Raw genomic sequence first — 122542 nt, forward strand, 5'->3', positions numbered from 1 at the left:
AAACACTCTAAAGGAGTTCAAGCTAAGCCAGGAAGTAACTTTCACCGCTTTAGTGGTGGCTAAGTGTCGGAGGATTTCATCCAAGAGCCAATCCCCAGAGGCAATAAGGGTTACACGCCGAGAGCTTTGTACACTCTCTATGTGGTTCAGAGCCTCGTCCTTGGTTCTGGGTCCCACTCTAGGTCCGTGCTATCGTCGCAAGTTGCTAACAACAGATGGTTTTCCTTTACGGGCCGCAGCGCGGCCTTGATGGCCGTCCAGCCCAAGGGATCTGGAGAGGTCATCTTCTCGTGTGGCATATCCACCGACTCGAATTGATGACTTTATTTCTGGCCCTGAAATACTCCCTCCAGCAATCAGGAGGCTAGCACGTCCTAGCACAAATGGACAACATTACAGAGTCTTGTAAATATCTCCCAGGCAGACTAGATTTGCGCCGTTAAGGAAACTAGCGCACTAGGTTTTGCTTTAAGGACAGGACAATTCTGTCCCTCAGAATCATTTACATTTCAGGACATAAAACATGTAGACCCAGTCCACTGTCAAACTGTTTCAGTGCTGGAAGTTTCTGCAGAAAAAACTAACCTCGGGTTTGTGCCCTAGTACACTCGGAACGTATGCAGCCGCTATTTCGGCCTAGGTCCTGTCTGATGGGGTTTGTGGAAAGCACCCCTTAGTTGCTGGCTTATTCGCAGGCCTCATCAGCTTTTCTTTGGTGCTTAGGCTGTGCCAATTGGCTAGCTAGAGCTATTCTGCATCCTCACCCAACTATCTCCCGCAGTTGTTCTCGAAGCCTCTGTCCTCCGCCGTTATAGCTCCGGAGCAGTAAGACTTCATTTACTGTGTCTAGTCCATGCTCTTCAAAATTTACAGCACACCACCGCACTAACCAGTGGCGTAAATCAGAGCAGGTTTCATATGTCACTTCGCCTCTAATGTTTAGGGCCCATTCGACCAGGAAGCTTGCCTCATTAATTGCTCTGGCAAGAGGGGTTTCCAAGTATGTCTAAGATTACTTGGGGGGACTGTGCACACACTACACAATCCTGGGGGTCCAGACACTTGCAGTGCGGCAGAATGGGTATTCTCGTTCCCATAGTGTTTTCGTGCAGCATCGAGTGTAGCTTTTGAAAGGGAACGTCTTGGGTTACTTTGCTGTAACCCTGTTCCCTGAAAAAGCAGGAACGAGATGACCTGGGGATGTTACCGGTTCATGCCTATTTATAACCTCCAGGTGCACCTAATCGAATGAGGTCACCTGACCGAGGTTATATGCCAAGCTGTGTATTACAATCCCTACACATTAATTTTGGTGTACCTTAACCCAAAAATGCAAGAATGCAAAAAAAAGAAAGATCTTTTTTTTTTCTTCTTCTTCTTCTTACTCATGAACAGCCAGTTAGATAATATTTTAACCAATATTATGAGAAATTTCACTATAGTATATGTACTTTATTTTGCTTCAATATCTTGCAAAGGCTTTCAACTACTTAATATTTCAATGCATACAGGCTTGTCTGCTCATTTTTCCTCATTCCATTTCCATTGCAGTGATGCAGATGAATCAACAGTAGGACAATCTGAAAGTGGAAATTAAAGACTTTATGACTACCATTTATTACCTAAATTTGTTCTAAAAGAGGACTACCTAGAAATCAAGAAGCTCAACCCTCTTTATGGTACAACTGTATATATCCAGTGTAATCATTGTGGATAGCAACTGCTTGTCATGTACTGTAGATGAATATATTCAATATCTGCTTCATATGTCTCATTCAGCTGCTTGGTAAGCACAAAGAATATACATTGCCAATGAATTCTCCGTTGTAAAATGCAAGCTGCAGAGGAGAACTACAGTAGTAATTATACAGGTTAAGACAACCTCAAGTCAAACAACTTTAGTTGTAGCATTACATCAGCAAGCTTGGGTGGATGGACAGCTTTTCCAGGATAGAGCTAAGTTAAAGTTATGTGAAATTCCATCTAAACAAACAAGGACCACTATCCTGGAGCCCTACTTCTCTAACTTACTGGGTAAAGCTTTACTTTGAAGGCTTTGAGCGTTTGCTTATCCACACAATCATACTATCACTGTGAATGCTGCTCATCTTAGCAACAATGTAAGCAAACCAACAACATGTAAAGCATTATACTCTAAGATTATTAATATTGAGGTTTAATCGTTTGTCAGGACTGTGATGTATAGCATACAGGTTTAAGATCAACAGTCTTTCATGAAGGGGTTTTCTTTCTTTCTTTCACATTTTTTTGGTAAGGGTTCATGATTTCACCAGCTGGTGGAAGGCTGTCCAGCCACACAAGGATACTCAGGGGAGCTAGAGCCATGGTTTTCCAGTGAGGAATTTGGAAGGCATTATCGAACAATCTGTAGATGGACACACTGCACAATTAATTTCCAAATATTTTTTATTTCAGTCTTTTTTTCACTTTCATTGGTATCTAGCTTTCTGTCCATACTATCTAAGCAACTGTTCTCATTGGCCTTATTTTGTCTAATTTACAGCAAACGTTTAAAGTAAAACTTTACAATACAATATTTTATAATTGTATGTTTTTTCATAATTTAATCATTTTTTATTTATTATTATTATTATTATTATTATTAATAATTTATTTATTTATAATTATGATTTATTTTGTTTTTTTTTTATTTTGTATTTTTTTTTTATTGCCACTTTATTGTCATTTTTAGTGCTGTGAAGCACTTTGGTTCAACTTAGGTTGCTGTAAAGTGCTAAATAAATAAATGTTGATTGATTGATTGATAATTAAATTCCATTACGGGAAAAAAAAAACTATTGCCAGTTACCCTGCCACTTTAGAATTATGCTTTCCACATGCATGCTCTTCTTGTAAAGAACTCATGAACACAATGTTGGTTATAAGCAACAGAATTTTTTTTTAATTGTCTCAACCAAATATTGTCTTGAAACATTCATATAAACTGCAGTATTTTAAATTTTAAACAGTAAAACGGATCTTATTTACTTATCATATCATGTGTCTCTAAGGTTGTGCTTTCTGATATGACAGAAATGACTTCACATGATAGAGGAAATCATTGGACTGTTTATGATCTGAGGCATTTTACTAGCTTAAAAGTATTAAAGAATAAACCCGGGAAAAAATATTCATAGGATTTAAAATAGCTTTATATTTATCAAAAGTGTTAAGGGTTAAAACAGAGTTTAACTGAAATTTCAAGACAATGGAACAAGCTTTGAACAAGTTTCAACAAACGATGAAATAAGGGATGTATTGTGATAGAGAGAGAGAGTGAGAGAATTGTGAACGAGAAAAAAAAAAGCTGACAGTGTTAATATGGAACCAAAAAACGTGGAGCGCAACCTGGCATTCACTCAAACTCTGCACCTGCACCTTAACAAATGGAGCTCTCCTGTGTGCCTCTCTGGCTTTCTCTGACTCCCACTCTCATTTCTATTCAGCAGAATCTCTCTCTCCTGCCCCACGTCCACACTCCGGGCGACGCTTTTCTGGGCGTTTATTTATTTTTCCCCCTTTTTCTAGCATAGGATGCTGGATGTGCATTAATTTGTGCCCACCCCTAGGGAAGTGGAACAATGAAGTGGACCCGTTCCGTAGTGCGACGCCAAGATTTGGGGATGACAGTATGCTGCTGAAGACACCTGGTCCACCTGAAGGGGATGTGAAAGACTACTTTCCCCTCCTCATTCTGTCCCCCTTGCTGTGTAGAGAAAACATCTGCTCATCAGCAAGTCACAGCCTTCTTAATGTACAGAGCCAACCTAATAGTTAGCTTAAAACAAACATTACAGAGTCAGCTTCATTATGAGTTATTAAGCACGGTTAAATGCTACAGGCTGAATTCGGCAAACTATGGTATTTTAGGGGACCACATATTATAGAAGTCTATCTCTATGCATTCAGTAAGTACCTCAGCTCCCTTACTCCAGATGGGGTGATTCAACAAGGTTTCACTTAAAAAAATCATACACCCATTCACTGGCACAAACCAAGTGAACTGGTCCCACTTTCATCATAGATTGGAAAACAATGTACAGTATCTGTTCCTATTGGCCAAAAATAATTCTAATATGCTAGAATATTAAATGCTTCACATGAAGCCACCTTATACTTTATGTGTATACCTGTGGCTACACAGTGGGATAGTGGTTAGCATTGTGGCCTTGTACCTCCATGGTCAAGAGTTTAAGTATTACTGTTGGATCTGTGCGCTTGGAATTTTCATGTTCTACTTGTTGGGTTTCCTTGAAGTATTCAAGTTTTCCTCCCACAGTCACGAGACTGTGTGTTCAAAGACATGCAAATTAGATTTACTGGCATTTCCAAATTGTAAGCATGTGCATGCTTGTGCCCTCCGATGGACTGGCACTGTGTCCAAAGTGTACCCTGCCTAGTGCCCATAGTTAGTCTCTAGACCTTTGATTACCCTGTATAGGATATGCAAAATAAATGAATGAACATGAGTGTTTAATAGATTTTTTTTCATGCTTTATTTGTCTTCATTCACATAGCACATTTTAAGTACAGTACACGGTATGTATGAAAAAGTCCATATAAATATTGCAAATGTGATTCTTATTCTTACTAAGCATGGTATACACAATAAAGCAATATAGAACATACAACCCAGCAAAGGAGAGCAGCAGAGAACTACATGCAGTTTGTGATGCGTTCTGGCAGTAATGACTCATTTCACCTATGTGGTACAAACACCTGGAGCAAACCGAGTCACCTCACATAACAACCCTCTCACCCCTGCTAGAACTATAAAGAAGGGACCCTCTGCAAGTTGAATCTTCCATCACATCTGACATATTGAAATATGGAAAGTTGCTGGTGTAGTGCTCGCGGGCAAAGCCAGTGACATACGGACGCAGGCATGAACACACACAGACACACACACACAACTTGGTCAGCACAGATGAGTTGTGGGAAAACAAGCAGCTGCAGGAGGAAGAATGGGCCATAAGGCCCGACCGCTTGCCAAATTTCATCATCTATTATGGATCGCCTGAGAAGCTCGCTCCACTGCAAGCGGGGCTGTGCTTCTGAAACGCATGCAACTGCAAATCAATGCTCAACAGCAAGAAGCTGGCATCTGATATTTAGCGTGAGTAGGTTTATGTAGGATTAAACAGAAATAAGAGTGGTTCAGTCTTTTTTAGTCAAACTGCCATATGGTTTCAGATACACAATAACATACAGTAAATTAGGCATTTTATATTACAGCTCTTCATTTTGGCACTGTGAAGCACAATGATTCAGAATCAGAATCTACTGGACCTATTACTGTGCTGTAGTCAGTAGTTGTAGTTGCTGTAGTTTTCTTAACAATCTTCACATATTTTGCTTTCTAACATATAGTATTGTGCAAATGTCTTAAGGCACCCCTCATTTCTTCATATTTTGCTCCCTAAAATTCAGACTTTCTTGTATTATCCTCTTATTTTCAGTCCAGTCCCTGGATCTGACCTGTTTCAGAGAAATGTTTTTTGTTTGTATAACCAAACAGTGACATATGCATCACTGAAGCCTAAAAAACATCTAACGTAAGGCATGAACCAGTTTGAAACAGATGATGACAGATGATGCTGAATGCTGAGTGGTTGGAACAGAAGAGAGCTGAAATGTTGTTGAGGTTGTTACAAAAAACAAGCATTTTTAAAAATGGTATCTTTACCACTTTACTGTCACAATAAAACATTATTTTTCCATTTTTTTTTTTTTAAATTAAACTGACATAATTTAACTACAGTTAATTTGTTGTTGGTCTTTCAGCTGCTCCCGGCAAGGGGTCGTCACAGCGGACCATCCACTCTTGGCACAGGTTTTACGCCGGATGCACTTTCTGACACAGCCCTCCCATTTTATCCGGGCTTGAGACCGGCACTGCATCCAGTGGCTGAGGTTTGGGCATTGGCTGGGAACCGAACTTGGGCCTTCCGCATGGCCCTACCACTAAACCACCAATGCCCCTAATTTAACTATATTTAATTTAAAATGAAGAAATGTGGGGTAAACATTTTTCACTAGACATTGATAAGAACACTTTCTCCCTCAATCATCGCTCACTCGACTCTTTATCCTGTATTCAGGGTTGCGGGGGGCCTGGAGCCTATCCCAGGAGACTTAGGGCATGGTGCCGGGGACACCCTGGACAGGGTGCCAATCCATCGTAGGGCACACACAAATACCCACTACAGGCAATTTCAAAACACTAATTAGCCTAGTGTACAGGTCTTGGGAGGAAACTGGAGTACCCGGAGGAAACCTACCAAGCACAGGGAGTACATGCAAACTCCATGCACACACAGGAATTGAACCCAGACCCTGGAGGTGCAAGATGACAGTGCTAACCACTACACCACCGTGCCATGATTGATGAGAACACTACTTATTTAATAGTTCTGCTATGCTGAACAGCTCACTGGATTTAAACACTGTAAAAACAGCATATTGGCAGGTAAAGTATCTTAAATTAAGTCAAATTTGTCTAATATTCCTACTGTAGTAGTTAGCTGATATTCTAAAGCGGAATGAGTGTAAATATAAAGAAAAACTTACAAGGTTTACAGGACTGTCCACCACCTCCATGTTTTATTTTGATCTGAATTTTGTGCTAAATATCAGCATACTAATAGCACTTCCTCTTGTGATATTGTTTAATCATCAGACTACAATAAACTGTAAATTGTCAGGGCTGTCCGTTATCACTCACAATTAAACTAATACAAATGATATATCATCCATAATAGTGTGGATAGTAAACTGTCTTTGTATATCCTTCTTTCACTACTTGAAAAAATTTAAATGAAAATTTCAATAATTAAAAATGCTTGACCTTTTCAAATCAGTTCCATTTTTTCTACCTAAATATATAACCTAAATCTTATCTAAATAACCAAAATTTTGTTTTTTTAGACAAGATAAGCTGGTATAACATAATCTGTAGCCTCTGGTTCGGTTGCATAATAATTCCCACATTTTTAGATGAAGCATCAAAGGCAATAAATATTTTTAGAATTTGTATGTGTTTAAACATTTTGCTAGTCTGTCCTTTGTGTATGAGCTTCCTATAGCTCTTTTTTTCTGTAGCTACAAGTTCATAATTATGAAACTAAGTGTTTTTCAGATTTCCTGTCTACCTCTCCCAAGCAGCTTTGGCAAAGCCTGATCCCATTCCCTTCACAACAGCAAGGTGTGACTTCAGAGGTGCATTATTTTATCCTCTTACTAGGTTATCATAAAATCAGGAATGCCAGGAATGCCAGGGAAAATGAATTGGCAGTGCAACTGGGTTAGTTAAGTTCAATTCAGTACTTCTTGCACCTGTCTTACTTAATCACTTACTCATCATCTATACCACTTTATCTTGTGTACAGGGTCAGGTGGAGGGAGTGTTCCCAGGTGACTTATGGCACAAGGCAGGGTACACCCTGGACGGGGTGCCAATCCATCGCAGGGTCATCCACTCTGCACACAAGCTTGGCACAGGTTTTACGCCGGATGCCATTCCTGACACAACCCTCTCATTTTATCCGGGCTTGAGACTGGCACTGCATCCAGTGGCTGAGGTTTGGGCATTGGCTGGAAATCGAACTTGGGCCTTCCACATTGCAAGCAAGAAACCCACCACTAAACCACCAATGCCCCTAATTTAACTACATTTAATTAAAAATGAAGAAATGTGGGGTAAACATTTTTCACACGCTCATTTACACATTACAGGCGATTTGGGAACGCCAATTAGCCTAATCTCCATGTCTTTGGACTGTGGGAGAAAACCAGAAAACCCGGAGGCAACCCATGCACACAGACCCCGAGGTGGAAATTAAACCTGGACCCTGGAAAGCAGTGCTAACTACTTAGTTCTCTGAAGACTTGACTTGGCTGCATTTGCTTGGTAGTTCAGGACTGGAATTTCCTACAAGTCTACCTGAGCCTCCAATAACTTCCTGTTTCTTCCTATTGCCATCTCAGGGAGTTTTTCCTTGCCACTGTCGCCATCGGCTAGCTCATCAGGGACTATCTGACCATTCATACACATTCGCATTCCATACAAACTTAGATATTCCTTTTGAGTGTGTAAAGCTGCTTGCCACAATGACAATTGTTAAGGGCGCTATACAGTACAAATAAGATTGTATTGAATTAACTACTAAGCCACAGTGCTATCTTACCTACACTACTAGTCAAAATTTTGAAGACACCTCCTAATTATATTTTCTTTTTTAATTTTCTTCGAACAAAAAAAAACAATGCTAAAGGCATGCAATAATTTCCTTTAAAAAGTTGATATTGAGATGTGTCTGTTACATATAAAAGCCTTTAGAACGGCTCTAATCTGCAGTCATGTTAATTGATGATTTTTGAGGCTAGGAACTCTAAATGAACTTCTCTGATGCAGAGGAGTTTTGTTCTTGCTTTCCTGGGAAGGTCTTCATGAGAGCCAGTTTCATCATGGTACTTGATGAGTTTTGCAAATGCATTTGACAATACCGATCTTGCAACAACTTTTGAACAACAACTACCCTTCATGCCATAAGATGACTGATGTTGTTGTTGTTGATACTTTATTACCTAATTCTATATGTGCTATTCCATAGTTTCAGTTTCATAAAATCCAGTATTGTTCTAGAATGTAGAAAATAAATCCAAACTTGTGTTCAAACTTTTGACTGGTCCTGACATTGAGGATAAATGTGACAGGTATCAAGCCTCCCCCTGTCATAAGTCTTGTGTTTTTTTGGTTTTTGTATCATGTTGAAGATACATGATATACGATTGCAGCCATGTTGATTAATTGTTACTTCTTGAGAAAATAAAATATACTCCAAGACTTTCTAATGAGAAGTTCTTTTTACAAATGCCAACCAGTCATAGCATGTTTTACCAATGTGTGGGTGTTGGCTGATTGAACATGTGTAAATCTGTACACTCCAGAATGCATTACGTCTTGTTTGATATATGTGGATCCATTTATGCTGTGTGTGTGTGTGTGTGTGTGTGTGTGTGTGCTTGCACATGTGTGTGTACTCTTAAAGACAAGGTGCTTAAAAAAAGTCTAAACATGTTGTCTTGACATCCATAAGCTAAATCATTTAGCCTGTGTAGGAACTTATGGATTGTGTCCTAACCCATTGTGGGGTGCACACGCACACACACACAAACACACACACACACACAGCCACTACAGGCAATTTGGAAATGCCAGGCAACCTAGACTGAATGTCTTTGCACTGTAGGAGGAGTACCCCAAGTAAACTCACCAAGCAGAGAGAGAGAGAGAGAGAAAGAGAGTATGCAAACTCCATGCACACAGACCAGAGGCAAGCATCAAACCACCAATCTTGGAGGTACAAGATGGCACTGCTAAGCCCTTAGCCACAGTGCTTTACTTGGCTTGACTAATATTGGATTGTGAACAAAAAAAAAAAGGAAAATAAATAGCATTGAAAAGCAAATATATGATTAGTAAACATACACTCAACAAAAATATAAACGCAACACCTTTGTTTCTGCTCCGATTTTTCATGAGATGGACTTAAAGATGTAAAATTCATTCCAGATACACAATATTACCATTTCTCTCAAACATTGTTCACAAATCAGTCTAAATGTGTGATAGTGAGCACTTCTGCTTTGCTGAGATAATCCATCCCACCTCACAGGTGTGCCACATCAAGATGCTGATCTGACATCATGAGTAGTGCACAGGTGTACCTCATCCTGCCCACAATAAAAGGCCACCCTGGAATGTGCAGTTTTTTGCTTTATTGGGGGTCTGGGGACTCAGAACCGGTCAGTATCTGGTGTGACCACCATTTGCCTCATGCAGTGCATCACATCTTCTTCGCATAGAGTTTATCAGATTGTCAATTGTGGCCTGTGGAATGTTGGTCCACTCCTCTTCAATGGCTGTGCGAAGTTGTTGGACATTAGAGGGAACTGGTACACGCTGTCGTATACGCCGGTCAAGCACATCCCAAACATGCTCAACGGGTGACATGTCCGGTAAGTATGCTGGCCATTCAAGAACTGGGACATTTTCAACTTCCAAGAACTGTGTACAGATCCTTGCAACATGGGGCCGTGCATTATCTTGCTGAAACATGAGGTGATGTTCATGGATGTATGGCACAACAATGGGCCTCAGGATCTCATCACGGTATCTCTGTGTATTCAAAATGCCATCAATAAAATGTACCTGTGTTCTTCGTCCATAACAGATGTCTGCCCATACCATAACCCCACCACCACCATGGGCCACTCGATCCACAACATTGACATCAGCAAAGTGCTCACCCACACAACGCCACACACGCTGCCATCTGCTCTGAACAATGTAAACCGAGATTCCTCCGTGAAGAGAACACCTCTCCAACGTGCCAGACGCCATCGAATGTGAGCATTTGCCCACTCAAGTCTGTTACGGCGGCGAGCTGGAGTCAGGTTAAGACCTCGATGAAGACGACGAGCATGCAGTTGAGCTTCCCTGAGACGGTTTCTGACAGTTTGTGCAGAAATTGTTTGGTTATGCAAACCAATTGTTTCAGCAGCTGTCTGAGTGGCTGGTCTCAGACAATTTTGGAAGTGAACCTGCTGGATGTGGAGGTCCTGGGCTGGTGTGGTTACACGTGGTCTGCGGTTGTGCGGCCGGTTGGATGTACTGCCATATTCTCTGAAACGCCTTTGGAGACGGCTTATGGTGGAGAAATGAACATTCAATGCAGGAGCAACAGATCTGGTTGACATTCCTGCTGTCAGCATGCCAATTGCACGCTCCCTCAATGCTTGTGACATCTGTGGCATTTTGCTGTGAGACAAAACTGCACATTCCAGGGTGGCCTTTTATTGTGGGCAGTATAAGGTACACCTGTGCACTACTCATGATGTCAGATCAGCATCTTGATGTGGCACACCTGTGAGGTGGGATGGATTATCTCAGCAAAGCAGAAGTGCTCACTATCACACATTTAGACTGATTTGTGAACAATGTTTGAGAGAAATGGTAATATTGTGTATCTGAAATGAATTTTAGATCTTTAAGTCCATCTCATGAAAAATCGGAGCAGAAACAAAGGTGTTGCGTTTATATTTTTGTTGAGTGTAGTTCTAGATACATTTAATTACAAATTTTATGATATAATCATCTTAAAATAGTCACGAGACAGCGCAGAGGCTAGAACGGCCACACACTACAGGGAATTTGGACACACCACTTAGCTGTTGCTGGTTCCAAAAAACACATCTTAACTGCTGGAGTCAGATATCGTATACAGTACCACTGAGATAAGAAATGTAAATGTTATAGTGATGCTGTCTATCTCACATACTTTATGCCATCCACTCCATTTAACTACTGGAACCTAATGACAGTGTTCCCTATGAATCACCAGTGCAGCTCTGGCCCCTTGGGGCATGACTCCACAAGACCTCTGGGCTTGTGCTTTAGTGTCTGGCACGAGCACATTGGCAGAAGACCCTTTGGGTGCTGTGGTATGTGGGGTAGACCCTCCATGGATTGAGATCTGGGGAGTTTGGAGGCTGGAGTTGGCAGCCTGGGGCTCTACTGGTTGTACTGGGTGTCGTGGTGCCCTTCTACCATGGCCAGTATTAAATTTTATTCATTTATTTATTTGTTTGTTTGTTTGCTTGCTTGTTTGTTTGTTTTGCTGCATTGGGCTTTACAGGTTTATAAGTGATCATAAATGTTCATGCACTAATGATATGTGATATATATATATATATATACTGTGTATATAATAGTCTTATAATGGTGGTATGATAGCTTAGTTGTTAGAATTGTTGCCTCCAGGGTCCAGAATGTACCCCGCCTCGTGCCCGGGATAGGCTCCACCCCCCGACTCTGTATACAGGATTAAGTGGTATAGACGATGAGTGATGAGTAGTCTTATAATAAACATTTGTGACATTATTTGCAATATTATTTTCAGCGATATCGCATCTAAAACATAGCCTTATCAGCGCAAAATCACTATGAAAAAAATTTTATGTTTATTTCCCAGAGGATCATCCTCACATTATCTGACATGGAGAGTGTTATTGCACGGTGCTCTAAAATTTGGCCAAGATTTTTATTGGAAACATTTTGCACTGTGTAACAAGTAATAAAACTCTTCAAAAGTCTTTAAAGCAAAGCTTTGTTTCAGCCTGCCTTCAAGAAAATAGCATGTTGTTGTGGGTTTGTACATCTTTTTTTTTCCGGCTGGACAACTCTGGCATGTGCCACCTCCACGCAGCAGTCAATTGCCTTGTAAATCACAGGACCTGGGTAATAAAAACTGATTTGTATATCACCAGGAGTAGAGAGTGTGTCTGTCTTGTAAATTTAATTAAACAGCAGGTGCAAAATCAGGTCATATGGCTTTGATGTGCCCCATGTGAGAATGACAACCAGACAAAGATTTTAATATGGGAAGTATTAACATATTTTTGCATGGAGGCTTATATGCAGCAGGGGTTATCACCTGGAAGAGTATAAAACACCCCCCTCCCCAAGCCAAAGGGAAAAAAAAATCAAACATGATTCAAATGAGCTGTCACCTTCAATTTTAATAGATCAGCAACAGAATAAACGTTTAAGCTCTTCAGAACAGCCTCTGCTTGCCTAATGTTGCATAAATGTGCCTATTAGAGGCGTCTGTCCCATACTGAGACACTTTGGCTAATTACAGCCTCGCTATGAGGTGAATCACAAGCTCATCAAAGATGGCTAATTCGTAAAACATATACACTGAATAAAAACAGATTGCAAAAAGCAACAAGAGGATGCTCTCCGAACGAGACTTAACATGAGTGTGATCTCTATTTACACAGCAACTCCTCAGAGACATCAAAATCACTGGAGCTAAAAATCACCCTCTTATTGGGCGATGCGACCTGTATCATCAGTCCCGTCTCTGAACCCTGTTGATTTGATTTTTTTATTTGCGAGACACATCAGACGCTGACCTAGTGGCAACACTCGTTTTGTGTTTTTACCTTCACTTTTTCCCTCTCTCATTTTTTTCCTTTTCCATGGTGGTGCTGGATAATTACCACCTAGGATGTTGCCATCTGTGCCGCCCTTCCACGGTCTGTTAACTTGCCTCTCAAAAAGTTTTCCAGTGACAGGGGCCACGCATGTAAGAAGGTGCACATTCAAGCATCATTAAATTCAGCACTAAGGAGAATAGACTTACTTATGACTCAAAGCAGCTAGGAGAAGTGTGCCAAGCCCTGCCAAAAATAGACTAATGCAAGAAAAATGAAGCCTGCAAAAATATTACGAATTCTATGCCAACATGCGTGAAAAGTGGTTTTGAATGTTGATTCTGGGGTCATGTTGGCTGTTTCTGGGCCAAATAACACAACTTGCCTTTGGCATACTGTCATTCCAAAGTCAGCCTGACATTTTCCTCCTTATGTCCAACACATATTTGCCTTCGCTGAAGTTTCATTTTCATGCCTGCACGTAATAAAAATAGCTCTGCTCATTATAACTCATAGACCCGACTTTACCGACAATATGGTATACAAGCAATTTTTTTAAGATGAGATGGTCTCTACAAGCTTAAACAATTGGGTTGACGCATACTTTGTTAAATCCTTAATTTAAAAAATGTCGCTGTCAAGTTGTATGGGTGTTTAACGAGAAATGCCAAACAACATGCCGACAGCGTTGGAGTGGTTGAGAAAGGAGGGGTACAGGTGCATGGCTGGAAGCAGTGGCTTGCTGAACAGCCAAGTGAGAACTTATCAATGCTCCCCTAATTATTGCCACATACCTTCAGATAAATTAAGCAACAGCAACCCAGGTGTTGGGTGGAAAAAGGAATTATGGAGTTATAGTAAACTGACTGACTTTTCTAGTTAGACCTTATATCAGCTGCAGCTCATGGCCATAGACTTTGGACAGCATAAATAGTGACATAGCTCCAAACTTACAGTGATTGAGTCAAAGGGCAATCACAGTGAATTTTTAGAGCAACCTTGCTATTATGTAGTTGAGAGACTATTCAGCATACAGAGCAGAGGTGTACCTTTTAAATATACTCATTTATTGTCACAGGTCTCGGCTAATTTTCTGTCAAACTACATCTCAAAAACAACAGAGACCTGCAACTGGCCCTAAAAATTTGAAAATGTTTAGATGTTTTTCTTCTTTCTTCAGCATGGTGCATGGATTTGTTTCTGTATGATTATTATCCACTCCATAATCCTCAGTTACATCACTTGATCTTTGCAATTTATCTTAAAGTAGAAATGGTTCTGTATATTAAACACATTATCCACACAATGTACATTGACACAATATCCACCAAATTCACAGATTTAACTTCAAAATTTTGTTATTAAACAGTAATAAGAGTGTTGCAAGAGTCCAAGCATCCTCCAGCGGGCATCTACTAGCCTTTGTTGCAGTTCTTATTTTAGATCATCAGGAGCAATAATAACTTTATGGAGTTTAATTGGGCAGTGAGCAGATTGCCCCAAGATGAATATCTGAAAGAAAAATTGTTAATACCTCAAGAGTCAGGACTAGATGAATAGGTTATTTCTCTTGTCTGGTTTGGAACTGCCTGAAGGAGGTGGCAAGCGAGAGAGGTCTAGACATCTCTGGTCAGGCTGCTGTCCCCTCAACCTGGCCCTGGCTAAACAGTAAAAAAAATAATAAAAAGAAATGGATTAATGAATAGTTCTTACCTCAAAATAGGTCATTAATATTTAATTTAATACAAAGAATATGTTAACTAGGATTTTAAGAAGCTCGATTTGTTGAATTGGTGATATACTGTATATAAGGTGTTCTCTGCCCAACCTGCACCTATGGAAGAATCATCATGGTCAACTACAGTACAGTATTACAACTACCATATTTTTAAATGTTTTTTTCTCCACAGTAGAAACGCCCTAAAGTCAAAGCCAAACAGCTGACACCTGCATAGCTTCATTCCCAGCCCATAATCCTCCTAATCTAGGAATCCAGGACTGTAACGTCCCTACTCTCTGTTAATTGGCACACGTGTGCATTTATTATGTATAGTTTTGGTCAACAAAAAGCCTCACTGATCACATTCTTTTAAATAACATTTTTAACTTTATTTTTTAATATAATTACATATTTTATCTGTTTACTTTTGTAAAATTAGGCATGTAATAAATAATGTGTAATTTACATTGGAAGAAAAAAATACCTATTATATTATTTTCACATTTTTTTCAACACTGGCAGTATTTCTGTAATCCTCTGCATTGCATATCTTTACTGTTTTGTACTTTTATTCTATTATATTAATGGAATATTGTTTATTGAATGCTACATTTTGTTATGTTATATTGTTATATTATATGTTAAAGGTTGGATGAAACTTTATAAGGTGAGCTCAGTCCCATTTATCAGCTCCGACAAGTTACTATATGGGTCCTGATTACCAACAAATGTCTGAGCTGCATTCCAATCCCTGGGTGTTCCCAAAATTCCCATCAGCCACTTTTAATATCTTCTCCCCTGAAGGCTAAGGCAAACTTTCCAAAATCTAACAAGTCCAACAGCTGTGTGAAGGGCAATGCTGAGTAAGCTCAGGTGCAACACTTCAGGCAGCAGCAGGTTTCAGTCTCGAAGGTGCTGGGACCTCATCCCAAACCTGCACCACCGCACATATCCCCTGGGCTTGAACTCAGTCATATGCATACCTCATGAGTAAAACTCTCGTGCTTAATTCGAGTGATATGTGCAATGAATTTAAAAATAATGGTTACAGTCCATGTAATCATGTTCTAAACCTAGATTTTAACTTTAATACATAGAATTTTGCTCTGTATAGAGTAAATATCCTTGCATGATCTTTAATACATTATTTAACCCATAGTTTTCCTCAAAGTTTGTAGTAAGGACTTCCTACAGTAACTTCATAGCTGTTGTTATTTGAGGCTCTTTCTTAGGGAACCCTCTCTTCGGGTACTTTGCTGTACACAGTGTTATACATAGAAACCTTAAGGGTTAATGAAAATTCGCCTGAAACAAACTGCTATCTCTAAATAAAAATTAGGTGTAAAATTAAATGCATGCATCAAACTTATATGTAAATCAAATTAATAAATAAATCACCTATTTCAAATTCATTACCTATTAAAATATTGTGTTATGGATGTGGAGCTGAACAAATGGTTGTTTACCTGAAATGCAGTGGTTGGTTTTAAATGAGCAGCATTTGAACACCTTACTTTTTATTCCACCTTGTTAGAATGAAAGACATGAGCATTTTACTTTAATAATATAAAAAAATAAAATAAAAATCATTGTGGCGGATCTAAAGTCACTAGTGAGCCGAGGATGTTTTATATGGTCCTTGAGCTCCCTCAACTGGCCTATTTACGGAAATTAGCCAGTAATTTATAACATTTTATTGCATTTCTGTTTCAAAATTAAGAAATACCTATTCCATTTATTACCAGATATGTTCTTGGTGTACAATAGATCCACCCTGAACATTAAAGTGTTTTCTTAGCCCTAAAATCTGTTTTTGTTTAGTACAACTTATGTTATGTTCAATAGAATTTTATAGCTATGAGGTACAATAATTATTTAGATGATCCTGCAAAGTAAAATAATGATCAAAGGTTAAATTAAATAGTTGTGATCTGATTAAATTGGGATCATCTTGCTTGCATGTTTGCAATGATTTATTATGGCTGCTCATCTACAAAGAATGAACAACTACAAACAGATGACAGATTGGAGGGGGAAATGGTGGTTTCGAAATGCTTTAGGGGACATGATTTGCATCCACTTTAAAGATGACTTTAAAAAAATACAAAGTTATTCTGACTTAATTTTTTTTATTAAACATTTTAATCAAAATGGTTGTGGTTATTTTGGTCATTTTTTTCTAAAGTAAATATTAATTTCACTGATGGGCAACACCAGCAAACCAGCTTTATGCAAATAGTTTATGTATACAGTATATATATATATATATGACTAAAATAATAATAAGTTAAATATAAGGGAAAATAACTAAACAATAAGAAAGTAAGGCTAGCTTCATATCTATAGGCTTTGAAACAGTTTTAATTTCCTTATAACCTGCATGATCATGAAAGTTGCATAGTAGTTATATAGTTATATATTATACGTTTATTTCTTTACAGACATTTAATTTGTAACATTTAACTTTGAAAATGAATGTTTAAACATGTAAAATTTGCTCATTTATGAGAGTTAAATAAAACATTTAAGATGACATCTTTTAGGGTCAAACTTTGTGAAACACTATATTATTAGTTTTTTTCCATGAACTTTCTTTATTTGTATTAATTCACTCTCTCTTCTTGTGTTGCTGAGAAATAAAAAGAAAAACAGATGCAAAACTCATCTTAGATTGTACCTGTGAGCCATGTATCTGAGATTGTTTAAAGTGCTGTTTGGTAGCTTCCACTGTAGGTCTCTAGCACCATCTGTTGGTTTTGTGAAAGTTTCATGGGTGCACTTACTGTATTTTGAACAATATATATTATTTACAAACTTATTAATTTTGCACTATTTAAACAAAAAATGATAATTTTCACATCATATACAGACCTTCATGAGAAAGAAAAAGCTCAGTTTAAAGAAAGAAGCACATTTATGGCTAATTTAAACTTGCGTATTAACATCAATCAGTTTTACATAAGATTTACATAAGAATCGTTATCATTTCAAAACTAATAATGAGAACATTCAGATTTTAGGTATTTACTTGTGAATTATGTGAATTTTTATCTAAAAACTATATAAATGTTCTTTCCTAGTGCTTGCAGGGTTTAACAGTTCCGTTTGGAATGCATTCTGTCTATAAGTAATTGCATTTGTTATACTGTAAGTGATTAATTAATAAGTAAATGTAGAAATGTCAGTATTTAATTGTCAGTAAATGTCACTATTGTATTCATGTTTGTTAATGCAAAAATATTGAGGCCTGGATGGAAAGCATACAACAATCACATTTATGTAAAAGTATTATCTCAATGTATCCAAACAAAAATAAAAGTGAAAAGCAAATATTTTAATGTTGAATGTCTTTATGTAAAAATGAACATTTATCACTTTTATCTAAACCTCTAAATAGGTGTTTTATTGACTAATTCTGTCTGAAAAAACAATCACCCTTAACTAGCATAAGCAAAGACTACAGTAACTTAAATAAGTACACTAACTTAATTATACTGTATAATCAGCATGTGTAAGCTAATTAGCTCAACATACCTCAAAACACTTTTTTAAACTAAATAAGCTTCTTTGTAGCAAATTAGACACCTTAAATGATATAAACCTCACTCAAACATTTTGAAACATTGTACTAAGGTAGGACCAGGGGTGCTCATTCTTACTTTCAACACTGCGGGCCTGTGACTAATATTCAGTTGCACATGGACACTTATTAAATTGTATGGCATTGGAAGGTCACTGCATACTGACATGAGAAAAATCCTTTTTTACACTGACGCACGTAATTTAATGCTAAACTGAAATAACTATGCAAACTGAAATATGAAATATTTATTATAGCTCTATCTAAACTATTATAGACTAACTAGAGTTTCCACTAACTTACGCCACTGTACATCGGCATCTTAATGAGTCTTTGTTAAATTATTTTCAAGATCGCACTCACAGATGCAGCCATCTTAAACGACCGGCTGGTCTGTGACTGGACGCAGGCCAATGCGTGATAAAAGCAGAAGATAAACATGGAGTATAAACTACTGGGAGTCCTAAGACACTCTTACAAACAACAAACTAAAGAAGAATCTGTGTCATTCTCTGCAATCTGTCCTATTGCTTAAATTTATTGTTTATTGTAAGGAACATTTACCATTTCAATCCATTGTTGATCTATTTTGATGATGTATCCAATGTTACATACAAGATACACTACCGCTCTAAAGTTTGGGATAATTTCCAAATTTCTTTGTTTTTGTTTGGTGATTTATTTTCTACATTTTACAACAATATTTGTAGAATGGATTGCAAAACTGAAAATGAAATAACACATATGGAATTAGGTAATTATGTAGCAACAACAACAACAACAACAGTCAGTTATTTTAAAAAACAATTGAAAGAAGGAGGTCAGCTTTTCTAGAATAATTATCGCAAGAACAGTATGTCAAGTGCATTTGCAAAACCTATCAAGCATCATAATAAAACTTGCTCTCATGACGACTATCCCAAGAAATCAAGACCAAAATTTACCTTTCCCGCAGATTAAAAGGTCATTTAGAGTTATTAGCCACAAAAATCACCAGTTAACAGCACTTCGGCACTATGAAGGCTTTACAGATCATAAGTAGCAGATACATCACAACATTTACTGTTCAAAGGAGATTATTGCATATTTAAGATGCCTTCAGCATTGCTTTACAGTGTAGAAAGAAATAAAAATAAGTAATAAACATGGAGTTTAGAAAGTGATCCCAAACTTTTGAGCAGTAGAATACCACCAAACGGCTACAAACTGAGGGTCTTGCTGAAAAGAGTGTATGAATACAAAAAGTAAAAATGTGCATTACATAAACACAATATATTTTTTAAGTTCTCTAGCAAAATACAATTCATAGTTTATTTTCTTTGTGAAATTCATTACATAAAAGTATTCTTTCTGTACCTGTAAACTATTTTTTAATATAAAACACCAGAACCCACTTTCATCGACTCAGTTTTACGCAAATATACAGAAGTTAGTGCCAAGATTCAAAAGTAAAATTGACAAAAGTCCATGTCTACTTTTCCAGAGTCTAGATATACTAAGAATTTACTAATACTGAACTTAGACCACTTCAAGTACAGTATAGGTTCTTACTTAGCCTAAAACCCAATAATGCTGAATATACCATTAGAGTATGTTTTTAACACATGCATCAGAAGCCAAAGCACAAATGTTTAATAAATTAAACCACGTTTAACACATTATACATATATTTGTTTAAATGATTTAGCCTGATAAACCCACATTTTAGTTAATATGCACAAGCCTTATTTTTATATCTTAAATTATAAGTAAATAAATATGCGATTTGAGCATTAGAATATGATAATCATGTGCAAAAAATACCATTCAATTTAAAGTCAAGGCTACAAACAGACTAAATCTTCCTAGGTCAAGTAATAATTTATTATAAGCTTACAACATTGCTATTTGTTAATGTTTCTTCCCCAGACACCAAGAATGTGTATACATATATCCAAGCCATATACTTTATTATTATTATTATTTATTTATTTTATTCATTGTTATTATTATTATATATATTTTTGAAATATGTCCCGAAAAATATGTCCCATCATTTTAATGATGACATACGGTCCCTGACCACTTTATTAGGTCCACATAGTAGTATTTGGACGTCCTTTTGTCTTTAGAACTGCCTTAAATCCTTATGGCATAGATGCAACAAGGTCGTGGAAAAATTGCTCATTGCTTAGAGATTTTTGTCGATCTTAACATGATAGCATCACCGTTTTTTCACAGCAGCTTTGTTGGCTGCACCTCCATGTTTCCAATGTTTCATTCCACCACATCCCAAAGGTGCTCTTTTGGATTGAGATTTGGTGACTGTTAAGGCCATTTGAGTACAGTGAACTCATTGTCATGTAAAAAAATAAATAAATAAAAAACACAGTTTAAGATGATTTTAGCTTTAAGACGTGGCTCAAAGTCCTATGGGATAGACATAGTCGGCAACAGTACTCAGGTATGTTGTGGCATTTAACAACGCTAACCAAGGGTTAACAAGGCTTAATCTGTACTCCAGGCCCAAAGTATGCCAAGAAAATATCCTTTACATCATTACACCAGCAGCAGCAGCCTGACCCCTTGATACAAACCACAATGGATCCAGGCTTTCCAGTTGCTTATGCCAAATCACCGTTCTTCCCCATTCAGATCCTCGGTTTGAACTTAGGCAGCTCGTATTGACCTTGTCTGCATGCCTAAATTGACATGGTCACTGAGCTGCTGCTATGTGATTGGCTGATCAGATATTTTTGCTGATGAGCAGTTGAACAGGTGAAAAAAATTAAGTGGCCAGTGAGTGTATTTGAAAGCAATTTCTGCAATTGTTATAAAATTATATGACAAGGTCTTATGTAAACTTGTAAAAAAGTGCAGTCTTAATAGGGTAAAATTAGAAATTTTAGATTACTTGTAACATTATTTAATTATTGTGGCATTATATAAAATAGGCTGTGGTAATCATAAAAAATGTTTTCTTATATAGGGCCCAAGAACTATAGGGTGCGCAGGACCCTCTTGTTTTCCTATGGATTTTTCACTCTTTTGGACTTTTTGAGAGTCTTAACATGCTTAAAAACTCATGAAAATTGGCAGACAGGTTGGAATCTGGTGCCATTAGGATGCCTGAGAGTCACGTGGCCCAGGCCCCCACATGAGATTTTGATGGATAGCTTATACACACTTTGGATTTTTGCACCCGATGGATTTTTATGTATTCTCCTAGGGAATTTATATGATCGTCACCAACCCGAGCCGATGTGATCTAAAGACATTGAGGACGCAAAATTCCGGAGGGATTTTTGATAACTCAAACGGCTCAGCTGTGATAATGTCTTAAACGTACACAGAAAAATTATTCATAACTTTCTGTGCGGCATTATATTCAGTGACATTATATTCAGTGACAACACGTTCAGTGACATCACATTCAGTGACATTACATTAAATGACATCATAGTGTGAGGCTTTTCTTCCAGCATCTGTGGCCTATTGTACTCACATACACATCACAAATGTTAACACTCACACACACAAACACCTTACACACACGCACAAACACACACATGCATGCACATGCACACAAACACACTCATGCATCACATTATATAATCTTTGTGATGTGTGCAAGTTGTGTGGTGCAGCCGGGTGGCGATAGCTTTTTCGAGGTCTTAACACACCCAAACGGCAGACAGGTTGTGCGGTGCCCCTGGGGTGGCGATAACACAGGGTGCTTAATTATTGTGGCATTATATAAAAGGCTATGGTAAGCATCAAAAATGCACTAAAAGGTTTTATAGGGTTATAAAATTGTCATGCCTAAAAGAACTATGTTGTAAATATTTCTTATGAAAAATAATTCTGAATATAAAAATTATAACAAAAGTTTAAACTATGTCTTTATGTATATAATTAAATCAAGCTGTTCTAAATGATCATGTCTTTAAAAAAAATTGCAGTCAGTTTTGACAAAGTGTAAGGTATGCTTCTTTAGAAAAGAGTATGAACATTTTTTGCAATAATTTATTTTTTTAATGACAAAAAAGCTCAGACATTCTGGAAATGTAAAACCTCCCCATATGTCCCATTAGATTCGAATTGACCCCACCATGTGAGCGCTTTCAAATGGTTCCGCCGGGAGGAATCAAGGAGTCGGGATTCCTAGGGGCACTTTCAGGGGTTTACCTACAGTAGAAGGTAACGTAGTTGAAAGATAGCACTCCTAAATGATCTTAGGAAGCATTTTGTTTATAGAATGTGGATTTATTTACAAACATAGCTCTGATTCACAAACTCTTGACTTTATCTTGAATTGTTGTTTGTTACTTTTCTGTCTAGTGTGAAAAGTCAGACGGCGGTTCAACTGAGCTCCAGATCCACTGAGTCTGGAGCTCCATGTCGGCTTTTACTTGTGGATCGTTCAAGCTGATTTAGGAACGAGTTGCACTCCAAACTCTCCACAGAATGGGGAACTCTCATCCTATGAATAACGTGGCGGGACCTCACTGTGTACTCCACGCACCTTTCAACAGTATATCTACGGAATCTTAGGGAACTCATTTTGGTTGTTTTTTCCCCCCTTCACTATAGACATGCCTTTCCATAAACGCACAATAGACCCTGAGAACTTATGTCGGGTAAAGCCGGGACCTCTCGAACCTGGGGCAACACAGTCTCACATCGAGCTAGGCTCACAGTTATGGACATCCCTGGATGATGTGAGCTGTAGAAGTCTGAGGAACATCCTGCAGCAGCTCTCTGATCTCTCCCGCCATGCGTGCAGCATCTTCCTGGAGATCCAGAGCGAAGCGGCTGCAGTCATCCAGAGGAGCGCAGCGCTGCAGAGGAGACTGGAGGCTCTACAGCACACAGCGCGAGGACTCGACCACAGGAGGATACGAATCCGTAAGTCGTCTCGTTTAGTTATGGTTCACACTCAATTTGGGGTCCATTCTGCAGGATTTGGATTGTATTGTACGGTATAAGCTGGAATGGAACAGCAAGTGAAATAACAATGTATTGAAATGACCCTAGATAAATAATCGGCTAAAAAAAGTGTCTCACTGAGGTAAAAAGTGAATTTAATATTTATATATGTTGTAGGATCATGTAACACTTTAAACCGATTAAGATTTCCCATGAAAAGACATATACCAGAAAACGTGTATTATTCGAAAGTGCAAAACTGTTAAGATATTTGTGACCTGAATTTGACATGGTTACGGACACTACAGACTTTTTGCCTTTTAAGATTTTACCAAAAAACAAAAATCTTCGATTTAAGCAACAACTTTTTTACAGGTCATATAGTATGCTTATAGAAGTTTACACCAACTAATGTAATAGTACACATTTGCATTTTAAAATGATGATTGTTTGAAGCGAGACAGTATAACGCTGAAAATTTTTCATTTTTGTAGGCACGCATACAGTTAAATCATCTTGCCAAAACAGCCGAAGTTAGCAACTTACAATTTTTAGGAAAGCACGATTGGTCACTTCAACTGTATGTTGCTTTAACTTCAGGAATAGCTTCTTTGGCCTGCACATTTTTTTGTATTACATGTACTATATAACATAAAAATTCAAAATCAAAAGCAGCACCAATACTGCATTTTGGCCAAATGCATGTAAAACAATTGATGGATGGAGGATGGATCTAAACTACTTTATATTACATTAGAAAAACAAAATGTTCACTTGTTGCCTAATATACCCACCCACTTCCAGGAGCCATTGACATGAAGTATTGTAACTGTAGCTACTGTAACAAGGGCCAAATTGTGATGGGTAGAGGACAGGGTCACAGCAACTCCAAAACTGCAGGTATTGTGGGATGTTCCTGATCTGCAGTGGTCAGGACATAACAAAAGTGGTCCAAGGAAGGAAAACTGTACGAGTGTAAAACCTGAACGAGTGACAGGATCATGGGTGGCCAAGGTTCACTGATGCACATGGGGAATAAAGCTTAACCCGTCTAGTCTGAACCAATATAAGAGCAGCTGTAGCTACAATTGCTGAAAAGGTTAATGTCAGTTTCCTTAGAGAGGTGTCAGAACACATTGGCCATTACTATTATGTGTGGTTTTATGGATTTGGAGGACCTACTTAATATTAAGCAGGTGGCCATAGTGTTATGGCTGATATGATAAATGAACGACAAATATTAAAACATAGCTATGGAGGTAAATTTTGATTCACCAGCCCTGGATGGCTATAAATGATGATTGGATGAGTGGATGAACAGATAAATAAGTGCTTAGGTTCATTAACAGCCAGAGAATTAACAAATGTAAATCAAGTTTGTTTTTTTTCATGCAGTATGTCAGACATAATACATTAAAATATAAAAATGAAATGCAAAATATACAACCACCTTCCAATCAAACATAGAACAATCTTAAATAAATGTTACTGTACCTATACAAAGTTCAGTTACAATAAATGATGAATTTACTGGAATTTCAATGAACATATAAAGTAAAGTCTACTTTACTCCATTGAGCTACTGTGCTACTGCATTTTGAAGCAACATTGAATATCACGCAATGTCTTTTATCCATTTGACTAAATTAAGTGAGCATTCATTTTTTAAGTTTTATACTAATTAAAATAGACATTTTGCAGTATTTTCTTTTCAGATTAGTTTATAAAGGTTGGTTTTAATATAGATTTTAAAAAATGGCTGTGCTATATTACTATATATAAATGGCATAATAAAAAATAAGCCGTCATGATGTTATTTTTAATTACTTACTTACTTACTTACTTAATTATTTAATTTGTTAGTTTGTTTATTTGCTTGTTTTTGAAAGAGGATGGAAAATAATTTCCTTATATTTTTGTATTTTTGTGCTTAACTTTGCTTATCTGTGAAGTCTTTTTCTACTATAATGAGAACAAAAGATTGAATCAGGATGGAGGCTATTGGATCAGGTCACTGGGACGATGATGGCAATTATACATTTGTGTGTTGCACTTTCATAATCTCTCTTAATTAATTTAATACAGTTTGATGCAGTATTGTGTCTTACTGATATACCGTGTGGCTAGAGATGCAACAAAATGTACGAGAGAGAGCACTTTCCTTTTGGGAGATTCGAGCTCCAGATCTGCTTTGAATTAATGACTAGAAGGGTTGGATGGTGTTAAAGGGCATGACTACTGCTTTTTTAGGTTATGTTTAATATTAAACAGGTACCCTGACTATTTAAAAATGAAATAACAGTATACAGTAGCATCACCATATTGATTTCTGATGTCCAATTCCCCTTTCCTTTAGTAATATTATACCTTTTATCACTCATTTTTGCAAAGCATTGCAGTTTGAGCTTGGTTTGTTCCTCAGCCCATGCTGTATTTGCGTTGCTTTTAAAGAAAACAATGGGTGTTTTCACTGCTCTTGCCTGCGGTGCTTAGTCCAGAGTAAGGTGAGCACAGGGCAGAAAACAGATGATAAGTGAACCCACGTGCAGTCCTGCGCCTTATAAAACCAGACCCAAGGAAAGAGAGCACCTCTGTTCTTTTCATAGGATAGGATGGAATTAACTACATATATTGTATAATTAAGGGCTGTTTAGTCAAGTCCTGGAATAGATTTGCTCTTTTGTTTTGCTATAACACATTTGAATAAACTGGGATTATTATCTACAGTAAGAAGGTTGAGTTTATTGTTTTAGAAAACTTTGGTGTTTTGATTTAAACAACAAATTGGAGAGGTAGCATTCCTGTTGTGTTGGAATACTACATAAGATCTAAGTAGATTTTTTAAACATTTTCACAAGGCTCATTTATAGAAGGATAAAGTTCAACATCACTAAAAGTACATCATGTCAAGATTTTGCAGCACTGGCTTTAATGGTTCTAATTTTTTTATGTTTGTATTCCTATATCTTTTTTTTTTTCAAATTAATGAACACGAAAAGAATGTGTATAATAAAGGCATTTAACGTATGTAGCAATTAAATTATATGGTAATCTCATTGTTTATTAGAATAAACAAACCATGTTGCTACAGTAAAAGTTGCACAATGTGACTTTTTTCTGCAGTAATTGTAATCATATGATACACACAAACACACTCCATGAACTAGTGTTTTTGTTTTTTTTTCTTTTCCACTCCTGCCTCTTCTCTGCAGTGTGCTGTTTCTAGTTCATTCCATAGTGATCTTCTGCTGGGGGAGAACGCGTCAAAACCAGATGTGCCTCCAGCCCTACTGAAGGCTTTCCCTGACACTACTTTTATTATTGTTACACACACACCCACACCCATCCACCCACACACGCACACACACACGCACACACACACACACACCTGACCTCTTGCTTTTGCAACTCCACTCCTTTTACAGATTGAATGCTTTTTAATAATCTCATCACTCCCTATGCATCTTCTCTTACTTATTGTTTTCTCACATCTTCTCTTCAGCTCCATGTGTAATAAATTGGCTCTAAGCACACTCACCCTGTGGAATATGGTTGGAATGTTTCGAAACCTTTGCTGCATAAATCCAAATCCTAGATATTACCTGTTTAGAGTTCCTCCGAGGTTCACTGTGAGGAGAACTTCAACACACACACACACTTGCATGCTTGCAGTCTGGCCTCCTGATGGTGAAAGTTGGTATGAAGTCAACATTGCCTGTCAAACATTCTGCATTCCTGCAGAGAAACAATGGACCACGAGAAACAGGCCATTAGGTTTGCATGCGTCCACGTTCTACATTAGACACTGTCTGTTGCTTCATCCACAAACACAAGTTTATTTTTCAAATTTGTTACATAATAATCATTTTGACAGGATTATGCAGTTATAGTATCTCTGTCGACTAAACTTTCATGCCAAGACAAGCATGTTTGTTTCATAGCTCAGAGAGGCTCTTTGAGTGCAAATCACATTGTCCTCGACACGTATTTATGGCCAACCCACTTTTTTTTTTTTTTAAGATGCAGTACTGCAATAAAAGTCTTGAGCCACCCTGTATTGTTCCATAGCAAAATAAATGTAATAAGATTAAAATAAGGAAATATGAATAAGTGTTTTACTGTAACGGGCTGCAAAGTGCCTAAAGGTACAACTTAAAAATGGGTTGTTCATGAAACAACCTTAGCAGCAACCTCATTTCCCATCACCAGTATACTAATCACCAGCCTGATCATCCGTCATTATCTGCACCTGTGTCTCACTGGTTCCTGCCTTAAGCTAGATAGTTTTTACAGTATGCTTTAATGATCCAAAGGTCACTATGTGACTTACCAAACAAAAACATTCCTCTGAAACTGGTCAGGTACAGGGACTGGACTGAAATTGAATGACAAAAACTTACCGAAAATAAGAGCCAAATAAATCCTTCAGGGAAATAATATAAAAGGAAAGTCTGTCTCTTTGGAAGCAAATTATAAAGAAATGATGGGTTTCTCAAGATTTGTGCACTGGGCTTGAGCTCAATTGTGCTTTCATAGTTGTCATAGTTTTAGGATCAAATATTTGTTAAAAAAATCTAAATTTGTTACGTTACATTTTTGAGCAAGTAAGGTTTAGCTATTAATGTATTTTTAATTCTTGAATAGTTTAATTTCCTTTAGCTGGTTTATGAGCAACAACTCACCAAGGCATAGAGTGAGAGGCTTGCCATCAACAGATCTTTGACCAGCACTGAGACATATTTCAGAAGGCCCAGCTTGACCAGGTCATGACTTTGTTAAAGTTTTACCCTCTTGCTTTAATTGATCTATACGAGTATAATGGTAAGGAAACAGAAAGTGTAATGTCAAGATTCCTTTTTTGTCTTTTTGTCTCTAAAACTGTCTACGTTCAGACTGATCAAGCCAGTCCAGCCTCTTTGAAACTCAGGAATTTATTCAACATGTTCACTGCTTAGGACTGCTTAAAGATAAAATGTACATGTGGTCGAGAATGACAGATGCTTCTCTGTGAGTTCATTATTTTTTCCCCACCCTTTTCTGAGAAAATTTCTTTACTTTTAGTCCTGCCCAGATGCACGTCTGTGACTGTTGGGAAACAAGATGTTTTGCTGATGCGATTTGCCATATTTATTTTTGTAGTGTGTAAATTAATGACATCCACCAGATATTAAACACTTATTAAGTAATTAAAACAAAAAATGCATGATTCTTGTATACTTTGTGTCATAGACGGATGTTTTATGTATACTGTGTGTATTATGGAGGTATTGGACTATGGTTTGGAAGGTCCCAGCTTTAAATCTCATAACTACCAAGTAGTCCCTGTTGGGTCTTTGAGCAAGGCCCTTATCCCCTAACTGCTCACATGTATAATGCATTACAAATGTAAGTCAATTTGGATAAGGGCGTCTGCCAAATGTATTGTTTCATCGTATTTTCAAATTGGTTGCTTAGATTTCAGTTTTTCCCAATGTGAGAAAAAAGTGAGAATCTCTTTTCTACTCCAGAGCCTCAATGACGGCTTTAGTGCCATGATCTGATGGAGTGTCATCATAGGTCAGTGTATCCCAAACTAATCAGCTAGACCCTTGCTGCTTTTCTAGTAATTTTATTGCAGTCTGAATGCAAGATTTTTATCACTTGTAAACAGACATGTAAAGACTTTATTTCTAAAGTGCCCATACTGACCCCAATTAACTTTTAAAAGCATCTGCAGAGACTGTGTGATGCTCTGGGGAACGTTAAGTCCTGGCACGTGTGTATATTACGTGTAGAGGTGCCACCTACTAATATATTGCTGCAGACCAAGTACACGCCTTCATGCAACTGTGGTTGCCTACTGCATGTATGTATGTATGTATACACAGACAAAAAATTTTCTAACACTAGTTTCAGTTCTCCAATATATGAAATGTATCGATATCATTAAATGAGCGTCTGTCGATTTACAGACAAAACCTCTCTTTTATTCATACAGTTAATATAATGTACGTTATTGATTTGTTTAATTGTTTATTTATTATGGCTGTCAGCATTAATACTGTATGTTAATATTTGCATTTAATTAAAAATCTCTAACCCATTAAAATGACTATAAAGAAAAAAGAACAGGAAGAAAAAACTGTTGTACTAAGGGAAAAAGAAAGTAATATAAAATATAAAATATAAAAATAGAAAATATATTTTATGGAAAATGACTGGTGAACACATGCCCGCACAAAGTCAGTTACCCATCTGGGAAAGATTTCCATTCTGGGAGTTTTTTTTCTACGGTGACATCATGTTTAGACAGATGCAGCCTCACACTATCCCTATAAGTACAGAGGATGTCTAATTTGTAGAAATTATTGTGTTGATTGAGGTGGACGGTTTGTGTGTGTTTTATTTTCACAGACCTGATTCTCTAAGCATTTATTGCTTGTGGGAGAGACTTTCTGCCCAACTTTGAATATGATTAAATTGGTACAAAAACAATATATTTATGGCTTTTGTAAGATTGTGCATGTGTTTGTTGAGCTGTTTTTTTGTAAATGTATGACAGTTGTCTTGTGGTTGGTGTGACCCTACACTGAATATTACAAGCATTTTGCCTTGCTTTACTAGTTCAGTCTGACATTATTCCAGTCAGATTTGCAGCTAGACCAGATAGTACATTCTGATGACCTGCAGACACAGTTCAGTTTATGTTGTGTGCAAATACAATATGTGGAAATTAGGAATAGTCAAGAAAGTGTATTGGGTGTCCACCTACGCCCATAAACATAAATGAATTGTGATTAAGGAATGCTAAACTGAATCCAAGAAATGCTTTATTGTGAAAGCCTAAAAGCTCAATAATAAAGCATGACACAAGCAGTTAACCAGTGATACTCAAAGCCAGGCCAGTTTGGCCAGTGAAATTAGTTTGACCCCAAATCACCACCAACAGAAAAAAAAAAAAACCCACACTATTTGAGACATCACAATAATAATAATTCTTGTATCGCCACACTGACTCTAAAATAAAATAAAATAAAAAAAAACTTTTTTTTTACATTTATGGTGAACTGGTCGAGTGGTTGGCCAGTAACCAGAATGGTTTGGTTTCTGCTTGATTGGCCATGACCAGTGATCTGCCGATCAGCCTCAGATATATTCTTTACATTTACATTTTAATGTTGGTATATTATCAAAAATTCTGTTAAAAGCCTCCGATCTGCCTTTTTTTCAAACTGTGAGCGAATTATCCTAAAATTATTGTCTAAAATCCACTCATTACATGCGCTTACACCAGTCCTTGGTGTAGCCTTGGGGGCAAATAAGTCGAAAATCTTGTCAATCCACGCGCTCACTGTCAAGGTGCTTTAAACTATTCCCATACTGGCATCCCGTGTGGTAGGAATGAATTATTTGCTAAGTTTATTTAAAAAATAATAAAAATGGCGGCTGACAGAAATATGTGCTATTCAGTAACAATATAGCTGTTTGTTTAATTAAATTTGAAGTTAAATTTTAAACTCCTTGTATTTAAAGTTAGTTTGTATTGTTTAAATGCTGTGCTTGGTTTTTAGGTGAGAAAACTAATATTATAGTTGAAAAGGACTACATTTAATTACTCATTGAAGCTTTTTAATGGTTTAAAATTGTAACAAAATTGGAGGAAAAATGTAATATCTGTTACATAGTGCGGTATGAAGAGCCGCACCACAAGATGTTATATAATGTTTATAAGAGCCCTAAAACAGGGCTTCAGAGGGGGTCAACGAAACAGGAGGATGAGAGTGTGCTTATGATACATGTAATGATCTACATGATACATGATGATGTACTAACGGAAAGACCTTCTCTATCAATGAATTAATAAACTCAAAAGGAAACAAAAGAAAATTAATAACACAAAATGATCAGAGCTCGGCCGTCTACACGAGACCTGACGGGGCTCTGAAAACTAAAAATAAAACTTATATCCTCTCGGGTCCATTATGCCCTTATCGAGGATTTATACTTCTATACTATCTTTCTTGCGCCCGTCTCTTAGGGAGACAGAGGCTGGGTCTTTGCCAATGTCTGATGACTCGCTTTGTCTTCTCTTTTCTTTGTTTTTCTTGGCCCTGATACCTTACCAGTGCTACCTAATGATCACACGAAGTACGGAGGTATCAGGACCCTTAAATAGACACGCCGCCAGGTGTAGTGTGGCCAGGCTGATTGCTTTGCGGCGGTGTTGCCTGGCAACCCATGTGTAAAAATGGCCGCGCCTCTGCCTGTTCAAAACTCTGCGGGGTAGCAGCTTGCGGATCTGTCCGTTCTAAACCGTGCACGGCTCTGCTCCTCGTGAGACCCGAGTTGTTACAATATTAAATTAGGATATTTATAAAATCATGGTACTTATAGAATCACTGTTTTGATAAAATCAGCATCTAGGTATCATTATATTATCGTATCAGAAGGTGATTGGAGATTCCCATCCTTAATGTTAAATAAAAAATGTATTGATTTATTTATCATTGTTTTTTTTTTTTAATCCATTGTTGCTCGGCATATTTGGACTCTAAAGCATCTTGTTTAAAATCAGAGTACTAGACATGTGACTCTACTTTTTATTACTGATATCTTTATTTTAGTTTTTTTACTGTTTTTGTGCTATAGTGACAACATTTCTGGTTGTTCTAAGATCCTATTTGGTGTTGCAATATCTTAACAATTTTGCATTTTAGAATAATACACATTTTTAAGTTTATGTCTTTTCATGTGAAATCTAAATTGGCAAAATTTTATTTGAATAAGTTAGTAAATGAATAAAAAAGAAGTAATGGACATGACACCTGGGTGAGACACTTTTTAGCCCTAATACTATGTTTTGTCTGAGTATTCTATTCTAGCTGGTTGAAATTGATGTGATGTGTGGTGTAGGACTAAAGGTTTATTTCTTTTGTATAAATGTCTCCTCCAAGCCCTTTTAATGGAACTCTAGTGTAACTGTGCACATTTTCGTGCTAAGAAGGAATCGGTTTAGCTGTGAATCAAGTGTCCACAGAGGCCAGGCCAATATATGTTTTCATTGGGGTTTGTACTCTTCAGCTCTGTCAACATTGTGAGATGATTTGCAGTAAGACTTTTTCTAACCCAATACTATATGATGGGACCTGTTGTGTTTGGCCCTGGTCCAACTAACTGTGGAATAATGTTCTGGTTGTAGTCTTCTATCAACACTAACTGTTCATCCAAGAAAGTTAATTCATGTCAAGACCTTTTAAAAGTATTCCTAGGATGAAGTTTCTGTCTGGTGCAGTGATTAGTAGACTGTTGTTATTTCGTTCTGGGATACTGTCTTTTTCAGTTTTTTTCCATGTTTGTTTTTTTCCACATAATTAATGAATAAAACGTTACACTGCTAAGTCTGTATAATGGACTTATAGGGATTATTCGTTGTTCTTTCTCTAGTTCATCAAAGCAATCTACTGTACAGTGTAAATCTGTTTTGAGACATCATTATTTATCCAAAAAAACATTTCATTAACAGTATAATTATTTCATAAAATATAATCATTTTATGTTGTTGTCACAGTATTATATCATATCCCTCACCCCCAGTATATACATATTACAACTAAACCTGCACTTAAGCAATTAAACATTCATGCAGTTCTGTTTTATCTTACTGCCTTTTGTTCTTTTTTTTTTTTTTTTAAGTGGATGTTTCTTGGAAATGCCTTTTTAAGAGCATTACTTAACTAAATTTTTCTAGGCAAGTTTATCAGTGATCATCTTCTTTGTCTTAGCATTATAAACCCTTTGTCTAGATTCCCCTTTAGCTTGCCCTTCACTGCACGCTAATTAAAAGATCTCAGGGGACATAGATGAAAGAAGTGGGTCAGTATGGAATAGATTTTTGGGTTGAGACTAAAATATGGTTTCGGGGAGCTGGAAAAAGCTAAATACATTCCAGACTCTGGGTGCGCGCCAGCACATTTGCACCTGGAGCCCTGGAATGCCGTAAGCAGCCCAGTTCTTCTGTACAGTCTGGTCTTCCTTGAGTTATTGTTTTAAGTTGACACATTCATCTACTCAGACATGCAAATGTGCATAGACACATATATTACAGTTTTTGTTTTGCAGCAAATGGTTTACCACCCACTAAAACTGAAATATATTAATGTATATTTAATATGAAGAAACTGTTGTAATATTGTATTAACAGTATGTCCAGTTAACTTATTATGTTTTTGTTTAGTGAAACAAAAAGCACACAAAGTGTCTAAGAACTAGGAAAAAGATGTTTCTGGGATTTTTTGGACTATCCAATCTACAGTATTAAAAGAAACAAATGCATAAACTGTTCTTTGTCATGAGAAGAATTGTCCAGGTGACAATCATTGAAACCCTCCACAAGGAAAATAAAACACAGAAGTTTATCAGGGCTGACTGTTCACAGAGTGATATACTGTATCAAACATATTCATAGGAAGTATTGTAGGAAAAGGAGCACAAGTAACACGAATGACCACAGCATTAAGATGATTGTCAAGGAGAACTGATTCAAGATGTTGGGAGAGCTTCACAAGGAATGAAGTGAGGCTGGAGTCAGTGCATCAAGAACCACCAGACAAAGATGTCTTTTCAGAAAATAGGCTACCACATTGTGTCTCTTTCCTGGCCTCAGGAAAATGCTATGATCTACCAGGAGATTTTAAAGCTTTCTTATGCCCCTGCCTGCTGACAAGCTTTATGGAGATGTTGATTTTCTTTTCCAGGGGGACTACAGTAAGCACCTGCCCACAGTGCCAAAACTATCATTAATTGGTTTGATGTAGTAATTTGTGCAAAAGGAGCTCTGACAAAGTATTGAGTCCATATATAAATATACATTTCAGAAGCTGGACATTTATGCATGTTTACTGTAGTTTATCTTAGCAAATAAATTAAGATACAGATTTTTATTTTATGTGCTGTAAGTCATAATCCTTAAGATGAAAATAAAAAAGGCTCGAAATGTTAAGTTTTTACATATATAAGTTTTACCTTTAAATGAAGTTACAAAAAATAAATAATAATATATACCTTTTCTATGATGATAATTTTTTTTTAGATACACTCTATACATAAACAGGTATGGTAAATTTATTCAAGGCCTGAAGAATTTCAATGCACATAAAAATGTATTAAAAATAGTTGCATCATCAAATTAATTTAGCCATATAGTATATGCAAAACCTGTATTATCAAATTTCTTTAAAGAAATGTGGTAATAATTTAAAACTTGCTCGATATTGCTATATATTTTTAGGGGTTTCTGATGGTATCTAAAGTTTTTTCATGATCCTTTAGAACAGTATTTTATTTATTGGTCAATAAAACAGTATTTATTGTCAATAAATACTGACAATCAGATTTTAAGCATATTGTGTGGTTTAATTAATATGATGCTCTAAAGTAAATGTTTCCAAACATGTTTTATCTCCTAGTTTGAACTAGTTTACAAGTCAGTTATGAATATAATAGTGTCTGGATATGTTTCCTGTTTAAGTTAGCCCTCTAGAAGGCACACTGGAGAAATACTGTGGGAATATTACTTCTGTTAATAGTCACGGTAGAAATATAGGGCGAGGCTGATGATGAAAATTGAAATGAAGTCATGCAAAAATGATCTGCTATTAGTGGACTGTCCTTTGATCAGCATTGGTTTATTATGGTTATTGATGTTAATAATTGCATTAAACACCTTTAAAATGGCTGCTATGACGACAGAATTTGTAGCCTAACAACATTATACCAAAAGCTAAAATCACACTAAAGGCCTGAAACTTTGGTCGGACCAAAATTTTGGTCATTGAAAAAACGAATCCTTTTTTCTTTTGCTCAGCTCCTGCTTGAAAAACAGGATAAGTGTGTTATGCATGCAAATTTGATGTATGGACATTATCCACTCCATAATTACTCTTTCTCTCTGCACTTGCACTTTATTAACATTTACATTATTATTTGCTATAGAGCAGTTCTTGGTGGTTGTAGAGTTTTTTAAACTAGCCCACATTGGCTATTTTGTTATTAACAGTCCACTGTTGACCCCCAAAGTATTCTTTCCATAAAATTTCACTGGTAGTACTTTTTGCAGTTCTCATTTTGTTCAGTATTACATCTATAGAGCTAAATAGGGCAGTGAGCATGCTGCCCTACAATTTTGTAACATCTAGAAAAGCACCAAGTAAATGGTACATTGGCTTAGGTCTGTCAAGTAGCATTCCCCTATCCCATTCATTGTCAATACCAATTATCCTGCTTAGGGTAACAGGGGATCTGGAGCCTATCACTTAGTGGGTGGGACACAAGGCGGAGTACACACTGGATGGGTTGCCAGCCCATTGCAGAGCGAGCCCATCGCAGGCTGGCGCACACACACACACACACACACGATCATACACTGCAGGCAATTTGGATACACCAATCAACCCACAATGCGGGTTTTGGCCTTAGAAAGAAACCCACTGCATGCAAACTCCATATTCATACTCATACCAGTGGCAAGATCTGAACCCCTAGCCTTTGAGGTGCAAGGCAGCAGTGCTAACCACTAATCCACCAACCCAACCTGTCAAGTAGCGTCTTAAATCTAAGATGTATGGATTTATGAATTAGGATATTACAAAGAATTGTTAAACAGCTGATATATGGCCTGTATAATTGAACTAACACTGTCATTCATATCTGTCAGATTTGTTTATCTTAGGGGAAAATCTTTAACTTTTATTCATTACTTGTCCCCAGGTTAAAATTAATAATTGTGTTTTATGGTAGTCCATGTACCAAAGCAGATGTTAAAGTCACGACTCACGGTTAGGTCAGCAGCAGTACTTCCTTTAAGACCTGTTTTTTGTAAGCCTTATTACAAGTTGGGTAAAAAGAGAAAAGAGCCACTTAGGGCCATGAGATTTATATTAAGTTCACCACTAGTGCATAGATTGTTGGTTAGGGCCTGGTACATGGCACAGCATTAGGAAAGCTAAATTTATACAAGCTGAAACAAGACATTGTTATTTAAGTCCAGTTTTAGGTTTCTCCTCGCTAAAGCAAAAGCACTAAATGGCAGTCTGATGACAACATGATTAAAGCCCTCGTAATAGAAATGTGTGGAGTTGACAGCACAGGTGAAGAGGGCAGAGTGGAGGTGAAAGGTCAACTGCAGTCAGTGTTCATGCTTCAGTAGCTTCAGAACTCAGATTTCCATTCTTATTAGCATGTTAAGGCCACATGACCAGAGCACATGGGGAAGAAAAGGGCCTCTTAATTGTTTTCCTGTTTAATGTTAATAATAATAATAATAATAAGAAGAAGAACTATAAATCTGAAAGCAGAGTGATCTGGGAGCGTTTGTGATGGTAAATGTGTGTTTTAAAAGACGAGATACAGAAGCGCCCACATTAATTGTTTGGAATGTGCGTTAATAAGAGTAAATAATCATTTTTGTCTCGTTAATTGGGAGGGTCTGATTAAGCACATAACGAACATTTTTTTCTGAATATTGTTAAAAAGTGCTGTGCATGAAATTTCCTAAAGAAGAAACAACTGCAAAATTGTCCAACAGAATAACCAGCATGCTACTGTATGACATTTTGAGATCATAATAGGGTCAGATATTTATATACATTTGAAAATCCAAAAATTAAAATGTATTAGGGATTACTGTATGGTGGTTTCCCTTGGCGGTTTATCTTTATCATGGTTAAAAGCAAGTTAGAAATTGTAATTATTTGGAACAGATGATTTCTCCTTTGAGATTCCTGTGAGAGACATAAAAACCCAAACATGTCATCTAAAATCATTGCTGCTTAATTTCCTCTAAGGCAGGAGCTTCACTGCAGGAAGTTCAGGGGTTTTCCCATTTTATGCATAAAAAAATGCAAGCTGTGCAAAACAGAGAAAATAATTCACTAGTGCATAAATAATGACAGTGCATCTGCTATTATTTATTAATTATTGATTTATTGATTGATTTAGATTAATAAATTAATTAATTTAAAGGGAAAAAAGAGTTTTCATAAAATTGTATTTGTTTTAATGTTTAGAAGAATTACTAAAAATCTTTTAACCAAATGGATGTTTGGTTTTGCACTGCCATCTTGTGGATAAAATTGTAACTCCTATTCGTTAGCTCACTCTGAAATGCTTAGCACAATTACTTTAAATTACTTAATCACAAACCTGTGCTAACATGCATTTAAGAAATTTCAAATGTACAGTATAAATGTTGTACTTAAAATATAGCCAAGCTGTCAAAAAAATTTCTTTTTATAGCACGCACATGAAAAAGTGTGATTATTAACGTGTGAGAAAAAGTTATTTGTCCACAGAACCCTTATAACAAGACAAAAACATATTTCCACAAATCCACAAATAACATATTTATCAGTAGTGGGAATTAGCATAATAATTTATTCACATACCAACTTTTTAGCCTCTTTTTTTGTAACTTAGCTATTCACATTAAATAGATTATATGCTATTATATCAAATACGCTACAATGCAGTTAGTATAACAAGTTCAATAATGTAGAAAAACTAAACTTTCAGTGAATACAGTAGTAAGCAAACTGACTATAAAGTCAGGACCACTCATAGTGAAAATGGGGATGATTTGACAGTGCTGTAACCTCTTACACTAAGTAACATGATATGACCATGATCATAGATAAAAAGACCAAACTGTCAGTCCTATACTCTCTGTTCTGTGTCGAATAGTCTAAAATAATATTGTGGCGTAGGCGGGGTTTTGGCTGGCGACCATCATGCCTTGCGGGAGGGGTTGCTGTGTGTTCACCCTGTTGGGGAAGGGTGTTTGGGTTAGTAACTTCGCCCATGTTGTGTGTGTCCTAAGTGTGTGTGACCTGTTGAATGTGCTCCGGTTTATGCTAAGGCTGAATTGGATGTAGGTTCTAGGGTGAAGGTGCTATACTTGCTATATGCGGTATTGTGCTTGTGACATAAAGTACTCCCAGCGATTTGCATTGGGCAGCAAGCAAACTCACTCGTCTCTCCAAGTCTCGTCGGGCGGTAAATGCTACAATATGAACCTTTTTAACTAGTCATTCAAGTGCACTTTTATTATAATTATCAAAAATGTTTAATACTGGAGTCTCTTTATTTTAACTCCATAGACCTCATAATGTAAATTGAATAAAATGTACAGCTAGATCACAGAGATCGCTTAAAGCTAAATATTTGAACTTGTTACATTACTACTGTGTTTATTTACATTTACAACTGCAACATGCAAAAAGAATTTTGTGTTTTTTTTGCCTATAATATTTAATTACTGGGAAATTTAAAACTGTTTACTGACCAAGTTGCTGAGTGCAAAAGAACATAAATTTGACTGGCTAAAAATGTGAGAGAAAGAATTTGTGACTAGGTCACATGACACAGCTGGAAACCTGATCCCAGATCAAAAGTCTGATCCAACCTGCTCTCGAGCAGCTGTGAATTATATGTGAATTGGTTTTACTCTACCATGGAGATGGTTCTGGAGGACTTGAGTTGGACTGCAGTCGCTCGATAGTTCATGACTGGAATTTCCTACGAGTCTACCTGAGCCTCCAATAACTACCTGGACTCCATATTAACATCAATTAACATCAACTGTTACACTGAACTGCCTCCCACCTAACACACTGTATAAATGCAGATCAATTCCTGCTTTTACCCAAATGAGGATGGGTTCTCTGATGATTCTGGTTCCTCTCAAGGTTTCTTCCTATTACCATCTCAGGGAGTTTTTCCTTGCCACTGTCGCCCTCGGCTTGCTCACCAGGGACTATCTGACCATTTTGATTCATTCACATTCCAAACAAACTTAAATAATTCTTTCGATTGTTTAAAGCTGCTTTGCGACAATAACAATTGTTAAAAGCACTATACAAATAAAATTGAATTGAATTGAATTATATACTTGTCTGACGTTCTAACTGCATAGATGGCTCCTTGAACAAAGTTAAACTTTTTGAATTACTCCTAATTGACTAAAAGCCTCAATGAGCAGTATTAAACAACTGCCTGGCCAAAAAACTTGTCATTTCAAGAATCATATTATTGGGCTTTATTAAACAAAGAACACTTGAATTGGGAACTATTAAGTGCATTATTAAACCATAAATTTTAAGTAAAAATCACTATGTTTAATAGTACAAGTCAAAAAAAATTCCACAAGCCTAATGCAATGAGGAAGCACAGGATTGGGAACAAACAGCTGGAATAAGAAGACTACTTGTTATGGCGATTGAACAGAAAAAGGCTTTAATTTGGTACAGTAGGGTGCATAAATCTTAGACTTTGGAGCAATGAAATAAAGTCATGTGGTCTGATGGGTACAGACTGACTCTATTCCAGAGTGATGGGCGTGTCAGGGTAATTAAGCGATGCACTTACAGTATCGTGAATAAATGAATGAAGTCAGCTGATGACCTGAGTTAAGTGAGCAGGTTATTAAAAAAATTGCACAGGCAGGTTCCAGGACTGAAATTGTGAAATAGTTTTTTGGGAGCATGAGGAATCATTTTAAATTCAAATATCAAATTCAAATTTTATTTGTCATATACACAGTCATACAAAGTACGATATGCAGTGAAATGCTTAGACAACTGCTCGTGACCTAAGAATAAAAGAATATGAATAGGAATAGGAAATAAATATGAACATTAAAATAAAGGGTAAGAATAATTAGGAAAGAATAAAATAAAAATATACAAATAAAAGTAAAAAAAAAATAACTGTACACAAAAATACACAATATAGAAAATATATGGAGAATATATAAAAAAAATGTAAAACAATAAGAGCAGCCGAATAAATGGTAATAAAAGAATAGTTATGTCCATGGTTGTGCAATCCACATATTAAAAGTGACTTATGCAGTGCAAATATGCTTACAGTGATTTGTGCTGGAGTGATTTGATGTGATTTGATTTGATGACCACGAAGTGTAGTTGTGCAGTGGTCAATAGTGTAAACAAATGTCCATGATCAACGCATGATCAACGCATGATCAACGCCAAAGCCTGAATTATGGGCGACTTATTTTGCATTCTACTACTTTAAACCCATTACTATATATGACTGGATGTTATAATGAGCTAGTGCGGCTAAGCCCCGCTATCTTTCAATGATAAAACGAAAAAATCAGCAGTCACACCAGATTATTTGCTGCTAGCGCACGCCTTAAAGTGGATTATGCAGGACGTCTGTGGATGCAATCACAACAGCAACCACAATGATGGGAAGAAAAATGCACCAAATGGAGAAGCACAGGTAAACACTTTTTAACCCAGGCTGTATCCCCCCTAAGTCTTACATCTTATCTGTGACTGTCATGTCAGTTATTTTAACTGATTGAAACAACTTCTAGATTTGATATTAACTTTAATATCTTCTATTAGCTAATAGTTTCCAGTTCACTGACACATGTGTAACCCACTGACTGAGAAGGCATATAGTAAATACAGTACAATGCTTATGAAAGTGCATTTTTTTATAACCCCCCCCCCCCCCCCCCCCCCAAAAAAAAATAAATAAATAAAAATAAAAATAAAATAAAATAAATAAAATTCGTAAGATAAAAACTTTTTTTAGGTAGGGCAAGGGTACATAGTCAAAGTACACTATCAAAGTTCATGTCCCACAAAATGATAGTCCACAGAACACAATGTTTAGCATTTTTTTGGTTAAAACAAATGAATTGCAACTTTCCTGTTTACTGTGTCTGGCATTCAGAGCAAACACAGCATTAACCCAGTGGGGCATGACAGACTTGAGGCACTTAAGAAAAATTCTAAATCATGAATGCAGCTGTATATCTTCCCTTAGATGTGTATAATAGTTTTCCTCACTCATATACGAATATAATTTATTCTTCAATACTGCCAATTTTATTTTAGAGCTTTTTTAAAAACAAATATTACAGTATATTTTAGATCTACTAGCCAACTATTACTGTTACTCATAAATCTTATGAGCTACATTTTTGTGGTCATTTAGACCATCTGTTGTTTTTAATATATCAAATAATAATAACCATATAATAAATATAATCAAATATGAACAATTAATAATAAGCATAATAACAATGATAACATCAAAAAAAAGTGTACTGTCGTCTGGAAAAAGCTACACAATAGGTGGAATAACCATGTGTGTCTTTGTCCCAGTCATCTTTAATTCACTTTAAAGCAATTCATCTATTTATAGCGTGTACTGGGGCTGTAGTGAAGTATAACCTTTTGAAGATTAGAGAGAAAGCGAGAGAGAGAGAGACTAAGGTAGACACAGTTTTTTTTTTTTTTTAGTTTTGTTGCACGCTGTGCTGCCTTTTACTTTTTTGACTATGTGCTTCCTGTTTAGATGAAGTTCTATACACTGATTGGCTCATGCATGTGTGTAAGGAAGGGCATAGGCTTTCAAAGTTTCTTTGGCTCTATTGTCGTATCAACACCTGTTGGAAGCGAGAGGACATGAAGCAATTGTTGGCGTCAGGAAAACCACACACACATACACACACACACACATACACTATTGTCTTTAAGTGAGACTGAGGAACATGACAAGGTCTGTCTGCCACTCTGCTTTTCTACTCTATTTTAATCTCTAGTGATTTCAGCAAAAGTGCTCTACCACATTGGATTTGCTACAATGCATATGGATTTTGCATGCATTTGGCATCCTTATGTAAACGTTACAGAGTCTTTGTACATTTGACAGACTGAAGTTTGAGCTCTTCGAAGAAATGTTAAAGGGAAAGAGAAGTGTTTGGACAACAAGAAAAAAATCAAGTTCACTGAATTTCTGCAGGGCTGATGCGAAGCCTCCTTCCATCGCCCAAATCCCTGATTTTCGTGACATGTCCTCACTGTCCCAATGCTCTGGACAATTTTTCTTGGTTACCAGTGACCAGCTTGGACCTCAAGAGGATGATGATGTGCGGGCATACACTTTGCTGCATGACAGAGGTAGGACAGAAATCTCCATAAAGATGTTTATAATGCCTGACAGAGTCATGGTATAGAATTATTATTATTATTATTATTTGTATTTTTATTACAATGTAAGAAAATACTTAACCATCAGTCTCATACAGTAAATGTCAGATATATTGTAGCACATAAGGTGATGCATTATGGACAGCACTATTCATTTGCATAGCAGGCACAAACAGAGAAACAGGAACATATGTGAAACTTAAAAAAGGAGTATATTTAATGGGCAGGAAATAATACAAGGTACATATTGTACATTGTTCAACATGCATTTGTATAATGTCAATTCTGTGTATACTGTACTAGCAATGTTCATTTATATCTTGATCGTCTGGTGTGATGGGGTTCATAGATGTTGACAACTTGCAAAATGTTCATCAAGTGGGTTAATACACTGTCTGGTCAAAAAGTCACCATTCGGATTTAAACAAGCAAATACTTAAGTGCCTTTGTTTAGATAAATACTGCAGTGTTCACCATGTTTCAGCTGGCCACAGTTCTTTTAACTTTAACTGATGCAATGAGTCGCTTTTTATATTTTAAACAGCCATGTCGGAAAACATATCCTGTGGTGATGGAAAAGATATTACTGTGTTCCAGAAGGGTCAGATCACTGGCTTGAATCAGGCTTCAATTGTCCAGGTCTAGACTCTGTAACATTATGTGGCATTAAAAAGAGGTCGGCTGACTACCTGAACTTTCTGAATGACCAGGTTATCTCATCAACGATTTTCTTTCCTGATGGCATGGATATATTTTATGAGGACAATGCCAAGGTTCATTGGGTCCAAATTGTGGAAGAGTCCTGACCCTTTCCAAATTGAAAGTCTTTAGGGATGTGCTGGATAAGACTTTTGAACTTTTTTATTCACTTTCTGATTTATTTCCCCCAATAAATTTTACCCAATGTTTGTCTTTACAGCTGTCTCTAAACTGCTTCATAACATCTCAAAAGCTTTCAGATCCTCTCTGTTAAAATATTCACCACCCCCATAAGCATGCCTGCCAACACATTTTTCATGACACATCTGTTACAACTTATTATAACTGCTGTAACAGATGTCATACACTGTCTTCCTCAAATCAGGTCTGGAGGCTAAAATGATCATAGCAAAATACACCCAAAGTGCATTTAATGTTTAAGTGCATTGAACAAAATACATAAATGAGGATAAAATATCAGTATAGTTTTTCTTTATTGCAAAAGCAATGGGATACAAAGGCTTTATACTTAATTTTATAAGTATAAGTATAACTTTATACTTTAATTTTATTCTGGTTTCCTCGCACAGTCCAAAGACCTGCAGATTAAGGTAACTGGTGTTCCCAAAATTCCCATAATGTGCAATTGCAAGTGAGTGTGTGCGTGTGCATATACTGTATGAAGTGTGTGCTCCGCGATGTATTGGCACCCCATTCAGGGTGTACCCCACCTCATGCCCTAACTCTCCTGGTATAGGCTCCAGGCCCCCTCCGACCCTGTATACAGGATAAAGCTGTAAAGATGATGAGTTAGTGTGAGTGAGTAAGCTAGGGGTCATGAAATTTAGAGCCCAAGCGTTATCAGCATGATGACATCATAGCTATTATGTCATCATCACTGCTATGATAGTGCAAAGTGCTAAAGAGGGATTTTTGATACATTAAAAGGATCAGGCGTGTGGATGCCTTAATATTATGCCGAAAGGTGGTTAATTACTTTCTGTGTGACATTATATTAAGTGACATCACATTGAGTGACATCATAGTGTGATCCTTTTTTTTTAGCATCTGGGGCCTTTTGGACGTCTAAACATAAACCAGAAATAATGTTATTGGTACGTCCTCTTTAAATGCATGTACCCAGTGTGCCAATTGTCTCACTTGTGCCCGGGAGGTGATGGCGCAGGGTGTTTGGGTCCGCTCATCGTTGCTCGCAACTACTGTATGTTAAAGGATTGCTGTTAAATGGCACACTGTTACACACAGTTTGTTATCAGGTATTTATACTGAAAATCACGTGAACCGGGTGTTTGCAGGGTTTTCACCACGGTGAAATCATTAATAGAATAAAGCTATGAGACTTAAGTACTTCGCTGCAAGTGAAAATCCTTATTTGAGGTCAAGCATTATCTGAATTGGCAGCAATACAATATCACCCTCCGCAGAATGCATTTCCTTCTATTTGTAGGTTTATTTTTATGGCGAGTGGTGACAGGCTGGGCTAGTTCTCTTCGGGTCAGCTTTTTTGACAACAATTGACTGGAGCAGATTTGTCTATTTTCGGCAGATGACTTCTCACTGCCAAGCAGACAACAATCAGGCGAGCTGCAGCTGGAGATGAAGTCAGGCAAAAGTCAACTCTGACCACATTTCTGTAGGACTCGCTCTCTCTTTCTTTCTTTCTTTCTCCACCTTCATCTTTCAGAGTCAGTGCTGTGCAAGTACCATAGTACTGTATGCATGACAAGCTTGAATAACACTACCTCGGCGGAGTTGGCCGACTGCCACAGGAGTGAGCAGCAGCGTGTGTTTGCGAAAGAAGACCAGGGAGGGGGTTAAAGCCTGTATCTGTTAACTTGTGCGAGTTTGCGCTTTGACGAGAGAGGGAGTTACTTCAACTTGGACACAGGGCTGTATGAGGGCAGCACTCTCAGAAAAACTCTGACACACTGTTAAAACACTCATACGCCCACACTGAGCTGAAAAGAAGACCATGTTCTGTCTGAGAGGTAAGACCTCATTTTTTTAAGAAGTAAGAAAGAAAGAGAGAGAGAGAGAGAGAGAGAGCGCGAGCCGGAGATGGACTGCTGAACTTGCAGTAGAAAGCTGAAAGAGGAGGACAAAAGAGAGCAGCACTCAGCTGTAGTTCAACTGCAGTGTTTGGTTTCAAAGTGCTCCCTGCTTTGTTGTCATCTGCTCCCTTTGTTTTTTCTCGGAAGGAAAAACCAAGTTAACAGGCTACTAAGGAGGACATAGGGGAATAAATGACAGGAGTTTAGGGAAAGGTTTGCCAGGACATAAAGAGTCTCCAGCTGTTTCAAGCGGAACGAGATGGTTGTCCTTTGTGTGAGCGTTTCCAGGAGTTGAACACAACTTCAATCACAGTGCATGTTGCTTTTTTTTCCTTGCAACAAAGCAAAAGAATGGCAAAGTTTGTTTTTATTGATTTATGGCATGTGATTTTGCAGTGGATATTTCGTTCTGTTCGTCTTTTGATGAAATTGATGAGTATGTGTGGGTGGTGGTGGCTCAGTTCGATTCTCTTTAGTCTTACGTGATAAGCTTCAGCTCAGGTGGCATTTTGACTTCGGTCTGTATTCTCTCTCTCTCTCTCTTTTTTGTGTGACATTTTCACCGTGCATGCTGTAGTCCTTCACAATGTCAGGTAGCAGCAATCTGCCCATCTCCATGACCTGGATTCCATTAGCTCAGTCACCTCCCTCACTGACTAGTGCGACATTTTCAAGCACTGCCTTTTAACCATAGTATTAAATTCTGTAGATTTGTTCAGTACACATTTATTTATTTATTTATTTTATCACCCTTATTAAAATGTGTAGAGTAATATTTTACCATTTAATAAAACTATAAGGCCTTCTATTCCTGAACTTTCCCCCAGCAAATGAAATTAGGTCCAAGTTCCCTTCTTTTTTTTTTTTTTTTTAACTTAGGTTTGGATCGTTCCAGGACTGGTAAAATAAGTTAATGACTATAAGTAGCCAATAATAAACTTAATCATTTTGATAATGGTGGGTTGTGATTTCCACTGCTGGAACTATTTAAAAAAAAAATAGGGCTCTGGCAGTGTTTCACAGACCCCCGTCCCCCCAGTTTGAGAACCTCTAAACTGAATGTGTATGAATGGATGCTTGTGCTGGTGTCAGCTCATGTGTTAACCACATGTTTATGTTATATATGAAATGTAATATCAGCATAGCATTTGGCCTACTTTACTCTTTTAAACCCCTAAAAGTGAATACCCTGCATTGTATAAGAAGACTGTAAGAATATCATATAAAAAAATAAATGCAAGTATGCTAATGCCAGTAATTTTACCTAAACCGTAACCCTTATGGGCATAACTGTAAATATGTACAGAATTTAAAAAACATACACAACTACAGTACATGGCTGCAGCTGGAGATTCTTCTGTCATACAGCTTTTCAATCCCAGTATTCAATGAAATCTGCATTATCTGTGCCTAATGCTTATAGTATATTGGTATTTTTAGTACAAATCAGCTACAGGTTTTTGTGTAATGCACAGATAGAACAATTTGTATATTACTGTAAGTGTCTGCTGTTTTTTGTTGCTAAAATCATTACATAACAAATATTACTTTTTAAATAAAAGGTATGAAAGGAAGCTATACACGTTAGAACAGGTTTCAAAGAGTCGCTTTAAAACAAGCCAATCATAAGATCCCTCCCTCCCAACCATCACCATCACACCTTTACTTAAAACAGTGTGGTTTCCTCAGATGCTCATAAAGTATCAACCTACCTATACACAGACAAGCCAAGGGGGAAAAACACAACCACAATGAAAGCTTCAGTGCAGATGGCTATTTACATAAAGTTTCTTTTGCTTCGTTGTCAGCCGGGCAGTCAGGTGGTGCAAATGTGTGCAAGGGTCCCCTGGCAAGGGTCCCCTGGCATGAGTTGCACCTTTATAAGCTGTTGCATGATAAGTGGGGGAAAGTCAAGGTCAAATGCATTCTTAATGAGCAGAAAAGTACATCTTAAAGCAGATAGAAGCACTGGTGTGGCTTTAGCCTGGGGATGTTAGTGGAGATGGTTCACGTGGGAGGCAAAAGATAAAATGTGTTTAAAGATTTCTTATTAAATAAAGTTGGAAAGACCTAGTAAAGCAAACACACACAAAGTTGACAATCAGTTATGATTTTTTCCTGTACCTATTTCTTGATCATCTAGGTTTGCTTTTTTTCTTTCCAATTTGACGAATTTCGGTTTTCTTGGGTGTGAAGCTGGAACCAACACTTAAACAGTTTAACACTTAACTTAAAGAGATAGTTGTATATTGAGGTGTATATCAGATCACTATAATGGATCTGTACAAGATGTATGTACACCAACCATGAAATTTGTATGTACCATGAATATGAATACAATGTAATTAATTAGAGCCAAATTCCTTAACCCTCATTGAGTGCAAAGATGCATTACAGTTGGTATCAGTAGTACAACAGTACTACTAACAGTTTATTTAGTACAAGTTAATAAAAATAAAACTCTAGTAAAACTCTTTTCTTTTCCTATGTCAAGTAGTTCTGGTTAGTCATATGAGACTCAGCTAAACTTTGTAATACATTTTTGCAAGTAATGAGGGCTACATACTGTACCAATTTTTTTGACCAGTTTAGGATGTTAACGTTGCTTAAAAGGTCCATCTATCAGTACAACTGCTGGCCGGAATTCTAGGTTAAAACACAATAAATTAGTAATTTTTGTGGACTGAGGAAGGTGTGCTCATATATCCAGATTTTTCTTCTTTTGTATTTTATATGCACATATGTAACTTATTAAAGTAACATCCAACTCATATGTGTTGAAAGATATTTTATTTCAAAATGGGAATGACATGATTTATACATCACAAGCTCAGATTGATACCACAGGGAAACGGAGCTTGCTCATAGCCAACAATGGTTGCTAGAGATCTTTTTTCAAGAATAGGGGAAAATCAATTTTAAAATATTATTTTAGAATCTTCATAATATTTTTCAGGACAAAAATAATGTTATTTTATACCTTATCCACCCATTGACCCATCTGTTTTGTAAGATAAGAGTAGATTAAAGATTTTCTTTTATTATTTTCCAAATGCTCAAGTCAAACATTTCAAGTATGTGGGTGAAATATGGATCAATACATTTAACATTTATGGAATCAAAGGTCATTTGAAATGTGTAACATGTCAACAGATATGGTTTAGAATTAGATTCTCATGAACATGTAACCATACACACATACACACAGACGCACCCTTCACAGCTGCCTGGTGTGTGCAGACCTTCCCTAGCATTAATGGAATTTTGTGTGTGACCCCAGTTGTAATACTGAGGTTGAGACTTAAGATTGACTTTCCTACATTCCCAGCGATTAGATGGGAAACAAAGAAAGTTCATTTATCTTTAGGAAAAAAATCTTAAGAAAAAAAAGTATTAAGTGGTCCAAGAGAAAAAACGTAATGGGAGCGATTCAACCTGTTTGGAATGTGTGCAGTTTATTGACTAATTCACAAATGGGATTAGCTAGCTAGAGCTTGATTGCACTTAATGATTATGCGATTTTTGTTTTCAATTTAGTTTTTTTTTTCGAGAATGATAAGAATTTTACATCTCACTCTTAGTAAGGATTCTAGTAGAATACATAAAAAAAAAAAAAAAAAATTACCCTTTAAGGCGCATCCAAGGCTGCCACCGACATTTGGGTCAGGACAGCTATTTCTATACTAACCCAAAGATTTCTTAAGTATACCACAGCTAGTGCTTAAATGCTACCGTTGCTTTACTGAAAAGTTCACAAGCCTCCCCTTTGGCGTAGCACAGATATACATTAGTGTCTGCTGACACACATGATTTTTTTTTTCTCGCCCACTCTAATAAATATCCAATAAAGCTACTGCAGATAAAGGAGGATGTGTACGGGGGATTGAGAGACAGCATTGGAATCAAAAGAATGCAACTTTTGACTTTAAGTGTAAGTTCCATTGCTGTAATAAGATTATTTTAGAACGACACCAACAGTAGCTTGAGTGGCTATATATAAACAAATACATTGGCATGTTAAATATGTGCATGCATTAGTTTTGTCAACATACATTGACTGTATGTAGACATACTAGCCTGTGGTTTGGTGTGGCGTGTATGATGATGATCCAAATTTGGGGAAAATGTATAACTTTTTTTTATTATTTACTTGTCTACCAGTTGTGATTTTGCTTTTATTGATGCCCAGTTGCAGTTTCTATATCCACTAGAGGGCTTTCATTGCATTATTTGGCACCATTTCACAATCTTTATTGGGAAAGCATATAAAGGTTTATGCACTCAGACAGGCTAGCACTGTACAGCGTATTGGGAAAGAACGTCTTTGTCATTGAAACATTGATTCTGAATGCTGAGTGTTCCAGAAGAAATGACAACATATTTCTTTTGGGAAATAAACAAGAAACCCATTTCATTTCCTCCCAGGAAGTGGTTTCGCTCAAAGAATTCAATATTTTAAGGCATTATTAAACCAATTATGGTAAAAAGTACAGTCAGTATACTGGGTTCCTACAGACAAACACGGTTTTCAGTCATAGTTGTTAATGCTGCTGTGAAAACTGACAAAATGAAGAAAGAGTAATAGTCATTTATTTGAATGCTGTGCATTATTACAAAGCTACAGCACAAGTACAGTAATTATTAATAACTAGTTTATTACAAGTCTATTCAGTCTTATGAATTAGGTGGTGCTGACATACATTGCACATAATTAATGATTAGTGATTGGATGTATTGGTGCATCTCTTTTATAGTGAGATTTTACTCAATGTGTGCCCATCACCAAATTAACTTAATAATATGAATGAGTGGAAACAGTAACGAACCCCACAGGCACCATAACCCAGCTGACTATAGTTTGCTCCTCCAGGTGGTTGTGTTAGAATAAAGTCTCTATGGTAGCCATTGTTGCTCACTCCCAGTCCTTCCATCCTTATGATATGGTTGACCCACTAAAGCCCACTGAGTCTGACTAGCATGGCCTCTGGAGGCATTGTGCTCCTCGTGCACCTTTTGGGAGAGTCTAAGGTCTATGCAGAGTCACTGGGTTGTGTTACTTAATGGGCTGTTTTGGTTGGTTTGTTTTCTACAGCTGACCAAAAACCATCAACACCCTAGAAACTTAAAGTGCTCAGAGAGGGAGGGTTTACTTTCCACAGTGTAGGCTTGGTTTTAGTATCACCTTCTTTTAAGAGATTTTACGGCGAGTGTATCTAACCTGTTGAATGACTTGTGCATTTATTTACTGTCATGGCATTAAATCAAAAGAGTTGGCGTTAAAATTAATATGATATAAAACTTTTGTTTAATGTAACACTACTGTATCCACAGTCAAGTGCGGTGCGCTAATATCGCTGAGACAGTCAGGTCTTTAAAGGCCGAAACTGTCATTCGGATAAATGGCTTCAAGATGAAGTAGGCACAACAATTGCTTTCTTGGACTTTTTTTTTTCTTCGACTATAAAATGCCAGGTGGTGTTGGAGGTTCAGTGCTTGGAACAGAGCTGTTTGATGCCTTTTCCCGATGAAGAGATGGAATTGGGTTGGTGTAAGGAGGAAAGATGGAGTCTGGAACAAGCTTTATTCTTTTGAACAAAACAAATCATTTTTAAATGAAACATGTAATATTACATTACAGACATAACCGCAATCACATTACATTGTAGCTACAAACTGTATTTGGACCAGTTTAGGGTAGTGGTGTCACTTTGTGTAAGCAGTTGGTTTAACTATATTTTCCAGTTATCTTCAAGAACATGTAACCTTCTCAACTGGTTCCATTTCAAGCAGTTTATCTCTTGCAGTTTCTAATAGTGTCATAAATGGAAGTTTTTATAAAACTGCAATAGGCAACAATAGTGGTGTGAAAGTTTGGGTTTTAAAGGTTGCCTTAAGAGAATCTAACAATATATTAATTGTGTTTTCTGCAATACAATTGCATTATTTGTCTGGTTTTAATTTAGTTACACTATTTGAAAAGTATCCATGTAGCCACATATTAAAATAATAGCTCTAGTGTATCCTTTTGACATTACACTATAACTATGCTCCAGATAATACTTAGTAGCTGCTTGATGCTTCTCAAAATAAAAACATTAAAGAAACAAGCACATCGCCAAAGCCAAATTGTATTATTATTATTACTAAACATGCTCAGATTTGTTAGTGTTTAGCAATATTGAGTTTATTCGCTGTATGGGGTTGAGAGGACATATGTGGTTTGAAGTTTGGCATGAGGGATGAAATTAGGACTTCTCTCCCCATGTTTATGCTGTGTTAGTGCTAGGTGGAGCACTGCAGTTTTAACATGGCAGAAATCCATGGAGCTGAACTTGGGGCTTGATCCAGACACTAGATGGACTGTAATCAGAGCTGAGTGTGATGAAATGGCTGATTGCAATATTTCTGGCCAAGCTGTGCAAATAAAGTGATGTAATAGGCATGTTATAAGTTTGTTCATATTGTTCTGTTGTATGAGTGGTCATTCTTTGGACCACAGCTCACAGTCAGCAATTCTCAAACCATCATTGATCTTGTGTTTAGTTTTTGAATCTCACCACAACCATTATTATTATTATTATTATTTATTTATTTATGTGTGTGTGTGTGTGTGTGTGTGTGTGTGTGTGAATATTCTCATGCTGTTGATCCAAGATCCTTGAGGTTGCCTGACATGCAGTTTTAGCCAGAATGTGAGGTTGTCCATTTTTAACCAGAATTTGTTAATAAATAAATAAATAAATAAATAAGGACTGTTCAATCATTTAGCAAAAGTTGTGTTTTCAGATTATCAGAATAACACTTTAGGAATAAGCAAAAAGAAAGAATATATACCCCTAATATACTGTAGATATACATACAGTATATTCAAGGGGTGTTCAAGTCAACCTGGGACTTGTGATGAGCGTGCATGAAATGCGTGCATGAAATGCGTGCATGAAGGCGTAAAAAACGATTGACATTTACAAAAGCTTATAAGCTCAGAACAGTGATAAGACTCTTAGCTGCAGTAAAACATTTGAATGCTGCAAACATTTTAAATAAGCCCAAATTCATTAAATCCCAGCTGAGGTGGCTCGGCCCCACTGTAGTCGTTCCCATGAACAATCAGTGAGTGGAACGTGTCAAATTGGCAGGGGTAGCTCAGTGGTTAAGACATTGGACTACGGTTCGGAAGGTCCCAGGTTCAAACCCCACAACCACCAAGTTGCCACTGTTGGGCCCTTGAGCAAGGCCCTTAACCCTCAATTGCTCAGATGTATAATGAGATAAAAATGTAAGTCGCTCTGGATAAGAGCGTCTGCCAAATGCCCAAATGTAAATGTAAATGTAAATGTAAATTGAGCAAGAGAGCATCTGTCTGTAGGAACTGTACACACTGTCATTCATAAACATAACTTGCACAATACAGGAGCTCATCCGGGAGTTATTGCCACATCCCTGTACAGTCCTGACTATGCTCCAAGCCATTTCCAAATGTTTGGGACATCCAAGCACTAGTGAAACAGTGGGATGAGTGTATTAGTGTAGCAGGGGATTATACTGTATAGAAAAATAAAGGTAGTTTTTACCCTCTTAACTGTGTTCTGTTATTCTACACAATCAAAAGTTACGGTTTGATATGTGTGTTCGTAATTTATTTATGAAGAAATTAAATGTATGTTTTTTTTTTTTTTTAAGTTTTAGTTTTGGCATACTCTTACAGAACCCTACTTAGTTATGACCAGTAGGTGGAGCACATGTTCATATTCCTTTCTTTTTTTTTTTATCCTAGCAGGGGCCCTTCAGTTCTTGTGACCAACAGATCTTTCTCTTGCAATAAAATCATGAGAAAAAAAAAGGTTTAAGTTTCAAGCCCTGTCTTACATATATATGTTCCATGATGTGCTTCTGTGTAACAAGGTCACATAAGGTTTTTCTCATGGAGGCCTAACATTGATAGTGCAGGTAAACAACTGACTAACATGTACAGTAAGCCTTTTAGTCAGAACAGGAGGAGTTCAGGTTGCCCATCTGCAGTGCGGAGGCCTCTCATTAGTACGTAGCAGTTGGATGGAGACGGATAATCCAGTTTTACAGATTAGCTGAACAAAGTAGGCAAGCTGAGTAATGCATCTTTTCAACCTACACTCTCTGGGAGCTGAGCAATATTGCTGATCTTATTTGGATTTTACTTCCTCCTTTTCATTATGTTCTCTTTTTAAGCAAACCTCTTATTTTACTTTAAAAACATTCGTTTTCTTGTGAAGATCTGTGATTTTGAGGTCTTCTCAGGTTAAGGCTGAATTCTGTAAAGGAAATCACATCGTCCAAATGGTGCATGTTACTATAATGTAAGACTGAATTTAAAGAACTGATGTAAGGCAGAAGATGATTGGATACATAGACTGCATCTCACCTCAACCAGCGGGGAAATGCTTTAACAGGACTTACTATGAAGATGAGGATGAGCTCCTTCCTTTATACATCCACAATCCAAACAACTTTCGGTCCAAAAATGGAGGCAGCCTCCGTCGCAGGCTCCTCACCTCTAAGATGCACCAGCAGCAAGAAAGACTTTTTTATGCCAGAGACTGGGATGGACCTCGAGCACTTAAAAGCATTCAACCACTTCAGAAGCAGCACAACAGCACTTTCAAGCCCATGCAGGAGGACTTAACAGGTAGAGCTTCCAGACACTGCGTCAGCTACAGTAGAGCTTATTCACTTCAAGACCATTTATTTGTCATGAATAATTTTTATATAATTAATTTCTGGCTCTTAATCATAAATTGAGGCTAAGAGAATATTTAATTTATTTTTTCTTTCAGGCTGCAATTTCTGTTATAGGTGAAACAAGCAGGTGTTGAGACAATATGAGCAGGCTCTGGGCTGTGAATGTATTTACAATTTTTTCGAAATAAGTACACTGTATAAAGGTGGTGCTCAAACCCGTGTATAAATTGTTGCCTAAGCTGGTTATTAGAATTTAAAATCTGCACAGTCTTAGGCAGGCCAAGACAAGCAATCTCCCGAGGCAGTCACTGACAGGTGCTGTTAAAATAAAACACCAAAGTGAGTGTAATTAGATGAAGCTTAGGTGAGCATTCTTCCCTATCGTACGTTTTCATAGCTTGCTTGCATATCTTTCGGTAATCTCTTGCATGTGGATTCACCAACTATTCACTGTTCAGTGCTTCTCAATAAATTACAGTATTTTTTTAATAATTTGTTTTAAATAGTGAAACTCGTATTCTAGATTCAAGACATGTAAGGTAAAATATATCACTCCTGTTTCATTTCGATAAGTATGGCTTAAGATTTTTCTTGTTGCGTAGTTGTTGGTAGGTTTCCTATGGAAAATCAGTTTTTTCCCCCATAGTCTAAAGACATGCAAATTAGGCTAATTGGCATTTCCAAATTGCCAGGAATGTGTGTGTGTGTGTGTGTGTGTGCATGCTTGTGATGCATGTGATGGATTGGTACCCTGTCCTGGATTCAATTCAATTCAATTTTGTTTGTATAGCGCTTTTAACAATTGTCATTGTCGCAAAGCAGCTTGGATGTACCTGCCTAGTGTCTCGAGACCCCTGAGATTTTCTCCAGGCCTCCCATGACTCTGTACAGGATAAGTGACTAGTAGTTAGCTGGATAATACTAGTTAGCTGGATAATCAATCACAATAATATTATAGTCAGCAAACCAGGTAGTCTTGGCACTTTGGGCAGGTGCTAAGTCCTGCTATGAAGCTTGTCAGCAGACAGAAGTAGGATATGCTCTCACAGCTCCTGGTAGATGGCTGTGTTGACTTTGGGTTCCAGTCTTCCTTCAGACTCTAGGGCCTTGATTTCCAAATGAATTTCAATTCTGTTTTTAAGCTAAAAAGAGGAATTTGGACCACTTAGCAAAGGTCAATGTCTTTTTCTCAGTCTGGTCAGGTAAGACATTTCTGACATTGATCTTGCTTCAGGAGTGGCTTGGAATGCAACAGTTGTAGCCCATTTCCTGAAGGCATCTGTGCGTGGTGGCTCTTGATGCACTGACTCTGCCTTTGTGATGCTCTCCCAAGTTCTTGGATCAGCTTTGCTTGACAATCATCCTAAGGCTGCTTTCATCCCTGTTGATTGTGTGCATTTTCCTTCCACACTTTTCATTTTCAGTCATCTTCTATTTAATCTAGAAATATGCTTCACTACAGCACTCTACAAATAGCCAGCCCCTTTACGGATGGCCTTGTGTGACTAACTCCCCTTCGTCTGGACAACTTGTCAAGGCAGCAGTCAGCATATTTTGTGATACTGGATTTTTGATTAACATGAGTTGTAAATTATAATCATCAACATTATAAAAAAAAATTATGGAAAAAATTATATATTTAAAGTGATATTCTAACTTACTGAGATGCAATGTACCGTATTTCATTCCATATCTTTGTACATTTTATATGGATGCTTGGCAAAAAAAGAGCTCTGAAATAAAAAAAAAAAAGGAACATATTGTAGGCTGCTCTGTGATGGTTTCAGAATTAATATTAATGCCTTGACTTTAATGAGTCAATGAATAATTAAATTAAAATATGCATCATACTGCAAGTGCAACATGGAGCCTATGCTTCTGTGACAGATTTTCATAAAATTCCTGTCAGCAAAACCAGATGCTAATTTTTTAAGATCCTTGATGCAGGTGGGCCTTTTAAATATAATTAGAGCAGGTGTTACTTGGACAACACACTATCGTAAAAATGTTGAATTTTGGAATATTACTGTCATTTAACATTGTTGGGACTGTAGTAATTATCATGAATCAGGCATGTTGAAATCAGTGCACCTTTTAATAATTTGGACTGACTGATCGAGCTTTAAGACACAGATGAAGCACCGGGTTCATAGTGAGTATCAGTGACGATCACTTCGAGTTAAAGGCTCATCCCACCTGACAACATGGAGACAAAGGTACTGAACAGAGCCCTAATACACAGAAAAGACACAGAAACACACAGAGGTCATTCAGCACATTTTTGTGTGTGTGTGTGTGTGTGTGTGTGTGTGTCTTGTAGGGTTTATAAACTAAACATCTGTTCTCCAGAGAAAATACTCTTAGAAACAGCCAGCAGTTACAGTAACTTTCCATTCAGCCCTGCTGGTTTGTGGTATGTCTTCATGTACAAGATGCTTATGTTAAATAAAAAATAATAGTAATAACCATTGAATAATGGTGATTAAAAAAATTCTTTGCATTTCATTTGCAAGATTTTCATCTCTTGTTTATTTATTTTTTTTATTTCTCCACCAGATGGCACTAGTTCTGTTCAAAAACACCAGTATAATAAAAAATCTTTTTAAATGCACAGCGGAGATGAGGTCGTGGACGTCTGTACATGGGTGGCATGTTTTAGAGGAAGATTGACAATTTTTGAAAAGTAAAATAGCAGATAATACACAGAAAGCAGGATATTACATTAAATTTAATATCAATTAGATTTTAGTTTTTATGTGTTTTCATAGAAAAAGAGCAGATCTTGTGGTGGTTGAATAAGTCGTTTAGCAAAGAGTTTTCAAAGGGTTCTAAACAGAATAGAATGCCTACACTCAATAAAAAAGGAAATAATAATAATAATAATAATTATTATTATTATTATAAAATTAATGAAAAAAATAAAATAAATAAAATAAGTTAAAAAGTGCTACAGTGACCATCTTAATTTGAGTTTAATCTTACTGAAATTGTGCAGACTGGTTTAAAACCATTACTGCACTGGAAAAGAAGCTATTTCTCAGCCTATTAGTCCGGGTTTTGAGACACCTGTATCGTCTCCCTGAGGGCATAAGTTTAAAGTGTGAATGCCCAGGGTCCATTCAGTGGAGAGTTTAATGGCTCTAGAAAGAAGCCCATCTCTTTCAGATGACTTTTTTTGCTGTGTTTATCACTCCTTGAAATGCATTTTCGTCTGCTGTAAAGGATCCAGCATACCACACACATACCCACAATACACAAAGATGCTCTCAGTAGTGGAGTGGTAAAAGGTGGCCAGCGGCGTCTTACTCAGACCACTCTTTTTCAACAACCTCAGAAAGTGCAATTGCTGCTGGTCCTTCTATTGCTGCAGCTGTGGTTTGGGCCAGCCAGGTGAGATTGTCAGATATAAGACCCTAGGAATTTAAAACAGTGAACTCTTTTCACACAGTCTATATTGATGTACTGTATAGGGGTGAGTGCTCTGCTTTGCCCTTCTGGAAGTCCATAATGAGTTCTTTAGTCTCTTTGATGTTCAGAGTGAGATTAAATAAAGCATGCTGACACATACAGTAAGCTGGTATTAAAGCATGCAAACAGATGCTGGTACTAATACCTATAAAGCAAGCAAGCGTGACATGGCATCTTGTCATATAACAGCTGGCCTTTTATTACATTATGTTTCATCTTTTTATTTTTAAATAGATGAAACATAATGGGTGAAAGTCTGTATTTTTACACACAACGAGTATTTGTTATGCACTCTAAAATGCTCAATTAAGCCTCCAGCATCAGAGTAAAAAGCAGTCGTGAGGCTTAGCAATTGGTGATTAATTACGGTGATTCAGAGCTACTAATGGTGAAAATGCAGCAATGAACAATGACTGGGAAGTTCTGGGGAATAAGAACCCAGTGTGATTGGCTGTTTTTTTTTCTTCCCCTGTTGTCATGTTCGGCTTAAGCCAATGAGCAGTTTTCTTAAAACATGGGGCTGTCTGAATCAGAAATGGCTCACACATCGGATGTTAAATGTTATGTTAAACCTACAGTACAGTATCTGCTTGCTATTAGTTTACACTTTCATTTGTTTTTAAGTCTTGAATATTGCATGTCATAACATGACTTACTAAATGTCATTTCACCTAAAAGCGTGGTTTATTTCACAAAGGGAATAACGAAACACTGGGAAATTATAATCATGCCATTACGCATAGACTCAGCCAGTGTCACTTTTATGCTGTTCTTCGTACAATTATTACTATTTGCACCGTTGTCATTTTGTCATAAATACAATTGCACAGCTCTCACATTACCCTATGTCTTCTGGCTATATGCTGTACAAAATATATTCTTTGCAATCGCATCTGCAAACCTGTCTTTGTGTTACTTTCTCTATTGCTGCTGGATATCTGGAATTTCTTTTTAAATCAATCACACTATTTATCAGTCTGTCTATCCATCCAGAATTTTTTTCATCTGGCTTTTCTCCAAGTATTCTACAGTGTATACCACCTAAAATAATATGCTTTAAAATGAGTAAAGCTACAAAATAAAATTATCCTGCGCCCCTTAACTAGCTTGCTAGTGTAATTCTGCTGTTTACATTAAATACTGTTTGGTTTAAATGCTCACTCATCTTCTATACCGCTTTATCCTGTATTCAGGGTCGCGGGGACCTGGAGCCTATCCCAGGAGACTTGGGGCACAAGGCAGGGTACACCCTGGACAGGGTGCCAATCCATTAAAGGGCACACACACACACATACACACTAATTCACACACTACGGTCAATTTGGGAACGCCAAGTAGCCTAACCTGCATGTCTTTGGATTGTGGGAGAAAACCGGAGTACCCGGAGGAAACCCACCAAGCACGAGGAGAACATGCAAACTCCATGCACACAGAGACAAGAGGTTTAAATGCTGTGAAGTAAATAAACTGCATCTAAACCTTTATGGAGCTCAAGGCACAAATTATTTGTGGCAGTAAAAAAGGCTAATCTATTATACTGTTGCAATCAATAAACTGTTAAATGGCTATTAGCGGTTGTTAATAACAGTTGTTAGCAAGGGGAATAAGTGTTATTCTAAATTTCTCATGAATGAAGGAGTAAAGATGATTGACATTTACAGAAGACTTCAAGGACAGAACTGTGATGAGATTCTTAGTTGCCATAAAACATTTGAATAGTGCACTCAACCACTTTGCAAGTAGATGGATGAAAATAAGCCACATGCCCACAAATGATGATCCCAACCCCAACCGAGTTGGCTCAAAGCACTGATGGATATATATACAGTATATGTATATAAAACCACTCAAGGTTCACTACACTCCAGGCCTGTTTTATCCATGGTTCTCACAGAACCCCACCCTTGCTCATATAATATCATGTAGACATGTAACCGTAATCCCTAAAAGGCTCTGGTATTCTCAGCTGATTTACTGTAGGAGGTCAGATTTCCCATTTAGCTGGAGCCGGCCCAGATTTCTGACACAGATATTGGCACACTTTTTCAATCTCCTGGCAGGGCAGACATTTTACAGATCAATAAGCCACATATGCCCAGACAGAGTAAAGGCTGCTTTCTCTATTATTAATGTGGTCTGTCTCTGGATTTATCTATTGTGGTGTGTCAATACTACACCCTAATATACAGTATGTGGAAAACCTGTGGAAGGCATGTGTAATATGTGTTCTGTTAAAGTTTTATTTACTGTGGGCTCTTATATCATTTTAAATAGTTTTATTTGGTTTTATTTTAGGTAGGGAAAATGAAATTACAACATAACGTGCTTTTGGCGAATAAAAAAAGATCAGCTTACACTATAAAATATTCTTTTGTTAGATTTTGTGGACATGATGTTTTAAATTTAACAGATCTCTTATATCTAACCGAAATATTAAATTTTTTTTTTTTATGTTAAAAATCTTTAAATGTTAGGGATTATTTTTAGAATACTTATTTGCATATTTCAGCCTTGTGTGGGATCAGTTGGCAAATACCTGTATTAGACTTATGTAAACTCTCAGAAGACTGGGCTACATAGTGTCTGTAATAAAAAAATATATATAACTGTAGATATGTAAACCTGGACATCCTTTGCATGCAAATACCAGTGCGTCTTACTTTGCATTGGTCTTATTGATGTTGCATTGGAGATTTGATGGCTAAGCATCAGTCTGTGTGATGGCCAGCTTTGCAGTGTGCTCTGTCCCCTGCCACTCCTGTTTTGTCTGTATTGAGTTAGTAAAGGTCTGTATTGGCTAGGGGTATCTGGAGAGGTTGTGGCCTTGCATTGGTTAAGGTGATTTTCTACAAAAAAAAAAAAAAACATTTGGCCAAATGGGCAATTTAGTTCAATGCTTCTGTCAATGTTATTATAATCACTGTACTAATACTAACTAGGTCCCTCTTTTGCTCTTCGAATACCATTTGTGGGATGAATTCTTTCTTTGTTTATTTGATTACATCACATACTTGCTTCATATTTATTAGCTGCACATTCATGCTGTAAATCTTCTATTTTACCTCATACCGAAGATGCTCTACTTTCTACTGTACATAATCAACAACAACACAAAAATGGCCTTTGGCATTCAAGTTATTCTTGACTGGAATTAAGAGGCAGAACATGCATCATAAAAATTTCCATACCATTATACAACCACCACCACCGCCAGCCTTAACCATGGACACAAATCAGGTTGGGGTCATGGATGTGCAGTTAAAAAGAAAAAGGAATACAGGTATATACCATTCTTTTATTCTGTGCATTTAAGTATTAGGACCTAAAGAACAACTGTGTGATCATAATTAATTTTATTTTAATAACAATAACAAGACGACTAATTGATTCCAATAAATAGTAATTTTAACAAACACATGTAGAGAACATGTAAAACCATAATTAGAAACATAAAGCATAGGTTTTCTGTAATCATTTTCTCACATGTGTTTTTTTTTTTTTTTTTTTAATTTTGGAAATGTTTTCCTCACTCTTTAATTGCTCCAGTTCATTGAGGTTTAAGGGCATTCTTAGTCCTGGGCCCATAAAAACTAAGCATCTCAGAATCACTTATAGGAATGGGGTTTAAAGGTACTATAATTTAAAACTAAAAAAATATTCCTCAGAGTAGGATGTAAAAGTTGTAGCTTTCTACTCTTTTTTTTGTGAGGAGTAGGACTGCAAAAAGGAAAGTGTGTGATGTCACTTTTTACGAAATTGACAAAATAGTTTTAAACAATGGAAAAGCATTCTGTATGGTCAAATTATAAATGCATGACTTGACTGCATGACGTTATCCTAATCAGACTGCTTTAATTACAACTGTTTAAAGCCCCTATAATAGAGCTGTGTATGGCTGTCATAATGCCACAATGTCAATGTAGGACTGTCAAATTGTGCTTGTGGAGGAGGTAATAAAATTATGATATCCAAAAACTCTATGAATGCAGCTTGTTTTTTTTGATGATTTCATGCTGTGTGGTGGAAAATGTATGAATCTGTGCATGTGGTGCTGTTAGAGCAGGGTGTGATTTATTATTTTTTAGTTGTCACTGTTATTAAAACTGTACAGTATCAGTCACCTGTGGAGGCAGCATACAACATGTTCATTAATAGACCAGTTACATACTGCATGTGATTAAATAATAATTTACTCCATTTTCTTGCAACTCCTACCCAGTTAGGACACTTCTGGAGCTCTCCTGCATTTTGATTGAGATAGGAGTAATTTCCTATTTCAAGAATGTTTACTGTATTAATTGTTCTTACTTCCACTCCTAAAAGTAGGACCAAAATGGCATCACTCTGAGAATTTTAGGCCACTTAGGATCGATTTCCTACTTTAAGACGCTTGGTCAATACAGGCCCTGGACTTTCACTTGGTTAATTTCTTATGCTTGTAGATCCTGAACGGCATTGAAACTACCAATGAAATTTGGTATGGTTGAATAAGTCTGAAATGTGACTTGTTTATGTACACCTTTATTATGTATAGTGAAAAGGACTGAATGCACAGTGGAAATTGTTTTGTTAATTTAGGCTCAAGATTTGCAGGCTTTCACTAGTCACAGTGTGGGTATTCCTACTTAAAACATAGATACTATAGAAATGATGTCTGCACAGATCATTTAGAGTCTTTTACAGTTGTCTTTTGTAACTTGTAATAGCCATAAAGGGGGATAAAACTTTTAAGTGGGTTGTCTTGGAGTCTTTTGTTCCGCTGCTGTCTGTTTTATCATATGACCTTTAAAATAATTGCCATATGCTTTATTTGTCAGGAATTAGCTTGGATTATTGCCGTTTATGCGCAGTCATAAATAATAGGCATCTGCAACGGCATAAACATTGTATAATTGTTAATCCAATCATAATGCATTTCCTGTGCAGTAGCTGATGGAAGGCTGCTACTGTACACCAATATTTTATGTGGAATGGACGGCTGCTAACTGGCAATATTTGATGTAGAAAATCTGTTTCTCTCAGAACATGCACGTTTATGGCTACAGTATGTGCATTTGTTCCCATTTTTGTTCAAACACAAACCCACAATCTCTAATGCACATGCGTCTTTTACGATTTAACAGAAATAGTGGCTTCTTTAAGTGGCTGTCCTTGCTAGTGTCCCTGCAGTCAGATTGATGAGAGCTTGTTGACCTGCAGGTGACTAATGACATTGGACCTGAATGGCTCCATTGTGCAGAGCTACAGATTGAAGGACAAATGATAAGAGCTTGTTATGATGATATTGTTAAGCCATGCCTGTATGTCGTCATCACTAGGAGTACCAGTTTTCTTGTTAAAGGAAAGTCACACTGTATTTGAACCCTTGCATCCAATCAGTTATATGATTTCTTCTGCATAAAAAGCAGCCGTTTTAAAATTTTATTAAAGAGGACAATGATTTTCCTTCATGTGGCATTGTAATTGTGAATATATGAATATAAAAGATGCTTTTGAAAATATTCATTTTCATTAGTTAGAGTCATGATTAGGAGAGCGCAAACATGTTTTTTTTTGTTTTTTTTCTTTTAGCACTGAACAAGGCGTTGATTATATTATACAGATCTTTTGCATAACCACAAAACAGACTTTTTTTTTTTTTAACAGAATTTTAGGGCAGCACAGTTGCACAGCCTTCTGCCTTTTCACAGGGCCCCAGTATAATCCGGAGCTCGGGTTACTGTCTGTGTGGAATTTCTCCCCAGGTCCACTAGGATTTCCATTAGGTTCTCCAGTTTCCTCCCACCTCCCAATAACATGCCAGTTTGGCTGAGATATATTGCCCTTTGGGATGAATGGGTGTGTCTATGTTGCCTGGTGATAAACTGGTGCCCAATCTGGGGTGTATTCCCAGACCAGTACAAGGTCGTTACAAGTTAAAGTGAGTGACTGATTACTGTAAAATTGTGTAAAAATTATTGCTTACATTCCATGTTTAATAGAACAGTCACTGAAATTTTTCTTACTAAAAGAAGTCCTACTACTCTATGTACTGATTACTTAGTCCTTTACTTTATTTCATTGATTAAAAACTTATAGCTTATATGGTAGTTTATTCGACCAACTGAACGGTACATTGTGCTGTTTTTCTGTCTTTGTCACCCATCAGTATAATTTCTTCATACAGACAGAAGACAACTAAAAGCCCTAACTTACCCAGAGGCTTTTTGAACTAAGATTGAAAGATTAAAAGGTCATTAAGCAGCAATTTATGCTTAACCTAGTGCAGCTATAAATTCCCAACATGCATGCAGTGCCATGTCTTTTGGCATGGGAATGTTTTTTAGAAAATCTTCCATTCAATTAGGTCAGGCAAGTGGATTTCTTTACATTACTTAGCAAAATTGATCAAGCAAATCATCGTTAGAGAAACATTTTGAAACAGACAAGAAGAACATACTAAAATAGTGATGAAAAATTTCCAGTGATGAAAAATACCCACTGAGTTAATTCGTGAAGACATCCAACACCCTACTGTTTTTTCACACTCTAGTTGTCATGGAGAGGTGGTAGCATGGATATTAAAGACTTGGTCGTATGCCCCCAGCTGCTTATGTACCACTTTATTGAATGTGTTGTCTGAGCAGGAGAGGAGCCTCCACAAACTTATCTGCTTTTCCAGATCAATCTAAACGGTACAATAGGATCAGCAAGGCAGAGACACAGACCATAGTGTGAGTCAAGGATACTTGTAAGGAATTTACTCCCAACTGTGAATGAACTATGGAACTAACTGCGAATGTTAATGGCTATTAGGAAGTTTGACCATCTTTTTTTTCTTGTTTGAAATTGTTTCTTTTATTTATTTATTTTTATTAAATTTACTTTAAATACTTAGAAATAGTAAAAGTAATAACTATAATCGGACTTCTGCATAGCTGGCATGTACTGTACTTTGTCATCGATCTATAAATCAGTATGTTTTTTTTTTAAATCATGTAAGCTATTTCTTCATGTATAGGGAGAATAAGATGGTCTTGGAGGAAAGATAAAATATTTAGTCAAATGACCAGACAAAACATATTAAGTCAAATGAACTCCTATTTCCAGACCTCAGAATTTATTAGAAATATATACTGTATATTAAAAATAAATCAATAAATAATAATAATAATAATAATAATAATAATAATAAAGCATATTGCGGTCTATAGAAAAATCCATAAATGGTATAAAGTCCTGGAGCAAGTTCATTAACAGCTGGGTTAAAAAATAATTAGCATTAAATTACCATTAAATCCACATGGAATTAGGTGGTTGCTTATGTAATTAAGATATTTTTGTTTCTTTGTTTATTTTTTACAAGCTACATTTTCTTTGTTCACCCAAACATTCAGCAAATTTTGTGCAGTTCAGTGACCAAATCGAATGATGATACAAATTTGATTCAAATCCAAGATACGAATACGAATATATGCATTTATATCTGTTTTTTTAAAAAAAACATCAGATCTAGAGACCTTTATCTATGACTGTTAAAAAAAAGACCAGATGTCTTATTCAGACTCTGCAATATGTAAAAGAAAAAAACCCAGTCTGCAGTTTAATTTGGTTATCATGCAGGATCTTGTGTGCAGAATATAAATGATGTGTGAACTACTGCACTCAGTACCGGCCCCACGTGAAAACGCTGAGTGCTCCATTCATGCTTCAAATGAGAGAAAAGTAGAGAGATACTGTAGAAGGAGAGTGAACGAGAAAGAGGTGGATATTGCTATTGCTTCAGTGATGAGCCACTGCAGTGGTTACATGTTAAACAAGAATAGCAATTGAGCCCTAAAATTAACCCTCATCATACGGAATGCTTTCCCAATGACATGTCCTTTCACCTGCGTTTACTCTGTAAATGAAATGCAATGGTTGGGACGAACTAACAAGAACTCGTGTCAGATAAAGAAACAGGAGTCGATTGTAGGTGATGAATGGCGCACTGGCACAGTTGCCACTGCAGGACACCTGCACAGCTTTCGAGTGAAGACAAGGTGAGAGAGGATGTGGGCTCTATACACCAAAGCAGAAGGACAAGCCTGAGAACCGCTTTGCGGCAAGACACAAGGAAACGAAACACAATGCATGGGCGAAGGAAGGGTGGGAAAGGGGGCAGAACTCTGAGAGGAGAGAGAAAGAGAGAGAGAGAAATAAAGTGGGGAGGGGGAGGTTGAACGCTGCTTTTCCAGTCAGCATAAAATGTGTAGTCGATGTGTATAAAGTGGGCAGTACCACTGTGATGCTTTCCCTGCCTGCACTCAATTTTGCCTCTTTTCCCATATACACACGCTCACACACACGCTCACACACACACACACACTCCCACTGCCGCTAATGCTAGACTACCACACGCGTTTCTCAGGAGAAGCCTTATTGCCAGCTTTGAGATTTCACAATGGTGTTCATTGGAATAACTCTCAAATCCGTCATTAAGTACTTCAGGAAGAAGGGTAAGCTTCTCTTGCCTGTCACTTTCTGCAGCTAGGTTTATATCAACGGAGCACTGGTTCAAGGTCAGCTATACTTTGTGTGTTTTAGGGTGTGGGATGTTTCATCCTAATGCTGCTACACTGGATTAGATGCATGTGACTGTAAGAATGAATGTACATCTGCCTGACCTTGCTTGTGAAGACCAGTGAAAGGGTGACAGGTGTGGTTTTGTAGGCGAGCTAATGCTTCATTATGTCTTGTCGTATAGTTTCGCATGTTAAATGACTCTGAGGGATTGCGGGACATTCTAACTGGGAGCAGTGCATTTTTATCTGTGTTGCTCAGTAACCAGCATAGACAACAATTTCCTTTGGCTAGTCCGTTTTTACCGCAAGCTTGGCTAATTACGTTTTCTTTCTAGTTTAATCACCTGATTTTTAATTTAATAGTTTTTTTTGTGAGAAAGGATAGATGAAGGAAAATTAATGAGTTAATCACTGGTTAGGGATTTGCTGCAGCTGGTTAATTTTGATGAAGCAATAAGCTCTTTAATCCGATCTTGTATCACCTTGGAACAGCTTTTAGGGGAGATTTTAAGAGTTTAAAAAACTACATTAATAGGTTTCTAAATGGGGAACTAGAAGGAAAAAGAAAAAAAACATTTGCAATGGCTGAGGAAGGATTTGCACATTTATCAAAATATAAAAAATCTGACAACTTATGCCTCTATATGTCTTGACCACACTACATTTTCCTTAAAATGTTACAAATCAAAATGGATTTTGTTATGATTATATGTCATAAATTTGTCACAACCTAGCACATCAAATCCAAGTGTGGTTGTGTCTGTATGTTTGCTTGCTGTGTGGGTTAGGGGTTGCAGTAGTGTGTAACCCCAAAATAACTTCTGGTGCAAACTGCTAATATCAGAAATTCAATTATTTGTGAGTGCATACAATGTGGCTGCTTGGTGGTGCAATGGTTAACATTGTGGGCTCGCACCTCCAGGCTCGAGGGTTACAGTCTCATTTTGGGTTTATGTGCATGGAGTTTTCATGTTTCAGCTGTGCTTAGAGCGTTTTCTCCAGTTGCTCCAGTGAGTGTGTGTGTGCTTGTGCCCTGCAATGGACTGGCACCCTGGACAGGCTCCAGGCCTCCCGTGACTCCATACATAATAAGCGGTGTAGTGTTTGAGTGTATACAATTTTACAGAGCTTTTAACATATTAGGCAGTTCTTTAGGGCCTCCCCTGTGGAGTTGTATTTATATTGAAATCATACAACACATTAATATACTAATACTATAATCCCATTTCACCCATATCAGTTCCATTTTTTTTATACTACAGAGTTTAAGGAGATAAGGTTTGGGGAGGGTGAATACTTATGCAATGCTCTGTTAAAAAAAAAAACACTTTCTACTATTATAATTAATCTTTTGTTGATTAAACATAGTATACCTCTAGTAGATATTGGTGGCAGAAAGTGTAAAGAGATATTAAGACAACATATTTCATGTATTTTAGCTATCCCTATTCACAAAACAGGTAATGTCACTAAATAGTTTCAATCTATCTGGCTGAAGAGTTGTACTAATTAGAGCAATCAAGCAGACATGGACTGAACAAGTTGCACAAGAGTACCGCAGACGTTTTTTTTTTTTTTTTTTTTCAGTCTATGCCCTGCAGGATCCCAAAGGGTTTTAAATAAAATACTTCATACTAAATACTGATCATTAAATAACTGCACAAAATAACAAATGATTCTTATTGTTATTATAATTTATTTTTTATATTTTAAAATTTTCATTAAAATGTTGAATTTCGATATGCCTCAATACTGTTTGTTGGCCACCATGTAGATTGTGACAGAATATAATAATTATTTATAATTATTAATTATTAAAGCTTTCTATAGTCATACAGAACCTGACCTGATTAAAAGAGAATGGATCAATAAACACCAACATGCCCTTATGTGTCTAATCATGGAGTCTGAATTAGTGTTTCTCACCCGGAGGCTTATGGAATAATTAATAGTGTAATTTGGGTTTGCCTGGACCACACAGGCATGCAGAGCCACTGTGTTCAGATACATTGGTGCAGAAATGGTTTATCTGACTGGTGGTGCATGCCATGCTTTGGTCATTACACAAGATGATGTTTCCAAACCAACCTCATGTTTCTGTCTCTGCACTTAACACTATATCTGGATGAAAATAAATAAATGAATGTCAAGGCCAGTTTATTTGCAGTAGATTTAGCTTTGAGATTTGGAGATTTGATTTAAAACAAAGTTAGATGAAATGATCTTCTTGTTCCATATCTTTATGTTTTCTCCAGCAAATCATGACCAACTTGAAATGCTTCTTATAAATAGAAAATCTATTAAACAACCTCTTTACACTGACCTTTAACTTTTACTCTCCATTCAGTGACCTGTATGAATTATCTTCTCCTTTTGCCCTCTAGCTGTGTCCAGTTTAGATGAGGAAAGCAAGTGGTCAGTGCATTACACAGCACCCTGGCATCAGCAGGAGAATGTATTCCTGCCAGGGAGCAGACCACCATGTGTGGAGGACCTGCACTGCCAGGCCAAGGTCAACCTGAGGACTGTTCTCAGAGGTGAGACAAACACTTAAAGAATTACACTGATGCAATAAAGGAGACCGGTGTTGTACTGAGTGTGAGAGGCGAGTGTTAGGCAGCCAAATGCATGAGGTCCTAAGTTCTAAGTAAAGAGTCATGAACAGTATATAGGTGGCACGGTGGTGTGGTGGTAAGCACTGTCATCCTGCACCTCCAGGGTCTGGGGTCACTTCCCACCTTGGGGTCTGTGTGCATGAAATTTGCATGTTTTCCTCGGGCTTGATGGGTTTCCACCGCGTACTCCAGTTTCCTTTCACAAGTCCGAAGTTATGGCGATAAGGCCAATAGGCATTTCCAATTGAGGGATCCAAATGAATCTGTGTGTGAATGTTATCTGGGGGTTGTGAAAATGGGAATAAATACAACCCAAATGAAAATAATGGGAATAAATACAAATACAAAGTCCAATTACAATGTCACCATTGGCCTCCATGGTTGCTCGTTGGACTACAAAAATTCCCAGATGCATGGACAAACAGTATATAAGCGCTAGGATAAGAAACACACCTTCGTGTAGTGAGGTGGATTTTCAAAGGCAACGATAAATGTCTTCAAGAAAAAATTTGCTGAATGAACAGTAAGTTCATGTTTCATGGCTAGAGCAGAAGATATATATATATATATATATATATATATATATATATATATATATATATATCCTCTCTTGCTGTAAATTTTCTTATACGTTTTTATATCATATGCTTATATGAATTTGCAACCGTGGTTGGCCATTTGCAGGGTCAGTTAAACAGCCTCTTTCTGTAACAGTGAGTAATTCTTGACCTCGTTTAGTGACAGCATCAGCCTCTTTAGAGAAAGATAGAGACCTAGTCTATCGCTTTGACTGTGTCTATTTATGGGTATTTCTTTCTCCAATAATTATTGGTAGCCGTAGGAAACATGGTGACTTAGGTGTAAGTTGCAGGCGAAAATTTATATCTAGATTTCATGTGTGTTTGTGTATATGTACAGTACTGTATGTGCCTTCTGTATCTTGGCAGGAGGCACAAAGAGCAGGTGGCCACCTGAGCACGTTTCTGTCCCATTTTTGTGAGCACTGGCATACTTCTTGTAGACTAGTTAACGCTTATTACTATGAAAAAAGGAATTATGGAGTGTGGATGATTGTATGAAAGCGCTATTCAAACATGAGTCACAAATCTGCATTGGCCAGGATGAGTTGGAGCATGTGTCTTATGCCATTCTAATGAAATATATTAGGATGACTTTATAAAGAAAGCAATCAGGGGAGATGGCAATCTTTACCTTTATAGTCAGTGCACATGGGTACATTGTAATTATGGACACTTTTCTCATCCCGTGGATAGAAAATAGGCTTGGTCAATATAACATAATTTTTAGCTCTTATTCAGGTTAAGAAAGTCAGTTCAATGACCTCGCCAACAAATACTCTGGATCTCAATCTGACAGAAAATGTATGGTGGATATGTACAGTAAAAAAAAAAAAAAAAGGAGAAAAAAGGAATAAATCTGTCCTTGACAAGGCTTTACAGTATCTTGCAAAGCTGATATGTTGATTGATAATAGTAGAAGTGGAACGTAAGTTGTTAGAGTATATTGTTTTTTATAGAGTCCACACCTCAATTAATTCACGTCATCATAAAAGCCAGATAAAGAGTGATGAAGTAAAAAATTTTTTTGATAATCCTATAATTTTTCCCCCTCTATTTGATCTAAAAAAAAAAACGTTGAAAGTATTAAACCAAAGCTGTTTTGATTCATGTCTCTGAATTGTTTATTTGCCAGAAATTGTAAAAAAAAAGAGTGGTGTCCTCAAAGTGTGGTCATTTCATAATATTTGGCAAAGAATGTAAATCATATTTATTCATGGATTTGAAAATCTTTAATAAATTAACCACAATCTACAATTAAAACTGTTATCGATATTATAAATGATGCATGAAATCAGGTTTATTTATACATATTAGTAAGAATATTAGGCCACACTGAACTCACAGATAAAAAGGTAAGATACAGTAAAAGTGTTTGTCTTTGTCTTTTATATGCAGGCAGATTTGCACACACACACACACACACAGACACACACCTACTGTACTTACACATTTGTTTAAACAGGATTTTGTGGACTTGTTTTAAAAATGTTATTAAATTGCTGTTAATTAAGATTTACAGTAGATATAATGTATATTTTATTTTAAAAATATGCAGTTCGTATAAAATTTACTGTTTCTATTCTCAGCAAAGACAGGTCTGTGTGTTTGTATCTTGCGTTGGGGCCAACAAAGTCCCGAATAAGGATGGTAAAATCTGACAATTTACAGTATATTTGGCAGGTCTCTATAAGAAAAATTATAAACATAATTTCTCAAAGATGTAAATATGTCTGTGGAAAGTCCTGACAAGTGTATTTAGTTGATCATGTGTCTGAGTAACTTCACATGTGTGTTAGCAGAGTTACCAGGTTATAATAAGAACAGTGTTTAATCCCCTTCTGCTGTGGAATTAAAAGGATGACATGTGTTCTCTCTCTCCCTCTCTTTCTCTCTCTCTCTCTCTCTCTCTCGTCCCTTCTCCCTCCTGTGTTATTCACTGACCACTGAACACATTCGGCTACTACTACAGACACCACCAACAGAAGTGTTACACAGCCTGCAGCGCTGTTCTTTTCTTAAATTAAACCATGTTTGCAGATAATTCTTGATAATGTGGTGCTAAAGTATTTGCTTATTTTTATGTCAAATGTTCTTGCATATTATTTTAGAAATATGGTATACCTATTATAGTACTATTAGACAGCTTTAGGTGTTCTGGGTGTACATGGTCATCCTACAGTATGTGATATTGACCTTGTTACAGCAACAAAAGAATTATCTAGATGTAGCTGGGCCGAGCTCATCAATGCTGGCACAGCACACACTTACTGAGATCACTATATATTGATGATATTGATGATGGGTGCTTGCCATGACCTAGAGAATAGCTGAGGGAAGCAGATTTTGGGACTAATATATAAATCCTTTTTAAAGCATTTGCTTGTCTCTACTTTGTAATAACTTATTTCTTGACATATTTAAGAATTTGCTGTGTTCCCACAGGGTCTGTGTATAAAATACAAAGTTCCAGTGTTCCGAAAGTAGGCCATGTGGCTCACACTTGGGTTATGTTCAGGCTTGCTAAAGTAGTTATTTTTTGTTGTACCACACTAGTGGATCTACAGAAATGCTGCTAAAAGTAATTTACATGTCTTGCCTAGTTATCACGTCAAAAAGTGAATAGCCCAAACTATAAATAGCCCATGCTTTCCGACAGTATATTGTTTTTCACAAGGCATGGCCAGAGATTGTTTTTCATAATCTTTATGAAGAATCTTTGTGCATTGTCCTAGATAACAAATATTATGATGTATAAAAGAAGATCTTTGAGCAGACTTTAATGAAAAGTCATAAGCTGAAAGTGTTGCGACATATGGTCCAAAATGCTTCTAATGTACATTCTGTTTTAATTTAATTAAACAGCCTTGAATACAAGTTATATTATTGATGACAGCTTTAAAAAAAAACAATCTTTGTAATGGTTACAAAATGGTTACATGGTGTCTCCTTTTCGCTTTAAGTACAGTTTAGATTCAAGTTTGTGCAAAATCGTATAATTTATTTTAGATTAAAAAAATTTTTTATATAAAATCTAATAATAGAAGAGGTAAAGCATGAGGAATATCTGATTTTTCGTACAAAGCAGTTTATGGTCAGTATCACATATTTGCTTACATTTTAACAGAGGGCTAGAAATCATGTACAGTATAGCTTTTAATATTAAATATTCACGCTATTACATATTAACTCACTTTTTGTTTTAAATATTTCAAAATTTCTAAACTTTTTTTATTACTTTATAAATAATTTTTTTTTAAATCCCAGACTTGTAATGTCCTCTCAGACTTTTAGACGCCACTGTATCTAAGAAGTTTGTGTTTTCCTTTAGTAGGGTTTTATTATACAAGCAGGCAATGAAAATCATCATTTAAAGCAAATCAGTGTGCCAAAGGCAGTGGTTCGAGGTGCATGTGTACACATCAATCTGCAGATTCATAACCCCAAGTTCATATCTCACATTTATAAACTAAACCTCAAACCAAAAATGGTGATTATACCTTTATCATAATGTTCTGTTTTTGGTAGGTCCTGACCACTGTAGACTGGGAACATCCTACCAGGGCTGCAGTTTCGGTTCCGGAACCGTCGCCTAGCCAACACAATCTGACCCTTCCCACAGCTCCAGTCACGATATCTTGTTACAATGGCACCTGGAAGTGGGTGGGATATACTGTGTTAGGCATTAAGTTAATATTTTGTCCCTGAAGTTGATGTCATAGAAGCAGAAAAAATGGGCAAGCATAAGGAATTGAGTGACTTTGACAAGGGCCAAATTGTAATGACTAGACAGCTGGATCTAAGCAACTCCAAAACTACAGCTCTAGTGAGAACGTTCCAAGACTGCAGTGGTCAGGACATACCAAAAGTGGTCAAAGGAAGGAAAACTGGTGAACTGGTAACAAGGTCATGGGTGGCCAAGGCACAATGATGCACGTGGGGAGCAAAGGCTGACTCATGTACTCCAAATCTGATATACAGTAAGAGCTACTGGAGCTGAATTTTAGAAAGGGTAAATGCTAGTTTCTCCATGAAAGGAGACAGAACCCAAAGTGCATCACTGTAATGGTCACAAAGAGGGGACCTACTCAATATTAGTCAGGTGGTCATAATGTTATAGCTGATCTGTGTATGTTCCCCCAAAGATCTCTGTGGTAAAAGGCTTTCACACATACAGTACTGTACAACCTTTCTTTCTGTATCTGACGGCAAAACTGATCATCCACATCACAAAATACATTTTTAACAGATTTTATTAACAGTGACACAAACTACATTTGCCATCTTAGCAATAATACTTACAGTATATTGTATTAACTGTATCAAGGGGACAAGCAACATTGTTGTTAATTACATTTATTAATTTCAGCATAAAAGACTATAGGGTAAACTTGGTATCCATCATGAATCTTACAAAATGAAATATTTTTGCCAACAATCTGGAAATGTTTGATATGGTTGTGAATTTACACTTATTGGACACTTTTATTTGTGATCCGAACACGGCATAATGTGCTACTTTCCCACCAGAATGTGATAAGCTGAGGAAAGATGGCTTACGTAGTTCTCAGTACTACTCTCAAAGCCCAACATTTACCTCACCTCTCCTATCTGATGGTGGTGGGCAACTGGACCAAGATGAGATGCGGAAGAAAAAAAAGGTAAACTTTAAGTATTTATAGCCACTTGGCATTTTAAATATAGCACATACTTAAATATGAGGAATATCTTTTGTTTTGAACACATGGATAATGAATTAATCTCAATTTTTGTAGGGGCCAACACACCCTAACCTTTTAAACACTGACTTTAAAACATTTAATTAAATACAATTTTTTTTTTTTTTTTCATAAATAAGTATCATCGTGTAGTTGTCTACAAATAATTCACTCCCTCCATTGTATTTGACAGGCCAATAATCCAATATAGTTTTTATTGCATTTAGATGCAGTATAAAGCTGGTATTTCTGGCTTAAATGTGTTAAATTAGACATTTGTAACTGCATGGATTTTTTTTTATTTTGGGCGGGATTGGGGGCAAATCCTTCTGATGTTACAGCAGAGTCAATAAACAATTGTTGTTGGTAGCTTGCCAAGGGGCAGCATGGTGGCTTAGTGGTTAGCACTGTGTCGCCTTGCACCTCCCAGTCTGGGTTTGATTCCCGTCTAGGTCCAATTCCTGCCTCTGTATGCATAGACATTGCATGTTTTCTCTGTGCTAGCTGGGTTTCTCCCAAAGTCCAAATATGCAGATTAGGCTAATTGGCGTTCCCAAATTGCCTGTAGTGTGTGAATGAGGATGTGTATGTGCCTGTGCCCTGCAATTGATTGGCACCCCATCCTGGGTGTACTCCGCCTCGTGCCATAAGTCTCGATGGATAGGCTAAGGCCGCAGACGACCCTGTATACAGGGTAAAGCTATAGACGATTATTAAATGAGCGAGTGATGTTGCCTAGGGACTCACTTGCTTTCATATTTTTGCAGGTGATATTCTCTTTTTTAGTTTTAATCTTTTCAGGCTGTATTAAACATAGCTGGCAACCAATCTGCTTATATTGCATGTACATGAATTTCAGTCCTATAAACCATTAAACATAGTTTTGTACTGCCCTCTAGTGAAACTTTACTATTGATCATCATATTACAGTTATATTAGTGATTGCAAACTTCGCTTAAATACATTTAAGCTATAAAGTCTATTTCATATTTAAGATTGTAATCCATATTTACATTTTAGTAATATATTATTTTTGTTACTTTTTGTCAAATTTGCTTTCCTCTTATCAAGAAGTCTAGAATACTAGACTGTTTGCCAGAGTCTTGCCTCTCTTTCTGCTGTCACTTGAAACCTGGCAGAAAAAAGGTACAGTTGTTGTTGTCACTAGAATCTGGTAGTACTGTGTTTTTCTCATGCCTAAGAAGGGGCACAGTAGACCCTGTTCCTTAAAAATCCTTCATAGTTCTTCTTGTTGCTTCACGCCCTAGTCTTGGATTCAGTACTTGTGTAGAAATTACGCAGGTACTCGAAATGAAAGCTAAACACTATCATTCAATAGTGTTTAACTTTTGTTTTTGAAAAAGATAGTTTTTTACATTATTAATGCTATCTTGTGTGTTATGTCTATATTCTCTGAATAACCTGCACATCAGAGTGTGAGTATACACTAATATCAAAGACTTCCGTTCACTGTTTACAGTCACCTCATGTACAACTGACACCCTGGATAAAAATGTGAAAAATGTTTATAAAAACTGTGTCTGTGAGGGTATCTAAAATATTGAATAATTACAACATTTAATTGAATTACAGTACATTTAATCAAAGAAACTAAAATACCCATATCAGTATGGCATAGCTACTGTATACTTGAAAATGTCCCAAATTTTATTAGGGCAGTAATTACCAATTAAAATATAAAACAAGTCTGTTTTGCCTCCATGCACTGTGAGCAAGATGCTTAGAAACTAAAAATAATTTTCAGATTTGTAGAAATAGTAGCATTTTTGGGTAACCGAAGTTACAGTTAGACACCACCTTAATTCCAACAGAATAATAATAGTAATTTGCAAAATGTGCCAAAAGATTATTAAAATTTACTGTATCTAAACACAAATGTAAGCACTTGCATTTATTCAGATTCTCCTGGAACTGTTAATTCGATCTGACAGAAATAAATAAATAAGGCTCTGGGTTGTTGATTTTTGGATCTGAGGATCTGGGTTCAAATCCCACCGTCGGTGAGTTGCCACATCCCATACTACCCAGCCACTGGATCCCTTGCTGATCCCATACAAGACTATCAATTGTTAACGTTTAAGATACTGTAAAACTGCATAACCTGTTACTGTATCTCTAAACAGTTTATACCAGTAAATCTGAGGATTTTAAAATTACAATTAATCAGAGACTATAACTGATTAATCCACAACTTCTAGCACAGAAAATGTGGAGAGATTGTTTGTTTATTGAGGAGTGTCTCAGACTCTTAACAGGACAAGACTCAGTGCAGTTGTTTTAGCAAAGGAAGGTTGCGAAAGGATTTTAATGTAGGGGAGCGGATAATTTGTACTTATGGTTTTGTTACAAAAAATGCACTTTTTTAATATAGTTAGGATTTCTTATATTTTTGTGTAAAATATTATTGGATTTAACTAAAAATATAATCAGTTTGGAGGAATATGTGAACTCTAAAAACATACAAAACTGATGGCATTATATTAATATAAGGTTATATTTTCATTGGTTCATTTTGTTTCCCTTACAACCAGTGTGTAGCAACCATCGAAACCCTGAGATCAAATTAACATAAATAATTTAAAGCCCTATGCCAGAGCTTTCTGGACTGAGAAGTATATCATTCACAATTTGGTCTCCCACACAAACAGAGTTTAGGATTATTTTCTTTGTTTAGCCTTTTGATTGGGCAAAAATAGAAAATGGCCAAATATAATTCAGTTTCCTTTTCTGGAATCAGACTTGGTCAGCAGACACCGAGTTATACGAACCTCAAGTACGAGTGTATGTGTTGTGTTCAGTCATCAGAAACATCAGCTGAAGAAGAGAAGCTAGTATGCTCCTTCCAGCCACAGACCCCTTTGCTGGATAACATCGGTGATATAACCCAGCCTAACAGCTGGAGTAAATGTCTCCCCTTACCAACACCAGAAGAAAAGATGAGGCAGCAAGCAGAGTCTGTGAGCACTGACATCGTCCCCATCAACATCACAGGTACAGTATTTAAATGCAGTTCTTATACATTTTTCCAAGCCTTTAATCATCATGTTTTCTGTTAGCCTTTTTTAAACTTGGAATATTTGCCATACCTCTGGGTGCAGTAACTATGAAAGGGAATTGCCAGGTATAACTTACTTTACCCTGACCACTTTTGCCACTGTGGAACAGGGGAAAACTTTGACCGGCAAGCAAGTTTTCGCCGTACCATAATTAACACTGACACTATAATACGGAGGTCAAAAAGGGTGAAACGAAGAAAGACAATAACAGGAGTTCCAGACAGCATCAAAAGAGAATTGGGTATGAGAATTTCATAAATCCTTGTGATGTATTTTTTTTGGTTAAAATCCATGCTGTAAGCACTGTAAGTTTCCTTTCCTGAGATTAATAAGCAATGAACAGCTAGATGTACTGTACTGTAGACTAAAAAAGCATTAACATCTACAGTGGAACCTCGGTTCATGAATGTAATGCATTCCTAAATTCTGTTCGTAACCTGATTTGGTCGCCATTAATTTTTTTCATAGAAATACATGTAAATAGAATTAATTCATTCCCCATTGCTATGAACAATATTTAACTTTTGATTTATTTTGTTTATATCACAAAATATAAAACAAAATATTATAAGCCTTATTTATACACAAATAATTTAGCACTAAATATAAAAAACCTGTAGATGAGATCACACACTTCATTTTTATATGTACATGTACTGTTAATGCACCTTTCTTAGAGAGATATGCTAATAAGAAGGAATGGAGGAGAGGAAGATGTTTGGGGAGAAGGTTAGTGTTTGAAAGGAGTCCCCTTCCATAATACTACTGGGTTCTCCTTCAAAGGTTTTCTCTCTTTTTATTTCTTGGCCTCTGGTTTGTACTTGGCAGCCGTTTTTACTAAAAATATATCTAGAGAAATTTTGTTTTTATTTCCTGCTCTGCGTACACCTGTTATTGTTCATAAGGTGTAGCACCATAAGGCGTTTGGCAGTTTAGTTTGGATGATACTTTTGGGGAAAGGCTTGGACTTCACTTCACTTTGCAAAAAATTATTTTATCATGTGCGCGATCTGCGACTGCAGGCTGAGCTAAATGTATGCTGCACGATGCACTCATGCCTTCGGTCAGCTGATAGCAGCAGCTTAGGATGGCGGTTTCTGGGTCATGGTTTCTGGGTTCTGACAAGGAGTTTGTGAACAGGGACAAATTTCAGGTGCATTATTATATTTTTTATATTTTATCATAAATCGATTTGTTCTATAGGGCATTTGTGAACTCTGTAGGAAGGTTCCGCTGTAATCGTTAATGTTCTTGACATTATTTTAATCTGGTACGTTTAAATCTAACCATAAAAACTGGTATGTTTGAATCTAACCATCTAACCAAAAATCTGTAACCAAAAAAACTGTACTTTAAATGTAAAGAAACTATTCATAATTTCTAATCTTTTTTGCTTTTTTAATCAGGCAGTATACTTGGATAAAACATCTGCCATATACACAGAAACAGATATCTTAAACTTTATGTTTAACCTAGCTTAGTTTTTTTTTACTGTAGACAGTAAAGATTTTGCATGACAATAATTTGACATGTCTTTTCTACTCTTCTTACAGCAAGCAATGAACAAACTGCCATCAGTTCTCAGTCCATGTACATAACAGGTCAATACTCCACCCTTGGCCATGTAGGGAGCATGAACTCATCTCTCAAGCATTTAGTCACCCGTGACTCTGGATGCCAAACAGATGATGTAAAGTTTGTACCTCCCTCGATGCGAAGAATCCGTTCACAGCGAAGCCATGGCCTTGCTACTCAAATGGCAAACTTGTCTCTCTCATCTTCTGGTAGCATCTCCACCATGAGTGATGGCAGTGGTGCTATTTGTCCTGGTCAACTCAATGCAAGTGACCAAAGTTTTCACAGTCTGCCTCGTCAGGGTGCTCGAATTTGTCTTCAAAATCTTGAGGCCAATTGCAACAGTTCAACATACTTGACCATCACTGGCTCCACAATTTCCTTACCCTACCAGGTTACCACGCAGCATTCCAGCCCAGACTCTCAACACATGCCTGATTTAAGAAAAAACACATCAGTTTGTGCCATGTTTGATACATTTTATGATATTCAGAATAAATGTCAGAATGCAATTTCAGGCTGCATGGTTTCAAGTCACAATAGTAGCACATACTCCTTGAATGCTGGCGTTGTTTTGCAGAATACCAGAAACCTTAGTTCTGTCCACTCATCACAAAGCTTTGACTCAGATGAAACCCCAGTACATCCTATGCCATCCTGCCCCTCAGAACATCCTTTTAGCAGTAGTGGTACCTCTTGTTCTGCTAATTCCTCCTCCTGCCATTCCCCAGCCTCCCTCCGCGTAGCTACAGAGACCGAGTCACAATGTAGTACACTTAATGGAAGGGACTACAGTCCCACTGATGTCTATGAAGACTCTGATATGTCGGAGAGTAGCATTCATAGCTGCAGCACACTAACCACTGACCACTGGATGTATAAATCTGTTCCCCTTGACCAATGTACCTCAAGCTGTTCTTCCCCCATTGGTAATGTTTGTCTTGACCATTCAGCCAAAATGACAGACTCCATCTCATTGGTTTCTATTGATACTAAGGGATGCTATAACTCTATGAATTTGGCACCAAATTGTAAATCATACAGTCATAGTTGCATCAACATAGCAAGTAATGCAAGGCACAATTTTTATGAATGCAAAGAGCACCACAGTCATGATGACCGTGCAAGCCTGCACAGTAATCAATCTCTAACCCGCAGCATTTCTCTGCGGAAAGCCAAAAAGCCCCCACTCCCTCCCAAAAGGACTGACTCATTGCATTGCAAACCACAGCGAAAACCACACCACAACGTGAAGCTCCTTAATGATCACCTGATCTCTTGTCTCCATGAACCACAGAAAAGCCATAGTGTTTCATACTCTAGCCAGATCCCCTTTAGTGGATTAGAAGACCCTTGGGTACTGGGTCCCAGAAGCCAGAGCTCAGTTAGTGTAGCAAGCAGTGGAATGTCAGCACCAGCTGCCATGTGTCCAACCACACCCATACACAGTGACAGCAGCAGTCAGCACTCAGAATACACTGAGTCATGGGACTTTCAAATGGATTTTCCCCAATCTTGCTCAGAACATGAGGCATCCCCTCAAATTATGAGGCCTGTGCTTACCAGCGAGGATTCAAAAGGCTCGGACAGTTATGGAATTCAATTAACTGCCTGCATCGCAACTGGCATAAATACCAATATGCCTGCATCGCCAGACAAAGTTCAACTTATGACTTCACCATCTAGTGGTTATTCAAGTCAGTCCATTACTCCTACTGCAGGAACCCCAGTAATATCACTTCTGAGAGCCAAAACACCATCAGGAAGGCCCAAACCAAAGGTCCCAGAGAGAAAGTCCTCACTGCGATCCTCGGTTTCCTCATATTCTACACTCAGGTCCTCAAACACATCAGACTCTGTCAAAAGCCTTCCAACACCCCCACCTCTGCCTAAGACATTGCCTGGCTTCGTCAGGCTTCAGTCTAGTTCAACTAGCCCTATTCCCAGTCATGTCTCTCCAATCACACCAGTACAATCTCCACTGGCTACAACCCCTTATTCTGAGGAAAGGCAAAGTTCTACCCCAGTGACATCCATAAAAACACAAGAATGTAAGACAGCCATAAGCATTTCTCCTGGTTCTCCATCACAAATATCAGAAGTCTCATCTTCTCTGGTGTTGATTGAAAATAAAATGAGTCCCCTATCACTCCCACCACCTCTTCTACTTCAGCTTTCATCAAGTGTTCACACTGAATCTCTTACCTCACCTTTACTTGGGACAGGTTTACAACCAGCACCAATTTTAAAAGCAACAAATTCTTTCTCATCATTGAATACAATGGAAAATGGAAAAGAACTAAACTTTAAGCAAACAGACAAACCTGCAATACATGAGAGGCCAGTAATCACTGCCCAGGCTCTTCAGAGGGTACAACTTCGTCCAATAAAGCTTATGAATTTGGAAAACATTTTCACAGATATCATTACAACAGTGTGTGGCCCAGAGAACCAAGAGCATAACAAGGAGCCAGGAACTAGTGCAGACAAACCTGTACAAAAAGAGCTTGTCAAAAATGTTATTACAGTTGACTCTGTACGGTCACTTCAGAATGGTATGCATACATCAGATTTTCCTTCGAAGGAGTCCGCACATACCATTTTGGTCTCTAATCCAGCCCTTGTTTCTCATGAACTAGCCAGAAATACCCACTCTAATGAGAACATTCTAGATCTTTCACCTGACACTGGACCTCCAAACAAAACTTCTGCCGATGGTTTACAGTCCACAGTTACTCCATGTACACCTAAGGGTACACAGCCAGAACAGAGATCTCCAATATCACCTAAAAAGTCCAATTACACTCTGGTTTTGCCACACATCTTGCACCAATCTGCTTTGAATGGTCTTGAGGATCTTGAAGTTACTGACAGAGCAATGTCTTTAGAGCCAGAGACCCTAAAAAGTACATCTCTGACTGATGCTGTTAATCAGCATGAGATTTCACTACAACTAGAGTTTGAAGTTGAAAGTGATTCTCAAAATTCTACTCCTGTAAGTCCAAGAAGACACTCGCTCAGCAGTGATGTCTCTTCAGACAGTCTGACTGATACTAACCTCACTGGTCTGACTCTAAGTGACCAAGACTTTGGATTGTGTGATACAGATCTTGGATTGTCTGATAAAGATCTCATGCTAAGCGATGATAAGGGCATTACAGACGATAGTTTAAGTAGCAGCTCAGGATCGGTCATCTTCAAGGAGGAAGAAAATTATGAAAATGGTAAGATTCTTGAATGGGTTTATGTAAACTTCTATTGTGCTTTAGTAATTGGTCATAACTAACCACAAAGGTTAGGTTGAGGGTTAGGGTAAGGAGCTCTTTATAATGGCATAACGTAGAATTTACCCGTTACCCCAAATCAACTGTCTGTCTATATTTATTTACCAAAGCATGCTAATCAATCTATCTTCTCCACCATTTCTTAATTCTTTTTATGTGCTACCCTAGTGAAAAAAAATATATTTAAACCCCTTAAAAATGTTATTCAAACCAAATACAAAAGTTTAACATAACATGTAACCACTGTAAGGCCCAAAGTCAAGATACTATGAAGCAGCAACAGTGTCTGGAAAATGTAAATAGGTATAGAAGCTACAGTACATAAAAATGTTTACAGTAATGCAGTCTTGCATTTGACTATTCTGCATTTTACTCAGACTTAGCCTCAGCTTTGGTGTTGCCATGTTGCTTTTATTTCACTGTAAAAAGGCAACCAGAATCCATATGTTTTTATGATGTATATTCTAGATGCTGTGTTTGACTCTGGAACCGATAGCTCCTCTCCAACATTTAGCAGTACTGGAGAAGATATTGAGGAAATGATGACGCCTACACGTTCACGCACTACTGATGACCTATTTGCAGCCATCCACAGGTATCGCAGTTCTTACAATGTGTAAAAAAATAAAATGAAAAAAAAACTGCGTTAGGTTATGCATTTAATAGGCTTTAAATTTAAGAAGACTGGCAAATAACTGTTACTGACTGGAGGTTTCCCTGTGCTGTCTGGTTTTGGCTATAGATTATAACCAAAAAATGCTCACTGCAGAACCAAACGTCCTGGCTCCAACCTTTGGACTTTTGTTTCTTAAGCTTTGGTTTCTGGGAGATGTCCATGTTAAAAAAGCGTGGTATATAAATTTTTTTTAAAATGGGAACCTCATGGGCTCTTTAGGTAGTTAAGTGCTGTCGGTTTTTATTAAGGAAGACCTTTATAACCTGTAAAGTTGCAATTTTTTTGCATCATACCACAGGTCAAAGAGGAAGGTTCTGGGTCGTTGCGAGTCTGAGGAAGAACACTCTCGTGCTTCCATTTCCTCCCTGCCCATCACGCCCACAAGTTCCAGCCCGAGCATTTCTTGGATGCACCGTCAGAGCAGCTCCATCCAGCGTAGGCTTCGCCGTTCCACCACCAGCAATGACAGCTTCAAAGCCCTGCTCCTGAAGAAAGGCAGCCGTTCAGAGCCTGGCTTCCGAATGTCTGCTATGGAGATGTTAAAATCCACTGACCCTCGGCTACAGAGACCCAACACAGAGGCCTCTTCTCCCTTTTTAGTTCAGTGCACCTCCCCAGGAAGAAGCAGGAGAGCATCTGAGGAGTGGGCACGTACAGAGGGTGCTTTACCTCGTCTTTCACCCTCGCTAACACACTCCAAATACGGGCGCTCCAGTACTCCACCTTGTGCTGCTAGCAGCCGGTATAACTCCCGCAGTCGCATCCCTAGTGGGCCCATGACTGTGATATGTGAGCGGGAAGGGGAGCAGACAGAGTCAGTAGACTGCTACAACATTCCTTTCCCTGTGTCACTGTCCTCCAGTGGAACAGTGTGCGCTCAGGGCAGCACTTAGACCAAAACACTTTTAACCATCTTGGAGATCCTTTTCAACAACTAACAACCAAAGAAAAAATGGTTGTACATCCATGACTAGAGAGCACTAATTTCTTGCTTGCTGCACACGCTTGTACCGGCCTGCTTTAGCCAAAGAGAGAGAGAGATGGGAAAGTGGAGGGGATTCTACCACTATAGTTTCAATTTTTTTTTTATAAAATGCCTTTTGATTTTTCACATGAAAATTTCATTGGTTCACTGAATCTTACCTGAGAATTACTCATATTTCCATGCCTTCTGTTTCTGCAGGTTAGGAAAAGCAGGACAAATGAATGTTTAATTTTTAAATCATCTGAGGGAGGGATTTAGCGGAAAGGAGAGAGGTTTCGGTAATGGCTTGTTATTGGCAAGTGGATATATCTAAACAGCACATCCTACCAACACATCATCGTGGTTTCAAGCTAAAGAATGTTGGGTCTAAAGGGAAGTATGTTTAAGAGGGCTTAAGTTGACATGAGAGCACAAATAATTGTTGAAGCAAAGTTGTTGAAGAATGTATATGGAGATGTGTAACCATGATCAGATTAAATAAGATGTTTTGGATGTATTTAGAATGAGTGAATTCAGCAATGTAGATTTGCACTACATTTCAAATGCTAATTTCTATTTTGTCCAACAATTTTTAGTTTATAAAGAATGCTTTTGAATGGGCACATGTTCAACACATGCTTTAGAATCTTTTTTTCTTAAACAAAAAAAGAAAGGTATAATCTAAACAAGTACTCTTAATCTTCTGTACTTTACTAGTAAGAAAATAATACAGGTGCTACAAGCTCAATATCATAAATGGTGCATACTCAGACTGCTTAGGTTAAAACAAATATATTGCTCTTACTGGCCCTTAGTGGAAAATTTTTACATTTGTATTAATGTTACTTTGGCGGTACTGTGTAGTACGGAAACTTTGAAGTGCAAAACAAATGAACAAAAAATGCAACAGGATCAAAAGTAAAGTAATGGTTAAGGGAAAAAAATACAATTCATTAAACAGTATGCAAAACAGTATGGAATGCAAAACCCAACAAATTTAAAGAGCAAATCAAAGAACATTAATAAAATAATGATAATAAAAAAAATCATATAGCAAATATAAAACCCATATTCAAAACCACTAAAACAAATCTATAGACACAATAATAAATCAGCAAACGGTGGCAGTAATTTGCATTATTCTAATTGATCAAATATAATTGCAGATTATTTGGGTACCTGCTGATGATACACTTACTGGTGACAACAGATCTTAATACACTGCCTGGCCACAAAAAAAAAAAAAAAAAAAAAAGGTAACCACCTGAATTTAACTGGGCAAATAGTTAAGAGCCTTTCTTTGGATAATTACTGCAGCGATTAATATGTTTCAGTTGGCAACAGTTTATGGAACCGTAGCTGATGCAGTGAGAATCTTATCATTTCTTAAACAACCATTTCAGAATGTCACAATGCGAAGAGAATTTAAGGGATTGGTACAGTACTAAAAAGCTGTACAGCCTTAAGAAATCCACTTATCTGTGAGACTTGCAGTATTTACCCTGTTCCACAATGATGGGTGCATTGGGGTAAGAATGAGGCGAATCAAGCGATGAAGCCATCTGTACAAGCTTGTGGGGCAGTGTTATGATCTGGGGTTGCTTCAGTTGGTCTGGAACTAAACGTTCGGCAACGTTATGTGCCCAAAAAATGCTGTCCCCAAAATTAGATAACTACATGAATATACTAAATGACCAGATTTGTTCATCAATTAATTTTTTTCTTCCCTGATGGCCTGGGCATATTCCAAGATAACGATGTCAGGAATTATCAAATTGTGAAAAAGCAGTTCATGGAGCATAAAACATAATTTTCACACATGGATTGGCCACCACAGAGTCCAGACCTTAATCCCAAAGAATCTTTGAAATGTGCTGGAGAAACCCTTACACAGCAGTTTGACTCTTCCATTAATACAAGATCTTGGAAAGAAATTTATGCAAGAAATTTATGCAACTCTGGACTGAAATAAATGTTGCATAAGATTACCGAAACGATTACATGGCTGTCATAAAGGCAAAAGGCATCCAAAAAAAGTTTGAGTGTGAGACTCTTTTTTTTGGCCGGGAAATGCATTAGATCATATGGCTGTATTCATCCTAAATACCTTCTTCATTATGGGCACATACAGTACATACCTACAGTAAGTTGAAGAAGAAAAAAACTGAAACTCCTGGAGGAAACATGTCACTGCAGGAGTGCCGGCAGCCAAAATCCTGCACGCACTGTGTAAACATTTTAAAGTACATTCAAATGATCTGACCAATAAATATTTTCACATTATTTCAAGATATTTTTTATGGTATAACATAAAAATATATTTTCTTGAAATACCATAAAATAATCATTTTATGTTATAATTAATAAAAAAAAATTTTTTAATGTAAAAAACACCTTGTTTTACCGAACATTTTACATTATTATTACACAGCAATTTAACTCTATTCCATTCTTTCTTGCTAAATGTATAAATAGCCATATTGTATGTGCATGCACTGCACCTAGACATTAAAAGGTAGCATACAAACGGGTGGGTGGTTTTGGTGCGTACTATAATATATAATTCTGCTGGCACCCCTGAGGCACTGTGGGAACATGTGACACTCAACACAGACAGTAACCCACTGTAGCACTTTGCCACCCTCGTATGAAAGCTTTAAAAATAAATGGGTACAGTATAGTATAGTAGGTGCACTTACTGAAATACCCAAATATCTTATTTATCTACTGTATGGGTAATTTCCTATTTGAGAATTGACTTGATTTTTTTCCTCAAGATTTTTTACTTTTTGTTTTTTTTCCAATCTGATGCTGTGGTACTAAAATTGTTCATTTATTTTGCACTTCAGGGCTTTTACCTTAAAGCCTTGTATATTCTATTCGTTCTAGCTCAAGGACAGTTTACCATAGGTGCAGTAGTCTGAGAATATAAAATTACAGTTGTTGGGGTGAAATCTATGACCAAGTCTTTTCACTGCAATAAAGAATGTTGAGCAATGAATGAACTGTGTTGTTTTACTTGTATGGCAGTAGCATTAAATTTCATATGAAACTAAGACATCCAGATGTTTAAAATACTGTATAAAATAAAATCATAATGCATTTTATTGTTATATACAAGTTCTGTATTATAGATATGATTAATAACCAACCAATTAGATGTAGACAAAGAAACGTGAATGCATATATCCCCTTAATTTCATTACAGAATAAACCAATTAACAAGGTATGTTTAGAAATATTAGAAATATCAGTCACTGGCATCACACTATTTTAAAAATCTGATTGTTAAACATTGTCCAAAAACTTTAAAACCCAAAAACAATACTTCTGCAGTTTGTCAAAACAGGAAACAAGTAAAATCAATTATAAATTATGTCTTTCAAATTTTTTATTTTCAATTATGAATTATTCCCAATTATGACATCTGAAATATGTCATTATAAGCATACAGTATGGTATATGCTTGTTGAATATCCTATTCTTTTTGGTAGGAAGACACACACTTGGGTAGGATGCTTAAGTGTCCACATACCTTTGGCTAACAATATATGTCAGGACACTTTCAAGATAGCATGTCAGATTTGGAAAAGCAAGTCCAAAAAAAAAGTTCTGAAAGACTCATGCAATCACAGATAAGCAGGTTTGCATTTTGGGATTTACACCATGTTAGATGTTGGTTAATGAGAAAAGGATTTAATTACTGCAATTCGATGGAACTGCACATCTGCATGTTGTCCCTAAATCGGCAATGCCATATTGCATCGAAGGGTCTAACAAGTCATATAATGCCCAATACTTCATGTTAAAAAGTATTATTTACTAGTATAGTACTACTACTACTAATTTAGATTTTTTTCAGTGCTGTTATTTCTCATTAATTGCTCACAGATGATATTGACAGTAGCTCAGTGGGGCAGGCATGTTTCATCCAGAGTGGATTTTATGCTTTGCTATAACCTCTGCCCTCCACCAGATGTCGCTGTTTATTGATTCACTCGGCACACCGACACTTTAAGACTGATTTAAGTTTTTAAATCAGGTCTACACCCTACTTTTTACTCTACATATATATTTAACTATACATCGCGGTGATGCAGACTAAACTAGCACTAACTGTGATCGATCCACCTGGTAGCATCACCTTTCCAGCTTCTTCTCCACTGACTTTTTATTATTATTATTATTATTATTGAGTTGAAACTTGTACTGACCATATCCTATGACGTCTTCTCTTGTTTCATAGTTGCAGTATTTTTCATTAAAACTATTGTTCAATATCCATTAGCTCCAACTTCAAGTTTCATTCGCTAATGTTTGTAGTCCACAAAAAACAACAACTCACCAGAGAGGGATGAGGAGACTTAGCACAGTGGCATAGAAACCCCCTGCCATCTAGTGGTTTGGTGGTGTAATTGCAGAGTGACACAGAACAGTATACAGTAAATGTACATTTCTGGTATGTAAAGAAACATCAGCCAAACACAAGGAGCTCAGGGAACCTGGATTGGAAAATGGACACAGCCTCGCTTCCCAAGGATTTTTTTTTTGTCCATGTGGGCCAAAACTGCAATTCAGAATCGGTCCAGTCAGACACCACCTATATACAATACAGTGCATCGCAAAAAAATTGAATACCATAAAAATTAAAAGAGGTAGCTTTCCAGAATATTCAAATTCATCAAGAGGCATTATAATTATATGTATAATAATGTATTTAATGTTTTCAATCTAAATAGTTAAATAGTTAATAGTTTAAAATACTGTAGTTAGTGTTATTTTAAAAATTTAAAAATGTGTACCAAAAAAAAGAAAATATCAGTAAATGGTAAACTTTGTTATAATACCACTAAGTTGTAGGCCATGTAAAATCACAAAACAGGGTCAATGATGCTGAGACACATAGTGCCCAGAGGCAAAGCTTCAGACTTTCAGGCCTTCAGTACAGTGATGATTTCCATGGCCAAGCAGCTGCATCCAAGACTTACATCACCAAGTGCAATGCAAAGCATCTGATGCATGGGGAGAACATGCAAACTCCATGCACACAGAGCTGAACCCGGACCTTGAAGGTGCAAGGTGACAGTGCTAACCACTACACCACCGTGTTGGCTCGACAAACAAGGTCCATAAAGACATGAGCGAGTTTGGTGTGAAAAAAACTTGACTGGCCTGCAGAGAGTCTTCACCTCAACCCAATAGAACACCTTTGGGATAAATTATAGCGGAGACTGCAAGCCAGGCCTTCTCGTACAACATCAGTGTCTGACCTCAATGTCTGATGCGCTTCTGGAAGAATGGTCAAAAATTTCCATTAACACACTCCTAAACCTTGTGGAAAGATTTCCCAGAAGAGTTGAAACTGTTAAAGCCGCAAAATGTGGGCCAACATCATACTGGACCTTATTGATTAAGAATGGGATGTTACTCAAGTTCATATGCATGTGAAGGCAGGCAAGCAAATACTTTTGTCAATATAGTGTACATTATACATGCAACACATAAATTTGAAATAGTAGACTTATTATAATGGTAGTATTTACTGTAAAGTATAACAGTAGTGTGTGTGTGTGTGTGTGTGTGTGTGTGTGTGTGTGTGTGTGTGTGTGTGTGTGTGAGTGAGAGAGAGAGAGAGAGAAAGACACTGTACTTGTTTTATCAGATATTGGATAACTTTATTATTATAGCAGACATAAAATGTCTGTAAATAACTTCTCAGCCATTTTAAAAGGCAAAGCTATTTTAAACAATGCTATAAGACATAGTGAAAGGAGGAACACAAGTCATGATATACAGTCATTATCAAATAATCACAAACATCTTTTATTTGAACCACCCTTATAAAAATCTCAGTAACATGAGTAGTAAAATCAGTAGATCACATTACATTTAAATTAGTTATGCAGTAACTCCCATCCTTTGTGCCAATTTAATTTGATCTACTATTTATTTTCAAAAGCACTTGTGGCAAATAAAAATTATCATTCAAATTATTTATATATTTTTCAAGTACATCCTGAAAATATAATAAAACATTTTTGACATTTTGCATGCTGTTCAAGTCCACCAGTAGCTGATGGGAGAAGAAATACTTCCTTCATGTTAACAACATACTTCTAAAAACATCAGCAGCTAGCATCACAACAGATCACTTCATTCATTTTTATTAACTTCATAATAGTTGTGTATATTTTGTAAATAAAAGTTAGTAAGCTCATTTAAACGAATCCTGTAATTCAATTTAAAACACCTGAATACCCTAATTATGAACAGAATAACAACCAACCGCAAAATAAGACCTGTCAAATTTTGTACAGTAAACAAAAAATTAAGATATGAACCTCAAACATAAAAATCATTTTGTAATGCCGGAAAAAAAAAAAAAAACTTTCATTTTGGACTGATCTTTGGGGAAAAGGATCACTCATGTCCATGCTCAGTTAAGAGAGACAAAGTTGGCAGGAAAAATGCCGACCTTTCCCCTCAGCTCTCCCTCCCACCAGTCGTACTGAGAGTCCGTCTTTGTGATGACACTGATGCGATCACCTACAGCAAAACTCAAATCACCGGGCTGCTGCCCACTGAACTCATGCATGGCCGTTACTATAAGCATGCAACCGTCTTTATCTGTGGAGAGAGAGAGAGAAAGAGAGAGAGATCAATATGCATGAACCTGTACTACATTCTATACTGTGAATATCACTCCAGTTCAGTTTTATTTGCAAATCACTTTAAGAAAAAGATGCAGATTTGTGGAAATCTGGATTCAGATCTTTAGTGAGAAAGTAAAACCCATTTAACTATAGAATTGTTTGTTTGTCCAATATAAGAAAGGCTTTTAGCACAAAATTAATCATCACATTAATTGTCTGAAAATTATAAGGAATTTCTATTTTAAAATAGCAACACAATAAAATAATCAGGGCATTAGTGGCTCAGTGGTGGGTGTTTCGCCAGGGGTTCAATTCCCAGCCAGTGCCCAAACCCCAAAAACCATTGGATGCAATGCTGGTCCCAAGCCCAGATAAACACACATAGTAGACTGTACATTTCTATTTAAATGTAAAGTTTTTTCTGGGCTTTAAAAAAATTTTTTTTTTTAGATTAATAGTACATCATGTTCAAAAGGATGTCTGGATCCCAAGTTCTCACACAAACAAAGCCAGCTCGAATGCATACATATTCAGGTAAATATTCAAGTAAATATTTAAGAAATTCTTCTTTTTACTCAAATTTCTGTTAGTAATATAAATTTTAATAAAATCTGCATTAAACAATAAAAAAAGAATGCAAAATAAATGCATTTTTACCAGTATTCTAAAGCTTTTTAACTCCACTGTAGATAAATGCACCCTTTTTGAACCCACACATTTCAAGTGAAAATGTCACCCATGCATACTCTGTTAGATTATTTATTTAGATAATTAGCAGTTCTGAATAATAAATATCTCTAAGAACTACTTGCTTTCTCCCTGGTTTAGCCTGTAAAGACTAAAAGGCTACGATGAATAAAGAAAAATTAAGACAAGGACGCTGTCTATGAAAAAAAACAAGCCACTTTTCAAGCCAAGAAAAAATCAACCATGTTAAGTCTTCCGTTCCCAAACAGGTCATCAAAAGAAACTCTTGCATGAGGCCACACCCAAAGGAGAGCCGGGAGGGACCGGTTGGCCAAGTCAGCTGGAAAAGTTGCAGGCAGGAACAGCAATATTTCCGTTCCATCAGGAAAAAAGATAGAAACTCCTAAGACGTGATAACCTGGTTATTCAGTACATTCAGGTTTACAGCTGACTTCATGTTATTGCCACAATGTTGCTAAGTGTAGACCTGACCAACTGAAGCGATCCCAGATCATAGTGCATCCAGAGGCTTTTACAATGGGCACTATGACGCATAGCTTCATGCACCCATCGCTCCGGAATAGGGTCAATCCGGACTAATCAGACACTTTCCTGACCTTTTTCCATTCCGATTCTCCAACTTTATTATCCCTAGCAAACTTAAGTGCTTTTTCCAGATTGGTCTGACTAACAAGTGTTTTGTTTTGTTTTTTGACTACATACTGTAGCTGTTTAATCCCAATAATGTGAGTTCTTGTCACATTGTGCATGTGGAAATGCACTACTTTCACTAATAAACATAACTGTGATTTCTACTGCCAGTTTTTTACCTACCATCTTTACTAAATGTTTAATTCAATTCAATTCAATTCAATTTTATTTGTATAGCGCTTTTAGCAATTTTCATTGCCGCAAAGCAGCTTTACATAGTCAAAAGAATTATTTAAGTTTGTATGAAATGTGAATTTGTATGAATCAAAATTGACCATACTGCTGTAATTTCAAATCTCCTTAATTGTTTTCGGTGCTTGATGCCGGCCAATAATTTGCCCCTTCTGTAGTGACAACCTTTTTGTTTGAGGGAAGGGCATTGTGTTACTATACAGGTCCTTCTCAAAAAATTAGCATCTTGTGATAAAGTTCATTATTTTCTGTAATGTACTGATAAACATTAGACTTTCATATATTTTAGATTCATTACACACAACTGAAGTAGTTCAAGCCTTTTAATTATTTTAATATCGATGATTTTGGCATACAGCTCATGAAAACCCCAAATTCCTATCTCAAAAAATTAGCATATCATGAAAAGGTTCTCTAAACGAGCTATTAACCCAATCATCTGAATCAACTAATTAACTCTAAACACCTGCAAAAGATTCCTGAGGCTTTTAAAAACTCCCAGCCTGGTTCATTATTTAAAACCGCAATCATGGGTAAGACTGCCGACCTGACTGCTGTCCAGAAGGCCATCATTGACACCCTCAAGCAAGAGGGTAAGACACAGAAAGAAATTTCTGAACGAATAGGCTGTTCCCAGAGTGCTGTATCAAGGCACCTCAGTGGGAAGTCTGTGGGAAGGAAAAAGTGTGGCAGAAAACGCTGCACAACGAGAAGAGGTGACCGGACCCTGAGGAAGATTGTGGAGAAGGACAGATTCCAGACCTTGGGGGACCTGCGGAAGCAGTGGACTGAGTCTGGAGTAGAAACATCCAGAGCCACCGTGTACAGGCGTGTGCAGGAAATGGGCTACAGGTGCCGCATTCCCCAGGTCAAGCCACTTTTGAACCAGAAACAGCGGCAGAAGCGCCTGACCTGGGCTACAGAGAAGCAGCACTGGACTGTTGTTCAGTGGTCCAAAGTACTTTTTTCGGATGAAAGCAAATTTTGCATGTCATTCGGAAATTAAGGTGCCAGAGTCTGGAGGAAGACTGGGGAGAGGGAAATGCCAAAATTCCTGAAGTCCAGTGTCAAGGAGGCAATCAGCCTGTGGCACTGCTGAGGTGTTATGAAGGCATGCCACGCCGCATTGAAGCAGTCATTTCTGCAAAAGGATTCCCGACCAAGTATTGAGTGCATAACTAAACATAATTGTGTTTTGTATTAAAAACACTTTTATTGGTCGGATAAAATATGTTAATTTTTTGAGATAGGAATTTTGGGTTTTCATGAGCTGTATGCCAAAATCATCAATATTAAAACAATTAAAAGGCTTGAACTACTTCAGTTGTGTGTAATGAATCTGAAATGTATGAAAGTCTAATGTTTATCAGTACATTACAGAAAATAATTAACTTTATCACAATATGCAAATTTTTTTAGAAGGACCTGTATAATAAATGTTATACATTTTGTTGAGCTGTTTTTTTTTTTTTTACTTTCCATTTAAAATTTTGTGCACTTTTGAACACTATATGTTTTTTTAATTTACTATATGTTATTTTATTTAGTGTTTTATTATAAATCATGCATAGTTTTTTAGGATGCACTTACTAAAGTAGGTCCAATCACTACATCCATTAGCTGCATAAAAAGACAGTCATAGCTGACCACTTTTTGAATTAAAATTATCAAAAAACATCATGACAAACAGATCACCTAATTCCAAACATTAATGTGTTTTCATACTCAAGTCCTTGGTCATTCCCACCAGGCCTGAGTCATAATCCAGAAGTCATCAGCTGCTTTACGTAAAACATATTGGGTCATTACAGTTTTGTGGCATGCTCTTCTCAATGAGCCTAATGTGTCTGAACTAATGTGTCTGAATCAGAGATAAAAAATAAACAAAATTAACTACAATGAAATCAAAAGCAATTAAGAAAGTAAAAACAGGGAAATGAGTGAGACCAGGTAATAATTGTTCTAATAATAATAATAAAGGATCAGGACTCACATTAGAACAAGAGCTTGCCGAAGTGTACATAATTAATTTAACTGCATAGCCCAAAGAAGATGAATGACGGACGAGGAGACGTCTATCCATTCTATGACTAACCCTAACAACTTACTCACTAAACTTATAACGTCACAGCCCTCCATTTTGTCATTTCTTTACTGTAGGTACATGAGCACTTCTAAAAATAATCAGAGTTCAGTCCAAAATTGTTGTTGGTTTGAGTGAGTTAATTCAGTTTTACTCAGGAAGACTATCTGCTAAATTCATCTGTTGCAAGATGATATAAGAAAAAAGCTAAAAATTATAGTAATTATTGCATAAATGTATGTGTAAACAAAACAGTTATCTCTAGCTCACTTTAAAGAGTGTTCCACTTTATGGAACCCCATTTTCAGCAAGAGCCCAAACCACTCTTATTGTAGATATACATGGGAGGATGGTAATTTCCTTTAATCTCAGAAAAACCTTAAAAATATATGTGGCAGGACTTTTACTTTCTGAAGCTTTACTTCCAAAAAGCAGCACATGGCCTGACCAAGAATAACCTTTAAAAACAACTTAAAAAAAAAAGAAATATGTCACAATAATTGATTCAGGGTCTACATTAAGAGGCGAATCCTATACCAATTAATAGCACCATCAAGTGCTGTTTACTGACAGAATGCAAGCTCCCTGGCGCAGGTGCAACAGTGAAATCGGTGTGATTATAGATTCCAGCCTTTCATTTAAAGCACATGTAGATAATATCACCAGGATAGCATTCTTTCACTTCAGCATTATTGCCAAGATAAGAAATATATTTTGTCACTAAATGATGCAGAAAAACTAGTTCATGCTTTTATCACATCTAGGTTGGCAAATAGGCAAACTTTAGTTAGTCCAGAATGCAACAGCGAGAGTCCTTACTAGAACCAGAAGATATGAGCACATCACACCTATTTTATCCATGCTACATTCCCTCCCTGTGAAATTTCGCATTGATTTTAAATACTACTATTGACGTATAAAGCATTAAATAGGGAACTGCTTATAACTTATGATCCGCCACGCCTACTTCGATCAAAGGATGCAGGCTGCTTGTTAGTACCACGTGTTATGAAAATTCCAGCAGGGGGCAGAGATTTTTCTTACAAAGCCCCAAAGTTATGGAATAGTCTTCCAAATAGTGTTCGGCTAAAAAAGTCTAGGCTAAAAACCTATTTATTTAGCCATTTTTGTAAATATATTTGCCTTAGGTAAAAGGGCAGATCTAGGGGACTCATGGACGTAGAGGATTATGGTGAACTGGTATGTTTAGATGCTGTCTTTCCCACTCTCATTAATCACTCAGGTTTGTTGACGGTGAAGTGCTTGGTCGCTTTAAATCTCAGGGAGCCCTCATGTCTGTGTTTACTTCTGGATCTCCCTTTTAGGTACTGTATGATGTCATAGTTAGTCCTGCTGGAGTTCCTGCTTGCACTCTGCACTAAATATTCATTAACATTATACATTGTTTGACTGTGACCATACCTAACTGCCATCTCTCCTTCTCTTCTGCTCTCTCCTTTTCGATCTCTCTCCTCTTCTCTCTCTCTTTTTCCCTCTACCTGTCTCTCTGTCGACAGCTGTTCTCTGCGGACTTGTGAATTCAGTCGCTTGATTGTACAGTATACCCGAGCCTCGAACTGGACTCCATTTTAACTTTATCACATCTCCTGTTTTACTCACACAGTATGATGCAGATCAATCCCTGCTATCCGTTTCCATACAAATATGGATGGGTTTCCTGATGGTTTCCTTACAGTACCATCTCAGGAAAATTTTTCCTTACCACTGTCGCTGTTGTCCTCAGCTTGCTCATCAGGGACAATCTTATCACATTTCATACAAACTTAAATACTTATTTTGCCTAAATGCTTTTTTGCATCAAATTAAAAAGGTCCATTGTGATAATGAAAAAAAAATCTTGTTTACTTGGTTAAAGTTCTAATACAATATAAGAACAACCCCATGCTTATGTTAGAACAGAACATGTTTTTCATGTTACATTTTTTGCATATACCAGACACTAAACAAATTCAAAATGACAATTAAAACATTAGGATGTACACTGTGCTTTTATTTCTTTTTAGATTGCCCTAGTTTTTCATACAGTAGTTCTTTTCAGAAAAAAAAAACGGTCTCACAGAGGTTGTCACAAGAGTTGAGGTACTTTACATCATTCATTGTGAAGCACATCCTGCCCCTGTGTAAGCACTCTGGCATCTGTAATATAGCTGGGAGTGGGAGTACTGTACATGTGGGGTTGTACTGGTACTAATGGGACTTAAATAGTTAATTTCATGAAGTAGTTTATCCTTTTGTTTACTGCTTAAACACAGCAACACACTTCTGTTAATTAATTCCATAAAAATTCTTTTCTGTAACCTTGTTTTTAATTGAACCTTAAAAAGTTTAAAAGGAAACTAAAAGCCTACATAGAAGGAAAACATGCTGCCTAAATAGTTGCAGTCCCATTAAGATAATGGATGCAGGAGTATACACTGAAAACCCTAATAAGTTAATTGGACTAATTTGATTGAGTAAACTCGTTGCCTCAATTTAATTGAGTAATGGAATCTTCCAAAACTTGCATATTTAAGTTTATTTAACTTGGCGGTTTTGTAGACTGTACTTAAATCATTTAGTTCAACAAACTTAGCACTTATTTAATGTACTTAAAAAATTGCGTTCACTTGGTATAATAATTTTTTAAGTGTACTTATATATTTAAGTTAACTCAACATGAAAATGTAACTTAAACCTGTTAAACAATGTTCTTATATTTGACTGCAAGCTTTGTGCACACCAAACTGAAATAAAAAAAAAAAAACAGCATTTTTAAGCTTAGATTTTTTTTATTGACAAAGTGCCACAATTTTCCACCGGAAAGAATGTTGGAGAGTACTTTATTAGGCACACAGCATGTACGGCATGAGCAGCACATTCACACAGGGACCACCATCCAATTCAGCCTCAGCATGAACCGGCGCACATTTCCCACGTCACACACCCACACACACAAACAGGGCCGAAGCCACTAACCCAAACACCTTTCCCCAACATGGTGAACACACCGACATCCCCGCAAAGCATGCTGGTCGTCAGCCGCCGCCCCGCCCATGCCACATTCACATTTGTGAAAATTGAACTTTTGAAAATGCTTTTTCCCCCAAAGGATTAATCATGATTTTGAGTTCACAACACTTGAAATCTTAAGTTTATGCATTTTGATGGTAAATAAGTTAAATGAACTTATATTTTTAAGTGATGGGTCTAAAATGCAAAATTTTAAGTAATGTTTAGTCAACATTACTTGATTGTATAAGTAAAGACAACATTAGGGTTTACAGTGTACAGTACTCCATAAAGTATAGCTCGTTTTTCCAGGACGTGTCAGCAGTTAAATGTTGTGCCATTGGTGTTAATGTGGGAGCACACTGTCCCAGCCCTTTACTCAGAGACCTCCACCAGCTATTGGCCAGCAGTCTCTGTAATTTTTCCCTGTACTAATGATACTGTCATCCCTCTGTGGGAAAAAATGCAGACAACTACTGACATGACAAACAGAGAGGAGAAGAGATGGGAAAGCAGCCAGGGCCCCGCTCATCCCCTCTGCTTTAAAGATTATTTAGCAAAGGCTAAAAATGTGAAAAGCTTTTTCACATAGCGAAAACAAATGGATCTTTATCACACAAATCATTCACTCTGCTATGATAGGAATGCTTGGAGTCATGAAACTTTTAAATGATTAAAAATGACTACATTTCAGTAAAATTTATATTACTTGTAATCACTAGCAACTGTTTTTTTTTGCTTTCTTAAACATTATTTTTGTGGCATTCTTCTTATCAATAGTAAGAATTTTCTCATGGGTAATTAAACAAAAATTTATGGTAAATTAAACCATCAAGCTACACAGCAAACAGTGTACTGTATATGATCATGCAAGTGCTTATGGGGAATAAGAGGTTGAGGACTGTGATTCCTGCAAATGCAATTATAGATAAATCTGCATCAATTACATAGCAGTTTAGACCATTCCAAACTACCCTGTTATTTACAATATAAACAAATGTACATCATTGTTTCCCAATGAGGAATTATGGAAGTCTATATCTTAACAAATAATTCCAAATTTCAAAATGTATATGAGGCATCCAATAGTAGGTTTTGAGCCTCTGTAATTCTAAAAGACTACAATCTTTTGAAAATCTCCAGTTTTTATTTACCAACACCAGTTAGAGCCTCCAGTGCATGAAGGCAAAGAACAATAGAGTCTGAGTGCAGATACAGTATGTTGATGAATGCTACATTTATCTCTCAATGAAACAGTCAAATGTGATAGTTGTTTAAGAATTAAACACTTGGATGGGTTAAACCTAAAATACATATTTTTATTTGCTTAGAATAAAACGTACATTAATCAACTGTTTGGGTAATCAACCAAAATTTAAAACCCATCCTTACCTAGGGTGCCATTAGTTCTGGATCTATGTGGGGTAATTTTCCTGGACTTTAACAGTTATTTTCTTAATAGGTAAAACATCCTCATTTTTTATGTTCTCTGGTAATGATTAAACAAGTTTGGATTTCACCCACCTTGAAGACTGGGATAGAGAGGTGGCCTTGCTTCTGCAAAAGAAGCTGTGGATGAAGATTTAATGAATGAAGCTGTACAAAAAATAGTAAAAAAAAAAAAATATATAAAAAAAAAAATAATATATATATATATATATATATATATATATATATATATATATATATATATATACACCAAAATATTGCTTGCTACATCATGATTTCATCAAAAATTTAAAAGCTTTTTTTAGAAAGCTTTTCAAAATGTTAGGATGACAGTGCCAAAAGAAGGAACAGAAGTTTGTTCCTACTGTACATTAAGGCCCTTACCTTGAGCCCTTGGAGTGTAGGAAGATAATGATCTCTGGCTTGGGGGAGCTGGCCTAGCTGGGACTATACTCTGGAAGAATGAAAAGAGTTTGTATGTCACATGTTCTATAGAATCTACACACCAAAAAACATTTCTATACAAACTAATTTTACAATCAGACACCACAATTACACATGCTAATTTGGAATTATCTGAAAAGGCAGGTGTTTGAAACAAATTTGCCAACCTTCTTGTGTTAAATTTCTCAGCTATTTTCAATTTGAGTCTTAGTCTTAGTCCCGGGATAAATTTCCATGTTAGTTTTTATCATATTTAGTTTGGTCAAGTTTTATTCGACTAAAAGTCTAGTCATTTTAGTCTAGTTTTAGTCAGAGGAACCTGTACATTTTCACAATAAGATTATTATTATTAAATAGTTTTTAAAGGTTTTTTACAAAATAATTATCTTAACATTTTAAAATGTATGTTTTTATCTGATGTTTTCAGCTAATTGTATTTATGGCATGTCCACATTTTTTTAAACTACAAAACAATAGGAGCAGTATGGGCAGTGTCTTAAGACATATATATATGCACACACATGGACTGTTCTAGGGATAGTTCCTATGGGTCACAATCAATTGCTAACCTAATGTGTTTGGCAATGGTTTAACTATAAAATAGAATACATCACAACATAATCGTATTATCATGTGGTAACTTTTTTGTGGTAACACTTTCATGTGGTGCCGTATACAGCTTAAATCAAACTTCACTCATGCACACACATATATATAAATCTGCTCAAACAACTACATATAAAATGTAGTGATGGAAAGTTTGAATAATTTTAGTGACTTGGTTCTTTAAATTTTGTTCATAAACAGAATGAGCAGCTCACCTCTCATATTTTCTGGTCTGAATCGTTCATTCTTTTGTCACGTGACCCCTATAGACGCTATGCAGTGCATTACACAGGAAACAGAATGGAACGGTTCTTCTCATGAGTCTTCTAGACCGAGTCGTTCATTCTTTTAAATCTTTTGCATTGCAAAGCGTCTGTGGGATTCATACTGGAAGACTCATGGGGAGAACTGACTCTATGGGACTCACGTGACAAAAAGAACGATTCGGGCTAGGATACAGTGCATGCGCACTGAGCTTCTTTCCCCAAGAAAGAGGGAGAGGAGGAAAACCACAAACACATCCATATACTTATTTATGATGGAGTAAAGATAGTTAGAGTAACATTTCTAAAAATTAAAACTAGTGTTTTTATTTTCCTGCCTGCTTTGGGTCCCCAGTGGGCGGGCCAGACACAATCCGGTGCTGGGTGGTTCACTTGTGAGAGGGTGTTGTGTGGGCTCAGGTGCTCATGCCTTACTGCCATCTCTCTGTGCCCCATCACTGGTTCTACATTGCACGCCTTGCTTTTTTCATGCAGCACACACAGTTTTAGACACATATATCAGTTAAGAGGCCAATAAACAAAAAAAGGAAAAATTTAAAAAGTGGGCGTCTATATGGTGGCCTGGGGTGAAGGGCATCCTGAGTGGTCGGGGGATGTTTTTCGAAGCTTTGTGTCCTGTGGCATCTCTTTCTGGTGTCCCATTTGTAGCACATCAAGGCTGGAGGCCGATTCACGTCATGGCCAAGGGGGTATCCAGGGCAGCTTTATTTAATAACAACAAATTATTATTATTATAATTATTATTATTTGCTCTCTTCCGTCTAACTCCCCTATTATTCTTGATGTTTTTCCCTCTCCTTAACCCCTCCAATTTCTACTGTTGAGTTTTAATCATGATTCTTCTTCTTCTTCTTCTTATTATTATTATTATTATTATCATTATTACTACTTTGTCACTTCATTCTCTCACTTCTATTATACTTGATAATAGTAATAGTAACATATGTCATGTGAATAATAATTACATTTCCAATAACAATAATAAATTATTATTATTATCATTACAAGACCATCATCATCATGTTACACATTTAAAATATTTCATTCACCTACATACACTACTTTCACCCCTACAGTCAGATGCACACAGACACGCACACACACACACGCATGCACACACGCACACACACGCACGCACAGGAATTATATTTAAAAAAAAAAGAAAAGAAAGAAACTAAAAGTCTAAATAGTTGCTTTGTTTATTTCTCATAGGGTTCATGTATAGGGTACTGTAAGTAGCCTACACCCCAATTTGGGAAATAATTTTAGCAATAATTTGGGAAAATAGAAATCTGTCTCTTTAAGCACAACTTAAACAGCACTGACATTGTGTGTGACGCAGCATTGCTACCAGTCTTGGTTTTACCAGTATTTATTCCAGAAAATTATTTATTTTTAAAGGGATGTATATTGTTTGGTTTGTCATATGGCTGATTTTACATAGTTATATTTTATACATCTACTGTATTTTTACATACTGTAGCAAGCCTTACAGAACTGGTTGTGATGAGAAAAAAAAAGAAAACTATAGCTTCTCTAAAAAGTTGCTTGCTATGGGACAGTCAGTCTTTTTGTCTGTCGATTGGTTCTGTTAGATTATTTGCAGGTAAAAAGTATCAACACTAATGTGACGTGATGGAAAAATGTTTTCAAGTGTGTCAAGTAAGTTAAATAAGAGAAGTAGCAAAGGAGAGACAGTTTTTAAAGAGATTAAACATGAAGTAATTTACATTTAGGCATTTGGCAGACACTCTTACCCAGAGCGACTAACATTTTTATTTCATTACACATCTGAGCAGTTGAGGGTTAAGGGCCTTGCTCAAGGGCCCAACAGTGGCAACAGTGGCAACCTAGTGGTTGTGGGGTTTGAACCTGGGATCTTCCAAACCCTAGTCCAATCCCTTAACCACTGAGCTACCCCTGGAGTAACAAGTGATATACAGAGATGTAAAGTCCAATTGGGCCCATCTTTTTAAAGTATGTGCAAAGGTTGCCAAACATCTGTTGGACTAAAGAATGATAATCTAAAATAATGTGAATAGTTTAGTTAAAGTCAGTAAAGCGTCTCAGAGTAGGACTTCACTCCTAAAAATGATGCCATTTTGGTCCCACTTTTACGAGTAGAAGTTGAGAGCAATTTATCAAGATTCTTAAAGTAGGAAAATCACTTCCATCTCCACTTAAATGCACCAAATAAAACAGATGTCTGACAAGGAACACTGACCTTCTTATTAGGATTCATGTACTTGTTCTGCCAATCAGTGGTGTACTTTTCAGTGTAATCCTCCAAAATAGCATACAGGTCATAGGCTTCTGGAGGTGGTTCCACATCTCCATTGAGAATAGCAGATGCACGAATTTCTTGACCATAGAACCTTCCAGAAAACAAATGAAAAACATTCAGCAAAAAAAAAAAAAAACAGTGTACAAAACATTGTAAAATAATGAATTACCCAAATTATAGTAAAAGCTTAACATCATGTACTTTCTGTTAGTGTCTTTACGTTCCATCAGGTAGGAGCCAATGAGAGAAACTCCGACATAGAGGCCACGTGACTTGCAATAGGAGTAGACAGCCGCCGTGCTTTTGAATGCCACATCCGCCTCCAAATTTCTGTTAAAAACATTTAGACGGGTTTGTCTACGTACCTGCACTGCATGAAACCTATTCACAAACAATAACCTGGCAATCATAGGCAATTCTCCCAAAATGATTAGCTGTGAGCACTCAAACTCGTTTATAGATTTTTTACATTAATAAATATTTAGATTCACATGGCAACACCATAAACCTAGAAAGTAATATAAATACAGAGAGCACTGTTTTAATTAGGTTAATTATTTAACTATTTAAACAAATTACCATGCACACACACACAAAAAAATTAAAGTATTTAAATCAAACTACCTTTTTTTAATTTGGTAAAGTGCTACAATACCTGTCATTATATATAATTCTTACCAAAAAGAAAAAAAAATGCTTCCTGTGCTTGCTTATGCTGGTCTCATAGGCGCCAAAATAAAAATTAACACAATGTAACAGACAGCTGTATTTATCTCCTTTACAGAGGGAATAAGAGCTCATAAATATATATTAATAAACATATATTTATGAGCTCTCAAATGTATGATTAATAAAATGCTTTAATGTGATAGGGAACATAAAGATTGGACTTTGGACGAATGGAAAAAAATCATGTTGAATAATGAGTCCAGATTGACCCTATTTCAGAATGATGGTTGGGTCACAGGGTAAGATGGGAAGTGCATGATGTGATGCAACCATCATGCATAGTGTCTACTGTACAAGCCTCTGAAGCAGTGTTATTTTATAGTGTTGCTTCAGTTGGTTCAGCAACATTATGTGGTTATAAAATAAATTCAGCTGATGACCTGCATGTACTATGAACAGATTATAGCATCAATGGATTTTTTCTTCCCTGATGGCAGTTATATTCCAGGACTCAAATTGTGAAAGAGTGGTACCAGGAGTGCAAGTTATAATTTACACACACAGGTTGGCCACCACATTGTGTGCGGTAATGAAAGCTAAATAAAGTAGAATTAAATCTTTAAGTGTGTAATTTGTTTATTTATTTGTTGGCCAGGCTGTGAAGAATTCAGACAAAAAATATGGCCAAAAATAACTGTGAAATGGCTGCGTCAACATCTCTAGTAGTGCAAATAATAATCTACTGTAAATGAGCCATCCAGAACATCAAGACATTTGCATGCTTAGCACAAGTCCAAGTGTACTCAAGTTCATAAAGCACTGCTAAAGACTTAATTACAAACGCGGGCAAAGTGCTACAAATGTTAAACATGACAGGTAAAGGATTGTCTCCTACTGTACTGTACCTGCCAAGAGGGCCAACAGCCACAGTTAAATTCCCTCCAAATGTAAGGTTTTCACCTTTGCTAAAAGCTTCCACAGCTCGCCGCTGATTCAAGATTATGACAACGTCAGATGCCTAAAGATGAAAAACAGTTGTAAGCACCACTATATATAAATATAAACCACTACGATCCTAATGTCAAAAACTCCTATCAAAACATAAACAGGACCAGACAAATTGCGGGTCAAAGAACAGGATTAACATGCCCATGGATTAGGTTTATGATTCCATATCTACAACCTTTACTGCAGAGCCTGCAAACAGTCATCATTAAATATGATACGTTTTTCATTCCCCATATTAATAAAAGGTCATTTCAGATTTGAAATAGAGAAAGTACATGCCTGTGAATAGTGAGATAAATCAGATTTAGGCAAAAAACATACCTCCAACCCAAACTGAAAGCCTCCACCGAGACCAGCGATACCAATGGCTGTGGGAGCTGACCATCCTACGTAAATTACACAACAAAAACAAAAAATGTCATGTTCACTGAGTTGCCTTTACATTTTATAGATACAGTATATTCATATAAAAAATATTCACAAACTCTGGAACATGATGTTTAAATAGAATATGCACTGCCTATCTAAAAAAATTATTAAAAATAACAGATGCTGTGTTAGTTACTGTATACACTTAAATTTTGTTCAACTGCCATTAGTACTGATTACGCCCCACAATGTAGTGGCCAAGTCATTTGTAAAAATAAATCTGCATGCAACTAGTACCACTCCTTTACCATTTTTCTGCATTGATGGGATAACCTGATCATTCAGTACATTCAGGTAGTCAGATGACCAACTTATTGCCACATAATGACGCTGAGCCTAGAACTGACCAACTGAAGCAATCTTAGATCACACCACTGCCTCCAGTGGATTGTACAGTGGGCACTATGCACGATGGGTGCGCACTGACTCATGTGCTTCATTGTCACTGCAATCATTTTAATGTTTTCTTTGCCTGTTAACAAGCCAATAAATTGACCCTTCTAAAATTTTGATGATTTTTTTATGTGGCCAGGCAGTGTATGATCATACATGGTCACATGCGGATGTTTGATTGAATATTGTGCATAAATTCATTAAAGAACAGTTAGAACACAACACATCCAAGACCAATGATTATCATAAGATAAGAAAAAATGTTAAATGGTCAGGCTATAAATAAATTTAACATTTGCATACATGCAATGCTTTAGTATGAGTCAACTATAAACTAAATGATACTATAAATGTACTATTAGTAAATATCAGCAATTACACAAGTAGCATTTGATTCTATCATGGCAATAAAAACAAAGTGGTTTGGCTTCATTTAACAGTCAACCATTCTTATAATTTGGGAGTATAATATTTATCATGCAATAGATGTGATCAATGGATTTCAGAAACCCTTGCTCATTTCTGTTGCTAATGCTCCCACCCTTTCAAAAAAGGCATACTATCTTTACAAATAAACTGAGAACTCATAAAACAGCTCAGAAATTATTGTTCTTGCATGCATTTTAACAGTTTAAATTGGATTTCCTTTGCAATATTTATAGAGACACAATTTTATTGGCTTGCTTTAGCTTTATTAGTATAATTTCCATTGGTGCAAAAAAAAAAAGGCTTTATTAATAAGGTGTTTAAAAATAAAGTCAACTTACTTCCATCAGGAAGACGAGCAATCACTATCCCACTACCCCCTCGAGCAGTGATCAAGAATCCTGCTTTGACGATAGATAAGATTGCCAGTCCTTTGGCTTTGGCGATCACATGGGCTTAATTGGACAGAAAGAAAAAGGACAGCAAGGTCTATCAATAAACAACTGAAGCTCCTTAGAGTTATCTCAAAATATGACAAAGGTCTGTCATTTTTAGAACATGGTTAACAAGAGAGAAGCAAAAAAGCCTGAAATATTTTTTTTAAATATGGTTATTTAGTGCATCATACTATAAAAGCTTGAAAGCCATAAAGTTATTATTTGGAATGAGAATTAATTAAATGTATTTAATTTAAAAGCACATACTGAATCTTGAGCTGTACATTACTAGTTATATAAAGGAAATGTACATTGCTTTATATTATATAGTGAATATACAATAGCAAGATAGTAACTCTGGCACATTCACACATGAATTAAATTAAAATCAAAATCTTTGACAAAAATACCTTGACTGCAAATACATACACAGGAATTTCATTCCTCAAATCTTTAAGTCAGGATTTAGACCTGATCACAGTTCGGATTAAAGTGGTAAATGACCTACTAGTGGTCCAATCCAATCAGTTGTGTCATCTTGCTTGCGTTTCAAGAATTTGTAGAATAACTTATCAAAAATTTGTTGGGCTTAAGGGAACTAGCTCAGGCTTTATTTCATTAATTATTAAGTTTGTAGATGTAAATGTTTTTTTTTTTCAGGAAAAAAAAAATTAAAACCTAATTTAACTTTTTAAAAGACTGTGAAGATGATGGTGATTTTATTAACACATGATTAAACGCAGTAGTTTCTAAAAGCTGCATCAAGTTGGGAGAATGAGTAACTAAAATGATAATTATTAACATTAATGATTCGCAATCGTTCACTTATGACAGTTTAAAAAAGGTATTCTTTTGTTAGAGCTTTGTGCTTTGTGCTCTGATAGGAAATGAATAATAAAATAAATGACAAAGAATTAAATGAAATAAAGTAACTGATAAATGTTGTTTACCTGGAATAAGCTTATCAGGGCCTTCTCTGTTGGAAATCTCAGTGAAGCCCCGCAGGATTTTAGCAGCCTTTTTAGCTTCAGACTTTAAGTTTGATGGAATTGGGTTGTTCACTGTAAATCAACAAATGTACATTACAGTATATTTACAGTGGATATAAAAAGTCCACACACCACATGTAATGTAAAAAATTAGATCAAAGTAAACAATTTCAAAACTTTTTCCACCTTAATTGTGTATATAACCTGTACAACACAATTGAACCTACTGTAAACAAAAAAACAAAAATAGAGTAATAATAAAATAATAAAAATAACTTGGTTGCATAAATATACAGACCCTTAAACTAATGCTTTGTTAAAGTGCCTTTCGATTTTATTATGAAGCTCAGCCTTAATACAGCACTCAGTATCCCTCCATATTATAAAAGTATAATTTTATGTCAGTTCATTAGCTTCATGAGCACAGCTCGTCACATCAGTAATCATAGGAGCTAAAACTGACTTTAGATAGAGACTGGCTTCACTGGACAACCATACACAGAAAAGGTCAGAATGTTATTGCGATACTGTTTGTGTCACCATAGCCATACCAAACTCTACTAATTACTTTTTAACAAAAAACAACAACAAAAAAAATTATTATAATAATTATGGGAGTGTCCAACTGTAAATCTATATCTATTGTATGAGTACTAGCACAAGCTAAACAGGTATATTTGTTGTACCATTTAAAATTTTTGTACCTTCCAATTAATACCCACCTAACATATCTACTTACATCTTCCCAAGGTAAATGCTTTAAATTAAAATATCATGAAAAGTTGACTTATTTCAGTAATTCAAAAACTCATGTTAGATTCATTACACACAGATGGATATATTTCAAGTGTTTATTTCTTTTAATTTTGATGTCTTTGGCTTACAGCTAATAAAAACCCACAATTCGGTATCTCAGAAACTATTACATTTATATAGAGTATGCTGCAGTAATTTGGCAGTCACTGTTACCCTGTGCACAACAGCTGGTAGATCTCACATCTAGCAACTTTTTGGTAGGCACAGAACTCTTTCTATGCTTTTCTATGCTGAAGAACGCTGATTAAATCACTTATATTCTGATAATGTGTTTAGACTATGTCACTTTGTCTTCTATTGTTTCCAATGATAAAATCCACTGGCCAACAAATGATTATTTTGATAATCGTTTCATCTATCGATTATGGAAACAATTACCCAATTAATCCCATTACTACTGTCACAATTACTTAATAGCTCTTATTTAGCTAACAGCTTTGGCATTTTGTATCATAGCAAATTTCCCTATAAGAACTTTGATGATTCACAAAAATATTAATATAAAAATAATTAATACAAAATATAAAGCAAAAAATAGAACAAATTAATCTGCACTTTACCGTTAAAAAGAATCATGATTAGTGACACACACACACACACACACGCACGCACACACACATCCCTTGAATCACTCCTCTAAACAGATTGCTCCTCCGAACTGCTACAGCTATTTTTACAGAGCAGGGGGGCTTGCACACATACACACATAACGATCCTTTATATGACTCGTGAATCACAAATCCCTCTCTTCATTTACTTGGATTAGAGTCCTAGGTTATCTTGTTGCTTACAACAACATAGATAAACAACATAGAAAGATAAACACAATCTAAAAATTACACCGTTTAGTTGTTAACTAGTATCTGTATGGACGAGTAGCTGACTGATTACAAGATCATCTGCTTATGTAGATTTACACGACCTATTAGTGAATAAGTGACTCATAAAGCAAAACAAAAAGGATCTAAAATGCAGATGCTTGAGGCAATTAATAATGTAATTATTTTTTAATTTATATTAACCAGAGATAATGACACATTGCAAATGCAGCTTCCTTCCAGTAACAGAGAGCGCAAATATTTGCTTTCAGTGCCAGCCCATCCAACAGGCAATACAGGCGGTCGCCTAGGGCCCGCCTTACAACAAGGGCCCCATGCACATTATTAAAAGCAATTAATTCTTACCACAATAGAACGTGAATACATAAACATTTAATTATACGCGCATGGACCCATTAAACATGGTATAATTCACAACAATGCTGAGAAAATAAAAACAATAGCTCTGTATCATTACCACACGACAAATTGCTGAAAATTATAATAAAAACAAAACAGTATAAATAAAAGCATAAAAGATTTGAAACGATATACTGGAAGAACTGGAGTGCTGTAATAATCATAGTATTCGTATACATAGATTCCATTATCTCTTTAAATTGCTCATGTTTGATTAAAAATGTACTATTTTAAATATGCCCTTACCATTTATTAATGTTTCAATGCTTATTAGGCAACTGCATGAAAGAAAAGGTTCTGTTAAAAATAAAGCTCCTGATATTTAAATTTTTATGGTAATATGGATTTAACTGATTTGTGTATTGCCTCTTACAATGTTGTTGTCTCGTTGCCGATTTTATACAGTGCAAGTGTATAGGCTAAATGTGTAGTTAATGTCTGTGTATGGTAGCAGTATGTAAAGTTGCTGAACTAACTTACAGTAAATGTGCCTGTCTTTGCATGCACGCTTTTAAGAGTAAGTGCTATGTCATTTGGTATTGCTACATTACCTGGATGATAGCTAACAGCAGCGGAAGAATAAACTGTACAGTACAGTGAGCAGCTCAGGATAGCAACTACTGTAGCTCAACATGTAAAAAAAAAAAAAAAAACATTTACAGAAATATAAATTAGATTTGGAGACGGGGAACCCATGGTTTAATAGCGCATGATTATTTCTCATCATTGTTACAGGCACAATTTTATTGTGGTAGAATTTGCTCATACAGATAGTTTGTGTGTATACAGTAGGTGTGTGATATATTTTAATATGACAATTACATATTAAACATAAATATGTTAAGAAAAATAAACATGTGTATGTCTAAGATTTCTTTTAGCATTTAATTAAAGCAAAAAACTGCCTTTTTAAACACATTCTTAATTGCAGACACTGAAATGAGATACTCTATTACACCAGTGGGCCCAGTTTTCATGATCTCGTCTAGGGCCTCACAACCCCACAGGCCGGCACTTACTGCTGTGATCAGATATTTAAAATTTGACGTAGGACTAATTTTAGAAGGTGAATTTTGTGTGATGACAGTTAATGCGAGAAGTAGTTAAAGTGTCGGAGCTAGTTAATGTTCGAACATGCAAAACAGTGACAGAATGATCAATACTAAATGTAATAAGGAAGAGATGAGCTCCAAATGACCAAGGATTAAATTTGAAAACACATATTTATTATTATTATTATTATTATTATTATTATTATTATTATTAATATTGTTGTTGTTGTTGTTATTATTATTATTGTTGTTGTTATTGTTATTCATCAACTAAATAATACAGAGGCCCTTTTAATATATATAGAAAAAAAAATCTAATTTTTTTTTTCGTTATTTTATTTATATACAAAAGAGGGTGATACAGTGATAGTCATCTAATGCTAGACAAATAAATAAAATAACAAAGACAAATACTTGAACTTGCAGGCCACCAGGATAAGCACAGCTGTTCATATAACAGATTAGAGATATCTAATCTAAATCTATATCTCTTGCCCAAAGACAGTAAAAGGGGAAAAGCTTCTCTCTTTTAATTCCTATGACCTGGTGATAAGTCAGATGAAAATTTCAGGACAGCCTTTGGTCACTCTTCTTTCAGATACAATGACATAACCAAGCTGATATAAGGTGTGTGTTAGAATATTTCCCACTTATTTGAAACACGACTGGTCTGACTGAATTACTGTAAATTACTTTGACAGCGTTCCTTGTGTGACTCACAGCACCTGACTTAATAATGCTTTTGTTTTCATTGTTAACCATTCAACAATTCTGCACCCTATAGCATAAAGGTTGTAAAATGACATCAAGCAGACAGGAATGAGAGTAATGGGAATCTGTACATTAACTGTATGTCTAACTTTTACAGGCTACAACAATAAATGAAATAAAATTAAGAAATCTACATGTTCAAATGTAATTTTTAACAACAAACCTTGCCTTACATAAGTATGTAGAGTAACAACACTGAAGCTCTGTCTTAAATTGCACCCATGAAAATACAGCAGTGTTAAAGTCATTGTTTTTATTTAAGGCACAGTAGCCTGTAATTTATTTTGCATTAGCAATATATACAAATTTGACTGCTCCAATATCATATGGAATGCAAACACTAGCCCATTTGGTCCAATCCCACATAAGAGCTACTGTAGCACAAATTACTGTAAGAGCTAATGCTGGCTATAATAGAAAAGTGTCAGAACACATACTGGACAGCTTTCCAGGTAGGGCTACAGTACAGTATGTGTAGGACAAGACCTGTCAGAGGTCTTGTCCTATGCTGAGCAATGTCCCCCAACAAAAGCATCAACAATAGGCACGTTCTGGCACCAGGATTCCCTATGGGAAATAGGCAACCCAGTGTTTAGCACTGGACCTGCATTGATAGCATTGATGTAAACATTACTTGGGTAACAACTACCTAAACATCATCCAAAGACACCTGTTTATGGCAATGGTATTTTTCACTGTCAGTGGTGTCTTATGACATTCTGCCATTCTGCAAAAACTATAAAGAAATGATTTAAGGACCATGACAGTGTTCAAGGTGTTGACCTGGCCTCCAGTCTTCCCAGAGTGCTCGAGCACTTATGAGATGTGCTAGACAAATAAGTTTGATTCATGGAGACTCCGTGTGACCACTTACAGAATTTAACTTAACTTAACTTAAAAGAGTCCATGTTTTGAAGCTGTTTTGCAGCACAAGGGGGAGCGACCAAGTACAGTAGTAGGAAAGTGGTTTTAATGTTATGGCCGATGTTTGACACAACCCAAACTAACATGTAAGTCTGTTGGACCATTCCCATTGCTACAGTAGAAAAGTCTTCCTGCCTTCCTGTCCCCAAGAAATAAATGGGCAGCAGCCTGCTAGGAACCATACAACCCATTGCTGCCTTGAGACATACCAGTGTCAGTCTAAAAAAATTTTTATTATGTGAGAAGAATCTCTTAAAATATACCTAAATTCTTTAAAATATACTGATTCTTTAATTTAAGCATCACTCATAGAGGTGCATAAGATAAAAAAAAAACTTAATCTTAAGATACCTGTTCAGTTTTCACAGGTGAATATTAGGGTTTAAAGTCAATAGCCTTCAGTCATCCGTGTTGATTCAGGTAGAGAAAGTACAACACGTTGTACAAAGACGTAGAATTTTTTTTTTGTGACTGTGAAAATCCAATCGCGAAGAAAATTTAAATGATTCACCAGAGATCTTGTTTAGACAGAAGTCCCAATCACAGATTTCCTGGCAGATGTAACAGAACTTACACCAGGAAAACCACCACTACACAGTGTAGTCAGTGTATCAGTGTCCTGGTCTGTCCACAGTCATTAGGAGAAACTTTGGAAAGTAAAATCTTAAGATTATTGATACATTATACTTATAAACTATTATTAGTCAATAATTTTTTCTTAAGTAAGAAGATTTCTTTAAGGAAGTTCGCAAACACGCCCAGATAGTCACTTATGAGTCACTTAGCCGGATTAAAATGAAATGATGTACAGTGTTAAAAAATGTCCAAACAATTTATAAACTTCCTGAACCCATCCTTATTTTATACACCAGCATTCTTCATTGAATGACTCCTCCTATTTTTATTTACTTGCATTGCCCTCTATTCTTTATTTGTTTATATTTAATGCTAATTCAATGTTAATGACAAAAATATATAGTTTGATTCACTACAGTTTCATTTAAGTTGCTTCTGTAAAAACATAATTAATGAATAAAATGCACAAAAAGTATTTAAACTTGTACAATCCATGTAGAAATGAGCTTAGCAATAAAAAAAAGAGCAGGGTTAAAAAGGGACCAGTTTTGGGCCTTGGATGTCATGCAAGCAGCAGACAATACTCATTTAAGATCAAAAAGGACAAATCAGCTGTTCGTCCTTTTTTGGAATATTTTGTACAATAGGCAACACAACTACAACATAAATTAAATAAATATATGAAAAAAAAAAGGTTAACACCAACATTAACAGTACTGCCCACCAGTACGACTTTATACAGATTAGTCACTCTGGTATTACTCAGGATCATGAATAGGATATAAATGATATTCCAAAATTTAAAAATATTTTTTTAAATACTAAACAATTATGGAATTATACCATTACCTTGTCTAATTTAGTTTGACAATGAGCCCAACATTGGCCACCTCTTGAAGTGCTTTTTAAGCAGACATTAGCGACAAATAATCATGATGACACAAAAAACATCTCCTGTAAAAATATATCAAGTTATGTTTGCTAAGGTTCTCTAAAAAAAAGTTATCCCTGAAGAAAGCCTTTGTTCCCCCTGAACTCAGGATACTATAGTCTTGGCAATTAAATCGGCCATTCTAATGTTAACAAAGTGATAAGGCTTTTCTAGGTCTGTTGTAGCTTTTCACACTAGTTATGTTTAAGTATCAATTAGTTCACCGGAACGTAATCAAAATAAGGGTTTGTATTTTAAGTAGCCATTTAATTACAGTAGTACGATTCTGTTAAGATTATCTTAGAATCTTTGAGTTGTCCTGCCAAACTGCAGCACTAATACCATTTCATATGAAGCATCTGATAGGAACAGATGCTTCCTAAACTAGGAACAGGCTACTTTTATTAGAAATGTCAAGCGAGTGTACACCGTCTAAACTGCATAATAATCAAATGAGAAAACTTTCTTTTGTACTTACTTTTTACTGAAAGCAGTCTTTGTTTTGACACTAAATATCAGAATTCTGACTTCTCTCACCTGGCGCAAGTAAAACTACCTTCACTTCTGATAGACCTGCCAAACAAGGTGCGCAGAAACACTGTGTTATCATTGTGGGGCGTGAGTTTCATGAGAAGGTGTCACGTGTCATGCCATGGATCAGGGAGAGGCAAATATTTTTTTATTTATTTTCTTTTTTCAATGTACCCTGATATCAAAAGGGCCCCTATACAAATGTACACTATACAGGGGTTGGACAATGAAACTGAAACACTTGCCAATTTAGAGGTTTCATGGCTGAATTTGACCAGCTGGATGGCCAATCATTATTGACTGCACATTCCAACAGTAAGAGCAGATTGTAAAGGTTAAATTAACAGTGTAATAGCACAGTTTTGCCTAAAATATTGCAATGCACACAACATTATGGGTGACATATCAGAGTTCAAAAGAGGTCAAATTGTTTGTGCGCGTTTCACTGGCGCATCTGTGACCAAGACAGCAAGTCTTTGTGATGTATTAGGAGCTACAGTATCCAAGGTAATGTCAGCATACCACCAAAAAGGACGAACCACATCCAACAGTGAAGCTTACATAAAAGAAATGTAAGGGTGCAAACCCGGATTGTATCCAAAAAACATAAAACCACAGCTGCCCAACCCACTGCAGAATTAAATGTGGACCTCAACTCTCCTGTTTCCACTGAAACTGTTCGCCGGGAACCCACAGGTTTAATGTACATGGCCGGGCTGCTATAGCCAAACCTTTGGTCATTTGTGCCAATGCCAAACATAGGTTTCAATGGTGCCAGCAGCAAAAATTGTGGGCTGTGGAAGATGTGAAACATTCAATTCAATTCAATTTTATTTATATAGCGCTTTTAACAATGGTCATTGTCTCAAAGCAGCTTCACAAAGATGAAAGAAATTCATAAAAAAAAAGGCTCACCATGTATTGTTCTCTCATGAATCCACCTTTACTGTCTTTTCAACATCTAGGAGAGTTTTGGTGTGGAGAAGACTGTTGCATGAGCAAAGTAAAGCATGGAGGTGGATGAGTGATGGTTTGGGCTGTAATATCATAGCATTCTGTAGGCCCAATACTTGTGCTGGATGGGCGCGTCACCCATGTGCACCCAATGGTTCAAACATTGTACTGTATCCTAAAGGCTGTGCCGTGTATCAGGATGATAATGGACTGATACACACCGCAAGACTGGTGACAGAGTGGTTTGATGAACATGAAAGTGAAGTTGACCATCTCCCATGGCCTGCACAGTCACCAGATCTAAATATTATTGAGCCACTTTGGGTTTTTTTGGAGGAGAGAGTCAGGAAACTTTTTTCCTCCACCAGCATCACATAGTGACCTGACCACTATTCTGCAAGAACAATGACTCAAAATCCCTCTGGCCACTGTGCAGGACATGTATCTGTCATTCCGAATTGGCCACAGAAAGAGGCCCTACACCATACTAATGAATTAATGTGGTCTAAAACCAGGCGTTTCAGTTTCATATACAGTACAGTCCAACCCCTGTACTGTATATACACCTTTGTGGAAAAGGTGGATTTCTTGCCCTAGGTCTTCATCTAGTGGACATTCTTTATCACTGCATAAGTCAGACCCAAACAATGTCAAGTATAAGGGTTGATAAATGAAAAAAATTGTGGTGAGCTACTTGAGTATCACACAGTCATGAGAAAAAGCAAACTTCCTCACAACCATGTGCCCTCTGTGTAAAATATTTTAAAACATTAGAACTTTCTACTCTTAAGACATAACAAATTCAGTTTTTTATTATATATCCCTAATTTAAATTATTATCATAGAAACACCAATCAAGATATCAAAAATTTCTCCACAGTTTTACGTCAGCCATGTCTTCACATTATTCTGATTGATTTTAAACCAAATCAACGAAAAAGTAAGAGATTAAAAATGAGAGATTTCTAAAAGTAAACACTTTTTGCTGCCTGTTTGGAGCTCTTTGACTGAGGAGTCATATCCATGTGATCATCCTTCTGAAGAACATCAATCTGAAGTTTGATGTACATTACTCAGTGTACACAGAAGTTATTAGGCAGTTATTAATTGCCATAAGTTTAAAGGCACTTCATGGCTGAATCGTTTGAGATATCAAAAAGTCCTTAACAACCTCAATGTCTGATCCCATCACATAGCGCATCAACACTGTTCAGCTAAATGCGATCTAAATATGTACACAGTTTCATGTGCATCTGTGCAAGTGGATATTAGCAATGCAGGTCGATTTTCATACATTTTTGAACATTGTAAGATGCCCAAGGATTTCAATGGGATGATTGAAAATAATAATAATAATAATAATATATACATATACTGTATATGATTCACTGACTCTCACCCTCTCTATGTGAAACAGTTTGTAATATTATGCCATTCAACTCTTTATGTCTGAGAACATTAATTTTCTTCTATTATTTTCTTACTTAAATCCTCGCCATGACATGATGTTATCACAAAGTCTTTTACAGTTTTAAATCAGCCATGTGTTGGCATCATTCTTTCTGATTTTTAACCAAATCAGGTGAATGCAAAAGACAAAAAGATTAGAGATTTCTAAAAGTGACATACCTCATGCTACCAGTAGGTGGCGCCATGACTGAGACTCACAGTAGTCATATCCCTGTGATTAGCTTTCTTCTCAAAACAGAATCAGTGTTCGGCACATTTGTAAAAGAAGTACAGGTCCTTCTCAAAAAATTTGCATATTGTGATATAAAGTTCATTATTTTCTGTAATGTACTGATAAACATTAGACTTTCATATATTTCAGATTCATTACACACAATTGAAGTAATTCAAGCCTTTTAATTGTATTATTATTGATGATTTTGCCATACAGCTCATGAAAAACTCATACAGCTCATGAAAACCCAAAATTCCTATAAATTTGCATATTTCATCCAACCAATAAAAGAAAAGTTTTTTTTAATACAAAAAAAGTCAACCTTCAAATAATTATGCTCAGTTATGCACTCAATACTTGGTCGGGAATCCTTTTGCAGAAATGACTGCTTCAATGCGGCGTGGCATGGAGGCAATCAGCCTGTGACACTGCTGAGGTGTTATGGAGGCCCAGGATGCTTTGATAGCGGCCTTAAGCTCATCCAGAGTGTTGGGTCTTGTGTCTCTCAACTTTCTCTTTACAATATCCCACAGATTCTCTATGGGGTTCAGGTCAGGAGAGTTGGCAGGCCAATTGAGCACAGTAATACCATGGTCAGTAAACCATTTACCAGTGGTTTTGGCACTGTGAGCAGGTGCCAGGTCGTGCTGAAAAATAAAATGAAAGCTTTTCAGCAGAGGAAGCATGAAGTGCTCCAAAATCTCCTAATAGCTAGCTGCATTGACCCTGCCCTTGATAAAACACAGTGGACCAACACCAGCAGCTGACATGGCACCCCAGACCATCACTGACTGTGGGTACTTGACACTGGACTTCAGGCATTTTAGCATTTCCTTCTCCCCAGTCTTCCTCCAGACTCTGGCACCTTGATTTTCCGAATGACATACAAAATTTGCTTTCATCCGAAAAAAGTACTTTGGACCACTGAGCAACAGTCCAGTGCTGCTTCTCCGTAGCCCAGGTCAGGCGCTTCTGCCGCTGTTTCTGGTTCAAAAGTGGCTTGACCTGGGAAATGCGGCACCTGTAGCCCATTTTCTGCACACGCCTGTACACGGTGGCTCTGGATGTTTCTACTCCAGACTCAGTCCACTGCTTCCGCAAGTCCCCCAAGGTCTGGAATCGGTCCTTCTCCACAATCTTCCTCAGGGTCCGGTCACCTCTTCTCGTTGTGCAGCATTTTCTGCCACACTTTTTCCTTCCCACAGACTTCCCACTGAGGTGCCTTGATACAGCACTCTGGGAACAGCCCTTCGTTCAGAAATTTCTTTCTGTGTCTTACCCTCTTGCTTGAGAGTGTCAATGATGGCCTTCTGGACGCAGTCAGGTCGGCAGTCTTACCCATGATTGCGGTTTTGAGTAATGAACCAGGCTGGGAGTTTTTAAAAGCCTCAGGAATCTTTTGCAGGTGTTTAGAGTTAATTAGTTGATTCAGATGATTAGGTTAATAGCTCGTTTAGAGAACCTTTTCATGATATGCTAATTTTAGTAGAACAGAAGTAGAACTGTTTTTTTTTTTCAGTTTTATCGATAAATCTGCTCATATCTGTGCGCACGTTTATCAGCCTTTTGATCAACGGCACTCATTTTCCCTTTGAAAAAGGCAGTGTTTACTTTATATTTAAAGTGCATACACACACCCAACATGAAAGATTTTTTACCTGAAATTTACCTGAAACTCTATGAGGCGCCGTATAGGGCTTAAATCAAACTTCAGTCATGCACACACACAAGAAACACTTGCATACACATATATGAAACAGTCACACATATACATAAAGTATACTACTAACTGCTCACTGTAGCAAACTGTAGCGCTGTAGGGAACTAGTGAACAACGGATCTTCACTTTAGCAGAAAAGGGATTAAAAATTTATCATTACATATTGCTGGAGCGTAAAAAATATAACTTGAAAAATTATTTATATATTTACTATATTTATTATAATCATTATCAACAACCTCATATATAGGACACAATAATTTACATTTCAACTTAATTTAGAAACCCTCAGCATTACGTTGTTGGTCACTGGCTGGGAATCGAACACGGGTCTTCCACATGGCAGGCGAAACACATAGTTCTGAGTGGCCACACATAACGTCCACATTTCCACATTCCCGAATAGGCGCCTGGTCCGTTGCCTAGCAGCAACACGAACGAAACGAGGCATAATCGTAGTGCTGCTTCGTTTATGACATACCATAGTTTATTATCTGCTGTGGTAGATCTGATATATTCAAACACAATAACAAAGCTTTATATCCTCAGGAGGGGTCATTACATTGTTTCAGCGATAATTTCACGGAAGCAAGTTCAGAACTAATCTAAAGCACTGTCTATGGAGTAAATTATGTGCCAAAACACAATCTGCTTTGCAAAAAAAAAAACGACTTTCTCACAAATGCAGCGTTTTGCAAACAAACACAATCCGATTTGCAAAGAAAAAAATTCGACTTTCTCACAAATGAGCCGAACATATTTTCTCACAAATGCAATGGAGCAACTTCCTCTTCCAAAACAGCAGATGGCGCTATCGATCAATTTACTCTATTCTCCCGAGACCTCAAACAACGTGTTAGAACGCGTTATAAGTAGGTGACACTGGCGCGGTGCTTCTAGTGTTAAGAAATGGGTTTCCATAGCCAAGCAGCTGCATCCAAGCCTAACAATGCCAAGTGCAATACAAAGCATCAGATGCAGTGGTGTGAAGCATGCAGCTACTGGACTCTAGAGCAGAGGAGACGTGTAAAAAATAGTACAGTACTTGTCTACACTGCATTGTGCCAATTGTAAAGTTTGGTGGAGGGGGGATTATGAAGTGAGTTCTAGTAAAAGGAACTCTTAATGCTTCAGCATAAGGTACCAAGACATTTTGGATAATTTCATGCTCCTAACATTGTGGGAACAGTTTGGGAATGGTCCATTCCTGTTCCAACATGATGCACAAAGCAAGGTTCATGTAGACATGGATGAGTAAGTTTAGTGTAGAAGAACTTGATTGCCCTGTACAGAGTCATGACCTCATCCTGAGAGAACAACTTTGAGATGAATTAGAGCGGAGACTCTGAGGCAGGCCTTCTCTTCCAACATTTGATCTGATAAATTTGCTTCTGGAAAAATGTTCAAAAATTCCCATTAACACACACTTGCTCTAAGTACAGTACATACGTTTTTCTTTTTACTATTTTAAAGCATTGGTACTTTCCACTTTTAAGATATATAAACATTTTCTTCTATTATATCCTTAATTTAAATCCTCACCCTAGCAGCTGCATTCAAAATATCACAAAACAGTTTACAGTTTTACATCCGCCATGTTTTGAAATTATTTTAAATAATTGTTTATTAAATCATAATAATTCAGTAAAAAAAAATATTAGAAAGGGCTAATGTAAGGGATGAAAAGCACCCAATAGACTTTAAAATACTTCTCCTAGGGAATTAAGACAGTCACCACCAAACTGGGGCAATATGATATCAAGCCATTGCTGATGCAAAATTTGAAAAGGGATTTTTAATATCTCCAACGGTTCAGCCGTAGGAATGCTTATGGCAATGCTTATAGCTCATATCCACTTGGATGTATACGCAAGAGACCTGGTCAACATTTAGATTTAATTGAGCTGAACAAGTTTTATGCCAGCTGTCATGGGGTCTGCTAAACAGGAAGACTGTTATTTTGGGTACTTTGACTAATACACCTGATGGAATTTTATATATTCCTCCTAGGAGATTTACATGATTTTGACCAAACAAGGTCCAATAAGATCTGAAGAGATTATGGATCTAAAATTGTGAAGAGATTTTTAATATCTGAAATGGTTCAGCCATGGGGTGCCCTTAAACTTATGGCGAATAAAAGGAAAAAGAAAGCAGCTAACAACTTTTGTGTAAATTGAGTGATGTTAAGAGAAGTCATGGCGCCACCAACTGGTAGCAGGAAGTATTTACTTTTCAAAATCTCTAATATTTTGTTGCTGTTTTTTTAGCTGATTTAATTCAAAATCAGTCAAAATAATTTTAAGACATGGCAGGTATGAAAGTGTGAAAAGGACTTAATAGAAGAAAAATAATCTTCTTATATCTTAACAGAGAAAAGTCCTAATGTTTCAAAATTATTAGCGTAGCGTTATTATTTTTTCTGAGGAAGTTTGCTTATTTTTATGATTTTTTGATGCTGAAGCAGCTTACAACTTTTGCTTTTTATTTATCAACCCATTGACTTGATATGATAGGCAGCATGGTGGTGTAGTAGTTAGCACTGTCGCCTTGCAACTCCGGTGTCTGGGTTCAATTCCTGTCTCCCTGTGCATGGCTTTGGGTTTTCTCCCCGTGCTTGGTGGGTTTCCTCCAGGTACTCCAGTTTCTTCCCACAGTCCAACTACCTGCAGATTAGGCTAATTGGCGTTCCAAATTATCTGTTGTTTGTGTGCGTGCACTGCTACAGATTGGCACTTTAAGTCCACTGGAATAGGCTCCTGGAATAGTGCATGTGCCACTCCCAGGGCCCAGTTACTCTGGCATCCTAATGACCACAGGCCCTAAAAAAGAAACAAAAAAGGAACTTAGAAGAACGAGTGGGCCCTGCGCACTATTAGTTAAACAAGCAAGTCAGGAAACATATCCTGTGGTCCTGGCAAAGATGTTACCTTATTTTAGAAGGATCTAACTATTGGCCCATATCAAGCAAAGGTGCAAGGTGAAAAAAAAAAAGATTGCTGAAACTACTAAAATTGGCACTGTACAATGCATTATTAAAACCTGGAGGGATAGCGGTGAACCACCATCTTTGAGGAAGCAAATGTACAGTAATAAACAGAGTTACCAGAGTGTCTGTTGTTAACGCACGGCAGCGCATTGCTGTCATGGACTAATAATAATAAGTAATAAGCTTAAAATGATCTGACCAGAAAATATTTTAACATAATTTCAAGATATTTCCACATTATTAAATAAGATACATTTTCTTGAAATACTGTGAAAAAGATCATTTATATTATAACTTGAATATATATATTTTTAACATTAAAACACCTTGTTATAACAATTTTCACATCAAAATGTAAAACAATATAATTATTATTATTAGTAGTATTAAGCAGCAATTCGCTACCGTTTGTAGTCAGAAAAAAAGAAAAAACTTAATCAATCTTTCTTGCTAAATCAACTACTCACTCTCTAAGTAGTCATACTGTATGTGCACGCCTAGACTCTAAATGTAGCATACAAGCAGGCAGCCGGTTCTGAATTTTTTTTTTTTTATAAATGTTTGAATAAAATGTAAATGAATCAAAATTATTACAGTAGATTGTCCCTGATGAGCTAGCTCAGGGCAACGGTGGCAAGGAAAAACTCCCTGAGATCAAATAGGAGAAAACCTTGAAAGGAACCAGACTCAACAGGGAACCCATCCTCATTTGGGTGATATCAGATAGCGGATACAAATGCCATTTGTGGAAGGACCTCTGGTTAACACTCACATGCACATTCACATACTGTACACAATGGGTAATTTGGGAAACGCCAATTTGCCTAATCTGCATGTTTTTATAGGCAATAAAAAATAAACTGAGAAACCGGGAGGAAGCCCACAACGTGATTAAAACTCAGTTATAGGTAATGTTTAATTAATTCTTATAACCCTGCTTACAGGTACAACTAAGAACTTAGGCTGCTGAAACTGCAGTCAAAATATCAATATTCAAAAGAAATTTACATTATTTATGAATGATACATGTATGAATGATTATTGTCATCAGCCATAATAATAAACTTACCTGCCTAATATTGTGTAGCTGCCTCGTGTGACACCAAAGCAACCTACAGTAGAAACATCAAGGCATAAGACCTCCGAAGGTACTGTATAGTGGGGTCTCTCTCAAGTTTTAGCAGCAGATCATTTAAGGCTTGTAACGTGCAAGGCAGTGTATGGGTGTATTTGGGGTCCAAGTCATCACATTGAACTCTTAATCATCTTCCTAAAAACATTCCTAAATTATTTGCATTTGCTGCAGGGTACATTATTCCGCTGAAAAAGGGCACTGCCATCAGAGATTATTTTGTCTGCAACTTTTTTTGGGAGGTGTTATGTGAAATACCATTTACATGATCATCGTTCTGTCTTCAATAGCATGCATTCTTTTCATAGTGCATCTTGTAGCCATGTTTTTACCAGATAACTGAGGCACACACACTTAGCCATTCACATGTAAGAAAACGTGATCCATTAGACCAGGTCACCTTCTTCCTTTGCTCCCTGGTTTAGTTCTGACATTTACAGTATATGCCCATTGTTTAAGCTTTAAGTGGACAGGGGGTAGGATGGGCACTTTAAACAGTCTGTGGCTATGCAGCCCAATACACAAGCTGTAATGCACTGCAGGCTCTAACATCCTCCTATCATAGCCAGAAATAACTTTTTCAGCAAATTGTGCTATAGCAGCTCTTCTGTGGGATTGGCCCAAACAGGCTAGCCTTTAATCATTGAACCTTGGATGCCAATGTCTCAATCACAAGTTCAATGGGTGTCTGTCCTTGGACTAACTTTGGACCACTGCATACCAGTAACACCCCAGAAGACCTGCCATTTTGGAAAAGCTCTCACTCAGCTTTTTAGCCTTCACAATGTGTCCCCTGTTAAAGTCTCTCAGATACTTATGCATGCAATTTTTTTTTTTTCTGCTTTCAGCATATTGTTTTTTCACTTGCTGTTCACTAACTGCTAAAAACTAAACAAGCAAGTCTTTACATTTTAAGAAGGGCCCAGTTATCAGTTACTAGTTAGCGGCTAACCACTAACAGCTAACCTACAGTAGCAATCTTTACAGCTTAAAAAGGGTTAGGTTATCATTTAAGTATCACATGGCTTTTGGTTTGAATGAATGCAGACTTTATGTTCAATCCAGTGAGATGTCAGAAGCAAAACCATCAGTTTTATCGTATGGTTTTAAATAAATTAATTTATTCTGGTTTGCCTGGGTGCTAATGTTAGTGCAATTAATTTCATGTGCTTCAAGTAATAATGAACTGATGCAGATATAGGGAAACCTTTCACATTATTGTTATGGCTGACAAGAACCTATGGTGTAAATAACT

At 36.7% G+C, this 122542-nt stretch overlaps 2 protein-coding genes across 5 annotated transcripts; one reads left to right on the top strand and one right to left on the bottom strand.

Moving 5' to 3' along the window:
• The first annotated feature begins 22783 nt into the window (after positions 1-22783).
• nhsl1a (NHS-like 1a) lies at positions 22784-86217 on the top strand. Of its 4 annotated transcripts, none has more exons than XM_053509618.1 (8): positions 22784-23210; positions 68114-68266; positions 73453-73583; positions 76460-76652; positions 76827-76958; positions 78271-81516; positions 82045-82171; positions 82551-86217. In XM_053509618.1, exons 1-8 carry the CDS (start codon positions 22898-22900, stop codon positions 83143-83145), a joined length of 4890 nt encoding a protein of 1629 aa, XP_053365593.1. In that variant the 5' UTR covers positions 22784-22897; the 3' UTR covers positions 83146-86217. The 4 variants fall into 4 exon arrangements, with proteins under 4 accessions (XP_053365593.1, XP_053365596.1, XP_053365594.1 ...); XM_053509621.1 differs by lacking the exon at positions 22784-23210 and adding an exon at positions 44865-44940; XM_053509619.1 differs by lacking the exon at positions 22784-23210 and adding an exon at positions 53282-53665.
• A 3387-nt stretch (positions 86218-89604) lies between these two features.
• On the bottom strand, positions 89605-112844 carry LOC128536032 (SH3 domain-containing YSC84-like protein 1). Its single transcript, XM_053510172.1, has 10 exons — positions 112756-112844; positions 105931-106041; positions 104885-104998; positions 103617-103681; positions 103193-103305; positions 101820-101948; positions 101559-101709; positions 98385-98454; positions 98076-98120; positions 89605-89843 (listed from the first exon to the last, which is right to left on the bottom strand). Coding segments are annotated over exons 1-10 (990 nt in total). The 5' UTR covers positions 112757-112844; the 3' UTR covers positions 89605-89652.
• Between the last annotated feature and the right edge of the window lie 9698 nt (positions 112845-122542).

This window comes from Clarias gariepinus, chromosome 13 (genome assembly GCF_024256425.1).
Source record: "Clarias gariepinus isolate MV-2021 ecotype Netherlands chromosome 13, CGAR_prim_01v2, whole genome shotgun sequence".
Lineage (NCBI taxonomy): Eukaryota > Metazoa > Chordata > Actinopteri > Siluriformes > Clariidae > Clarias > Clarias gariepinus.

Excerpts from the sequence above, each read along its gene's own strand:
- LOC128536032 (XM_053510172.1), bottom strand. Across the intron at positions 103,306-103,616 it reads GCTTTCAGTTTGGGTTGGAG|GCATCTGACGTTGTCATAAT; the intron begins GTATGTTTTTTG and ends TTTCATCTTTAG. Across the intron at positions 101,949-103,192 it reads GCTGTTGGCCCTCTTGGCAG|AAATTTGGAGGCGGATGTGG; the intron begins GTACAGTACAGT and ends TGTTTTTAACAG.
- nhsl1a (XM_053509618.1), top strand. The coding sequence starts at position 22,898 with ATGCCTTTCCATAAACGCACAATAGACCCTGAGAACTTATGTCGGGTA. Across the intron at positions 73,584-76,459 it reads AGATGCGGAAGAAAAAAAAG|TCATCAGAAACATCAGCTGA; the intron begins GTAAACTTTAAG and ends TGTTGTGTTCAG. Across the intron at positions 76,653-76,826 it reads CGTCCCCATCAACATCACAG|GGGAAAACTTTGACCGGCAA; the intron begins GTACAGTATTTA and ends ACTGTGGAACAG.